This window comes from Hoplias malabaricus, chromosome 14 (assembly GCF_029633855.1).
Source record: "Hoplias malabaricus isolate fHopMal1 chromosome 14, fHopMal1.hap1, whole genome shotgun sequence".
Taxonomy (NCBI): Eukaryota; Metazoa; Chordata; class Actinopteri; order Characiformes; family Erythrinidae; genus Hoplias; species Hoplias malabaricus.
Genome location: NC_089813.1, coordinates 14,566,974 through 14,686,065, shown reverse-complemented (window position 1 = coordinate 14,686,065; position 119,092 = coordinate 14,566,974). Strand labels below are relative to the sequence as shown.

At 39.3% G+C, this 119,092-nt stretch overlaps 3 protein-coding genes across 4 annotated transcripts in view; all 3 read right to left on the bottom strand.

Annotated features, from left to right (window-relative positions):
• Positions 1 to 4,403: 4,403 nt before the first annotated feature.
• LOC136666302 (Fc receptor-like protein 5) lies at positions 4,404 to 76,080 on the bottom strand. The gene is made up of 20 exons (XM_066644399.1): positions 75,936 to 76,080; positions 69,595 to 69,870; positions 65,595 to 65,861; positions 63,629 to 63,895; positions 61,687 to 61,953; positions 60,425 to 60,694; positions 58,557 to 58,835; positions 58,104 to 58,442; positions 57,112 to 57,378; positions 56,713 to 56,961; positions 39,017 to 39,028; positions 36,682 to 36,705; positions 30,942 to 31,220; positions 30,093 to 30,359; positions 29,694 to 29,942; positions 29,179 to 29,283; positions 9,631 to 9,888; positions 7,188 to 7,460; positions 5,361 to 5,518; positions 4,404 to 4,409 (listed from the first exon to the last, which is right to left on the bottom strand). Exons 1-20 carry the CDS (start codon positions 76,078 to 76,080, stop codon positions 4,404 to 4,406), a joined length of 4,257 nt encoding a protein of 1,418 aa, XP_066500496.1.
• A 2,916-nt stretch (positions 76,081 to 78,996) lies between these two features.
• Positions 78,997 to 93,933, bottom strand: LOC136665749 (uncharacterized). 2 transcript variants are annotated; one of them, XM_066643476.1, is made up of 2 exons: positions 92,764 to 93,933; positions 78,997 to 79,049 (listed from the first exon to the last, which is right to left on the bottom strand). In XM_066643476.1, exon 1 carries the CDS (start codon positions 93,637 to 93,639, stop codon positions 92,791 to 92,793), a length of 849 nt encoding a protein of 282 aa, XP_066499573.1. In that variant the 5' UTR covers positions 93,640 to 93,933; the 3' UTR covers positions 78,997 to 79,049; positions 92,764 to 92,790. The 2 variants fall into 2 exon arrangements, with proteins under 2 accessions (XP_066499573.1, XP_066499574.1); XM_066643477.1 differs by lacking the exon at positions 78,997 to 79,049 and having other exon boundaries at positions 92,551 to 93,203; positions 93,288 to 93,932.
• A 20,157-nt stretch (positions 93,934 to 114,090) lies between these two features.
• LOC136666301 (Fc receptor-like protein 5) overlaps positions 114,091 to 119,092 on the bottom strand; it is a 116,126-nt gene continuing 111,124 nt past the window's right edge. The window contains exons 11-14 of the mRNA XM_066644397.1: positions 115,601 to 115,879; positions 114,624 to 114,890; positions 114,213 to 114,454; positions 114,091 to 114,111 (exon numbers count right to left, since the gene is read on the bottom strand). Of these exons, the coding sequence (XP_066500494.1) occupies positions 114,091 to 114,111; positions 114,213 to 114,454; positions 114,624 to 114,890; positions 115,601 to 115,879 (809 nt within the window). The remainder of the gene's footprint in view (positions 114,112 to 114,212; positions 114,455 to 114,623; positions 114,891 to 115,600; positions 115,880 to 119,092) is intronic.

The following is a 119,092-nucleotide window of genomic DNA, read 5'->3' as shown; positions in this document are numbered from 1 at the left end:
CCCTCTAGAAATTTCACTGAAATGGTCATATCAAAAATAAATACCACCATAAAGAGCCTGCCGTTATATTTTGCAGGCCATCTTAAAAAAATCTACATAAAAAAAAATCAGCCAGTTTATTTAGGCTTCCACCTTAAGTAACTGACTATGCCAAATAAACAGACACCTTAAAAAAACCCAATCACCTTAAAGAGACTCCCATTATATTTAGACTACTCTGTTCAATAAACTGCTGCTGGAATTTTACATTCCACCTTAAGAATCCAGCCACATTTATCCTTGGCTTCCCTAAGTCAGTGGGATATGCATTAGGCTCTATGTGTATGAGTCTGTATGAAAGTGGCAGTTAAATGTCAGTGTTCTGGAAAATTCTGCCATAAATGTCCTATGAGTATGAGAGGACCATGTCCTGTCTGAATGAGCGTTGTTCCCCACATTGTTAATCTAATCACACTGTACAAGAAAGAACCCTTTGGCAATCTATTTGGTGCAAGAACTGTGCAGATTGAGCAAGAATTGTTTGTGTTATGGCAGAATAAAAACACACAAATGTTTTTAAAAAGGGTGTGCTCACCTGGTCAAAAAATACATTGAATTCTATGGGGCCTTGGGCTTGAGACCCTCCTTGGTGCTGAACAATCACTAATAACTCAAAAAGTTTGAAGCCCTTTATTAATGCTGGTGTATTATTATTATTATTATTATTATTATTTCAGCTTTATATTAAATTCATTCAGAGTTTATCTGATGTAAGTTTCACAAAAGTGGGAAAGTGCCAAGTACAAGTCCTTCAAGTTTTTTTTAGTTTCTCTGCACTATTTTGTTGTTTATTGTATATTTTCCTTCGGTGCTCCAGTATTCTAATACACTGTGATTAATAAATAAAATATAAAAGATCAATAATTACTTAAAATATAAAAATTTTCTTATTTAAGTTTACAACAATTAAACATGAATCTTCATCTGTTCATCTGAAAGGAAGTGTAAATGTCAAGAATAAATCCACCCCAGAGTCCAGACCTCAACATCACTGAATGTGTTTGGATTTATTTGGATCTTTGAGAAGCAGAGAATGGAAACAACATGTAAAACTGAACTTTGGAGGAGTGGAAAAATCAAGGCTCAATAATCTCCTGAAAAAACTAATCTCCTGAAGCTATAACAGAAGAAAGTAATGGATTTAAATATTTATAATGTATTCATAAACTAATATCTCTTAGAACAGAAATAATGTAACAATAGAGTCACACTCACCTGATACAGTCAGTGTTAAAGGGGCGCTGGTGTGTGTGTACATTCGGTCTGAAGATCCTTTTCCTTTACAGGTATAAACACCTTTATGAGTCTGAGCAACAGAACTGATGACATATTCCTTCCATTGAGAACTGGGGTGAGGACCGTTACTCTGATACCACTCATAATTCTGGTAATCTCCACTTTGTGTGTCACATGTCAGAGTGACTCTCTCTCCGATGAACACACTCTGAGCTGGTTGGACCTTCACTGTAGGCTTTTGTCTCTCTGTTCAAAGATCATAAATAATTCTGAAATATTTATCAGAACAGAACAAAACATTTAGTCTTTATTTCTGTTTTTATTATTATTTTTAAATGAATCTGGAAAAATCAGCTGCCCTTTTTTTGCTGTGAGAGAATTTCTTCACAAACGAACTAAACCACTGTCAAACATTAGAACGCTGTAAGTGTTGTGTGAATCTTCTGCACATTTCACCCTCAGCAGCCCCCTTCAAACTTCTGGACTTTGATTCTAAGGTTGTTTCTCTCTGTTGTATTTGTTAATAAAACCTGCAAATGGATCCAGTTCACTCTGTAGACCCTTCATTACAGGGTTATTTACCTGACAAACACACACCCATCACTGGTATATGATGATATTTGTTCCTTTTACATTTTAAAAATGAATAAATGTGCTCATTCTGTGCTGTTTGAAACACACAACTGGAGTCTATTTGTTTCTTAAATTATTAAATGCTAACAACCTGAACATTTCCTCTTATTTGTGTCTCACAGCATTTATAAACTGTTAGTGTTTATCTTAGGAAAGCTTTGGTGAATCTGGCCCCTGATCTCAGAGATGGCTCCATAATCTCCTGAATAGAAATAATCTCCTGTAGCTACAATAGAGGAAATGGACAGATGTATATATTTATAATGCAGTTTTATATTACTGACTCTAATAATAGAATAATGTAATAAAGGTGTCACACTCACCTGATACAGTCAGTGTAACAGTGGCACTGGTGTGTGTGTTTATTCGGCTTGAAAGTCTTCCTTCACAGGAATAAGCTCCTCCATGATTCCTATCAACTGTAGGGATCTGGTACGTCTTTGAGAATCGAGAGTGCAGCGGGACACCCTTAAACCAATAATATGTCCAGGGATATCCACTGTGTATTTCACACGTCAGAGTTACTCTCTCGCCGATGAAAACACTCGGATCTGGATGGACCATCACTGTAGGCGTTGGTATCCCTGTTTAAAGATCACAAATGCTTTTAAATGTTTATCATAACAGAAAAAAACTTTGTATCTCCATTTTTGATGTTTCTCATGTTCTCTTTGACTCTGGAAACACCAACTGCACTTTTATTCTGGGACAGTTTTCTTCACAAAGGAACCAATAAATGCTCAAACACTTCTTTGAAAAAACATTAATTTTCATGCTCCTGTAAAGTTACTGTTTTGTAGATAAAAGGTTTCCTTCTGAGAGCAATGACATACTTTAAATATGTAAAGAAAAAAACCCCACATATTTCTAAACTCAATTTATTTGTACATCTGAACAATAATATTTAATGTAGATTTAATGTAATATCTAATGTCTGTTCCAGTACACAAAAAAAAAAAATAATAATTACATGCAATTCCTAGCCGGGAAGCCCCCACCAGGGGGCTTCATCACCCAGAGTATTGAGCTCCGGTGCCAAAGCACTACTCAAATTAGTTCTAGAGGTAATTGGATACCAGCCAAAAGACAGGGATGACCCTCATCAGCAAACATTGGATGGAGATTTTCAAATACCATGCCATTAACCTGTAAAGCTCCCCCTAGACCCCAGTGTGTGTGTCTGCTCTGACTGTCAGACACGTCTCTGGAAGAAATAAATGTGCAATATACTTTTGTTTTTTGTTACTGTAGACTTGCATAATTTGATGGAAGTGCTGCAAATAAATCTCAGTATTTTGTTTTGTTTAAATGGAGTATGATGTAACTGCCTCAGAGAAAGCAGCAGAACGTGATAATGCTCTGCTGCCTCTGAGGCAGAAGCTAAGACAAAGGAGAACAGCACATGATTGCTGCATCTGAGGAAGTAGAGCATTATTTTGTCTTTCTGCAGTTCCTCTGAGGCAGCAGTCACAACATAAATGTGCAGAAAAGCACTTTGGAATCTGCCTCAGAGGCGGCAAAGCTTTATAACATTCTGCAGCTTCCTCAGAGTCAGTTACATGTTCCTCCACTGAAGCAAAATTAAAATACTGAGCTTTTTGCAACACTTTTAACAAATTATAAACAGAACCAAGTGTACAGTAAAAAAAAGAGAGAAAGTTTATTTATATATATAATATATATCTTATAATAAGAATTTATATTTTCTTCAAAAGACGTTTCTGACAGTCAACGCAAATAAACCATGAGGGACTTAGTGGAGCTTTACTGGTTTATGGCGCTGTATTTGACAATCTCCACATATTATTAATAATAACATATTATTATTATTATTTGTTATATTCACATTTTTAAAATGAATAAATGTACTCATACATTCCTAACAGAAACACACTACTGGAGTCTTTTTTTCTGTATTTGTTTCTTAAATTATTAAATGCTACTGTTCCAGATTGCGGGCGGAACGGTGGTGCAGCAGGTAGAGTCACACAGCTCCAGGGACATAGAGGTTGTGGGTTTGATTCCTGCTCCGGGTGACTGTCGGTGAGGAGTTGTGAGAGGTGTGTTCTCCCTGTATCTGCGTTGGTTTCCTCCGGGTGCTCCGGTTTCCTCCCACGGTCCAAAAACACACATTGATATGTGGACTGCTGACTTAAAAGTGGTGTGAGTGAATGTGCGAGTGTGTGTGTGTTGCCCTGTGAAGGACTGGCGGCCCCTCCAGGGTGTATTCCTGCCTTGCGCCCAATGATTCCAGGTTGGCTCTGGACCCCCGTGACCCTGAACTGGACAAGCGATTACATATTATGAATGAATGAATGAATGTTCCAGTTTGTGGACGAGATGTATATTTGTGTATTTTTTGTTCATAAAGCAGCTGGTTTGAGATTAGAATGTGATGAGATTGTGCTGTGAAAGTGTCAGTCAAGTTCTTAAAGAAAGGGAGAGTACAACAATGAAATATTTAAATAATAAAAAACAAATCTTCTTAAAATGTTCTAGACCTGAGAAACCACAACAGCTTTCCCCATAAAGGTGTCACGCTCACCTGATACACTCAGTGTAACACAGTCACTGGTATGTGTGTGTGTGTAGTTGGTGCTTCTTTACAGGTATAAAAATTGATTTAATATTCCTTCTTCTGAGAATTGGGGAGACCACCTTTATTTTTATACATAATTCTAGTGATATCCAACAGTTTCACACGTCAGAGTGACTCTCCCAGAGATGCTCAGGTTATAGCTCAGACACAAACATCACTCACCAACCATCAGTTCCAGCTCTGGTTCTAGAGCAGCATCAGGTGAGAGCCACTCTGAGGAAAGTCAGTGTGTTGACTGTAAGTGTTGATGACCTTACAGAGGGGTTTACTATTAACTTCAAGCTCTAGCTACAAAAAGCTGGATTTCCTGAAGTGTCTCAAATCTTCCGCCATCATCTCAGTACCAAAGAAATCAGCCTTAACATAGTTGAATGACTATCGTCCAGTGGCTCTGTGATTATGAAATGCTTTAAGAGGTGCTGGCTTTCACACATCAGAACTGTCACTGCACCTGACTTTGATAAACATCAGTTCACCTATAGATCAAATCACTCCATAGAGGAGGCCATCACAACTACATAGATCACCACTACACTCCACAGCGCACTGACAAATCTGGAGGAATCTGACAGTTATGTGGGACTCAGTTCTGAATTGAACACAATCATCCCCAGTAAACTGGGCAGGAAACAAGTTGTTGGCCACAACAAGTCAGAATTGTCAACCACAGGTCCTCCACCATCATCCTAAACTCAGGAACTCCACTGGGCTGTGTGCTAAGCCCTATGCTTTTCACACTTTTCACAGGTGACTACACCCTGATTCACAACTCCTACACAGTGGTGGAAACCCTGAAGTTCCTCTGAGTCTACACAGGTCTGAACACCTGACATAGTCCTCTAACACCTCTCACCTGGTTAAGAACGCCCAGCAAAGACTCTTCTTCCTCAGGAAGCTGAAAAAGGCCCAACTGCATCAGGAGCTGTTGGTGAATGTCTAGAAGCACCAAAGACAGCATCCTGACCCAGTGCACCATGGTATGGTATGTGAGCTGCACCATAAAGATCTGCACTGTGTGGTGAAAGCAGATCAGTGCATAACTGGAACAGAGCTTTCAGACTTTGACATGTGTATGTTAGCCAACCGAAGAAGAAAGCTAGCAGCAGCAACAAACACACCACACACACTCCGCTCACACACTGTTCCAACCACTACCTTCAGGTAAACAGTTTACAGACAATAAGATCTTACACAAACAGACTGAAGAACAGCTTCTTTCCTAGAACTGTGACCTCCATCACCCCTCTCCCTCTACCAATCCAGATAAACAGAATCAGCACACTTGGTACTCACAAGTATTTTATATTTATAACTATTTATGTACAGTATGTATTATACTTTTATAATTCTATTTGTCAAGGATGGCATTATGGCGCAGCAGGTAGTGTTGCAGTCAAACAGCTCCAGGGACCTGGAGGTTGTGGGTTCGATACCCGCTCCGGGTGACTGTCTGTGAGGAGTTGGTGTGTTCTCCCTGTGTCCGTGTGGGTTTCCTCCGGGTGCTCCGGTTTCCTCCCACAGTCCAAAAACACACGTTGGTAGGTGGATTGGCGACTCAAAAAGTGTCTGTAGGTGTGAGTGTTAGAGTGAATGTATGTGTGTGTCTGTGTTGCCCTGTGAAGGACTGGCGCCCCCTCCAGGGTGTATTCCCGCCTTGCACCCAATGATTCCAGGTAGGCTCTGGACCCACCGCGACCCTGAACTGGATAAGGGTTACAGATAATGAATGAATGAATTCTATTTCTCCATTTCTGTATCTATTTTATTTTGTTGATGTTGTTAATGCTACTACGTCTACTGGAGAGATGCCATGCAAAATGTCATTGTATCTGTTTAAATTACAATAAAGGTTATATTCCTATTCCTATCCAGTGAAAACACTCTCAGGTGTCTGGACCCTCACTGTAGACGAGGGGTCTCCAGTCTTATCCATAAAGGGCTGGTGCTGCTGCAGGTTTTCATTCCAACATCACACTGTAACTAACCCACTGTTCAAAGACTGAGACGAGTTAAACAAGTATCTGCCGTGCTTCTGCTTCATTGGAATGAAAACCTGCAGCCGCACCGGCCCTTTGTGGATAAGATCAGTGGCTCCTGCTGTTCAGGTGATGGTTCTGAAATGTGTATCATCACTAAACTCATATCTCCATTTTTGATGTTTGTCAGATTTTGACTGAAACTGGAAATAACACCTGTGCTTTTTTCTGTGACAGATTTTTTGACAAACCAAAGATATTCAAACTGTAGGTCAACTTATAAATATAAATATAATTTTGTATTCATTCTCCTGAAAAACTACTGCTTTAGAGTTTCCTTCTGAGAGCAATAATATTTTTCAGTCAGGGGGAAGTCTCTCTCTCTCTCTCTCTCTCTCTCTGAAACTGAAGGAGTAAATGAACAACTATAAGACACTGTTGTAAAGGCAGTGTTGTTGATGAACGACTGGAGACAGAGAGATCTACAGAGAACTCACACACATTTTAAAGCACAGTCACTTATTACTTCTTATATTTGCTGAATTTAACAACACAACACTGTGGCCTGAGCAATGAGGCGACACAAATGTTATATTTAAGTCTGTTTCCTGTAGATGATGCGTTAATGTTCATTCAAAACTGAATGTAATTTATCTTTTATTCAAAATGAAGAATAATAATAAAACTCAAACCCACAGACTCACCAGACACAGTCAGTGTAACAGCATCACTGATCTCTGACTTCTGAGAGTCACTTTTCCTCTCCCCTCTGCAGGTGTATTTACCACTGTTAGACTCTGTAACAGAGCGGACTGTAATCTCCTGTGATTCACTGGATATGTACAAACTGTCATCTTTAAACCAGATGTACTTCCACTCAGTGTCTCTTCCTGACTCTACGACACACCTCTGAGTGACAGTCTCTCCTCTAAACACTTGTTTATCAGGCGCTATGTACAACACAGGTTTAGGACTCTCTGTAGAAAAAGAAAAATCACAATTCATAACACAGTTATTAAAATAGTATCTTATGAATTTACCTCATTATATTATTAATAACAATGAATCAGAACAGAATTATTCACCAGTGAGTCTTTAAAGTGTTTCAAAAGAGAGCCTTAATATAATATGTTTCTCTTTTAATCTTTTAAGTGTCCTTTCAGGATCATTCTGTCTCAAAATGGTTCTAGTGACGAACAATTCCAGATAATAACTGTTCACTGAAATAAAACATTTACTTTGGAAATTGTTTAAAATTAAATAATGTCACTTATTTTATAAAAATGTTTCTTCTAAGAACCAACCAGTGAAAGAAGTTTGAGGAACTAAAGTGGCATCACGCAAAGAACCCTATTATTCATTTATTTATTTTCTGTAACGGCTTGTTCAGTTCAGGGCTGTTGTGGGTCAGGAGCCCGGGAATCACTGGGAACAAGACAGAACACACCCTGTGGACGGGGCACCCATACTTCACACTGCTTCACACACTCACATATTCACTCACACACACACATATTCATTCACACACTCACATATTCATTCACACACTCACATATTCATTCACACACTCACATATTCACTCACACACTCATATATTCACTCACACACTCACATATTCATTCACACACTCACATATTCACTCACACACTCACATATTCACTCACACACTCATATATTCACACACATATTCACTCACACACTCACATATTCACTCACACACTCATATATTCACTCACATACTCACATATCCACTCACACACTCACATATTCACTCACACACTCACATATTCACTCACACACTCACATATCCACTCACACACTCACATATCCACTCACACACTCACATATCCACTCACACACTCACATATTCACTCACACACTCACATATCCACTCACACACTCACATATTCCCTCACACACTCACATATCCACTCACACACTCACATATTCCCTCACACACTCACATATTCCCTCACACACTCACATATCCACTCACACACTCACACACACACTCACATATTCACTCACACACTCATATATTCACTCACATACTCACATATCCACTCACACACTCACATATTCACTCACACACTCACATATTCCCTCACACACTCACATATTCCCTCACACACTCACATATTCACTCACACACTCACATATCCACTCACACACTCACATATTCACTCACACACTCACATATCCACTCACACACTCACATATTCCCTCACACACTCACATATCCACTCACACACTCACATATTCCCTCACACACTCACATATTCCCTCACACACTCACATATCCACTCACATATCCACTCACACACTCACATATTCACTCACACACTCAAATATTCCCTCACACACTCACATATCCACTCACATATCCACTCACACACTCACATATTCACTCACACACTCACATATCCACTCACACACTCACATATCCACTCACACACTCACATATTCACTCACACACTCACATATTCCCTCACACACTCACATATCCACTCACACACTCACACACACACTCACATATTCACTAACACACCCAAAGCTATGGACAATGCAGAGAAAGTCCACCTATGAACATATTTTTGGACTATGGGAGGAAACTGGAGCACCCAGAGGAAACCCATGCAGACACTGGGAGAACACAGAGCCCTTTATATGTAAGACTTAAACAGTAGTTTGTTATTCACTTTTCACCTTATTTTGTAAAAAAAAATGCATTGTTTACGACAGGAGGCAGAGACGTTTACACATTACAGTCAAATGAATAAAACCAGAGCTGCATTCAGTTCTTACGTCAAGATGAAACCTGATATTTCTTCCTTGTTTATAAACATCTCTAGTTTTATTAAAAGCACAGTTCATCGTGTCATATCAGTTACCAGACCATTTTCTTTCCTGTATGGTGTGTCTCTGCCTTTTTCTAAAAATATTCTAATATTAATTTCACAGACATTTACCACTGTACACCCCTCGACATAAACTCACAGATAAATATGTGACGCTGTGGAAGGAAGATGTGTTATGAATTCTGAATAATGTTGACTATTTGTGTGTGTAGTGATGTAAATATAAATCATTACATGTTCAGTCCTAATAGCAATAAATATCATCACTTAGTGAAAGTCTCTTACTCACCAGTGACAGTTAAAGAGAATGCATCACTGAACTGTGTGTAGTAGACTGGGAGTCCTCTGCCAGCTTTGCACTTGTACAGACCTCCATCAAAGACACTAACTGAGCTGATGGTGTAGGAGCTGGTTGTGATATGAGGGATCTGTGAGCCTTTGAACCAGATGAACGTCCATCCATCAGACTGACCCAGTGTACAGTACAGAGTCACTGTGTTTCCTGTCAGTGCAACTCCTTTAGGGTTTGAAGTGATTTTAGGTTTTTCTGTTGATAAAGAACAAAGTTCAGTTAGTGGAAGTAATTTGTTATTTGGAAACCTCTCTTTTATTTTGGTTTAAATGTTAAGAGTAAAACCATTCTTTTGCTGTGAGCTATGGGTCTGAAAGGATGTGTAAATGTCAGGAATCAATCCACCCCAGAGTCCAGACCTCGACATCACTGAATGTACTTGGGTGATTTGAATCTTTGAGAAGCAGAGTATTCAAACAACATATAAAACTGAACTTTGGACGTTTGGAGGCTCCAGAACCTCTTAAAGACTGAAACTACAAGAATTGAATTGAACACAAACATAAGCGAATGTAGACTGTGTTCTCTGTATGAAATTGTGAGCTCATTTTCTTCTCAGTTGCAGCTACAACAATTAAAACAAACCCTCCTCTCCTTTATGCACCAGCTCCACTACAGAAGACCCTGAATGTTGTTTATTTTCCACTTTGAGGCTGTGGATAAACTCAGACTAAGCTTTACTTCAGTGGATCAGTGCACTTCTTGCTCATGAAGCAGCTGTAATGAGACGAGCTGCAGTGCTGTGAAACAGAGTTAAAAATTAAATATTAAATAATAATAATAAACCCTTCTAAAAATGTGCTGAATAAACCTCCACAACTGTCTCCATCAGATAAACACTTAAAGCTTTCATCTACATTCTTCTGCTGTGAGCTATGGGTCTGAAAATATGTGGGCACAAGGCAGGAGTACACCCTTGTGCCCACATATTTTCAGACCCATAGCTCACAGCAGAAGAATGTAGATGAAAGCTTTAAGTGTTTATCTGATGGAGACAGTTGTGGAGGTTTATTCAGCACATTTTTAGAAGGGTTTATTATTATTGGAGGGTGCGCAGGTCCTTCAGAGGGCAACACACTCACACATTCACGAGACACGTTTTGAGTCGCCAATCCACCTACCAACGTGTGTTTTTGGACTTTGGGAGGAACCCGGAGCACCCGGAGGAAACCCACGTAGACACAGGGAAAACAAACCAAACTCCTCACAGACAGTCACCCGGAGTGGGATTCAAACCCACAACCTCCAGGTCCCTGGAGCTGTGTGACTGTGACAATACCTGCTGTGCCACCATGTCTCCCCTGCAAAAAAGTTTTTAATTCTAAAATGAAGATATTCCCACTTATAAAGTTCTATAAATAGTTAAAAAAAAACAGGGATTAAATCAAAACATAAAAAAATCTTCCGACCAAATCTTTTCTTGCAGATTCCTGAAGGTTTTGAGGTAAAAATTGTGGAGGCAGTTGTTCACGCCCTGAGCCCTTACCCACGGAGCCCCTAAGGTGATATGGTGGGTTTATTTAACAAGTATATATAATATATTGAGGCCACAAAATGACTGCGCACCCTGACAAAACTTGCACAAACCTATACCTTGTCTTCCACCATTTTTCCTGTTTGATTCTCCTCCATATCTCTCTCCTGGAGGAAGTTCTCTAATTCACTCTGCTTTTCCATGTCGTCCATGAACCTCAGGGCAGTGTGCATTAACGTTAACCAACTGCAATCCGGCGTTAGACTTAAACTCAAAGGTTACTTGTGTGGTTGTGCAGCTGCTATTCCAATCAAACTTGTGTGTTGTAGATGCAGGTCCTTTAGGCCAAGCTTCAATATATTATTTCATGGCCTCAAAATATTATATAGTGGCCACGACTTGCTAAATAAACCCACCATGTCGCCTTAGGGGCTCCGTACTCACCTCCTGCTGAACAAGTCAAATTATGATGTTTCTGCACCATGTCACATGTAGCTTTTCTGCTCTTCTCCAAAGCAGCCATCAAGTTGTAAAAAGGCTTTAACCCACCGTTATTTAAATACTCCAGCACCAATAGTGTTTAAGGGAAGAATATGCTTTTGAACAACTTTTCTACTGTTTGCCTTTGTGTGATTTTATCGCTGTTTTTAATCAATGAAATAAAAATGATCAACTGTTTACAGACATTTTAGTAAATGTGTTTTATTTAATCTTACTATAAAACCAGCCAAAAACAATGTCACAAAACACTGCCAACAGCCACAGCATCAAATAACTCCTTCAATTAATTTCTTGTTATAATTTCAAAACATTTATTCCCTTTGTTTGGCAGTAGAACCATGAGCCTGAAGCTTTGCTAAACCTCAGACTGGATTCAGGGCTGTTTCTATGGGTGCAGTGACTATGACTCCAGGATGAGGAGAGAGAGGCTGTGACGTCTCTGGAGGGCTTTGAGGTGGTGGTGGGAAGGAGAACTCTGAACAAGCTCCTTCTGGATAAACACCTCACACCCCCTCCGTGATCTACTGGTCAGAGAGAGGACCACCTTCAGCAACAGCTCCACTGTAGTAATGAATGGTACAGAAGAACATTTCTTCCTACAGAGATCACACTCTCCTCTCCACTGTGTGGATATTTTCGTCTACTTTGCTTTGTCAGGCAGGTCCTATTTTAGTCATTTCTTGATTGAGAACAGGCGTGGCAGTACTCAGGCCTGAGTGTAGGTAGAGAAATTGAACTCAGGTGTGATAAACCACAGTTAAGTTATGTTTTAATTGAGGGGGCAACCACTTTTTCCACACAGGGCCAAGTAGGCTTTGATTTTTTTTTCTTCCTTAATAATAAAACCCTTCATTCAAAAACTGCATTTTGTGTTTACTTGTGTTGTCTTTGACTAATAATTAAAACATTTAAGAGTGACAGACATGCAAAAAAAAAAGAAATCAGGGGGCAAACACATTTTCACACCACTGTACATGACCTCAGCATATACTTCTCACTCTGTATTATACAGTGATCTATCCACATCTGTCACACTGTAACATTATCTGGACTGGCACTTTCTAAAGTAATCTCACAGGTCACACATTCTACAACAGGGATGTGTCAGAATGATCTCCTCTTCTTGTTACACTTCTTCTCGCCCTCTGTTTTTAATTTTATTCTAGATTCTAAATATATCTGACATTGACCTCATTCAAATCCATCAATTTTTTTTCTTATTCAAGTAAAACCTGCTTCCTGACTGTTTATACCGTGTTATAAAGTCAGTCTGAGTAGCGTATACACACTTGCTGATGGTTTAGTATTAGAATGTCCATATAACTTGTCCAGATCTTAGGCCACACTCCCTCAACACTTTACTGCAGCACTGAGTCAATATTTAACTTCTCAAAAATTCATGAAAGAAAAACCTTCTAAATCTAACACAGTCCAGACGTCTGTGTCCTCATATGGCCTTTACAATGTGAAGAATAATCTGTGTAATAGACTGTGAACATGAATGATAATGAGACAGTAATGAGAGTTGAGTAGATGCCTGTAACGATTTACCATCAGTTTGTCCACAGTGGAAGAGCACAGCCAGCACTGCAGCAGAGAGAGAAACAGAGGACATGACGTATTAGTGTGAAACATCAGCGGGTAACACACACAGAATGAAGAAATCTGAAAGAGCTGGAGCTCTGCCAAATAACATATAAATGAATAAAAGATAAAATAAATACATGATAAGATTCTGAAAATCAGCAGCTCAAATCACTGGCCTGATTTTAGTTCAAAAGCAAGTCAACGAAAAAATCATCTCTGACCATAAACTAGAGGAAAACCAATAATAAATGCAGTAAAAGTGGTAAATGAGGCAGCGGTAGAATAAGTTTCATGTTCTGTTTCCCTTTAAATGTCAATGAAATGTTATAAATAATTACTGCTTATTATTTTGTATGTCATCCAATTCATTACACCATGGGGTGCTCATTCAGTCAAGCTTTTTTATACCTGTTTGCCCAGGAGATTTTTTTTGTTACCTGTAAGCTTTGGAGCAGGTAAAACAAAATTGCAATAAGGTTATTCCAAGGCTAGGCTTCCCAAGGGGACAAAATGTTCAGCTGATGTTTTATTAAAGAAGAGGCTGCTGTGCTGCTTCTGTGGGTACTACTCAGGACTTATTTTTAAGATAATGTTCTGAACCTCTTGCTCTCTCTCTCTCTCTCTCCCTCTCACACACACACACACACACACATTAATCTTGCAATGCACACCTAAATTTCACGTTCCAATTTAACAAAGACAGGATATTCCAGCAGCAGCAAAGGCAAAGTTGTGCAAAATGTTCTTCCCATTAGTAGTTCAGATGGAGCTGTGCCTGTTGGTGTAGATGTGATGGCTCTGTAGCATAATAAACGTGTAGTTGGTCATTCAGTCGACTGCACACACTGAGAGAGAGTGGGCTTGACCCTGTGATGGAAATTTGTTTATAGAAATGATTCATTATCAATAGAGATATTTTTAATCAGCAATGACCACACATGCTTGTGTAAACTGAAATTGTTTTATTCCTAATTCTCTGTGTGAGAGAGCAGACTTATGTGTGTGTGTGTGTTTCAAATAACAGCATATCGACACCTTCCGTTCAGTCAGCTCCCTTTGTCTCCAGACCACACAGAGGAGATAACTGAGACCAAAGGGGTAGAGGGGGATGCACAGGGCACGTCTGGAAAGGTGTTAGAAATACTGCAGAGAGTGGAAAACAAATGGTGGGAGACTTGGAGTCATGGGGGAGTCATGGGAACAGGATACATTGAAAGGTGATTGAAATGTAAAATAGCGAACAGATGGTGAACTTCAAAGAGTTTTCCAGGTATAAAAGACGCAAATCAAGAAATGGTCAGTAAAGAGGTGAAAACAGTGTTGCGTGCAGCACCCTCTCTCAAGTTAATAAATTGCTCTTTTATTTGATGCTGACTCAGAGACTCAGCTTTCTTTTTTCTGTCATAATTTTCCACCACAACCCTCAAAATCAAACTCAAATGCAATTGTTTGAATACATCACTCTTCAAATTCATTTCCTAATGATACAACACTCTTGAGAAAACCTCTCACTGTGGTGTTACCCTTTTTAGATTGTGGTGTTAGATTTTTCGTGTTGATTTCATAAGTTCCGTTTTGCTTCACCAACCAAACTTATCTTCACTATTATTTGTCTGTCCTGAATTTGTCTCTATATTGTCCCTCTTGTGCATTGAACTGAAGTTCCTTCTCCAGGTTCTGAATTCACTGGTGATTTGTGCTCTTTCTTGGCTGATGCTACAATAAAAAAGTTTAAAACACAAACTTCTTGAATAAAATACAAACCAGATTCCAAAGAAGATGGAACACTAAACAAATTGTGAATAAAAACTGAATGCAATGATGTGGAGATTGCAAATATCAATATTTTATTTGTAATAGAACATAGATGACAGATCAAAAGTTTAATCTGAGTAAATGTAACATTTTAAAGGAAAAATATGTTGATTCAAAAATTCACAGTGTCAACAAATCCCAAAAAAGTTGGGACAAGTAGCAATAAGTGGCTGGAAAAAGGAAATTGAGCATATAACAAACAGCTGGAAGACCAATTATCACTAATTAGGTCAATTGACAACATAATTGGGTATAAAAAGAGCTTCTCAGAGTGTCAATGTCTCTCTGAAGCCAAGATGGTAAGAGGATCACCAATTCCACCATTGTTGCGCAGAAAGATAGTGCAGCAATACCAGAATGGTGTTACCCAGCGTAAAATAGCAAAGGCTTTTAAGTTATCATCATCAACCGTGCATGACATCATCAAGCATTGTCAGTGTACACAATCCACCGTGCCATCCGCTGTTGCCAGCTGAAACTCTACAGTGCAAAGAGGAAGCCATTTCTAAGCAAGCTCCACAAGCTCAGACGTTTGCACTGGGCCAGGGGTCTTTTAAAATGGAGTGTGGCAAAATGGAAGACTGTTCTGTGGTCAGATGAGTCACGATTTGAAGTTCTTTATGGAACACTGGGACACCATGTCATCCGGACCAGAGAGGACAAGGATAACCCAAGTTGTTATCAACGCTCTGTTCAGAAGCCTGCATCACTGATGGTATGGGGTTGCATGAGTGCTTGTGGCATGGGCAGCTCGCATGTCTGGAAAGGCACCATTAATGCAGAGAACTATGTTCAGGTTCTAGAACAACATATGCTCCCATCTAGACGTCATCTCTTTCAGGGAAGACCCTGCATTTTTCAACAAGATAATGCCAGACCACATTCTGCAGCAATCACAACATCATGGCTACGTAGGAGAAGGATCCAGGTACTGAAATGGCCAGCCTGCAGTCCAGATCTTTCACCCATAGAGAACATTTGGTGCATCATAAAGAGGAAGGTGCGACAAAGAAGGCCCAAGACGATTGAACAGTTAGAGGCCTGTCTTAGACATGAATGGGAGAGCATTCCTATTTCTAAACTTGAGAAACTGGTCTCCTCTGTCCCCAGACGTCTGTTGAGTGTTATTCACAATTTGTTTAGTGTCCCAACTTATTTGGAATCCGGTTTGTATTATATACTTTATAAAATTTTTAAGTTGTTAAATATGTTTTCTGCCTTAAAGCCCAATATATATATATACACACACAGAGAGTATTTACTCTGATTTCTCTATGTTCTTTGAATTTGTTCTTGTTTTGTTTGCCAAAACAAAGCAATGTTTTTTGGCTGCTTTTTTTTTATTTTTACTCATTACTTATTTTAACTCACCCTTTCTGTAAATAAGTTTACCCTAAAACAATGAGGTTAATTCCCACTTAAAAGTAGACAGACTTTTTCACAAGGAGTTGCTGCTTTAAATATAGCGTAATTTAAAGTGAAACAGAAATATGTTGCTTGTTTAAAAAGATACTGTCTTCACTTGAGCCAAATTCTCCCATCTCTTCTGGATCCTGAATCCCTGGATATGATATTCACTTGACTCTAAATTCACAGAAAATGTGGTACCTAATGAATAGCTTCATATAGCAGCACTCACTCTAATGACAATATGAACAGAAATTTTACTACTCACAGAGCATCACATAGAGACCACTGAACTGCATACTGCTCCAGATGCATGAGATACGCACTGTGTTCAACACCACTTCCTCTGCTCTTAAGCACACACGCACAGAGAGAGAGAGAGAGAGAGAGAGAGAAGAAAAAAATCTAAACAGTACTTTTGCATTGATATATTAATTAAATATTATAATTATATAATAAAATATTTAATGAATATTAAAATGCATGAATCTTCATGTGATGAGGTCTGGTCTGGAATCAGTTTAGACACTGCATCGCATAAAATATTGTATTAAATGTGTAACCTGACCTCACCTAATCACCACATTGTTCAGAGCTGGTGAAGAGTGGATGCTGAATATTAGCCACAGGGTTAAGTCTATGTTCACATTACTAGACTGAAGTGACTCAAATCTGACTTTTCTCAGCTTCGAGGAATGTCACAGGCCTGCAGTGGACCTTGGGTAATTCTCTTCTCCAAAGTGTTATCTGCTGCGGACTTATGGGAAGGGTGCACAAAATGTGCACAGGGCTGTGTGTGGACATGTCAAATCCCATCTTTTCAATTCAGATTTGCATATGTTAGATCAGATACATATAAGAGTCATGTATGTAAACAGTAGTGCAGCCCACAGCGGCATGCAGGCTGTTTCTCAAACGGCTCCTCCTTAATGCCTTCTCCTTAGTGCACTGAGTGAGTGATGAATCTAGGGCTGCTGAACCAAACTGACCGTTAGAAAATGAGCAGTGCAGGGGGAATAGCTGATTATAAATGTATTTGTGTTAGACATACTGCACAGTACTTTGGTGTAGACACTGTTATATAAGCACTTACATCCTGCACTACACAGGGCTTAGGGACCCATTTTGGACGGAGCACACACACGTACCAATTTAAGCCATTTAATGGTCAAATTTGTTCACATTGCAGACAGATACAGGTCACACATATTTATGATTGTGAACCAAATCTGATCTGAGCAAGTAAAACTGAATTTATTAAAGAGCTATTAAATTAGCACAAAACATTCATTTTCTGGATTGGTAAATACATCATTTTGTTACATTAAAAATCAAATGAATTATTTATGGATTTTTTTTATAGTATTTATGTTCTTGCAGAAAGTACATTGGGAACTCATCTGGCGAGTGCTGCATCCCCTCCACAGTGGCCATGAGGTGCCCCTGATACACACTTTAGCTGAATATCTTTCATGACTCTGGTGCATCTGAAAATTTTTGCAGTGAACAATTCTTACAAGACAAATTACAGACAGAGCACCTCATGCATATTTTTTGGGCTTCTCCATCTCTGTGTTCTGTTGGGGGGTGGACATGTAATGTATATCCCATTACGCCCTGTACCCCCAGTGAAAAGGAACTTATATTAGTGTTATTTATTGTTTAAAGTTGTTGTTGCTGTTGAGTGTAGTCTTGTATCATGTGCAGATTTTGTTTTAGGTGTGACAGTGGTTTATTTGTCGATCTAAAGGCCTGAATTGCCTTTATCACTAAAGAGACACAGAGAGTGGTAATGCCTCCCTTCTCACATTCACCCCAAATCTGCTGTAGTAAGTTTATTACATATCACATACATTTTCACATATTTCATTTCTTATTTATCACCTGGGGAGGTGTGAGCCCACTGCCTGTGTGAGGTCTCTCTAAACGAGATTAGAAGTTGTTTAAAGCATTTGGAAAGTTAGAGTCATTGATGCGTATGAGATAATTTTTCCTCTTGTATTCTGTGACAGTTTGGATCCTCTGCCTTATTCTCAAGGATCAGTGTTTATAAGATGTTCTTGTGTTTTTAATGCTTAGACAGCCTCAATTTCCAACAGTAAGTTTGTTCTCTGTTGCACAGTCCCACTCTCTCACCAGATCTGAAAGAAGCATCAGAGGTTTTGAACAAAGAAAAATACTTTAGAACTCAGCCAGGGCCTGTGACTGTGTTGTGTGGTAAGTTTCAGTGGCTACTACATCATCTACACACTTGTTGATGAATGACAGATAAAGCACATTTCCCCAGGTCTGTGTGATACTCACATTACCTTCAACATGTTCCAGCTAAAACAGACCTGCAGTGCTGAAACTGCTCTTTCCGGCCACACATTTAATAGTGTTTGTGGAGGTTTTTTTCTCACTTTAAAGGTGGTATTTAAAGAAAGGCCCTGCAGGATGTGATCTGACAGTTGAAGTGGATTTATAATCAAGTGTGTTTTATTGTTCTTGCTTGTATGGACACGGTGTAAATCTAGGAGAATATTCCTCAGATGCTTGAGTCTGAAATCAAGAACAACAGTGACGCTCTCAGGAGGATAGTTCTGTAGTGAACTGACTGCATCATTGCTCCTCAGACTCAGTGTTTCACAGCGTCATGTAAAAGACAGATATGAAATTGGCACACAGTTGTAGATATGGGGTAAATAATGAGGACGGCACTTTATATGTTATTTATTGAACTGCTGCAGAGCAATGAAAATATCTATGAACCAACATTTATTTACATAGATGTGCAGTTCCCCATAAAAAACATTCTCACATTTCAGTTTTTTATTGGGTTTTAACGTACTATATGTGTGTCATTTGTGTCATTTCTTAATTTTAAACAACATTCACAAATTACAGTTTGGTGGGTTTCCATTGGTAAGCGTCGATCTAAACAAATAACTGATTTACTGATGATACACCACAATCAGCCAAAACATTAAAAACACCTACCTGTTTATACATTACTGTCTATTTTTAACAGCTCCATTAATATAGGTGAACGTTATAGTTGTAATTTTATAGACTGTAGTCCATCTGTTGCTCTGCATACTTTGTTAGCTTCCACCATAGAACTAACATAATATCAGTGTTGGGTCAGTCTGAGCTCTGCAGTGACCCTGACGTGGTGGGGAAGTGTTTGTGTATATTGCTGTGGTGGGAGTGGATCAGAAACAGCAGTTCTGCTGGAGTTTTTAAACTTATTGTCACTGTGCAGCAACATTTGAACTGTCTCTGATTTTACAGTGACAAGTTTAACAAAGTAGGTGTTTCTATAGGAGCGGCCAGTGAGTTTGCAGTGTTTAAAAACAGAACTCAGCAGAACTTCTGTGTCTGATCCACTCAGTTATACCTGCTCTGTGCTCAGGACCAGCACTACACCTCAAATCCCTATGTACAAAGCATTATGAGAATACACCCTCACTGTATGTTTTACATCTCTCCCGTCATTGGTATTCAGTTCCTAATTTTTTCAGGATGTCATTGCATTATACTAGTAGAACAGAGACTCACACAGACAAGTCACAAACCCATATTCAACACTTCCCTGGTCTCAGAACTGAGAAGCTGTACTGTGGGTTGGAGATTGGCTGATGTATACAATACTTCTTATATTTTTACATACACTCACAAACAGGATATGGCTCATTTAGTTTCTGTGTGTATAATAATCAGGGACGGACTGGCCGTCTGACATCCAGGGCATTTTCCTCGTGGGCCTACAGTCCCAACACTTTTTTTATCAGACCAGCCCATACAACCAGTAGATCAGCTCCCCGATTGACATTGAGGCTGTCCCAGTCACATTGTTAAACACCAACCCATTTCGTGTTAGTCCTGTCTGGGTAATGAATTTGGCAAAAAAAAAACGTCAGCATAAGAGATTGTTTCCTGACCACTGGCTCTTGAAATACACTGGTCTGTGGCCCATTGTTATTTCCTTTACTGACACAGCGCTGGTGCAATCAAATCATGAAACATTTCATCCCTTTGGCTCTGTGCGCCGGTGTGCAGTGCTATGTAGGATGAACGTAATATCTGTTAGGATTTTCTGAAATGGAGAGAAAACGCAAAGGAGGCGCAGAGAACCTGTGAGAAAAAATAAACTTGCTCTTCCAGCAAACGCTGCCAAACGTTTCAAAATTAGAAAACTAAAGTTTACCACAGTAGGGACTTCAACATTGTGTGGAATGTACATTTTTATAGTGTTAATAAATTACACTTTTTGGAAGTATTTAATATGTCCACCCACACTGGTTATCGTTAACTCATTGGCTTAAGTTACGTGGTTTTAAAGCGTTGCACAGTTGGTATACACATTCAAGAGAACAAAAATTAGTGTATTATCGAGTGTTGTGGACCAAACTGATCCAAAACGCCCAGGATGATTTTTTTGTCCCAGTCCACCCCTGGTACCGGTGTATGTGCCAGTTCTATGGGCTTGAGGAGCTTCAGCTCCTGAATAAAGCCATGAAATGTTCAGTGAACTATTTGCTTTTCTCAAATTTAAAGTAGCCTACTCAGTGTCAGTTAAAGACTTTCTGCCCACTACAGACATTCTTTAATTGAGATATGGACACAACTGTTTTTTTCCCCTGACATCAGATCTGCTGAGATCTTTGTGTAACCTGCACCATATTAAACTAGTGATCGACCGATATATCGATCACTGGCCGATTAATCAGCCGATTTTTGGCATTTTTAATAAAATCGGCATCGGCCGATATATTAGCGCAAGAGGCCGATATTTACACAATGCACACAGGCAATGCTGTGGGCAGCTCCGTCATTCAGGCGGTTAGAGCGCCCCTTGCGTCCATTTTGCCATCTTACAGGCAGACATCATTGAGCACAAGTACAGAAGTACAAGCCTCCAACCTGTAGCTGCATGCCGTCTCATCAGAGAAAACGGTATTAATTATTGTCTCTTCTTCAGCTCTCACTATTTGTTACTGGCTGCTCTTTGTAACCTACACTCAATAATCTGCATCATAAATGACTGAGTTGATAGTTGTAACCTAGAAACCCAGTGTTATTTTGAGCTTGTAAAACAATACTCACAAATGTAATGGAATTTGTAACTTTGAGCAACTACATACACGTAAAATTCAAATCCACAAATGTATTGGAATCCTTAAAACAACAACTACAGTAATAATAATTTAAATTCATAAATGTGGAAAAAATATTTGTAATGTATAGAAATAATTTTTAAATGTGTAGAAAAGAGAGTCCGCTGTCGCTGAATACAGTTAGAGTCATGATAGTGTCACTCTGTATTCTTGTTTACCGTGGAGTCAGACCACAGTGAGATATAATACTGTGTGAATGTTGCTGATTTCAGAGCCTTCCTGCTGAGCTTGTGAACAGCGGAGAAAAGCCACGGCTCTGACCAACGAGCATGGCTTCATGCCTAACAGCACCAGAAACACATAAAAATGTGTGGTGGTCCTGTTTTAGTTCCTTTTAATTATTTATATGATCCGTTATAATTGACCCCCGTCAAGCTCCATGGACGACACGGTTCGTGCTGAAAAAATATGGAATCAGATTTGTATGGAGAGAGATTAGTCTCAAAATACTTTACAAATGCGTAAATGTTAATCCACAAATAAAGCACAAGTCACAAATATGTTTCACTGTTCACAAATGAATACATCCCAATCTGTGTCTCAGTCTGCAGTTTGTACAAATACAGTTACATTCATAAATATATGTTTTGTTTTTCATAGATATATCATACTTTTATGTGAAAATAAATACATTTGTTTAAATTTACATTGCAAATATTTGTAAAGTCAAAGTCTCGAATTTAAAATTTATTTGTAAATTGTGAATCGAGTCATTCACGAGTTTTCCGTGACATGCATTTGTTCATTTCCTCTCGTGGGTTTTTGGATTTTGAGACTTTCCTTTCACATTTCACCCGATCCACATATAAATGCAGCCTTATCCACAAATGTGGCCAGCAGACGAACAAGCCACCGCTTATATGGCGACCTTTTACCTCTTCTCCAGGAGAAAATGGCAAATATGCATTTGAATAGTTCTATTATGCATTTTTCTGTAATTAAAAGACATTTTGATCAGATTTGTTATTACTCAAAAACCGTTTAATTGTTATTTAATAATAAATCACTTGTTGGGGACATGTTGTGTACAGTGGGTGGATATTCAGTCAAGCTCCCCAACGCAGTGAAGTCGTATTTACTACTTACCCACCACCGTATATACAACCTTCCGATGAGCACCCGACCGCAGCATAACAATGTTAGTTCATGTTGTATCTCTGGCTGGAAGCACCATGACGTAGAATTGGAAGCGTTTAAAAGTACCGTGCAAAGGTTGAGTGATAGCAACAAATCAGTGTTCTGATTGGTTACACAAACCCCGCGATCTGATTGGTCCAGCTAAAGCTTTCCTATTGGTCCATCAATTGTCAATAATCCGCAACTGCAAAAAGGGATTCACACAAGCAGCAGAGAAGGTGAATGTGTGGATGTTTCCCATGTGTAACCTCAAAAATGTACTGATTCACACATTCACAACATTTGATTTACAAATGCAAATCTTTTCTATACATTTATAAATTATTTCTATACAATACAATTTTTTTTTTCAAATTTGTGAATTTAAATCATTATTGTTGTTTTAAAATTGAGCATTGCAATTGTTTTACAAGCTCAAAATCTTTTTGACCATTTTTTGACTCCATACTCATATGGCACCCACCATAAAAACTGAAACACTGATACTATCACACGTTTTTGCTGACAGAGTATTTGTAAAAGGAAAAATATATATTTTTAGACAGTAGTCGACTAAACTACTGCAAGAATGTTAACGTGTGCAATATTTCCATTCCACCTTAAACAGGCGAATTTACAAAGATGATGTTTTCTTTATCAAATGTCACTCTTCCTAGTCTGTGTGAACCTTAAATAGACAATATTAAATACTCACCTCAGTTCCAGCTTAAACGTTGCAGCAAGACTTTAAGCAAATGACATGTTTTGAAGCGGGCTCAGGTAAATGATGAAGGTAAAGCACAGTGTGGGAAAACCCTCAGCAGCTTGCATTATGTTCTAAGTTCTAATGTAGTCATTTGTTTTGTCTGAACACTTTGTATTTTATCACTTTACTTTTTAAACATGATTTTATTTTTGGCTAAAAATACCTCCTTTGTTGTGTATAATTAAAATAAAGTTAAAACCCAGCGACCCTTCATCAGGAATGCCTTAATTTATGCAGATATTTCCACAGTGAGCCAATAACTGAAGAGCAGTTCATGAGCCAGTTATTTTCTTCGTGGGCGGAGTTTGGGGTCCAGCGAGTGCACAGCTCCCTCTACTGGTCAGAGCTTAAACAGATTCATAGTGAGAGGAATTAAATGTTAAATTAATATCATGTGCCTTTATTCAGAGCGCAAAATGATGAGAGTTTACTGTGGTATTCGTTATAAAACACTGTCTGAGTTTTATTATTGCAGTATATGAGATATGCTTCTACTGAAAAGGTAAGCTTTGTGTTTCTTATTTGAAGGGAATACTGTATCAGTGGAAATTAAAAGTCTTTATTAATAGGAACAGGAGTTGTGTGTTCATATAAATACATGTGTTACTGTGGTTGGCATTAATTAATACATTTGTTTACCTTCTTTTTTTGGCCTCAATTTAAATTTTTATTGTTTTTCCTAAGATGTTTTAAATATATGAAATATTTTGACATTGTTCATAAATTCACAGATGTAAGTTTGATATAGATACAACAAAGATTACACTGATATAATCTTTTCACTAATATAACCATTTTACTAGTGGAATAACGGCCAGTGTCTTTAATATAATTTAAGTAAGTGTTTCCCCTCTGGATTTGTTATTGTACAGTATGTACGTGCTTGTGAAGGCAGAAAAAATCAAGGAAAAAAGCCCCATTGTTGACCTCAGTTTATTTCTTTTCTGCAGCTGCAGGCTTTCTCTAGGCCTCATTCTGTTGGGTCGAAGGAGATGGTTGTTTTTTTTGTTGTGGACCTTAGGGATCTCGTATGTTAAAGTAGGGATGTCACTTGTAACAATATTAAATAAATAAAATAAAAATAGAACAGAAAAAAGACAATAATAATAATAATAATAATAATAATTATTATTATTATTATAATCCTCTAAGCTCCACAGGAGCACATGGCACTGAAATTCTCTTTTAGGTTCTGAAAAGCCGTTACAAGAATCAGGATCTAAATCACATTATTTACATTGGTTCGTTCAGAACCAATGTCTGTTATACATTGAAACTGTGGGACGAAATTTCTTACCTCAAGCTCTGTAGCATTTCACCCCCAACACAATAGAGGTTATCAAATAAGGAATCACTGCCATGAGACTACTGAGCACTCTGAGAACTGAGAATGGAGATCCTGAATCAGACACACCTTATACACACACAAACACAAACACAAAAACACAAGAAATGACTGTAAAATAGGGCAGAGATTGTTCATTAATTTATTCACTTGTCTGTAACCACTTATCCAGTTCACGATTGCTGAATTACAATTCACATTACATAAACATAAATGTTAAAAATGATTTGTACTGAAATTTGTAATTTTAACAATCTTTTTAAAAATCCTGTGGCCCGTGGTCAGTATTGAATCATATCTCTGAATAATGAACAGAAGTAGTATTGTGGTTAGAAACAGTGTTTATTTAATTCTGGTCATTAACAGAACACAAAACAATTAGAAGAACACAAAAAAGCTTTGATTGCATTGGTATATTGTAGAAAAAAATACAAATATGTAAAATAATGTACAGGGTGAGCCATTTATATGAATACACCTTAATACGGATACTGGAAGCCTGTGCTAGCATTTCTCCTGCGGTGTTGCCCTCAGTGTGTGAAGAGTGGGAGAAGAGGGTTGCATTGACAATCCAACACAATGGGCAGCACTTTGAACACATTTTATAAGTGGTCAGAAACTTGTAAATAACTTATGAAAGAATAAAGTTACGTTAAAACAAAAGCACACCATTGTTTTTCTTGTGAAATTCCCAATAAGTTTGATGTGTCACATGACCCTCTTCCCATTGAAAAAACAAAAGCTGGATCCAAAATGACCGACTTCAAAATGTCCGCCATGGTCACTACCCATTTAGTTTCCCCCCTCCCATATACTAATGTGCCACAAACAGGAAGTTAATATCACCAACCATTCCCATTTTATTAAGGTGTATCGACATAAATGGCCCACCCTGTGTAATGTTCTGAAAACTCAACTTGAATTAAACAGGTTTAAAATGTTCAACAAACAGATTATTAAAGATTAAATATGAATATAATACACAGTATTTATAGAATAATACTGCTATACTCTCATTACCTTAATCCTGACCAAACTTTACTTCCTGTCAATGTAATAAAAGTGTATGCAAAACAGCATTTATATAAAAACTGCTTTAAAACATTAAAAGTGAGCTGTAAACAATGCAAAATAAGAGGTAGCAACTGAAATGCAAAAGACAATTCACCAGAAAAGACACAGGGTTTCTGTATTTAAAATGTTCATTTCAGAAAATAATAATAGTAGAAGTAATAATAATAATAATAATAATAATAATAATAATAATAATGAACATAAATTACCTTTACATTTTAACTGTTAAACTGTTCAGTTGTTTAAAAAAATAATGTTATGCCTATATTCTCCCCAATCATTAGTTATTAATGATTCCACCCTAAAAGCTTGTACTAGCTCCAGTCAAACACAAAGCCAGCGATCAGGGACGGTGAAGGTAATCACATTCTTATTCAGAGACATGTGAAACCAGCCACTGCATCTTTTCAAACTGCTACTGTTTCTACACCACTGGACAGCTCAACACACTACAGAAGGGTGGCAGCTGCCCAGATCTATGATGTCAGCACTGGTTTACATGGTGCTTATGTGATGGGGAATACAGGGTGACCATTCCACTCACCCAGAGAGTGAGGCCAGTTTTATTCTCATTGACTCTCAGCCTGAGAAGACTAAGGCATCACTGGGGATCAATCCACCAATCACTGGATGATAGCTCCAATTGAATTTAATGCTGAAAATCTCAGGAGCCCCCTTAATATTTAACTATCAATAGCATAAACCACATTACATATCCAAACAGAGTTCAACAAGGCTGCATTAATTAAATAAAACAAAACAGAAAGATTTTACTTTGGTAATATACAATTCTGGCAGAGCATTTTTTATAATATTTAAAAAAGTGAAGAAGTCTGAATATACGGATATCTTGACCTCCTCTGTCTGAGCTCCTAAAGACCTGGATCACACATTCTGCAAATGGTTGTCTGGAGTACTGCAACAGCACAGGTTCCTTCAGAAACCTAAAAAGAGAAAAGCACTTTAAGAACTGAATAGATTTGTTTCTTTGAACGCTATAAAACCTGGGTTAAATCAAAGCAAATGTAAATCGTTTTTGGCACATTTTTTATGAACTCATCACTATGTTTACTTTATGTATAATTTCCATTCTCCGCCTTTAATTCCACACACCATTCCTGGGTTTCACTGTGTGGGATCAGTATATTCAGACTTTATCACACTGGGATGGATGATGGATGATCATAACTGAAGGAATACAGCAGGTAAAACTCACCTCATCACAATTCAAAAATCACATTTGGTTTCTGTATATGAATCACAGTTATATCACTTATTGTAGCTTCTCAAACTTCAGTCCTGGATAATATATAATAATGGATAATAATGTGAGCCTGTAGTGTGTACAGACTAACCCTGGGTCTTGATGACACAACCTCCACTTCCCGAGAGTGTCATTTAAACACAGTGGCCTTGTGTAATTAACGCCATTATTTTTAACTAGTGAAGCCAAGCTGATAAACTTTATGATTTCATCTTACCTCAGTCTGTGGTGTGCTTCACGTCTGAGTAAATGGTGTCATCGTCTGCAGTGGTTTTCCCTGCAGCACACAGTCACTGAATTAATGTCACCCAAGTAAGTATTCTAGATATAGCTTTTGTTTTTCAAAGAAATGTAATGACATTAGTTGAATTCACACAAATGTCCCTCCATACAGCACACTTCTGCTCTTAACATATTTGGATACTTTCTTTCAAACTCACCCTTTAACTCCTCTTTTGGCTTCAGTTCAATATCAGCGTAAGTCACATCACTGGGTTCAGCTCTGGTTTCTGAAAGAGAGCAGAAGCTTTGTGTCCCCACTGTCTTTCTTCTGTCAACATCCATTAACACATCTCAAAATGTCGTCCTCAACCAGTTATTGATAATTATTTTCAATTCACTTGAATATTTCCCAAAAACTTACACCCACTCTGAACTAAACTCTCCTTGAGGATTTTGGAAAAATATTACTATTTGAGTGAATGTTGTACAGTAGAGCAGCCAGTGTTTCATGTTACAGTTCTCTGTGCTCTTGTGAAAATAATATGCAGTGTGTAATTCATACCTTTACCATGGGGTTTTGGTGATTCCTCCTTAATTTCAGAATATGTGACATCACTTGTTATCACTGCATCGTCTGATATAGAAAATGTTTTAAAGAGAAAAGGTAAAATACACAGAATTGCACAGAATAACATAAGAATTTAACTTAAATCTTACCATTTTGTTTGGATTTTTTCTTTTTACTTGTCACAATATTGGCATACACAATTTCACTGGAAAAAGCTGCAGAATCATCTAGAACAGAAGTTGTTTATTAATGACTCCACTGTATTATCACGTCATAAACACACTCCTTTATAAAGTACAGCTAAAGAGGAAAATAACTGTTAAAAACAAGTTATGAAATAAGTTTGGGGAATGACCTTGTCCTAAACTCCTCCTCCTACACATGCTACACCCTACAAATTCTTCCTTCTTCGTTCAGTTTCTGGTGATGAAAAGGTTCAAATCCAACACACTCCTTCAACTCTTGCTTGATTGCTGAGTGACAGGGGCCCAGATTCCCAGCTCACAGCAAACCTCCCAGAACACTTCCCCAACTTTCTCAGTGTTCACCTCCCCTTTCAGACCGGCTCATATCATTCATCAAATATATTAACTACATATTACTGGGATCATTTCTTACTAAAAGAAATAAGATCTTCTAGAGTGACATAGTCAATATTGTAAAATGTAAATGTTAGTGAGTTTGTTGACAGTGAAAACTGACCAGTCTGCAGTGGTGAGGATCCTGAGAGACAGTGTGCAGCTCCCCACAGATTCCGACTTTGATTGGTGTTCCACTGATTTCCAAAAAAGGTAAAAAGAGACCCTGCTCCACAATAAAAGCCAAATAATCTTTTTCACTTGTGTGTATTTGTTAAAACAAGAATATGTGTTTGACAAAGAGAACTCACACCATAGCGTGAAAAAATCATCTGCGTTTGAGCAGCCTGCACATTGTCTCTGTCAGAACTAAACCTGGTTTTACTTTTTTTACATAATTTGACAAAAACAGCAACTCTTCAGGGTTTATCAACTTTTCACTATGAAAAAGCCAATACAAAACATCCAAAATAAAGTCTCGTTAAATTAATTACTTAAAATTACTTCTTTGAAGGTGCAAGGTTTGGTTCCATCAGCCAAAAAGATACTGACCAGTCGTCTATTCACAATATACTGACCACGGGGTCCAAGCAAAATCAGTTTTCAAACCTTTGTTTTTCTTGTAATAGCAGAACAGGCCCAGTATGATAATGAGGAGCAGGGAAACACTCAGCCCCACAGCCACTCCTGTTATTACACCATCAAGTCCAGACCCTGAGAGTGGACAAATAAGAGAGTTTCATTTATTCATTTATATTGTGGTGACGCCAAGTTTCTCAGAACACTTACTGTTGGTTAGTTCAGGGTTGTTTTGGAGGCGGAGGTTATTTAAGGGGGTTTTGTGCTGTGTTTGTGATTTTAGGGGGGGATTTTGTATTTGTGTTGGGCTTCATGTGTTGTAAGATGTGGTCTTTGGGCGTGTGGTGTTTCTGAATCTCGCTACACATCAAGCCCAGATTGCTGCTAATTCCCTTATTTCCTTTCCTACTGCCCTTTAAAGAGTTAAATAAAAGTTACCTAAAAAAACAGTCATGACTTGGTCTCATCACCCGCCTCCATGACGTCACAATATTTAAGGGTTTTACTGTAGAGTTAGAGTTAAATAACATGTAGCTGCTTCTTACTTCTGACTGAGATCCAGCTCCGTGGAGACTCTCCTTCCTCTGCGTGTTTACAGTGGTAGAGACCTTCATGAGACTTTGAGACTTTATGGATGGTCATCTCTCCTGTCGTCTGCTTCTGGAGAAATACTCCATCTTTATAGAAATCAGCTGGGAGGTGTGAGGACTTTGTGGAGCGATATAAACAGCGGAGAGTCAGAGAATCACCCTCAGACACAGAGTGGACAGGACTCTCCAGAATCACAGGACCATCTGCAGGATAGAAACAGGAGTAAATAAAGTGTTACTGTGGTAAAGAGCTTAACTGCATTTGAAATGTTATTAAATAATTAATATCTTTTATACTTCTCTTCACTCCTCTGTATTGAGCTCCTATTATTGATGAGAATAGTGGAGACTCACTGTGCACTGTGATGTTGACAGGATCACTTCTCTCTCCAGATTCAGACTGACACCAGTAAACTCCAGTGTCTGATGTGGAGAGGGAGCTGATGTTGCAGGTAAACCCTGGAACTGAAGAACAGTTGGACACCTTCTCACTGTGTGTGTGTCGTCTCACTCTCCATTCAGCAGAGTCTCTGTGTCTCTCACAGCTCAGTGAGAGAGAGTCAGTGCTGAAGTGTTGAGTTCTGCTGGGACTGATGATCAGAGACACTGGAGGAGAGTTACCTGAAAATACACAGACGTATTAAAGTCTGTTTCCTGTAGAGGACATTAACTCATTTTCACTGTAAAAATCAACAGAAGTGTAGTGAGACTGTTCTGACTGTATATTCTTCACTGGCTCTAGTTCCTCACCAGTGATCCATAGCGGCTGTGGACTGCTGTACTGTGTGTGAAAGGCTGGTTCTCCTCTCTCTGCTCCACACACATAAACTCCTGTGTGATACAGAGCAGCAGGACTGAGAGTGTAGGAGCCTCCAGCTCCTCTTCTGCTGTCTGACAGGAGCTCTACAAAATACATCACTTTACCATGAACATCTGTAATCTGGGTTAAACCTTGTCTGTAGGGAACAGCTCTGTACCAGCTGAACGTCCAGCCTTTAGAGGAGATATTAACCTCACAGCTTAGAGTCACTGAGTCTCCTTCAGTCAGCCAGCTCTGTGGAGACACACTCAATACTGCCTGGGCTTCACCTGACACAGACGACATGGAGAATAGAACAGACACAAACACGTTTATACAGAGGGAGAAGATTATTACATACAGTATAATTAACAAGAAAATACACCTCAAACCCACAGACTCACCAGACACAGTCAGTGTAACAGCATCACTGATCTCTGACTTCTGAGAGTCACTTTTCCTCTCCCCTCTGCAGGTGTATTTACCGCTGTTAGACTCTGTAACAGAGCGGACTGTAATCTCCTGTGATCTACTGAACTGCTTTAGTTCATTATTATCTTTAAACCAGATGTAATTCCACTCAGTGTCTCCTCCTGCCTCTATGTCACATCTCAGAGTGACATTCTCTCCTTTAAACACATGTACATCAGGCTTTATACTGGACACCACAGCTGTAGGACTATCTGAAAAAAAGTGAGAATATATTATGAATTTAACTTATTATTGTTAGTTATATGAATTGATATATTAAATAATCAGAACTGAAATGTTCACTAGTGAATGTTAAGAGTTAAAATATTTCAATAGAAAGTATGAACATAAAGGGCTTCATAAAATCAGTTTAAGATTTTCCTGAATTAATTCACCGCAAATGGTTTTAGTTAAATGATCAATTCTAGAAAATAACCTTAAATTGGCACATTACCTTTAATTTAAATGTTGTTTAAACAACCAGTGAGTGGTTTGTAGTGAATCAAAACTGGCTTCATACAAAGAACCCTATTTTCCACCTTTATATTGAACACTGAAACTGTCGGGTTATTTATTTAATTATTATTATTAATCTTTCTTTTCAGTTTGTAAGAAAAACAAATGTTTTCTTTATGACGGGAAGCAGAGCTGTTTGGGTTTATGTTATTTATAAAACTGGACCCTTCTGCTGATTAATGTTTAAGAAAACACAACTAAGTTTATTGAAATTATTTACACATTACAGTTAAATTAATAAAATTAGAGCTGGTTCATTCATTTTTAAAGTCAGTATGAAGCTATATTTATTCTCTCATGTGCAAAATCTCTACTCAAAATTGTTCTGGAGGCAGTGCTGCCTTTGAGGCCAAAGTGTTACCAGCCAAAAGGAGGGGGATGAACCTGATTTGATGGAACACATTGGGTGGAGATTTCCAAACACATGCAGTAAACCAGTAAAGCTCTGCCTAGACCCAGTGTGTGCTCTGTCAGAAATGACATTAGAAGAAATACATGTGCAATATACTTTTCATTTCTGTTACTTTACATAGTTCTGTTTGTAATTAGTTGGAAGCACTGCAGAAATCTCTGTTATGTTTTGCTTGAATGGAGGATAATGTAACTGCCTCTGAGGAAGCTGAGGAATATTATAATGCTCTGCTGCCTCTGAGGCAGATTCTGTAGAAGTAGTTTCCTGCACATTGGAGTTATGACTCTGCTGTCTGTGAAGGAGCTACAGAGTGTTATACAATAATGCTCTGCTTCCTCTGAGGTAGAGGCTAAGACAAAGTGGAAATGCACGACTGCTGCCTCTGAGGAAGCAGAGCATTATAACATTCTGCAACACATCTACAGGGGGGAAAAGAAAATTATTTTGCACATTTATTTCTTCCAAAGTCATTTCTGACCGTCAGAGCAGGCAAACCACGGAGGTCTAGACAGAGCTTTACCAGTTTATAGCGATGTATTTGAAAATATCCGCCCGATGTGTGACAATCATCTTCATCCCACCTTTTGGCTGGAAACTAATCACCTTCTTTCTGCCTCAAAGTCAGTGCTGCCTCCAGAACCATTCTGAGTAGTGATTATGCACATGACACTTTTAATCTTACTTCCTTGTTAGCTCACATCCCTAGTTTTATTAAAAGCAAAAATCATCAAATCATATCAATTAGAAGATGCTTTTATTTCCTGTAAAACATTGTCTCTGTCCATTTCTAAAATATCTTCTAATTATCCATTTCACAAACATACACCACCCCACCCCCTGATAAAACTCACAGATAAATATGTGACGCTGTGGAAGGAAGATGTGTTATGAATTCTGAATAATGTTGACTATTTGTGTGTGTAGTGATGTAAATATAAATCATTACATGTTCAGTCCTAATAGCAATAAATATCATCACTTAGTGAAAGTCTCTTACTCACCAGTGACGTTTACCCAGAGTACATCACTGTAGTGTGTGTAGTAGACTGGGTCTCCTCTGCCAGCTCTGCACCTGTACTGACCTCCATTAGAGTCACTAACTGAGCTGATGTTGTAGATGGAGGAGCTGGAGTTGATCTCAGGACTCTGTGTGTCTCTGAACCAGTAGAAGGTCCATCCAGCAGACTGACCCAGTGTACAGTACAGAGTCACTGGGTTTCCTCTCAGTACAGATCCATTACGGCTTGATGTCAGCGTAGGTTGAGGTTTTACTGTCGTAAAATAAATTGATTGGAAATCTCTCTTTTTTACACACTGCTCTCTGAGTCTCAGAAACACACTTTGCTGCCTTTAGTATTTTGAACATTCTGTTTATTACAGTCATTTACTAAGAGTGTAGACAGATAAGCAAAGTTAGACTGTGTTATACGTCTGAAAACATAACAGGAGTTCCAAAGTGCAGATTCAGCAGTGCTAAGACTGGAGTAGCAATGACAGAGGCTCTATTCTCAGTCAAGTGGAGCATTAAAATGATTTTCAGGCATTCAATTTAAGCAAAAAATTATTACAAAGTGTTCCTTAAATACCCGCAAACCTGTCTCCCACTTAGAAGAAGAAGAAGCCCCCTTTAAAACGATTTGTGGATCACGGCTTGTACTTGTTTACCTCGTGTTTTTGTCTTTTTTGGACTCTGTGCTCTGCCCCTGACCCTGGTTTTTGATCTGTCTCTGGAAACTGTCCTCCTTGTGATTTCTCTGACATTGATCTGGACTTTGATTCTAAGGTTGTTTCTCTCTGTTGTATTTGTTAATAAAACCTGCAAATGGATCCAGTTCACTCTGTAGACCCTTCATTACAGGGTTATTTACCTGATAAACACACACCCATCACTGGGAAATTAGGACATTATTTATTAATTTTACATTTTAAAAACAAATACATACTCGTACTGTGCTGTCTGAAAGACACGGCTGGAGTCTATTTGATTTCATATTTGTTTCTTAAATTATTAAATGTTACTGTTCCAGTTTGTGGATGAGATATTTTCACTCTCCAACAACCTGAACATTTCCTCTTATTTGTATCTTCCACTTTGTGGCGGTGGATAAACTCAGACTAAGCTTTACTTCAGTGGATCAGTGTATTTTTTGTTCATGAAGCAGCTGTTATGAGGCGAGCTGTGGTGCTGTGAAAGAGTCAGCCTTGTGTTTAAAAAAGGGGGTCGAACAATTAAAAATTTAAAACATATGAAACAAATCTAAATGATGTTCTGGACCTGATAAACCATTAAAACGGTCTCCATCATATAAACTACACTTAAAGCTTCCATCTACACTCCTGACAACATCCATTCTCCTGCTGTGAGCTCTGGGTCTGAAAGGATGTGTAAATGTCAATAATAAATCCACCCCAGAGTCCAGACCTCAACATCACTGAATGTGTTTGGATTTATTTGGATCTTTGAGAAGCAGAGAATGGAAACAACATGTAAATGAATGTAAATGAATGTAGAATGGAAATGGAATGTAGAATGGAAACAATATGTAAAAAAACTGAACTGAACTTTGGAGAAGTGAAAAATCAAGGCTCAATAATTTCCTGAAAAAATACTAATCTCCCGAAGCTCTAATAGAGAAAATTAACAGATTTGTATGTTTATAATTAACTTCTAAATGAATAACTCTAATAATATAATATCACTCACCTGATACAGTCAGTGTAACAGAGGCACTGGTGTGTGTGTTTATTCGATCTGAAAGTCGTCCTCTACAGGAATAAGCTCCTCTATGATTCCCATCAGCTTTAAAGGTTTGGACTGAATTCCATTGTTGAGACTGCAGTGTTCTATCCTTATACCACTCATAACTCCAGGAACCTCCACTGTGTATTTCACACGTCAGAGTGACTGTCTCTCCGATGAAAACACTCGGAGCTGGGTGGATCTTCACTGTAGGCGTTGGTTTCTCTGTTCAAAGATCACAAATGCTTTTAAAGGTTTATCATAACAGAACAAAACCTTGTATCTCCATTTTTGATGTTTCTCAAGTTCTCTCTGACTCTGGAAACACCAGCTGCACTTTTATTCGGGGACAGTTGATGTTATTAATTAAATATTTAAATAATGAAAACCAAAACTTCTAAAATGGTGCTGGACCTGATAAACCCCTGAAACAATCAGTTCTTCTGCTGTGAGCCATGGGTCTGAAAGGATGTGTAAATGTCAAGAATCAATCCACCCCAGAGTCCAGGAGCTGGATTTACCAAAGTGTCTTAAGAAAGACATTCTTCTTAAATGTGATTTTTTCTTAATTTCACACAAAGGATAAAAGTTCAGATAAATAGTTATTCTTTAAAAATATTCTTAGGAATTGTCCCATTCTTAACTATTCTCTTAAGAAAAATTCTAAGAATAATTAGCATTCTTTAAAAAATATACGTTCTTGATTATTTTCTTAATTTTATAAAAACCTCACACTGTTTTTAGAGTTGAGTAGAGTTCAGGTAAATCTCTAAAATGATCAGTTTAAAGAGCTGAATCACTACTAATAGAAGACAATAACCTGTTGGTCTCTAGCTACTTTTAAAATTTCCAAAAAATAGCTAATTACCAAATTTGAATCATTATTACTTTCTAAATAATTGGAATAAATGAAAATAGTAGGATTTTTGTGTAAAAGGACACTTTAAAGTAGAAAACTATATGTTTAACCTAAAAAAGTTTACACATGTTTCCAATTGACTCCTAAATGCCAAAAAATGTAGACGCTCATAGTTATTTTTTTCTTTTTAATTTATATATATATATATATATATATATATATATATATATATATATATATATATATATATATATATATATATATATATATATGTAACACTATAAATGACTTTAGAGACATCAACTATGGATTTATGTGTAGAACTTCACCAGAGAAGGTTCCGAGTGTTCCAAATATGTTTATTTTGATATTTATTCAAGTCTAAATAGAGGATCACATGTGGTGTCTCATAGTCTTTTTTTGGGCATCAAAATCTGTTTTTTGGTAAAAAAAAAAATTGTTCTATGAATTAATACATATATACATTGCATGGTTTATGCTGCGCTGTGAAAATCCATTTTGGGAAACATTAGCTTCTAACAAGCAATAACTGGAGTGTAACTATTAGTCCTTTTTGAAAAATTGGTGCAATAAATATCCAAAGTGTCATAAATTGTGTCAAACACTGCTCAATTACCTTGAATAAGGCGTTAAATGAATGAATAGGTTGCCCTCTTCTGGCCATTCTATTGCCTCATTGCATGAGAATGTGCAATTCGCCTTATTATACAGAAGATGAAATATAATTTTTTTATATGGATTGCACATGGTTTGTTTCAGGCAGATTCTTCACTATTTGTCTTTATATTTACATAAACTACTGTTTAAATGTTTATCATAACAGAACAAAATCTTGTATCTCCATTTCTGATGTTTCTTAAGTTCTCTCTGACTCTGGAAACACCAACTGCACTTTTATTCTGGGACAGTTTACTTTACAAAGGAACTAGAAAAATGCTCAAACACGTCTTAAAATAAAAACATTAATTTTCATGCTCCTGTAAAGTTACGGCTTTGAAGAAAAAAGGCTTCCTTCCGAAATCAATGACATACTTTAAATATGTAAATTAGAATAAAAAAAAAACAACTTATATAATTCTGAACTCATGTTATTTGTAAACAGGGAAACAGAAGTCATCACATAACTCTGACTGTAATTGAATGGTATCACTGTAGAACACAGAATAATAATCTCCCTGAGCGCTGCACACTGGAACTCTGTTCCTCCTGGAGTACACACTGCTGCACTGACTGTGTTGTTGTGTCTATCTTCAGGAATCAGAGGAGGGTGTAAATACTGAGAGTCTTTCCTCCAGAAAATCTCCATCCAGTCGACTGTGGCAGCTCACAGCTCAGAGTAACTGTGTTTCCAGTAAAGACTGTGATCTGAGACTCCACTCTCAGTCTGGGTTTTACTGCTGATATGAAATGATGAAGTCAGTTAAATATCTGATATTTTGTCAGAACACAGTGTTAAAACAAACCTGCAAATGGACCCAGTTCACTCTGTAGACCCTTCATTGTGTTTATTGAGGTGCTATAAACAAATCCATCATTGGTAAATTATATCATTTGTTCCTTTTACATTTTAATAATGAATACATGCTCATACTGTCCTGAGTGAAAGACTGAACTGGAGTCTATTCCATATTTGTTTGGTAAAATCTTATATACTGCTCTATTAATTTGTGGAAGGAATATTTTTCACTCTTCAACCTAAACATTTCCTCTTATTGGTATTTTCCACTTTGTGGCTGTGGATAAATGTAGATCAGTGGTTCCCAAACTTTTGCTGCAGTGCCCCTTTCATAGATGAGAGTATTTTCGAGCACACGCCCATACTCCAACACACACACACACACACACACACACACACACACACACACACACACACACACATACCTTAAGCTTCCAGACTCCACTGTAATTTAGTTTAAACTCTGAAATTCATACGATACGATACACTTTACTCTCAGATTCCTCTGAGGTTTGTCTTACATCACAGTGGCTCCAATAACAAAGAAGGGGCTGGGAGTGAGATCTATTTCACAAACATCTACAAACATCTTACAACATGTTTTACAACAGCACAGGACAATACACTTAAAACCACACCAGAGATTCCCTTCAAACAAAACCATGTTACTACATATGAGCAAATCTGTATAGATCACTCTTTTATTAAGTTTCCCACTCACTGAGGTATAAACCAGCTCCTAAACCTGTTCAGTCTCGACTTCGAGATTCTAAAGCATCTATTTGAAGGCAAAATGTTACAAAACAACTTCTGTTTACAAACCTGCATCTCCTTAATGAACAAACTAAATAAAGTCTCAAATCACATTTACAGTGGAATTATTACAAGTGACGTGCATTACTCTCCTCTCTTACACTTGCCTTGCTGCACCCCCTTTCAAATATCTCTGTGCTCTCTGTGCTCTGTGGCACCCACCCACACACCCACACACACACACACACACACACACACTCTTTAGGAATCACTGAGTTAAACTAAGTTTTACTTCAGTGAATCAGTGTATGTTTTGCTCCTGAAGCAGCTGTAATGAGATGAACTGTGATGCTGTGAAAAAGTCAGACATGTGCTTAAAGAAGGGGAGAGTCAAATAATTAAATATTTAAATAATAAAAAAGAAGAAAACTAAAAATGTTCTGGACCTGATAAACCACCAAACTGGTCTCTATCAGATAAACAACACTTTATTGAAAAACACTGGGTAAGATTTGAGTTTTTGCTGCTGGGGCGCCCCCTAGTGTAGTTCATTTTTACAGCACTTTACAGAGATCAGAGGGGGAGTGGTGTTCTACACTCCTCCAAAAGGTACATAGTGCAGTTTCTGCAGTGCTGAACCCAGAGTAGCAATCACAGAGGCTCCTAAAAGACTAATCCCCTGATGCTAGAATAGATTTGTATATTTATAATGTACTTCTAGATTAATAAATCATATTATAAACTGTAATAAAGATATCACACACACCTGGTACAGTTAGTGTAACAGCCTAACTTGTGTGTCTGTGTGTGTGTGTGTGTGTGTGTGTGCGTGCGTGCGTGCGCGCGTGTGCGCTCGTGTGTGTGTGTGTGTATGTTTGTGTGTGTGTATTACAGTTATAAACACCTGCATGATACAGATTAATTTCAGAGATTTGTTCTCCTTCCACTGTGGAGATTCACTGAGGAGGATGTCGTCCTTATACCACACACAGTTCTGAACTCAGGTTTGTAGTAAAATAGAAATCAGTAGCAGCCAATACGTACCTCTGACTTTAATCTTGATGGTGTCACTGGAGTAATAATGACTGCCACCTGGCCAGCGCGCTTCACACTGGAACTTTGTTTCTCCTGGAGTAGACACTGTTACACTGACTCTGTTAATGTGTCTATCTTCAGGAATCAGAGGATGTTGTAAATCCTGAGAGTTTTTCCTCCAGTAAAACTCCCATCCAGTGTAATATGGCGGCTCACAGCTCAGAGTAACTGTGTCTCCAGTAAAGACTGCGTCCTCAGGCTGCACTTTCAGTTTGGGTTTATATTCTGTTGATATGAAATGATGAATTACAATGTACAATTTTCTTCAACATTTGTCCCCTGATCAAATGACATTGTTAAACATTATATAATTTCCTCTTCATGGATCAAATTTCTTTATATTTTAGTGGAAAGTAACCAGTTATTTGTTAGATGTAAAACACTGGACATGTGTTTGTTTTAACATAAATATAGCAACATGAGATATTTAGTTTTTCTCTGTAGTGTGTTCCATATTTTCAACAAAACAGCTCATTTTTTTCCTCCAGTATACAACCATTTTAATAATTATAATTAATTACATAATTTTACTTATTTCACAAAAGACACAAACTGAATCATGTATTATTAAATAATTAATTCATTAATTGATTCACTTGTTCATTCATTGTTTGTAACCGCAATCCTGAACTGTCCAGGGTGTGTTCCCACCTTACGCCCAATCCATCACAGGGCAACACACTCACACACTCACACCTATGGAAACTTCTGCACAACCACTCCATTTAACAACATGTGTTTCTGGACTGTGGGAGGAAAGCAGAGCACGTGGAGGAAGCCCACACAGACACAGGGAGAACACACCAAACTCCTCACAGACAGTGACCTGAGATGGGGCTCAAAAACACAACCCCAAGCCTGTACTAATCAAGTGATGATTTTACTCTGGTTTTGTCTGGGATACATTTAATTTATTATTAATTAAAAATGTTTTAACAGAATGATCAGTTTTAAAGGAGTCAGTTTCAAAGGATGACAGTTTCTCTGTTTAAAGATCACAAGTACCTTTGTAATGTATATCGTCACAGGAACAAAACCTTCTGTGCAGAAGTCGGCACAGCTGCTTTTCGCCCTGCATCATATTTTTTAGCACATTTCTCACACCATTACTATTTACTATTTTTATTTATTTAACAAAGCAGAAGGACTTAAACTATATATTATAGCGGCAGGGCGGCACGGTGGCGCAGCAGGTAGTGTCACAGTCACACAGCTCCAGGGGCCTGGAGGTTGTGGGTTCGATTCCAGCTCCGGGTGACTGTCTGTGAGGAGTTGGTGTGTTCTCCCCGTGTCCGCGTGGGTTTCCTCCGGGTGCTCCGGTTTCCTCCCACAGTCCAAAAACACACGTTGCAGGTGGATTGGCGACTCGAAAGTGTCCGTAGGTGTGAGTGAATGTGTGTGTGTCTGTGTTGCCCTGTGAAGGACTGGCGTCCCCTCCAGGGTGTATTCCCGCCTTGCGCCCGATGATTCCAGGTAGGCTCTGGACCCCCCGCGACCCTAAATTGGATAAGCGGTTACAGATAATGGATGGATGGATTATAGCGGCACTGGCTTGGGGTCTCACAGGAGAGCTCCCAGCATGCACTGCAGCCTCCCCTGGTTCGTAGATTTAGGGCTAATTTTGGGGTTTGCAGTTGTTGCTGTTGGTGGTTGTTCATATCAGGGAGGGTTTTCTTTTATGTTTTTGTGTGTTTGGGCGTGGTGTGTAGTGAGACGTGTTGTTGTTTGGGGGCTCACTGTCAGAATGAAGTGTGGTGGTTGTGATGTCCCTGAATCTGGCTACAGACCAAGTCTAGGCCAAACACAGCCTATTCACTTGTGCCATTTTGCACTTTTTTGCTCTTTTAAGGCACTTAGTAAAACTTTGCTTGTTACAGCATGGCTGTGTCTCAATATCATCCCAGTGTCTGCCAAAATATAAATAAAATCATTAAAAAATAGATGTCCATAAATGTGGAAAATGTGCACTAAAATGTAAGTTATATGTCTTTAGTGGGTTTAGCAGAGGGTCTCCAAACTGCTGCATACAACTGTAAACAGTCACCGCGGCTATTAGTAATTTATAATAATTAGCAATGAACATGACTAATTACTAATAATGTAATTATAATGTCACTCTACCGTCCTAAAAGCATGAAAGTTTCTATGACTCTGAATGTCTCTGTGTTCTGTTTCTGTTCAGTCAGTCTGCACTTCAAAAGCTCTCCCTAAAAAACCCTGAAATTTGATTTCTGATTTTTCTGCACTGTCAGTGTTAGGATTAGGTTCAAATACAGCCACAATTCACACTCCTCTCATAGAAAATGTACATGTTGTAACTGGTGTGGGAGTCTTCTTTTCATTTATTTCACCACTTAATTTCTCATTTCCCCTATTTCTTTTCCCTCCATTCATCCACAGCAGAAACATGTTTCACACCAGCAGTTACAGCTAAAGCAACATTTTCCAACTGATTATATTTATCAGCTGAATCTTTCAGATGTAAAAATGGAGAGAGGTTCACCACTCTGTAAAAGACTGCACAGACAAATAGTGACATAATTCCAGAATAAAGTTTCTCAGAATAAAACAGTAAAGAACTTGGTGATATCATCATCTTCAGTACATAAGTATCTTGAGTACGAGTGTCTTGAGTCTGAAAACTAATATGGAATGGCCATGATCTTTGGACCCTCAGATGGCACTGTATTAAAAGAAGACATGATGCTGCAGCAGAAATCACTGCAGGAAATCAGGAACACTCCCCAAAACCACACACACTGCATCCACAAATACAAGTTAAAATTCTACCATAAAGAACAGAAACCATATAAAAACAAGATCCAGAAACGTAGCTGCCTTCTCAGCCCAAGAGCAGTTAAATTGCAGCATTTTGGAGGCAACAAATGGAGGCAAATTTGAAAACTTTCCTGTGGTCAAACAAATCAACATTTTTAATTCCTTTTGGAAATCATGGAACCTTCCAGACTGAATAGGAAGAAGGGTAATCTGGCTTGTATTCAGCACAGTTTAAATAAAAATACATAATCAGTTAAATGTATATATTTTTAATTTTATAGAACAATAAAAGTTCACAGTTCCAACATTTGTCTTCCATTTATGTTATTTCTAAATGAAAACAGGGTTTAAATCATTTGCAACATTTTACGTTAAACCTACAGTAGGTGAACACACTCCTACACAACTACTCTGATTTATTGTTGTTTTCCAGCCCTGATAACTGAGTCCTAATCTGCTGTGTGGAGGTCAGTAGTGTCACCAACTATGATTCACCAACAACACAATCATCATCATATTTTACAACCTATTTGTGTGTGTGTGTATGTGTGTGTGTGTGTGTGTATGTGTGTGTGTGTGTGTGTGTGTGTGTGTGTGTGTGTATTGTGTTGTTTTCATAACCAAGAGGGAATCTGAACTTTTCTGCTTTTCAAGTGGGAAAATTCCATTTGAAAACCTGAGTCCACAGTCCCAACCTCAGAGTAGTTAAAGCTGTTCAGTGACTACTCTTTTATCCCATTTCAACACGGCGTGTCCACTGACGCAGAACTAATAAAGTAGGCTTTTGATTCAAAGTTGAAGACAAAGTTAAGATGTTTGCAACATTTCTGACCAAACAGCAGACCAAATAACTCAATATCTAGATTCAAATTTTATTCAGACAGCAGTCAAATCAGTGATAACTGAGTGGAAGTGTGCAATTTCCCATCTTCAGACTGTTGCATAAACCCTTTTTTTGCTGGAAGCTTGAATATAATAATAATTCTCTTTGATTAATTTTTGTAATTTTTGTAATTTTTCTTGCAGTTTTACACATCAGCTACATTCCATTAGCAGGATTTATACCTGAATTTATCAGCATTTCTGATCACCGTGCAACAACAACACCACTCCAGGTTTCTATTTCTAACAATTTTAACATGTGACTAAGCAGATTTTATAAAGCTTTTGTTGGAAAACAAACCACAGAGCTGGCTATAATACATTTACACAACAACTCTATTGAGTTTAATTGATACTTAATTAATTTAATTTAGGGTTCATTTTGTTTCATATGTTTTTACATGAACTCTCACATTTATAGCACTGCTGGAGCTTATACTGAAACTGTGTTACAGTCAGTCTGGGTGGTGTTAACACACTTGCTGGTTGTTTGGTCTTAGAATGCAAGCTTGTTCACATTGTAGGCCACAGTCCCTCAAAACTCTACTTCAGCTCTGGGAACAGATTTTGTAACTAAATATTCATGGAAGAGAAAATAAACCTTCTGAACACAGTCCAAATGTCTGTGTCCTCACATGGCCATTTAAATACACAGAATACTCTGTAATACTCTGTGTATGTGAATGATAATGAGAGAGTTCAGTAGATGCATGTAATGATTCACCTTTAGTTTGTCCACGGTGGAAGAGCACAACCAGCACTGCAGCAGAGAGAGAAACAGAGGACATGACGTATTAGTGTGAAACATCAGCAGGTAACATACACAGAATGAAGAAATCTGAAAGAGCTGGAGCTCATTTTATAAAGTAAAATATTCAGAATCACATGATTACAGTGAAAAACAAAACCAATCTAAAATAACTTAAAAATGTAACTACATTAAGGCTCTGTAAATCAGCAGCTCAAATCACTGGCCTGCTTTTAGTTCAGTAAGACAACTAAAATACCCTTTCTGATCTTAAACCAGTTTAGTGGAGAACAAAGTCTGACAAAAAATGATTCAAAATGGAACAAAATGTTTATGTAAAATCTGCTGTTTGATCATCCACCTCATATTTCCACAGCAACATCATCTGTTAAACCTACAGTAATCTGACACACATTTCTCAGAACTTTAATCAGCAACTTAAAGAAATCTTTTCTAGTTGAATGCAGTAAAAGTGTGGGAAAAATAAGATTCATGCTCCGTTACTCTTTCAGTGTCAGAAGTCAATCACTGAAAGTGAATCAGTGAATTACTGAAAACATTTCCTTCCACTGAGCTTTTTTCACTCATTGTGTGTTATTGTTGTGGACATGCAGAGATGGGGACTCGAGTCGCATTTAAGTCCCTCAAACTTTGACTTAAGACTCACCTTGGACTCGTGAAAAATATCTGTGTGTAATGTAATGTATTATTATATCATTAGTTATTTAATGTATATATATATATCGTGTGTTTGGTGACCGCCATTGAGTTCCCTTCCTGCCATGTGTAAAGAAGCTCATGCACGCAGCCACAGATATCAGCACTAGTGATGTTTGTTACCACTGATTTCCTTTCCGATCAGATACTGAGTAAAATGATACTGATACTCTGTGCAAATACACCTAATGTGACCAGTAAATAAAAAAAGTAGTGTTTTTCAAATCGTAGCTTCATAAAAATACGATAGTCATTTATTTATTTTAAACTCTGAAGTATATTGAGGCAGTGGCTCATTATATTGAGTGTAGCTGCTCTTGGGGAATCACCTTCAAACGATACAAAATCACATGACAAACAAATGATGGGGTGATTCTGCACTGAATGCTTAATCTTATTTAGATTTAACTGTGTGTGTAGTCTCTCCAAATAGCCTACAATAAGAGGATACAAACACTTGCTGTTTTGTAATGCTGTGTGATTAAATCTAAATTGCCAGTAAAATATTTAATTAAATAAATAAATGCCACAATAATTGCACAAGTTTGTCAATACCTACATTTTAAAATATTAATTTAACAGTTAAAGTAAATTAGACTGATTGTAAATAATAACAGATATTTTTATGGACAAAATTGTATTTTTTATCTTTTCTAGGATATATTTTTCAAAGTTCAAGATGGCTGTTTTCATACAATTTCATAACTATATTCATTAATTTGAGCAACTCCAACAGTAACAGTGCTTAGCGCCGTTTTAAGCTCCACATTTTCTCCCTCTGGATAGTACCTGCCTGCAGCACCGAAGGACTCCACCAGAGACGTCTCGCATTCTGTTTTTGTGGTTTAACCTGAGGTGTTTCACAAGGTTTGTTGTCTTGCCACAACATCACAAAGCACATCTTGTTTGTTTGTGCAGCTCCGCTTACATTCTGCCATTGTGTCTATGTCAACAGACTGAGTGACTGAGCCGCTGCACTTACGCATTGCGCACTTACACAGGCGGAAGAAAAAGTAGTTCTCACCAACCGCGTATCATTTAGACAAGATCTCAGTAGTTTAATTACTTTCCACTGTGTCCCTGTTCATGATACACATTGCCTCAAATGACTGAAGTATCAAAAGTATCGATATTTTGATTTGAGAATCAATTTTAGAGCAAATGTCCGGGATCATGTGTCTAAAAGAGTGAACAGTAAGTGGCCACAATGTTTAAACACCCTAGTATCACTGCTGTGTCTGGCTATGGGGTCTATCAAAGAATGCAGAGGAACAATTTACAACACTTGTGCACAAATAAGTATACTTATATATATATTTATATATAAATAAGTATATATATATATTAGTACATAATTAATTATTTATTCATGGTTAATTAATACTAATTAATTACACTAATGTTCAGTGGGCCAGCATAATATAGCATATATATATTGACAAGAGGTGGCACAATACTAGCTAAATCAATGACATAAGTATTTGAATCTGAATTTTGAATATTTGAATTGTATTTGTCTGAATATTTTATATCTGAATTATTTTTGTCTGGCATTTGATAAACTTGAAATTTTGAGGTGGTGAAATATTCAGATTTGAAAAATTCACATTAAAAATAATGAGATTACAAAAATTCAGAGTAAGAAAAACTCAGACTTAAAAAATACGGACCCATAAATTCAAGTCGAAAAAATTCAGATTGTAAAAATACGAATCTACGCCAGAGGTCGACCAGCCAGCAACCAATAGCCGACTCCAGAGGGTTAAACACTGCATTCGATCTCTCTGTGGAAGTTTACTTTTTCCTGAGAAGCCCGCTGGTTGACCTCTGGCCTAGATTCGTATTTTTACAATCTGAATTTTTTCGACATGAATTTATGGGTCCGTAACAATACCACTTTTTCTTTACTAAATTACAGCAGCAGCAGGCAGTCATCCTTGGTGCCTGAGCATTATTTTAGAGGTAACATTGCTCAAGGGCACTTTGGCCATGGATTTTCTTGCCGCTTGTGAGGATCAAACCAGTACTAACCCTGCTCCTCTAACCATTAGGTCATGGCTGCCTCCTCCAAAAACACAGGGGAGAGCGCAAACACAGTCCCCCACAGAAATTATTCAGCTGAGAATAAGGGATGATTCTCGCTTTGGGTGAACCACCTTCATGATCACAGTGTCACCTCTGCCAGGTACGAATACTGATACTGAATGTTCTCATTTTTGCTTTTTCTGAGTTCACAGTAGGGACAACCCTGTGGGGGATGGTACTATGGTGCAACAGGTAGCAGTCACACAGCTCTAGAGTCCTGGGTCATGGGTTTGAACTGTCTGTGAAGAGTTTGGTGTATTCTCCATGTGTCTGTGTGGGTTTCCTCCGGGTGTTCCAGTTTCCTCCCACTGTCTAAAAACACAGGTTACTAAGAGAACTGGCTACTCGAACGTGTACTTAAGTGTGTGAGTGAATCCCCCCACCCCAGTGATATTCAGTCCAGCATTTCTCACTGATGTCAGACAAATACTGACATCAGATCAGTACCAGCTGTATTCAGAACAGAGGCGATTGCTCTAAGACTGCAAGGGAAGCTCAGCTTCCCCTAAAATGTCAAAAAATAAAGGATCAAATATATACTGTTGTGTGTACATGTCAATGAATTAATATGCACTACAACGCGCTCAACTTTTGTTCAGAATCAGCTTCTTATCACTGGTAAAGACGCGGCTTTCCTCTCAATCATTCCCGCTTCACGGTGCTTTAAACGGCCACAGAGTTCAATTGCGAAGCAGCGAAGTTCAGGGAAACGAGACGAGTCATTGGATAAATGCTGGGCTTTGTCCCGCCCATCGGACGCTCAGCGTCTCTGGGGGTCTATGGGGCAGTGGGCTGGCTTGATTGGATGATCTGTCTGAGGCTGAAACCCTTTTTGATTGACAGCAAAATGAGCGAATCAGCGATCCTTTGGTGTAAAGATCCGTGGGAGAATTACATTTTCATTCTGTTCTGAGTTGAACCGGAGACTTTCTTAAACCTCTTAGCGGCATTTTCTTTGTTAAAAACGACTAGCGACAAATCGAGCTTCTATTTCTGGTGGTTTTTTTGTAGCTGCTTGTGTTTGGAGACTGACTTCTATCACTCTTTCTGACTTCTATCGCAGTTAGACACTAGAGAGGACACTAGTCAAGTCCCTGGAAAAGACGCCTTGTTGGTACGACAGGGTCACAGATCATTTTCTTAAAAAGGAACGGTGGGGGGAAGGGTAGAATTTACATATAAATAAACCGACACATTTTATGATGTAGGCCGAAATTGAGCTTCCGCTCCTTGAAAGACCAGCATCTGCCACTGATTCAGAAGTAAAAGAAGGCAGTGAGTACATCTCAGAGAAATGACAACAAACATATGCCAACACAGCAGTGTATCAGTGCAAAATAAAGTGGTGAAACAACTTTTTAAAATCTGTTAAATATAAAAACTACACTAATCACACACTCCTATGATACAACACTCAGCACTGCAGACCTCATATAAAACATATTTCAGTCTCCACAGCTGATATTTTCTGAACTACTTTGTGATAAATCATAAATCTAGGATTTTACCAAAATAATCGACTCAAAATATTTATACTAAATGTTACCAAAAGCCAATGTGCCTGTTTTAACTCATGCTGTATATGACTTAAGTTTACACTTATACAGTGAGGTACATTTCCACTTAAACTTATGCAGAATTCTTCACAAAATGCTGATTCTTAAAACATTTGATTTAAGATTAAACTGAAATATTTATGTTGTCTGTATTACAACAGATCCATCTTTGTGCCAGATTCTCTCCTCTGTTATGGATCTGAAACCCTGGACAACTCTTAATACTTTGACTCTAACTGAACAGAACAGTTACTTTATCAACATCTTCAAACAGCACTCACTGTAATAACAATATACAGAGCTTTTACTCACAGAGCATCACACAGAGACGACTGAACTCCATACTGCTCCAGACGTGTCGTAGAAACTGTTAAACCCCACTTCTGCTTTTAAACACAGACACAGAGAAAAAATGAGAGAGTGTGAGAGAGAGTGAGAGAGAGAGAGAGAGAGAGAGAGAGAGAGAGTGATAGATAGATGCACGTAAAGAAGTCTAGAGAGCTCCTGAATTTATCAAAAACTACTTAACTCATCTAAAACAGTTTTACAGAGTAGATGTTTAAGGGTCTGATTTGTTCCCATTACAAACAGATACAGGTCACTCACAAATGTGTGTGAACAGTAAAAACAGCTAAATCTGATCTGAATAAATAAATCTGAATTGATTAAAGAGGCTTTTAGAGAACCACAACCTTTATGTTATTTCAAGTTTAATCCGGTTAATATTTTTATTTTGCTGCATTTTTACATTTGTTTGTTTGTGTGTCACTGGGAGCTTATCTGCATCCCCTCCCAAACACCCCCTCCTTCAGCAGCCTCAAGGTGTCCATGACATCACACTTCAGCTGAATGTCTTATGTCTCTGGTACATCAATGAATCCTTGAAGTGGACAATTCTTACATGAAACATTACAGAGTGGACATGCACATGCCCTGTACCCTCAGTGAAAAGGGACTATGTTGTTTGTAAATTAATGTTTGCTGCTGAGTTTAGTCTTGTAGTGCATTTTAATGTTCAGTGTGTGCAGTCTGCAGTTACATGTTGCCCCTGTGCATGGTTATAAGGTTCAGGTTGTTAAAAATATTCCATGAAAGCTATGATCTCTCTCTCTCTCTCTCTCTCTCTCTCTCTCTCTCTTTCTCTCTCTCTCTCTCGTAATTTTTAAATATAAATAAATAAATATATAATCTATATAAATATAAACTTTAAAATAACATATTAATAAAGTTTAAACTTAAATGAATTATGATACTGAATAAAGACTGATCATTTTAATCTCATGAACATAGGGGTCATTTTTGTGGAGCATCTGGTGAGTATTTATATAGATTTAATAGAGGCTTAACATATGTATGCAGCAGAATGCCTGTGCATGAAAAAGAGGCATCATAAATACTGAGCAAAAGAGCAGAATACTTTAGAACTCAGCCAGAGCCTGTGACTGTGTGGTAAGTTTCAGTGGCTTCAGTGGCTACTACATCATCTACACACTTGATGAATGACAGATAAGGCACCTTTCTCCAAATGTGTGTGATACTCACATGCAGCAGCACCATAATCATGTTCCAGCAAGTGCAGCTAAAACAGACCTGCAGTGCTGAAACTGCTCTTTCCGGCCACAGTTTGATGGTTGTTGTAGCTGTTTGTTCACTTGTGCTCACTTCAGCCGTGGTTTATATGTGAAGAATAGTGCAGGATGTGATCTGACAGTTCGAGGTGGGGGGAGGGGGGAGTTGGGGTAGGGGGAGGTTTGTAAGCTCCTTCTGTAAACACAATTGAGAATGTTCTACTATTCTTGTTTTTTTGACCTATATAATAAAAGATGGCTTGACAAATAATCTGCTATGTACATTAATATTCAGTGCATATGTAATGTGTACACAATGAAAACATTGTCTTAAAACACTGCTAACAGCATGAACATTAATAACTTCATTCATTCATTGTTTGAAACTGCATATCCAGTTCAGGGTCGCGGTGGGTCCAGAGCCCATCCAGAATCACTGGGCACAAGGCTGGAATGCACCCTGGAGGGGGTGCCAGTCTTTCACAAGGCAACACACTCACAAGTCACCAATTCACTTACCACAACACACCAATGTGTGTTTTTGGACTGTGGGAAGAAACCGGACCACCCAGAGGACACACCAACTCCTCGCAGACAATCACCCAGAGCAGGACTCTAACCCACACCCTCCAGGTCCCTGGACAAGTGTCCTATGTCATTGTGAAAGTTTATACTTATGAGTTGGTGTCTGCGTTGCTCTGCAATTACACCGCCAAACCACTAGGGCTGAATTTCAAATATCTTCTTCAACTCTATGTAGTACACAATGTAGTGATGTTAGTTTTACAAATCTTTAAAGTGCACTATAGGGAGTGTAGAGTAGAGAAGTTAATATTTCTGGACGTTCTGACTTGTTGCCGTTGCAGTCGTTGTGGTCTGCGTTGACAGGAAGAGTTACATTTCTGGAGAAGAGTGCATCAGGCCACGCTACCTACTGAACAGACAGTGACCTCTGTTGGTATGGAGGGGCAGCCATGGGACCCTCAGGCAGGCGGAAGGAGACAGCACCAGCAGGAAGAGAGATGCTTGCTGTTGAGGGAGCCCTTGCAATGACAAGGAGCACTTAGATTCAGAGCACAACAGCCCACAGTCTATCATCAAAATGTCATTTTAGATAATAACTGAGATAAAACCCTCAACTTTAAAAACATAAAAGTATATGCACCACATCAAATGAAAGTCTCACCTGTTCTAAAAGGGGCCAGAGAGCACTCTTTACAGAGAGAAAATTAAAACTTGTGTGAAATGTTTCATGAGATATTCTGGTCTGAAACTTACTCTAGTCTAATGAACTCACATACTTTCCATTCTTTATTTAAATATGAGCTGCTTTGTATGTGTCACAAGTGTCAATGACAGTATAAAGTGTGTCACAGGTTAAGAATCAGAGAGAAGATTAAACTAGGGGCTTTTTATAGTTATCAGAGGTGTTGGTGAAGCTATTTTGAAACAGTAGTTTTTCAAGCCACTCTTTGTTAAAAGTAGTCAAGCTGCAGCCAAGCTACACTTCTACAAATTACACAGCTGCACTCTGAGCTACTGAGGAAAAGTAGATAATGATGAAGCTACTTAAGATATGAAATCTTACATTTTCCTGTGGAGTGCAGTTTTTCATAAAAACAGTACATCAACAAATGTGTGTCATAAATACAAAGTTGATCTGAAGAGAAAAAAGTGAGCTGTGTGTGTGTGTGTGTGTGTGTGTGTGTTACTGAACTGAAGGATCAGAGCTGCAGAGATCTCAGAGTGGGACCTCACTGATAACCTCTCATACAGTTAAGAAAGGATTATTTTTGTGAAACATATATGAATTAGGTAATAAATGAAATATACCCCTGTGTTTACCCCTTTAACAATCAGACATTACACTTCATTGTCTTTATTTATAATAAAAAGCAGCACAGAGGCTTTCTTGTGACCTTCCAGGCTGTGTTTCATATCTCTGTAGCTCTGTTTGTGTGGTGATCCCACTAAATTGGGAAAGGAAATACAGTGATTTCAGAAATGTCTGAGGGAGGACGGCACAGAGTCAGGTCTGAAATAAATTACTGTATAAAATGATGCTTGCTGACGTTTCTCCATTTAGCTGATCTTGAGTGGAGCTCAGATGTATCTTCTGCTGTCTTACATTTCTCAGAACTGTGCCTGTGTTACAGTAATACAATAATCCTGCCTAGTATTGTGGCCATGACCAGGGGTACTTGGCCTGTGACAATGCTTAGACAGGTGAGACGTGTAAGCGTAGTATCCACATGAAAGTCAGGACTAAAGATGTCTGAGCAGAGCATCACACTGCCTCCACTGGCTTGCTTACTTCCTTTAGTGCATCCAGCTAAGCAAAGCATCCACATCCAAAGGGGAGAAGCTCGGATTTCATTGGAGGTGGGGGTGCACTTTGTTAAACAGATTTTGAATATTCTTTGATATCAACATTAAACATTTGTAACGGGTAGTTTCAGGTGGTTATGAATGTGAGGAGGCAAAGGTTGCCCATCACTAGAGACTGTGTATGTGGATGTTATATTTGCCTGTTTACTTCTGTGGTCTCTTTGTTAGCAAAATGAATGAGGGGAGGTTGATTGGACAGAGCCCACCTATGGGGCGTGCTGTAGGGCCCACGGCTAGCTTATAGGGAGGGAGAATCTTGGTCACAACCCGGTAAAGAGATACTGTTGATGTACATGCACTAACCAGTTATGTTTCTTTAAGGCCTTATATTATCTCATGTTACTTTGTTTGGTTGTTTTTTGTGAATAAGTGTGTAGCCTATTCTTATATGTTGGAAACATCCCTTGGATTCCATGGTTCAGTCCAGGGGTGGAGCCAATCATATAAGAAGAAGGGAAACAGGTAGAGAGGGGGAGACTAGCTGGAGAACACTCACCAGAGTCTGAGAGGGAGCACTCTTAGAGAAAGAGTCCCATGGTCTTGTGACCTGGAGCCATACTTACCTGTGCTTCATAAGAGTCAGGTTTACTGTTTTAACTCCTGTTTATTTCCATTTCAGTTTTTGTTTGTTTCTGTTCTGTTTTATTCCAATACAATTACTCACCGTGCACCAGATCCCCAGGAATCATTGTCTTTTCCATCTACACCCATCCTCATTCACACTTGATCACAACCGACCCGGTGACTTTTTGTCTCCTCAGTGGGGATTTGGCGAAGCATCGTCAAAATGAACACAGATCTCTTGGAGGAATAGACCAATACCTGAGTGAGCTACCAGCGATTACAAGATCAGAGCCAAACACTAAGCAGTCAGAAGTGAAATAAGGTTGAGGGAACTAATAGAAATCCATTTGTTTGTTTATTTATTTATTAAAAGAAAAGAGGAAAAAAATAAGGAATAAATAATGGAATGATTTCACCACATCAGGTTTGAACCCAAGTCTGGGTATTCTGACGATAATCTAATACCCCACCACTGTACCACAACCACCCATAGTGAACATGTGGAGGTGATAATAGTGGTGGGAAATGCAATGGAGATTGGGGAAGAAAATATTCCCAAACGTAACCGCATTAGGGGAGAAGTTTGGGTGGGAAAGGTAAACAAAGGATGCAAGGGGAGAGACTGGCTACCTCTACAATACTGAGGTTTGATGAGTTCTCTCAACTTAACAGAACACAAAAACAGTAGGAGATGAAGGGCAAGACCCCTCAGCCTCCTCAGAAAATATAAAGAGAGAAAGGGAGGGTGAGACCTCTCAGCCTTCTGAGCAAGTGACTGGGAAAATGAGAATAGAACAATACCAGCACCTACTGAAGACTACCACATGCTAAAGCACACAAAAGAATCAGCAAACTCTGCTGTCTTCCTAGAGCCTTTATAGGTAGCTCCACAGGTGCAAGGTGCCACGGCTAATTGCTGATTTACCTCTAGTGGCCGAAGCTGGACCTGCACCCTGACCAACCCTTACAACTTTCTGTTTTTAAGCGCATTGTTGTTTCCTTATTTCTCACTAATCACACACACGTCTTTAAAACATGGAAAGGTAAAGTCATAAAGGTAAAGTGCAGTGTGGAAAACCCTTAGCAGCTCTCCCATGAGCCAACAACTGGTTTCTATAACAATTTAAAGTAGCAGAAGGACAAATACCACACAGTAAAAATTATGTTTAAATGTTGTTTTGAAATATATTTATCATTGTTTTTCTCCTGATCACATTAAATTAAAATGTACTGATTACATCCAGAGCACTGTTTACATTAGCGTGTGTTTACATGTGGTGAGGTTTCTCTTCTGTTGGTTGGGCCTTGTTTTGGAATCATGCTTTAGTTCTTTTAGTTTAATATTTTTTTTTATTTTATTTCATACACTAAGTTCACTTTTGATTTGTTGGTATTTTAATAATGAACGTGTATGAGATGTTTCCCGCTAACAACATTACTTTTGTCTCATTTAATGTCCAGGTCATGACTCTGACCTCTAGTGGACAAACACATGCTCTACACTCCTTCAGTATATGAACGTGAACGGAACCACTTCAGAATAAGGCCACATTTATAAATGCTTTAAAAATCTGTTCATTAATGGATATTTATTAGGTTGTAAACACATTAAAGTTCGTTTATAATATTTTATAACACATAAATAGTAAGGGTAACAGTGACCTGTTATTTGCCAAATAGTAAAACCATATCCATCTACACTGTTACACCTAGGATCTCACAGAATACTGACCTCACTTCGTCTTCTCCTTCAGTCGACAATAAACCTGTCAGCTTCAGCACGTTTGTTAATATGTTTAACAATACTTCCTCCTGAAGCTGAAATAATTGTATTCAGAGCGGAGGAGGAGGAGGAGGATGAAAATGCTGAATGAAATAAAGGATTTTTAATGATGGAGTCAAGCACTAAAGTCACTTATTGTTCTGTTTTATTTTATACTGTTATGCCACAAGATTAAAAAAACTGATGAAGCCCTATTAGAGGGCTGGAGTATATCAGGTGGTGTGTTACTCACGTCATCTGAAAGTGGTTTTAATGTTGTGGCTGATGCATGTAGTGCTTCGGTGAAGTGACATTTCTCCATGTAGTTGTCACTGTTCTTTCTGTGTGCAGTGTGTGGATTGAGGACTGTGAGGCGGTGTCAGGTTACACTCGTCCACACACTTCTCAGTGTAGTAATGATGTCTAATGGATGTGTTGTAGTACCTAAGAGCGGCTGTAGGAGGCAGTAGAGTCTGAGGTATAGCGATAGCACTTACCCTTGTTTGGTCTCATGTTGCTCCAACGCTTGTATAATTCGCCTTGTTACACTGAGTAAGAGCTCTCTAGTTTTTGTTTCAACATAGTATATAGCATGGGCATGTAACAACAATTAAAGATATTTCCGTAGTGAGACAATAACAAAAGGATATTCTGCAGTTCAGGAGCCAATTATTGTCCTTGTGGGCGGAGTTTGGGTTCCAGAAGTGAGTGGACAGCCCCCTCTACTGGTCAGAGCTTAAACAGATTTATAGTGAGAGGAGTACAATGTGAAATGAATATTGTTCTACCTTTATTCAGAGAGTAGAATGATGAGATTGTGTGCTGTGATATTTATCACAAAACACTGTCTGAGGTTAATTGCTGCATAATATTAGATGTGTCTACTGTAAAAGGTAAGCATTGTGTTTGAAGGGAGATACTGAATCAGTATAAAACAGACACCTTTATGACTGTTACAACAAATATTACTCTTAATTCCACAGATGTGAGTTTGACACGGATAAAACAACAATTGTTGATAAATAATACATTTAATTTGTGTGCTTTCCTTTTACAAATGGATTTAAATGTATGGAACTTTAATGAATTATGGCCAGTGCTTACCTTTCTAATATACATTAAATAAACATTTCCTCTCACTGGACTTGTTACTGTACTCTACCTGTTTGTCTGTGACAGCAGAACACTACATCAAGAAAATAGGCACCGTTTTTGACCTCAACTCCACAGGAGCATATGGTGCTGAAATCTTATAAGGATTTAAATTATGTTATGTACCATGACCCAGTCTTTCAGAATAAACACAACCCACACCATTTATTACTGAAAGAAACTATGTGATCTTTATTTCAACACTAGCATTGACCCAGACAGTGAGCATATATCTGTCCACTGTCATAAACAGGTTGGCAAACTACTGACTGTAGACCACTGCTGGTCCACCATCGGACCACTCAGATTACTGTCCTGTGAACAGACTTTTATTCTGGAAACAAACTAATACAAATATTACCAACAACTCTGAGAGATATAATAATGAGTATAAGCCTGATATAAAATGATGCTGAAAATGTTGAATATGGCGTAGATTAAAATGATTTATGAATCTAATTTATAAAGAATATCAAAATAATCTAATGAATGAATAATTACTAAATTGGACTGTGAATGGAAAAGTGTTCAAATGTTGCATTTTGTCTAAAATCCTGTTTAATCACAGGTGGTCCGCCCAGAAAACTGTGTAAAACATCAGTGGGCCTCCATCTTTGCCCTCATTGGACCAACCGTGGTCTGCCGTCCCCTATCAGGGGAGTAAATCAGACACAAAACACAATCACACTTCATATTTATCCAACTGTGGAATAAAATTAAGTGATTACTGGAGAAATATCATAAAATATAAAAATGCTATGAATACAAATGTTTCCTAAAAGTTTAAAGCAAAGGTATGATTTCTGCTCAAAGCAAAACTCAAAGTCGTGAAAACATTTTTTATAAATGTGTAATGTTTGTTACAAAAAAAACCAAACAAATATTCAGTGTCTTCTGAAGTAGAACTTAAAATGTATTGAGAATATATTAATCATTTTAAAATTAAGATTAAACAGCCTTGGTGAAGATTTGCATTTACATTAATAATATTTATGAAAAAAGTTTTTAGTTTCCTATAAATTGAAACTCACATTAAAGATTCTTTTAAGTCCCTGAATGAAAGAGTTTATGGCTCATAATAAAATAGGTTTGATACAGAACCTCTGACACCTCCAGGACACTAGGTGTCAGGACAATAACTGATTGATAAAGTGAAGTAGAATCATTAGACAAAATGGTGGATGGCTCGGTGTGGAGCTGATGTAAGAGTCCACAGCTGCTGCATTAATACAACTGCTCTCACTGACAGAGCAGAAATGAAGCTGCTGGATGCTGAGGTGCAAATGAAAGCCTTTTTTCTGATCTGAAAAGTACATGATTAATATTGTAATGTAAAATGCTGTACTACAAATATCATCCAGATTCTTCAGCTTCTATCACTGCGTAGGTTCTGTTCACCTCATCAGGTTTAACTGTGAAATACACAATAATACACTGCACATTAGTCTTTGATCAGATGTTATGATACAGTTTAAGGTGATAATAAATATCTGATCCAGAGAAACTGAGAAACTATTTCAAATCCGAGTTCTTACCTCAGGCTCTGTGGCATTTCACCCCCAGCACAATGGTGATGATCAAATAAGGAGTCACTGCCATGAGACTACTGAGCACTCTGAGAACTGAAAAATACAAATTAAAAAGCAGCAGACTTCTGACTGATATCCAGCTCCGTGGAGACTCTCCTTCCTCTGGGTGTTTACAGTGGTAGAGACTTTCATGAGACTTTGAGACTTTATGGATGGTCATCTCTCCTGTCGTCTGGTTCTGGAGAAGTGCTCCATCTTTATAGAAATCAGCTGGGAGGAGTGAGGAGTTTGTGGAGCGATTTAAACAACGAAGAGTCAGAGAATCTCCCTCAGACACAGAGTGGACAGGACTCTCCAGAATCACATCACCATCTGCAGGATAGAAACAGGAGTAAATAAAGTGTTACTGTGGTAAAGAGCTTAACTGCATTTGAAATGTTATTAAATAATTAATATCTTTTATATTTCTCTCCACTCCTCTGTATTAAGCCTCTATTATTGATGAGAATGGTGGAGACTCACTGTGCACTGTGATGTTGACAGGATCACTTCTCTCTCCAGATTCAGACTGACACCAGTAAACTCCAGTGTCTGATGTGGAGAGGGAGCTGATGTTGCAGGTAAACCCTGGAACTGAAGAACAGTTGGACACATTCCCACTGTGTGTGTATCGTCTCACTCTCCATCCAGCAGAGTCTCTGTGTCCCTCACAGCTCAGTGAGAGGGAGTCAGTGCTGAAGTGTTGAGTTCTGCTGGGACTGATGATCAGAGACACTGGAGGAGAGTTACCTGAAAATACACAGAAGACGGATGTGTATCACGTTGCTGAATACTAACATAATGCTTCAGAAACACACTGTCCACAGAAAGAACTGGTTTAATGAATAAAACACACTGAGGAGGAAGACACACTTGTGTTCAAATGATATTTCACACTTCCAGTGCCTACGTCTCCTTCAGATTCAAACACAGATCAAATATTTTGACTTTGTACTAATAAATATGAACAGAAGAGAATTGAGCTCTAAGGCACTGGACAGAGCTCTGAGCCTCAGTTCTTCAGCTCTTCTGTTGTGGAGCAGTTGGACACATGCAGGATTTCTCTGAGCATATTTATAAGTACAAAGTCAAAGACATTATTTGTGTGTATGTGAAGTGGATATATTCACTGGAGGTAAATGAAATGAGAAAAACAAATATGTCTGAGAGCTTGTGTCCCCTCACTGTAGACACAGGCAAAGAGTGTGAGCAGCTCTTTTTAAATCTAAGTGAAAATAAACACACTTCCTCTACAGAGAACACACAGACACACATTTTAATGCACAGTTAATTATTAATTCTATATTTGCAGAAATTTACAATATAAACTGTGTCCTGAGCAATGTGTTTAGACTCAGTGTCGTATTAAAGTCTGTTTCCTGTAGAGGACATTAACTCATTTTCACTGTAAAAATCAACAGAAGTGTAGTGAGACTGTTCTGACTGTATATTCTTTACTGGCTCTAGTTCCTCACCAGTGATCCATAGCGGCTGTGGACTGCTGTACTGTGTGTGAAAGGCTGGTTCTCCTCTCTCTGCTCCACACACATAAACTCCTGTGTGATACAGAGCAGCAGGACTGAGAGTGTAGGAGCCTCCAGCTCCTCTTCTGCTGTCTGACAGGAGCTCTACAGAATACACCACTTTACCATGAACATCTGTAATCTGGGTTAAACCTTGTCTGTAGGGAACAGCTCTGTACCAGCTGAACGTCCAGCCTTTAGAGGAGATATTAACCTCACAGCTTAGAGTCACCGAGTCTCCTTCAGTCAGCCAGCTCTGTGGAGACACACTCAATACTGCCTGGGCTTCACCTGACACAGACGACATGGAGAATAGAACAGACACAAACACGTTTATACAGAGGGAGAAGATTATTACATACAGTATAATTAACAAGAAAATACACCTCAAACCCACAGACTCACCAGACACAGTCAGTGTAACAGCTTCACTGATCTCTGACTTCTGAGAGTCACTTTTCCTCTCCCCTCTGCAGGTGTATTTACCGCTGTTAGACTCTGTAACAGAGCGGACTGTATTCTCCTGTGATCTACTGAACTGCTTTAGTTCATTATTATCTTTAAACCAGATGTAATTCCACTCAGTGTCTCCTCCTGCCTCTATGTCACATCTCAGAGTGACATTCTCTCCTTTAAACACATGTTCATCAGGCTTTATACTGGACACCACAGCTGTAGGATTATCTGAAAAAAAGGGAGAATATATTATTAATTTACCTTATTATTGTTAGTTATGAATTGATATATTAAATAATCAGAACTGAAATGTTCACTAGTGAATGTTAAGAGTTAAAATATTTAAATAGAAAGGATGACCATTAAAGGCTTCATAACATCAGTTTAAGAATTAATTCACCACAAATGGTTTTAGTTAAACTATCAATTCTAGAAAACATCCTTAAATTGGTACATTACCTTTAATTTAAATGTTGTTTAAACAACCAGTGAGTGGTTTGTAGTGAATCAAAACTGGCTTCATACAAAGAACCCTATTTTCCACCTTTATTTATTTAATTATTATTATTAATCTTTCTTTTCAGTTTGTAAGAAAAACAAATGTTTTCTTTATGACGGGAAGCAGAGCTGTTTGGGTTTATGTTATTTTTAAAACTGGACCCTTGAGCTGATTAATGTTTAAGAAAACGCAACTAAGTTCATTGAAAATCTGACAGAAAAACCACTGAGAATTATTTACACGTTACAGTTAAATTAATAAAATTAGAGCTGGTTCATTCGTTTTTAAAGTCAGTATGAAGCTATATTTATTCTCTCATGTGCAAAATCACTGCTCAAAATTGTTCTGGAGACAGTGGTGTCTTTGAGGCCAAAGTGTTACCAGCCAAAAGGAGGGGGATGAACCTGATTTGATGGCACACATTGGGAGGAGATTTCCAAACACATGCAGTAAACCAGTAAAGCTCTGCCTAGACCCAGTGTGTGCTCTGTCAGAAATGACATTAGAAGAAAGAAATGTGCAATATATTTTTCACTTCTGTTGCTTTACATAGTTCTGTTTATAATTAGTTGGAAGTGCTGCAGAAATCTCTATTATGTTTTGCTTGAATGGAGGATAATGTAACTGCCTCTGAGGAAGCTGAGGAATGTTAAAATGCTCTGCTGCCTCTGAGGCAGATTCTGTAGAAGTAGTTTCCTGCACATTGGAGTTATGACTCTGCTGTCTGTGAAGGAGCTACAGAATGTTATACAATAATGCTCTGCTTCCTCTGAGGCAGAGGCTAAGACAAAGTGGAAATGCACGACTGCTGCCTCTGAGGAAGCAAAGCATTATAACATTCTGCAACATATCTACAGGGGGAAAAAGAAAATTATTTTGCACCTTTTTTTTCCATAAAAAATGTTTTTTTATTTGCCATAAGTAAGTCAGTAAGTCAGTGCTGCCCCCAGAACCATTCTGAGTAGTGATTATGCACATGACACTTTTAATCTTACTTCCTTGTTAGCTCCCATCCCTAGTTTTATTAAAAGCAAAATTCATCAAATCATATCAATTAGAAGATGATTTTATTTCCTGTAAAACATTGTCTCTGTCCGTTTCTAAAATATCTTCTAATATTGCATTTCACAAACATCACCACACCACCCCGACCCCTAATAAAACTCACAGATAAATATGTGACGCTGTGGAAGGAAGATGTGTTATGAATTCTGAATAATGTTGACTATTTGTGTGTGTAGTGATGTAAATATAAATCATTACATGTTCAGTCCTAATAGCAATAAATATCATCACTTAGTGAAAGTCTCTTACTCACCAGTGACGTTTACCCAGAGTGCATCACTGTAGTGTGTGTAGTAGACTGGGTCTCCTCTGCCAGCTCTGCACCTGTACTGACCTCCATCAGAGTCATTAACTGAGCTGATGGTGTAGATGGAGGAACTGGAGTTGATCTCAGGACTCTGTGTGTCTCTGAACCAGTAGAAGGTCCATCCAGCAGACTGACCCAGTGTACAGTACAGAGCCACTGGGTTTCCTCTCAGTACAGATCCATTACGGCTTGATGTCAGCGTAGGTTGAGGTTTTACTGTCGTAAAATAAATTTATTGGAAATTTCTCTTTTTTACACACTGCTCTCTGAGTCTCAGAAACACACTTTGCTGCCTTTAGTATTTTGAACATTCTGTTTATTACAGTCATTTACTAAGAGTGTAGACAGATAAGCAATGAGTAGCAATGACAGAGGCTCTATTCTCAGTCAAGTGAAGCATTAAAATGTTTTTCAGGCATTTAATGTAAACAGAAATTACTACATAGTGTTGCTTAAATTCCCCGAAACCTGTCACCAACATACCCTCAGATGCCCCCTTTAAACCAACTTGTGAATCGTGGCTTGTACTTGTTTATCTTGTGTTTTTGTCTTTTTTGGACTCTGTGCTCTGCCCCTGACATTGGTTTTTGATCTGTCTCTGGAAACTGTCCTCCTTGTGATTTCTCTGACATTGATCTGGACTTTGATTCTAAGGTTGTTTCTCTCTGTTGTATTTGTGAATAAAACCTGCAAATGGATCCAGTTCACTCTGCAGACCCTTCATTACAGGGTTATTTACCTGATAAACACACACCCATCACTGGTATATGATGATATGTGTTCCTTTTACATTAAAAAAAACAAATACATGCTTATATAATAACTTATATGAGAAAACATCAAAACTGTCTCCATCAGACAAAAAACCCTTAAAGCTTTCATCTACACTCCTGAACATACGTTCTCCTCCTGTGAGCTATGGGTCTAAAAGGATGTGTAAACGTCAATAATCAATCCACCCCAAAGTCCAGACCTCAACATCACTGAATGTGTTTGGATTTATTTGGATCTTTGAGAAGCAGAGAATGGAAACAACATGTAAAACTGAACTTTGGAGGAGTGGATAAATCAAGGCTCAACAATCTCCTAAAAAAAACTAATCTCCTGAAGCTATAACAGAAGAAAGTAATGGATTTAAATATTTATAATGTATTCATAAACTAATATCTCTTAGAACAGAAATAATGTAACAATAGAGTCACACTCACCTGATACAGTCAGTGTTAAAGGGGCGCTGGTGTGTGTGTATATTCGGTCTGAAGATCCTTTTCCTTTACAGGTATAAACACCTTTATGAGTCTGAGCCACAGAACTGATGACATATTCCTTCCTTTGAGAACTGGGGTGAGGACCGTTACTCTGATACCACTCATAATTCTGGTAATCTCCACTTTGTGTGTCACATGTCAGAGTGACTCTCTCTCCGATGAACACACTCTGAGCTGGTTGGACCTTCACTGTAGGCCTTGGTCTCTCTGTCCAAAGATCACAAAAAATTCTGAAATGTTTATCAGAACAGAACAAAACATTTCATCTCCATTTCTTAACTATAATTTTTAAATGAATCTGGAAAAATCAACTGCCCTTTTTTCTGTGAAAGAACTCCTTCACAAACAAACCAAACAACTGTCAAACACTTCAAAATGTGAAGATAATTTTTTTTCATTCTCCTGTAAATTAACAGTTTGAAGATACAATCTTTATTTCTGACAGCAATGATATATATATATATATATATATAATAATAATAATGATATACATATAATATATACTATAGATATAATATATTTTGTATTTTAAAAGAACCCTCTATGCATAATTCTGAATTCAAGTTATTTGTAAGAAAAAATTAATTAATTAATTAAAAAAAAAAACAGTAGTCATCAGAACACTCTGACTGTAATCATGATGAGATCACTGTAGTGTTTCTGGAAACTGTCCTCCTTGTGATTTCTCTGACATTGATCTGGACTTTGATTCTAAGGTTGTTTCTCTCTGTTGTATTTGTTAATAAAACCTGCAAATGGATCCAGTTCACTCTGTAGACCCTTCATTACAGGGTTATTTACCTGATAAACACACACCCATCACTGTTATATGATGATATGTGTTCCTTTTACATTTTTACACTCTCCAACAACCTGAACATTTCCTCTTATTTGTATCTTCCACTTTGTGGCGGTGGATAAACTCAGACTAAGCTTTACTTCAGTGGATCAGTGTATGCTTTGTTCATGAAGCAGCTGTAATGAGGCGAGCTGTGGTGCTGTGAAAAAGATTTTAACATTTAAACAAACACTAGGTAAGTTTTTTGCTCCTGGGTCTCCCCCAGTGTAATTCAGTTTTACAGCACTGTATTGAAATCAATGGGGAAAATGCAGGAGGTGATTGGTTTTTCCTCCCTCTTCCAAAAGATACATAGTGCAGTTTCTGCAGTGCTGAACCCAATGTAGCTGTAACTGAGGCTCTTTTCTCCATATTATAAAACAGTAAAGCGTCACAATGATTTTGAAGATATAATTTTAAAGTAAAATATTATGTTGCATTCCTTTAAATAATAAATGAAGAACTAACAGTGGTGTGAAAAGTGTTTGCCCCCTTCATGATTTCTTATTTCTAAAACCTTCATTTAAAATCTGCATTTTGTGTTTACTTGTGTTGTCTTTGACTAATATTTAAATTTGTTTGATGATCTGAAACATTTAAGAGTGACAAACATGCAAAAAAAAAAAAGAAATCATGAAGGGGGCAAACACATTTTTACACCACTGTATATAAACTCCTGGACCTGAGAAAACATCAAAACTGTCTCTTTCAGACAAACTACACTTAAAGCTTTCATCTACACTCCTGAAAATACGTTCTCCTGCTGTGAGCTATGGGTCTAAAAGAATGTGTAAATGTCAATAATCAATCCACCCCAAAGTCCAGACCTCAACATCACTGAATGTGTTTGGATTTATTTGGATCTTTGAGAAGCAGAGAATGTAAACAACATGTAAAACTGAACTTTGGAGGAGTGGAAAAATCAAGGCTCAATAATCTCCTGAAGCTATAACAGAAGAAAGTAATGAATTTAAATATTTATAATGTATTCATAAACTAATATCTCTTAGAACAGAAATAATGTAACAATAGAGTCACACTCACCTGATACAGTCAGTGTTAAAGGGGCGCTGGTGTGTGTGTATATTCGGTCTGAAGATCCTTTTCCTTTACAGGTATAATCACCTTTATGAGTCTGAGCCACAGAACTGATGACATATTCCTTCCTTTGAGAACTGGGGTGAGGACCGTTACTCTGATACCACTCATAATCCCGGTAATCTCCACTTTGTGTGTCACATGTCAGAGTGACTCTCTCTCCGATGAACACACTCTGAGCTGGTTGGACCTTCACTGTAGGCGTTGGTCTCTCTGTCCAAAGATCACAAATAATTCTGAAATGTTTATCAGAACAGAACAAAACATTTCATCTCCATTTCTTAACTATAATTTTTAAATGAATCTGGAAAAATCAACTACCCTTTTTTCTGTGAAAGAACTCCTTCACAAACAAACCAAACAACTGTCAAACACTTCAAAATGTGAAGATAATTTTTTTCATTCTCCTGTAAACTTAACAGTTTGAAGATACAATCTTTATTTCTGACAGCAATGATATATATATATATATATATAATGATAATAATAATGCTATACATATAATATATACTATAGATATAATATATTTTGTATTTTAAAAGAACCCTCTATGCATAATTCTGAATTCAAGTTATTTGTAAGAAAAAATAAATAAATTAATTTAAAAAAAAAAAACAGTAGTCATCAGAACACTCTGACTGTAATCATGATGAGATCACTGTAGTATCTCTGGAAACTGTCCTCCTTGTGATTTCTCTGACATTGATCTGGACTTTGATTCTAAGGTTGTTTCTCTCTGTTGTATTTGTTAATAAAACCTGCAAATGGATCCAGTTCACTCTGTAGACCCTTCATTACAGGTTTATTTACCTGATAAACACACACCCATCACTGTTATATGATGATATGTGTTCCTTTTACATTTTTACACTCTCCAACAACCTGAACATTTCCTCTTATTTGTATCTTCCACTTTGTGGCAGTGGATAATCTCAGACTAAGCTTTACTTCAGTGGATCAGTGTATGCTTTGTTCATGAAGCAGCTATAATGAGGCGAGCTGTGGTGCTGTGAAAAATATTTTAACATTTAAACAAACACTAGGTAAGTTTTTTGCTCCTGGGTCTCCCCCAGTGTAATTCAGTTTTACAGCACTGTATTGAAATCAATGGGGAAAATGCAGGAGGTGATTGGTTTTTCCTCCCTCTTCCAAAAGATACATAGTGCAGTTTCTGCAGTGCTGAACCCAATGTAGCTGTAACTGAGGCTCTTTTCTCCATATTATAAAACAGTAAAGCGTCACAATGATTTTGAAGATATAATTTTAAAGTAAAATATTATGTTGCATTCCTTTAAATAATAAATGAAGAACTAACAGTGGTGTGAAAAGTGTTTGCCCCCTTCATGATTTCTTATTTCTAAAACCTTCTTTTAAAATCTGCATTTTGTGTTTACTTGTGTTGTCTTTGACTAATATTTAAATTTGTTTGATGATCTGAAACATTGAAACATTGAGTGACAAACATGCAAAAAAAAAAGAAATCATGAAGGGGGCAAACACATTTTTACACCACTGTATATAAACTCCTGGACCTGAGAAAACATCAAAACTGTCTCTTTCAGACAAACTACACTTAAAGCTTTCATCTACACTCCAGAAAAATCCATTCTCCTGCTGTGAGCTCTGGGTCTGAAAGGATGTGTAAATGTCAATAATCAATCCACCCCAGAGTCCAGACCTCAACATCACTGAATGTGTTTGGATTTATTTGGATCTTTGAGAAGCAGAGAATGGAAACAACATGTAAAACTGAACTTTGGAGGAGTGGAAAAATCAAGGCTCAATAATCTCCTGAAAAAACTAATCTCCTGAAGCTATAACAGAAGAAAGTAATGAATTTAAATATTTATAATGTATTCATAAACTAATATCTCTTAGAACAGGAATAATGTAACAGTAGAGTCACACTCACCTGATAGAGTCAGTGTTAAAGGGGCGCTGGTGTGTGTGTATATTCGGTCTGAAGATCCTTTTCCTTTACAGGTATAATCACCTTTATGAGTCTGAGCCACAGAACTGATGACATATTCCTTCCTTTGAGAACTGGGGTAAGGACCAATACTCTGATACCACTCATAATTCTGGTAATCTCCACTTTGTGTGTCACATGTCAGAGTGACTCTCTCTCCGATGAACACACTCTGAGCTGGTTGGACCTTCACTGTAGGCGTTGGTCTCTCTGTTCAAAGATCACAAATAATTCTGAAATGTTTATCAGAACAGAACAAAACATTTCATCTCTATTTCTTTTATTATTATTATTATTTTTAAACAAATCTGGAAAAATCAACTGCCCTGATTTTTTGTGAAAGAAACTCTTCTCAAACGAACCAAACCATAGTCAAACATTAGAAAGCATTAGAAAGAAAAAGTGTTGTGTGAATTCTCTGCACATTTCTGAGCGGGTTTCTCCTGCAGTTTTTAAATCTCTTTTTCTGTTTCTGATCGTGGCTCCTTTATTTTCGCTGGGATTTTTGGATCGCGGCTTGTACTTCTTTACCTTGAGTTTTTGTCTTTTTGGACTTTTTTTTAGAGTTGAGTAGTGTAAGAAATTAAAGCATGGACCCAAATGTGACTGGCTTACCTTGCTGCAACCAACAATATTAATATCATAATAAATGTTCCAAACCAGTGTGTCTTCTTAGAGATAGGGTGACCATTTGACTTATTTAGTATATATCAATATCAAAGTAATTTTATTACTGAGTAATCAACAACCATCACAGACAAAGGGAACTAGTCTAAACATGAAGGTGGCAGAACTCAATTTAGAGTAGAGTTAGAACTTGAGTGGTATTTGCACATAGACTTTATTCAGACACAACTGACATCACATCCTTCAGGAGGAGCTTAGGGGAAGGCGTTTTTGTGCTGTTTTTCTACTACTCAATGTTCAGTCCAGCTCCGCTGAATCCACTGTACATCATTGTATCTTGCAACTGTTTGCTGTAATAAAGGTTTTCCATTTTTCATCAATTTTGAGAGACGTCCCATTTCCCTACAGTAGACTTCAGGTAAACCTCTAAAATGATCAGTTTAAAGAGCTGAATCACTACTAATAGAAGAAGATTAAAAGATTTCCTTCACCCTCACTTCTAGTTCTAGTTTATTTACATGTTTCTAATGCTCATCTAGTCTGATTATTCTTTTCCTCCATTTCTCCATCAGCTGCAGAGATTTAACTGAACACTGGGAATAATGGGTGATTCATTTTTAAAGATGTGTCTCACAGCATTTATAAACTGTAAAATTCAGCATGAAACGCTTCATTACACTCTGTCTACAGAAGAAAAAACAATGAAGAATGTGTTGAGAAAATCTTAAGGAAATAATGAAGACTATATTTGAAAACTTTTTTTTATTGCATTTAACTACTAACTACTTTTATCCAAAGATCATTTGTTAGTTTTTTCTTAGGAAAGAGTTTGTGAATCTGGCAACTGATCTCAGAGATGGCTCCATAAAATCCTGAATAAAACTAATCTCCTGTAGCTACAATAGTGGTAATGCTTATTTGGCCTGAAAGTCCTCCTTCACAGGAATATGCACCTCCATGATTCCTGTCAACTGTAGAGATTTGGTAAACCTTTGAGTGTTTAGACTGCAGTGTGTCACCCTTAAACCAATAATGTATCCAGGAATATCCAGTTTGTATTTCACACGTCAGAGTGATGCTGTCTCTGATGAAAACACTCTGATCTGGCTGGACCTTCACTGTAGGCGTTGGTTTCTCTGTTCAAAGACCACAAATGCTTTTATATGTTTATCATAACAGAACAAAACCAGGTATCTCCATTTCTGATGTTTCTCTAGTTCTCTCTGACACTGGAAACACCAACTGCACTTTTATTCTGGGACAGTTTTCTTCACAAAGGAACCAATAAATGCTCAAACTCTTCTTAAAATATAAAAATAACCTTTTCTTACTCCTGTAAACTTAGCTTTGGAGAAAAAAGTTTCCTTCTGAGAGCAATGACATACTTTAAATATTAAAATAAAAACACCCACAATTTTCTAAACTCATGTTATTTGTAAATTAGGAAAAAGAAGTCATCACATAACTCTGACTGTAATTGAATGGTATCACTGTAGAACACAGAATAATAATCTCCCTGAGCGCTGCACACTGGAACTCTGTTCCTCCTGGAGTACACACTGCTGCACTGACTGTGTTGTTGTGTCTATCTTCAGGAATCAGAGGAGGGTGTAAATACTGAGAGTCTTTCCTCCAGAAAATCTCCATCCAGACTGTGGCAGCTCACAGCTCAGAGTAACTGTGTGTCACATCCTGGCCCTGTCCTGTTTGTTGTTCCACCATGTGCTTACTTAGCACATGGCTCTCTGTTATTGTTTTGTTCCTGTCTCCACCCTAGTCCTGCCTCTGACTCATTATTGTCTACAGGTGTTCCTCGTTTGTCTTGTCCTGATATTCCCCTGTGGTTTGAGTGCTCCTTGGTCTGGTGTTGTGTGCATAGATGTGTGTTACTCTGTCCACATTTTCCACTTTGTGGCTGTGGATAAACCTAGATCAGTGGTTCCCAAACTTTTGCTGCATTGCCCCTTTTATAAATGAGAATATTTTCGAGCACACACCCACACTCCAACACACACACACACACACACACACACACACACACACACGCACACACATCTAATGCTTCCAGACTCCACTGTAATTTAGTTTAAACTCTGAAATTCATACGATATGATACACTTTACTCTCAGATTCCTCTGAGGTTTGTCTTACATCACAGTGGCTCCAATAACAAAGAAGGGGCCGGGAGTGAGAGCCATTTCACAAACATCTACAAACATCTTACAACATGTTTTACAGCAACACAGGACAATACACTTAAAAACCACACCAGAGATTCCCTTCATACAAAACCATGTTACTACATATGAGCAAATCTATATAGATCACCCTTTTATTAAGTTTCCCACTCACTGAGGTATAAACCAGCTCCTAAACCTGCTCAGTCTTGACTTCGGGATTCTAAAGCATCTATTTAAAGGCAAAATGTTACAAAACAACTTCTGTTTACAAACCTGCATCTCCTTAATGAACAAAACTAAATAAAGTCTCAAATCACATTTACAGTGGAATTATTACAAGTGACGTGCATTACTCCTCTCATACACTTGCCTTGCTGCACCCCCTTTCAAACACCTCTGTGCTCCCCCTAAAGGGCACCCCCCCACACACACACACACACTTTGGGAATCAGTGTATGTTTTGCTCCTGAAGCAGCTGTAATGAAATGAACTGTGGTGCTGTGAAAAAGTCAGACATGTGCTTAAAGAAGAGGAGAGTCAAATAATTAAATATTTAAATAATAAAAAAGAAGAAATCTAAAAATGTTCTGGACCTGATAAACCACCAAACTGGTCTCTATCAGAAAAACAACACTTAGAGAAACACAATGTAAGATTTGGGTTTTTGCTGCTGGGCTGCCCCTAGTGTAGTTCATTTTTACAGCACTTTACAGAGATTGGAGGGGGAGTGGTTTTCTACCCTCCTCCAAAATGTACATAGTGCAGATTCTGCAGTGCTGAGCCCAGAGTAGCAATCACAGAGGCTCCTAAAAGACTAATCCCATGATGCTATAACACAGGCAAAGAACCGATTTATATATTTATAATTTACTTCTAGATTAATAAATCATACTATAAACTGTAATAAAGACATCACTCACACTTGGTACAGTTAGTGTAACAGCCTAACTGGAGTGTGTGTGTGTGTGTGTGTGTGTGTGTTACAGTTATAAACACCTGCATGATACAGATTAACTTCAGAGATTTGTTCTCCTTCCACTGTGGAGATTCACTGAGGAGGATGTCGCCCTTATACCACACACAGTTCTGAACTCAAGTTTTTAGTAAAATAGAAATCAGTAGCAGTCAATACATACCTCTGACTGTAACCTGGACGCGATCACTGGAGTAATAAGGACTGTCACCTGGCCGGCCCACTGCACACTGGAACTTTTTTTCTCCTGGAGTAGACACTGTTACACTGACTCTGTTGCTGCGTCTATTTTCATGATTCAGAAGATGTTGTAAATTCTGAGAGATTTTATACCAGTAAAACTCCCATCCAGTGGAATATGGCGGCTCACAGCTCAGAGTAACTTTGTCTCCAGTAAAGACTGCGTCCTCAGGCTGCACTTTCAGTTTGGGTTTATATTCTGTTGATATGAAATGATGAATTACAATGTACAGTTTTCTTCAACATTTGGCCCCTGATCAAATGACATTGTTAAACATTATATCATTTCCTCTTCATGGACTGAATTTCTCTATATTTTAGTGGAAAGTAACTAGTTATTTGTTAGATGTAAAACATTGTACATGTGTTTGTTTTAACATAAATATAGCAACATGAGATATTTAGTTTTTCTCTGTAGTGTGTTCCATATTTTCAACAAAACAGCTCATTTTTCTCCTCCAGTATACAGCCATTTTAATAATTATAATTAATTACATAATTTTACTTATTTCTCAAAAGACACAAACTGAAGCATGTATTATTAAATAATTAATTCATTAATTGATAAATTTGTTCATTCATTGTTTGTAACCACAATCCTAAACTGTGCAGGGTGTGTTCCCACCTTACGCCCAATCCATCACAGGGCAACACACACTCACACCTATGGACACTTCTGCACAACCACTCCATTTAACAACATGTGTTTCTGGACTGTGCGAGGAAAGCAGAGCACGTGGAGGAAGCCCACACAGACACAGGGAGAACACACCAAACACCTCACAGACAGTGACCTGAGGTGAGGCTCAACAACACAACCCCAAGCCTGTACTAATCAAGTGATGATTTTACTCTGGTTTTGTCTGGGATACATTTAATTCATTATTAATAAAAATGTATTAACAGAATGATCAGTTTTAAAGGAGTCAGTTTCAAAGGATGACAGTTTCTCTGTTCAAAGTTCACAAGTACCTTTGTAATGTATATCGTCACAGGAACAAAACCTTCTGTGCAGAAGTCGACACAGCTGCTTTTTGCCCTGCATCACATTTTATCACACTGTTACTATTTATTATTTGTATTTATTTAACAAAGCAGAAGGATTTAAAGTATATATTATAGCAGCTCTGGCTTGGGGTCTCACAGGAGAGCTCCCAGCAGGCACTGCAGCCTCCCCTGGTTCGTAGATTTAAGGCAGAGGTGATTGCTCTAAGACTGCAAGGGAAGCTCAGCTTCCCCTAAAACGTCAAAAAATAAGTGATCAAATATACACTGTTGTGTGTACATGTCATTGAATAAATATGCACTACAACACACTACAACAAAGTTTTGTTCAGAATCAGCTTCTTATCACTGGTAAAGACACGGCTTTCCTCTAAATTATTCCCGCAGCTTCACAGTGATTTAAACACTCTGGACGCTCTGGACGAGCGTCCACAGAGTTCAATGGAGAAGCAGCGAAGTGCAGCGAAACGAGACGAGTCATTGGATAAATGCTGGGCTTTGTCCCGCCCATCGGACGCTCAGCGTCTCTGGGGGTCTATGGGGCAGTGGGCTGGCCTCGGCTGGCCCGGACGCTCAGCTTCTGCATGATGATTGGATGATCTGTCTGAGGCTGAATCCCTTTTTGATTGACAGCGAAATGAGCGAATCAGCGATCCTTTGGTGTAAAGATCCGTGGGAGCATTAAATTTTCATTCTGTTCTGAGTTGAACCGGAGACTTTCTTAATCCACTTAGTGGCATTTTCTTTGTTAAAAACGACTAGCGACAAATCAAACTTCTATTTCTGGTGGGTTTTTTGTAGCTGCTTGTGTTTGGAGACTGACTTCTATCACTCTTTCTGACTTCTATCGCAGTTTCTGTCCAGTGGGTGCTGCTGAGCCCCTCCACCATCACAAAGCACTCACAGGCGGACACACTTCACATGGGCCAAGGCCGTTTAAGCAGCCTAGCCCTGCTGGCCATTGAGAGGACACTAGTCAAGTCCCTGGAAAAGACGCCTTGTTGGTACGACAGGGTCATAGATCATTTTCTTGAAAAAGAACGGAGGGCAGAATATATGTATAAATACACAGACACATTTTATGATGTAGGCCGAAATTGAGCTTCCCCTCCTTGAAAGACCAGCATCCGCCACTGATTTTGGGGTTTATGATGCAGTTGGTGGTTGTTCATATCAGGGAGGGTTTTCTCTTATGTTTCTGTGTGTTTGGGCGTGGTGTGTAGTGAGACGTGTTGTTGTTTGGGGGCTCACTGTCAGAATGAAGTGTAGAGGTTGTGATGCCCCTGAATCTGGCTACAGACCAAGTCTAGGCCAAACACAGTCTGTTTACTTGTGCCATTTTGCACATTTTGTTCTTCTAAGGCACTTAGTAAAACTTTGCTTGTTACAGCACGGCTGTGTCTCAATATCATCCCAGTGTCTGCCAAAATATAAACACAAACATTAAAAAATAGATGTCCATAAATGTGGAAAATGTGCACTAAAATGTAAGTTATATTTCTTTAGTGGGTTTAGCAGAGGGTCTCCAAACTGCTGCATACAACTGTAAACAGTCACCGCGGCTATTAGTAATTTGTAATAATTTGTAATAAACATGACTAATTACTAATAATGTAATTATAATGTCACTCTACCATCCTAAAAGCATGAAAGTTTCTATGACTCTGAATGTCTCTGTGTTCTGTTTCTGTTCAGTCAGTCTGCACTTCAAAAGCTCTCCCTAAAAAACCCTGAAATTTGATTTCTGATTTTTCTGCACTGTCAGTGTTAGGATTAGGTTCAAATACAGCCACAATTCACACTCCTCTCATAGAAAATGTACATGTTGTAACTGGTGTGGGAGTCTTCTTTTTGTTTATATCACCACTTAATTTCTCGTTTCTCCTATTTCTTTTCCCTCCATTCATCCACAGCAGAAACATGTTTCACACCAGCAGTTACAGCTAAAGCAACATTTTCCAACTGATTATATTTATCAGCTGAATCTTTCAGATGTAAGAATGGAGAGAGGTTCACCACTCTGTAAAAGACTGCACAGACAAATAGTGACATAATTCCAGAATAAAGTTTCTCAGAATAAAACAGTAAAGAACTTGGTGATATCATCATCTTCAGTACATAAGTATCTTGAGTACGAGTGTCTTGAGTCTGAAAACTAATATGGAATGGCCATGATCTTTGGGCCCTCAGATGGCACTGTATTAAAAGAAGACATGATACTGCAGCAGAAATCACTGCAGGAAATCAGGAACACTCCCCAAAACCACACACACTGCATCCACAAATACAAGTGAAAATTCTACCATAAAGAACAGAAACAATATAAAAACAAGATCCAGAAACGCAGCTGCCTTCTCAGCCCAAGAGCAGTTAAATTGCAGCATGTTGGAGGCAACAAATGGAGGCAAATTTGAACACTTTCCTGTGGTTAAACAAATAAAAATTTATTCCTTTTGGAAATCATGGAACCTTCCAGACTGAATAGGAGAAGGGTAATCTGGCTTGTGTTCAGCACAGTTTCAATAAAAATACATAATCAGTTAAAATGTATCTTTTTTAATTTTATAGAACAATATAAGTTCACAGTTCCAACATTTGTCTTCCATTTATGTTATTTCTAAATGAAACAGGGTTTAAATAATTTGCAACATTTTACATGTTAAACCTACAGTAGGTGAACACACTCCTACACAACTACTCTGATTTATTGTTGTTTTCCAGCCCTGAGAACTGAGTCCTAATCTGCTGTGTGGAGGTCAGTAGTGTCACCAACTATGAGTCACCAACAACACAATCATCATCATATTTTAAAACCTTTTTGTGTGTGTTTGTGTGTGTGTGTGTTGTGTTGTTTTCATAAACAAGAGGGAATCTGAACTTTTCTACTTTTCAAGTGGGAAAATTCCATTTGAAAACCTGAGGCCACAGTCCCAACCTCAAAGTAGTTAAAGCTGTTCAGTGACTACTCTTTTATCCCATTTCAACACGGCGTGTCCACTGACGCAGAACTAATAAAGTAGGCTTTTGATTCAAAGTTGAAGACAAAGTTAAGATGTTTGCATCATTTCTGACCAAACAGCAGCCAAATCACCACAGCTTTCTTACATTTTAATAATAAATTTAGCCAAAGCCCAAATAACTCAATATCTAGGTTCAAATTTTATTCAGACAGCAGTCAAATCAGTGATAACTGAGTGCAAGTGTGCAATTTCCCATCTTCAGACTGTTGCATAAATCCATTTTTTGCAGGAAGCTTGAATATTATGACCTCTCAGCGTAAGTGTAATAATGATTCTCTTTGATGAATTTTTGCATGATTTTTCTTGCAGTTTTACACATCAGCTACATTCCATTAGCAGGATTTATACCTGAATGTACCATCATTTCTGATCACCGTGCAACAATAACACCACTCCAGGTTTCTATTTCTAACAATTTTAACATGTGACTAAGCAGATTTTATAAAGCTTTTGTTGAAAAACAAACCACAGAGCTGGCTATAATACATTTACACAACAAATCTATTGAGTTTAATTGATACTTAATTAATAATGTTAAAGTAGTCTTAATAAAGAAATGAATTTAGTTTCATCTTGTTTCATATGTTCTTGCATGAACTCTCACATTTATAGCACTGCTGGAGCTTATACTGAAGCTGTGTTACAGTCAGTCTGGGTGGTGTTAACACACTTGCTGGTTGTTTGGTCTTAGAATGCAAGCTTGTTCACATTGTAGGCCACAGTCCCTCAAAACTCTACTTCAGCTCTGGGAACAGATTTTGTAACTAAATATTCATGGAAGAGAAAATAAACCTTCTGAACACAGTCCAAATGTCTGTGTCCTCACATGGCCATTTAAATACGCAGAATACTCTGTAATACTCTGTGTATGTGAATGATAATGAGAGAGTTCAGTAGATGCATGTAATGATTCACCTTGAGTTTGTCCACGGTGGAAGAGCACAACCAGCACTGCAGCAGAGAGAGAAACAGAGGACATGACGTATTAGTGTGAAACATCAGCAGGTAACACACACAGAATGAAGAAATCTGAAAGAGCTGGAGCTCATTTTATAAAGTAATATATTCAGAATGACATGATTACAGATTAAGATTCATGCTCCGTTACTCTTTCAGTGTCAGAAGTCGATCACTGAAAGTGAATCACTGAATCACTGAAAAGATTTCTTTCCACTGAGCTTTTTTCACTCATTGTGCGTTATTGTTGTGGACATGCAAAGATGGGGAATCGAGTTTGAGACTCTGACTCGAGTCGCATTTAAGTCCCTCAAATTGTGACTTAAGACTCAACTTGGACTCGTGAACTATCTTTGTGTAATGTAATTAATTATTATATCATTAGTTTCAGATATCAGCACTAGTGATGTTCGTTACCTCCGATTACCTTTCTGATCAGATACTGAGTAAAATTCAGGCTGGTATCAGCGATACCGATCCGATCCGATACTCTGTACAAATACACCTAATGTGTTCAGTAAATTTAAAAAAAAGTAGTGTATTTCAAATCATAGCTTTATAAAGAATACAAAACATCAGGGTGGTTTATTTATTTTAAACTCTGAAGTATATTGAGGTAGTGGCTCATTATATTGAGTGTAGCTGCTCTTGGGGAATCACCTTCAAACGATACAAAATCACATGGTAAAACAAGTGATGGGGTGATTCTGCACTGAATGCTTAATCTTATTTAGATTCTATGTATGTAGTCTCTCCAAATAGCCTACAATAAGAGGATACAAACACTTGCTGTTTTGTAATGCTGTGTGACTCAAATCTAAATTGCCAGTAAAATATTTAATTAATTAAATAAATGGCACAATAATTGCACAGATTTGTCAATACCTACATTTTAAAATATTAATTTGACAGTTAAAGTAAATTAGAGGGGCGGCACGGTGGAGCAGCAGGTAGTGTCGCAAGGACCTGGAGGTTGTGGGTTCAATTCCCGCTCCGGGTGACTGTTTGTGAGGAGTTGGTGTGTTCTCCCCGTGTCCACGTGGGTTTCCTCCGGCTGCTCCGGTTTCCTCCCACAGTCCAAAAACACACGTTGCAGGTGGATTGGCGGCTCAAAAGTGTCCATAGGTTTGAGTGTGTGTGTGTCTGTGTTGCCCTGGCGTCCCCTCCAGTGTGTATCCCTGCCTTGCGCCCAATGATTCCAGGTAGGCTCTGGACCCACCGCGACCCTGAATTGGATAAGCAATTACAGATAATGAATGAATTTTCTCCCTCTGGATAGTACCTGCCTGCAGCACCGAAGGACTCCACCAGAGACGTCTCGCATTCTGTTTTTGTGGTTTAACCTGAGGTGTTTCACAAGGCTGGTTGTGTTGCCACAACATCACAAACCACATCTTGTCTGTGCAGCTCCGCTTACATTCTGTCATTGTGTCTGTGTCTACAGACTGAGTGACTGAGCCGTGTGCCGCTGCATTTACTCATTACGCACGTACCCAGGCGGAAGAAAAATAAGTTCCCACCAGCCGCGTATCATTTAGACAAGATCTCAATTGTTTTTGAGAATCGATTGTATAGCAAATGTCTGGTATCAGAGGTATTGATATTTCAGTGTGGATCTGCACATCACTAATCATCTCTGACAAAGCAGTGACTAGTTCATCCGCTGTAGCTAAACTATTGTCGTTAAAATACAATTATTTATTGATAATTATTGGTTAATTTTTGCTGGGTTCTTATTTATATTATTAGCATATAGGCTGCATATTAATGTGTAATTATCTTATTAATTCAGATTTTTTTAAATGTGATCTCTGCAGCAAAATACAACCTGTCGAATAACAAGGTACAATATTGTTATTCTTGCTTGGTTTTTATTAAAAATAAACACCCCGTTTAATAAGAAAATAATGTCCAAACTGGTTCAAAGCCCCCTCAGCTAAATGCAAGGCAGGAATACACCCTGGAGGGGGCGCCAGTCCTTCACAGGGCAACACAGACATTCACTCACACCTACAGACACTTTTGAGTTGCCAATCCACCTACCAACATGTGTTTTTGGACACGGGGAGAACACACCAACTCCTCACAGTCAGTCACCCGGAGTGGAAATCAAACCCACAACCTCCAGGCCCCTGGAGCTGTGTGACTGCGACACTACCTGCTGTGCCACCGTGTCGCCTTTTCCTCAAACAGAAAAACATTAGGCATTAGATGCTTAATTATGCTAAACACAAACAGAAAATAATAATTAAAATATATAAAAATACAGTTAAATATACTTTTAAAACTGATCTGATCAGTTTTGATACTGTAGTGTGTGCTAAAAACGACAGTACAGTACAAGATTTAAAATCAAGAAATAGCAATGCTGTGGTCTGGAACAATGGCATTCATGGCATTCATTTGGACTCGGGATGAGAGACTTGAGACTTGACTTGGACTTGTAAAAAATGACTTGTGAACATTTCTGTGGCCATGACCATAATTTAAAAAAGATTGTATTCCATCAAATACACTTTTAGTGCATCAACAAACACAATGATCAGGACCCTCTCAAAGCCGCAGGATTACCACAGAGCTGTATTATCAGGTGGTGGATCATGTGTCTAAAACACTGGGAGGTGAGAGGCCACAGTGTTTAAAAACTCCAGCAGCACTGCTTTTTTAATTCCATTAACTTATTTTATTTATAAACTATAAAATGACAAACACCAAAAATCAACAGCACTGTGAGTTAAAGGATAAACAGGTTCATAAATCAGTAAAAATGACGAGTGTCTGATTCACTCATAGCAGTGTAACACACACTAACACCACCTCCACCACGTCTGTGTCACTGAAGTGCTGACAATTATCTATCACCCAAACAATACCAACTGTCCTATGGAGGTCCAAATTAATGAAGAACTGTGGGGAAGGGATCTAACCAACTAGAAAATATAAGCAGAATTACAACAAACACTGTCCATGATATAATATGTTTAAATTTCTGTTATTGTGTTGATTGGAGTGTATAGTCTTTGTTTTGTATGTGTTTATAAAGTACACATAGTGATTTTATTATAGTTTGTTCCCTAGAAGGATCATGCTACAACATCTACTACACGTAGCTGCGTGAAATAAGCAACAGTCACAAGAAAAATGAGCTACAAGCAGTTACTGCAGACTGGAGCTGTTATGCTATCAGTCTGATTTAATATCTGTCATGTATCACCATACTGACACTGAAGCAAACACTCATACAATACAGCTTCAATAATACAGACTTCATACAGAGCCACAACTAGAGTTAAAATTGTAGTGAGGTCAACACTGAGGGAAGGCAAAGCCATTTCACTTCACAAAGCCAAATGTTTACAACTTCAAATGCTGACTTCTAATGTTCTATGTTCCCCATCCATTCTCCCATAAACTGCTTTGAGTCCACTTAGATTATGTATTTTGTTTTACATTTACCCCTCTCTCTCTCTTTCTCTCTCTCTCTCTCTCTCTCTCTCTCTCTCTCTGTCAGTATGCTCATCCTCCTCTCATTCACTTTGGCTATATATATATATATATATATATATATATATATAACCTAAATCTTTAGTACCTCATTAAAATAAACATACTGTAGTAATCTATGTAGGATTGGGACATAAGAACACTGACTGTTTTAATTACTAGCATTAATACAGTTGTATTGGTTGACCATGCAGTATATTAGTAATAATATTAGTAATATACTGCATGACCAAACACATCCTGCCTGTGAAATAAGTTTATGAGGTTTAACTAACTAACTAATGAGGTAAATTTCCATGTAAACCTGTTCAATAACGTCTGATATACATTAAAGATTGTGTCTGCTTCTCTCCTCTGCTGCACTCAGTGGTTATAAACAGAACTTTTACTACTTACAGAACATCACACACAGACGACTGAACTCCATACTGCTCACATACTGCACTGTGTTAAACACCACTTCCTCTGCTTTAAAATACAGAGAGAGAGAGAGAGAGAGAGAGGAGAGAGAGAGAGAGAGACAGAGAGAGAGAGAGAGAGAGAGAGAGAGAGAGAGAAGAAGCATACAAATTTTCACCTGACGTTTTTGGAGAAGAAAATGTAATGTACTTTTAGGTAACACAAATGGACTCTAAAACTACAGCTGTTTCTTGAAAGGTATATTTTCACAGTATGTAACTTTAGGAGCAATAATGTACCTTTTTTCTAATTGTACACCATAAAATATTCGATCCACTTTGTAATCTCATCTGACTTTATCTGACATCACCAAGTTGGTCAGAGCTGGGGCTAAGAATAAACTCACATTGCCATTGACTGGTGTGACTCAAATCTGATCATTTCAGGGCGGTGTGGACATGTCAAATCCAGTCTTTTCAAATTTGATTTGGTCCTATAGGATATATACATGGGATATGAATGAGATTCAAGCATATTTGTCATGAATGTGAACAGTCTGATCGAATTTCACGTGTCTTTTTCCCTGTACACCAGTGGCGGATGCTGGTCTTTCAAGGAGGGGAAGCTCAATTTCGGCTTACATCATAAAATGTGTCGGTTTATTTATACGTAAATTCTACCCTCCGTTCCTTTTCAAGAAAATGATCTGTGACCCTGTCCTACCAACAAGGCGTCTTTTCCAGGGACTTGACTAGTGTCCTCTCAATGGCCAGCAGAGCTAGGCTGCTTAAACGGCCTTGGCCCATGTGAAGTGTGTCCGCCTGTGAGTGCTTTGTGACGGTGGAGGGGCTCAGCAGCACCCGCTGGACAGAAACTGCGATAGAAGTCAGAAAGAGTGATAGAAGTCAGTCTTCAAACACAAGCAGCTACAAAAAACCCACCAGAAATAGAAGCTCGATTTGTCGCTAGTCGTTTTTAATAAAGAAAATGCGGCTAAGAGGTTTAAGAAAATCTCCGGTTCAACTCCGGATCTTTACACCAAAGTATCGCTGATTCGCTCATTTCGCTGTCAATCAAAAAGGGATTCAGCCTCAGAGAGATCATCCAATCATCATGCAGAAGCTGAGTGTCCGGGCCAGCCGAGGCCAGCCCACTGCCCCATAGACCCCCAGAGACGCTGAGCGTCCGATGGGCGGGACAAAGCCCAGCATTTATCCAATGACTCGTCTCGTTTCGCTGCACTTCGCTGCTTCGCTATTGAACTTTCCTCACTGTTTAAAGCACTGTGAAGGGAATGATTGAGAGGAAAGCCGCGTCTTTACCAGTGATAAGAAGTAGATTCTGAACAAAAGTTGAGCGCGTTGTCGTGCAGATTAATTCAATGACATGTACACACAACAGAATATATTTCATCACTTATTTTTTGACATTTTAAGGGAAGCTGAGCTTCCCTTGCAGTCTTAGAGCAATTGCACCTGCTGTACACTGCTCTTGACATATTGTGCAGCACTTTGGTGTAGATGCTGTTATTTAGGACCTACATCCTGCACTACACAGGGCATAGGGACCCATTTGGGATGGAACCACACACACACCACACACACACACAGGGGCGTAGCACCAAATTCTGAGCCCAATGAACAAGCAGTGCCCATGGTCCTACTTCAACCCCCAGATTCTTTCACATTACAGACAGATACAAGTCACTCACATTTATGATTGTGAACCATCAAGAGAAACCAATCTGATCTATAAATAAATCTGATTTTATTAAAGATGACAAACACTTTATTTTGCTGCATATTTTATGTATGTTCTTATGACTTTGTGTTCTAAACAATAAAGTGCACAGGAAACTCTGGTGAGTGCTGCATCAATTCTCATACAGCCCCTCATTCAGTGGCTTCAAGGTGTCCATGACATCACACTTCACCTGAATGTCTTTCATGACTCTGGTACATCTGAGAATTCTTACAGTGAACAATTCTTACATGACAAATTACAGAGAACCTCATACATTTAACAGTTTCTCAGCTGCAGCTCCTTTGCCTCTGCGGTCTGTTGTGGGATTGGACATGTCCTGCACCCCCAGGGAATAGGGACTTATATTTGTGTTGTTGTTTATTGTTGTTCAGTTTAGTCTGGTTGTGAATTTAGTTGCTATACCCTGTGTAGTTAGCATTTTCTGGGGTATATTTATTATTATTATTTTTGTTGTCGGTCTAAAGAGAGTTTGAATTGCCTTTGTCAGTAAAGAGCATAAAAGAGGATGGGGTGATTCCCCCTAGACTTTTACTGGTTCAACTTCTTATTAAACTTCAGGAGGGTTCTCATCACATCAGCCACAGTCACAGACAGTGCTTCATCACCTGGGGGGAAGTGGGAGCCCACTGCCTCTGTGTTGTTTAAAGCATCTGAAAATGTAGAGTCATTGATGTGTATGAGATTATTTTTCCCTCTTGTTTTCTGTAACTGCTTGGATCCTCTTGTAGTGGAGTATGGACCAAATACCAGACAACCAGATCGAAATGAAGAAATGAAAAGTTTTGAATTAAAACTTTTCCATTCTGAAGAAGACCTTTCGTCTGCGACCAAGTCACATTCCACAGGATTGTTTGTGCCCGCGGGGGTGCAAGACCCTACAGCCCGCACACACATAAGCTAAACATCAAAGGACTTGAGAGGGACACTTTCAAGTAACATGGTCCCAACGACCCCCTCTCTTCAGGAGATAACCTATTTTATAATGCTTTTAAGAGACAGGAACCTCAAACAAAAGGAAGGGTTATAATCCCGTTTATGACAAAGTGGCACCTCAATGTCTCTCGTTATCTCCCACGGGAATCAGCAGATGTTTAGAAGGGGTGACCTCGAGTTGAACCCCATTGACTCATCTAAACGACAACCTACACATGGACCAACAGCGACCCCAAATGGACACTGGCGAAACTACGCCTCGCTCGGGGTCGCCTAAAACAATAGCGGAAAATAGTCAAACTCTGATTATTTGTGTATAAACAAATGTATTAATGCCTCCCATTAGGGCGTGATCGCGCTGACTTTGAAAAACAGCAGCTCGACTGCTCACAAAGCAGTAAGCAGTTAGCAGAGAAGAAGAACCACGAGAGCTCGACAGAACAGAAGTAACAGTTCAAGACAACAATAACAGCGAGAAAATCCGAGAAACTTTGAAACAACAAAGAGATGCTTTCTTCTCCACGCCGACAAAGAAACAAAGAAAAATCTCAGACTTCAGAAAAGCTCACAAGAGACGTCTTGACTGATCGTATGAAGTTTTAATAATGCGTCAAGCGTTTTGAATATCTCTTTTCTCTTAATCGTGTCTATGTCTTATAGCCCAATCTAAGTTTAATCTCATGACTGATCGAAGCAGGCGAACTTATTCGTGGCCAGAGTAAGGAAACACTGCCGAGATACCAGAAAGTCTTAGAATAAGTGAGTTTATTGGAGCGATTTTCAGTTCTGGAGCTGCAGTAACTAGCGAACCTTTCGTCTAAGACGTCCATATTTTGGACTCTCCCACTCCGAACAGAAAGCCGAAGAGAGGATCCTGCCGCCTGCGTCATCACACTCAGAGTACGCCCAAGACAACTTAACCAACTAAGAAGGATTTCCACGCTGACTCAGCCTGGACGCTTCTGCGGTAAAAACCGCGAGACTAAGTGAGACGCCTTCACTCCCAGGACCTCAGAGAGCCTCTGCATCCAAGCGAGTGGTGAAAACCGACGAAAAAGTAAGCTAAACTTATGCATTTCCAGAGCTGAAAATCGAATTAAGTTCTTGATAAATTCTGTATTAATTAAACCTTAGTTAGTAACACATTAGTCACAAGTTAGAGTGCCTAGCGTATCGCCGCAGTCGAATCGGCTTCCCCTGCTTTGATGTCTGGAGATTACAAGGCTACGCTATGTTAATTAAATATCTTCTCTTTATTAATAAAACTCTCATTATTTGAAGTCACAGTGTTTGCAATTTGTTCATTATTTTCCTGAAAATCCTGAAGTACTCATTTAGCATGATTATTATTCATTCTCAAACTAATTATCAATGTTTTAATTGCTTAAGCCAATTATAAATTTTAATTAATTTCATTAAGTCAAATATCAGAGATTGGAGGAGTTTGAATAAGGTCAACGCTATAAAAACAAATTATAAATATATATATATATATATATATTACACTACATATATATATAATAAAAAATTTATTGGCGCCCAAGCGAGGCCAGGAAAAAGGCTTTTAATGTACAAACTGTGAAACACTGAAACAATCTCAGCTTGGGTTAATGAAATACTTTCCGCTGTTGTGTTGCTGAATAACGATTGAGATTCAAAGCTTGATGTGGGCAATTTCGTCTTGTGTTTGTTACTTTTGAAAAACTGTTGTGATATATACCGGTTAGAAAATAAGCTTGGTTGTTTTTGAAGAGCGCGGCTCTGCGCCATTTTGCATGCATTAAATTGAGGCCTGGGTACGTCTAAACTGCGCGAAACTCCGCTTTTAAGACTTTGCCGTCGGATTCGACCTCCTGCCGCGAAATTCCGGCGAAGTGAGACCACCGAACCGAACACCTCCGTTTGTTTTAAACTGGGTCGCTATCAGCGTTAATAACGAGATCGCGCGCTAGGCGATTGGGAGGTTATTAAACAGCCGAAAATACGGCTTGTGTGAAGAGCGATCTGCTCTTGTCAGCTGTTCCTGTTAGACTGAACTCGTATTCAGAAAAGGAACGAACCCCTTTGAAGGGGCGGAGCTGAAACTAAGGAGGGAAATTCAAAACGCCCCCAAAACAGAGGAAGACAAATTCCCTCTTGTGGTATAAGTGCGTAATTGCAGGGAAAAATACTTCATAACTAGCGTCTATTGAAGCGTGTCCTCCCGTGCTCCTCCTTGTGGTCAAGTGGTGTTTCCCTCGACGGTTGATTCCCGTACACCCTCTAGTGGTTGGGAGGTTGTCCGCCGAGACAACATAAGTGTTTAGCAGCCCTCTGGTGTTTAAAAGTTGTCATTACAGATGAAATTCTTTTAAAATACCTTAGTGTAAAATCTCTGTTCCCCTTTTAAAATTTTAATTTTTATTTTTTTTATAAAGTATCTGAGCGTTTAAAATCTTTATCCAATTTTAGATTTTAACTTGATAAGGCCCTCTAGTGTTGAAACTTCCCGCTACAGTGGAAATTCCCATTTGTGTTATATTGTCTGCTCGTGCCGTGTCTATTGGGATTCCCACCAGCGCCGACTGGTGTCCATTGCTGCTATTGCATTGTAACTTGCTTGTCACCCTCTGGTGTCCCAGTCTGGTATTACAATTTAAGTTCAACTTAAATACTGAAGCTTGCTGTTGCCATTCAGACTTACCTTCAGTACCCTCTAGTGGAGAAACTTGCTATCGCAATTGAAATTGTCAACCAGTTCACACTGATATACCTGGTATCACAGCTCTAGTGGCTGTCTCTAAACTCTGCACATCTGAATAATTACAAGTAAAGGCTTGGAAGCATAATAAGTTGATACAACTACAGCAGACAGTGTGCAGTAATTAGAGATTGACACTTTAACTTGATACCAGATCACAAACGCAGTTAAAAGAGAGAGTCTTTTAATCTTGCTATTCTTAATAATTCTTCAATTCGGAAAAGTCTTTTACTTTCATAATTCCTTAATTGGAAATTATATCTAGTAATAAATCTTACTTAAATGTAAAATTCTTTAATCCAAATTTTTCGACAATTCTTTAATAAAATATTTTTAATAATTTTAATTATTGGAAAAATTTTATTAATAAAATTTTTTTCTCTCTTCTTACTCACTTGCGTATAGCAACTGTCATTCCACCCTCTCCTACTAACAGACTTCCCTTAGAGATTCACAAGTGAACTCTAACACCATACATACTAACAGTTACTCTTAGAGCACTCGGTACAGGTGAAGTTAGTTCGATTTAGTTAGTAAAGGGATTAACAGAATTAATCCGAACTAAATAGAATTAAGTTATACCTTGCAGTTAAAACACAGCTAACATGGCAGAAGGGACTTTTTCCTCGGAAGTATATGTAGAAGGTTTGTGGGATGAGGCATTCTCTGTTTTGATCAGCATCACCAGTGATGTGATGCCTGGACTCGCAGAAACTGTGCAGAAAACCTCACAGGCCCATCGTGACCACCTGGTGGCTAAATGGGTAGAGAACCACTTAACCGACATCCTCAAGGGCAAGCCCCTAACTGAGGCATTAGGTCAAATAGCCCTCCTCGCTGTAGTACAGCTCAGGGCCAGTGAACGTGAGCTCGACGTATCACGGCGACAGCAGGCAAAGGTAGAGGCAGAGCTAAGTCGACTTCAAAGCGAAATAGCTGAAGGGAACACACTGCCCCAGGTCACACCTGATGTGCCACCTAGTGCCGCTACAGAAAGACAAGGCCAGCAGGAAGATAGTGAGGATCAGGAACCAGACTCAGGGACCGTAACCTTTAGAGCTGCTGCAGCACCTCCTCTGGTATCAACGGGTATTTCACCTTCCCCTGTGTCTCCTGTCAGCCGTCCCTTACACCGCCCTGCTAGACCCAGAGCACTGCAACCCAGTGTCTGGTCCCCTCAACCTTCACCCTCTCACGGTCCCTCATACAAGGACCTAGATAAAATCACGATGACTTCTACCTCCAAAGGTTCCCCGGGATCACCATAGATGACAGACTATACGTGATTAAACTGACCTCCAACCGAGACGTCAGTAACTTCATTGAACGTCAGCCAGACTATGTAAAAGCGCGATATGATGTGCTGTGCCAAGCATTGGAGGAAGAATTCTCCAATCACCTGTCGCAGACCGGACTGGCCGCTGCTTTGAACATAAAACAGCAATGCCAGGAATCCCCTCAGCAATATTATAACCGACTCAGACAGGCGTACTTCGGACCTAGAAATGACTCCGGAATGGAGGAAAAGTTAAATTTCAAATCACTATTTATCCAAAACCTCCATCCCCACACCAGTCATCAGTTGGGTGTCTCAGCTTGCCCTCGCACCCTGTCTAGCAGACAGCTGCGCGATTTAGCACTCAGAGGTTTCCTAAAATCCCAACAAATTCCCAACAGGCGGTCCGAAATACCCCAAGTCTTCAATGTCGACTCCAACTCCCCACATTTAGAGTTAGAAGGTGCCACCCAGGCTGATCCACAAAGATCCGCCCTGGATCCTTCCTCCACTCCATGGACTAGTGAGGGCCCAAAACCTCATCCGCCCTCACACCAATACAAGCGCTACCCTCCTCGCAGGCCAGACAGAAATCACGCCAAAGATTTGGAGAACCCTCGGGACAGGGCTGGGTATGGTCGTGACTATTACCCGGTAGAAAACCGCGGTGCGGGCCGTGGAAAACCATCACATCCCCATAAGGGATATGAGTGAACAGCTCCGAACCAGCTTTCTGATTCCAATAGAGAAAAGAAAGAGAAGTACTGGTATCAAAATAAAGAAAATCACACTAAAGACAAGCTTAAAGGCAAGGAATTCAGCTCTAAGGAGTTAGAGGACATCCGCCGAATGCTTGCAATGATCTGTAAAGAGAAAAAGAAAAAACCTGACGTTCTTTCTATCACCTCCGTGCGGTCTAACCCAAAGCCATCCTCTAACACCCCAGAAATGTTAGAGAGTTATGTAGGAGAAGTGACAAGCGAAGCTCCGTCTTCTAGCGCACCGTGGAATCTCCTCGTGACCCAAACAAACACTGAAGACCCAATGATACAGGGGGGTGACTCGCAACCACCCTCCAGTGCTGTTTTAGTTGTTCAGTTAGACGGTAAAGAAGGTTTAACGCCAAATGACCCTTCAGTCATTGAAGGCGACACACCCGTCCGACAATTCATGGGACACTTAACTGAGAAAGGGGTTGCACGCAAATTCTATTTGTCCACCATTGTGGAGAGAAGGCTAGTACATGGGGCCCTGTTGGACACTGCATCAGATGTCACGCTCATGTCTTCCGCCTTGTTCCACCAGGTTCGAGCCATTGCGCGGCGTGAAAATCGCGAGATACAGCTCCAAAACTGTTCTCTTAAAATTCAGCCGTACTCACATGCAGGCCTCACTATCCAATCTATGGCACTAATACACTTAGCCATTGGGCCAATGACGTTAGTGCATCCAGTCCATGTGTCTCCTCTCGAAACAATTCCCTTCCTCATCGGCAAAGATCTCCTTAATCGATTCGAACCACTGATTGATTTCAAAAGGTCAAAGATCTGGGCACAAGTGCGTGAGCCTTTACCCATCTGCACCCCACACCACCGGGAAGCTCAGTGTTGCCGTCTCGAAATCCGGCCTGAATCAATAGGAGATCCACCAAGTCAGATCCCTCACTTCGAGGAAGAGGAAACTGAGCCCATGGCGGCCACACCAGAGACAGCAGTCTCTCCCTGGCCCCCTAGTGCCATGTTAGAACAACGGAACACATTCCTGTGCACTTTCACACAGCCGTCCACAACAGACGCTCCCGGCCTTCCCATCGTGAATGGTCTCACAATACAGGACTATCATCTTAATGATTTAAGGTTAAGAGGTTTCCCTCTTAACCCGACATCAAAAGTGATGTCACCCAGTGACGGAATTTGCGCTTTAACTGTCCAGTGGAACAAAAGGGTAATCACCCATTATTTCTTAGTCGTCCCTGACTTGCCGCACGACGTTTACATTGGAAGTGACTTCTTGGTGCGCCTCGACGTCCACGTAGACACCCTCAATAGCGTGCTGTGGTCTTTGACTGATGTTTCAATGGAAACCTGGTCCTCCGATCTCAGCAACCTAGGCTCAGGACAAACTATTCCCGAGGTATGTCAGGTCACTAACCAAGGTTCACTTGTGGTACCTGCTAACACCACAAATGTACCCATCCGCTTAGTCATGCGACCTGGCCAACACTTAAGCCACGCGCATGCACTTTTCCAACCATCACCTCAGTTCTTCGAACTAGGCCTCACCCTCGAAGCCACACCTTTGGTGGAAACACGAGCAAGATCCACCTATCTATTCGTACGGAATGAAACCACTCAACCCTTGACGATCCCTCACTCATCCCCTCTGGGTTGGTTAGTCAGTACGAAATTCCATGACTTCGAGTTGCGAATTCCGATCATAGGACCAATGCCTGGATCCCTTCTTCTTGATCATCCAGAATCAAAGGTGTTCTACACTCATCCGACAAGAGCGGTTGCTCTCTTCTCAGCTCTGGACATGAGTAACGACGCCATTTGCAGGATAGATCTCGCTGACGACAATCAAATGACGGTCACGGTTCTTTCTTTAGATTCATTCCCGGAATCCTCCCAGGAACCATCTCTTCTTCCCGAAGGGGGAGAAAACACTTCAAATCCACGTACTTCGAAAGAACTATCTGACTCCGAATTCCGTATCCAAGTCGAACAAGTTCTAAAGGAGGCCGACGCCCTCCAAAGCAAAGAAGAACGTGAGAAACTCTGTGAAGTGCTCCTTAAATATCAAAAATCTTTTTCCAAAGATTCAACGGACTGTGGTCTCACTGACATTCATTCAGTGCGCATTCCCACTCGTCCAGGAGCACCACCCACGTTTGTCCGCCAATACAAAATTCCGTTGGCATCCTATGAACCGGTACAAGAAATCATTGATGACTTGCTGGAAAAGGGCATAATTCGACCCTGCAACAGCACATATTCAGCACCATTATGGCCCGTCATAAAACCAAATGGTAAATGGCGCTTAACCATCGACTATCGGAAACTAAATCAACAAGTTCCCTTGTCTCGATGGCCGATGACACAATTGGAGCAAGAACTTCCCTCGGTCCGAAACGCTAAATACTTTTCCACCATCGATGTAGCCTCTGGCTTCTGGACCATCCCGGTGCAAGCAGAAGACCAACACAAGCTCGCTTTCACTTTCGCAAACCGACAGTACACATTCACTCGGTGCCCTTTTGGATATGCCAACTCACCCTCGGAGTTTAACATCTTCTTAAATAAAGCATGCCCTGATGCCCGCGAGCGAGGCACCCTCATATATGTGGATGACATACTCATGCATAACCACTCCCTACAGGCACACATTGACGAGATTGATCATGTTCTTGACCAGCTTACAACAGCAGGTGCGAAAATATCACTCTCCAAATGTCAGTGGTGCAGAACAAAAGTAAATTACGTCGGTCTGCTCGTAAGCACTGATGGTGTTGAACCACAAGTGAGTCGAGTGCAAGGGGTAACAAACCTCGCAGCACCCACCAATCTTAAGGAACGCCGCAGTTTCTTAGGAGTATGCAACTACTCACGACAATTCATAGAGAACCATGCGGACCTAGCTCGTCCACTTTATGACCTCCTGAAAAAGGATACTCCGTTCACCTGGGGCGAAGCCCAGGAACACGCCATCAATCAAATTTATTTATTCAATCAAATTTTATTTATATAGCGCTTTTCACAACAAAAAGTCGTCACAAAGCAGCTTTACAGAGATCCGGGTCCAAGCCTCCTATGAGCAAGCCAGGGGCAACAGTGGCAAGGAAAAACTCCCTCAGCACACGAGGAAGAAACCTTGGAAGGAACCAAGACTCATACGGGGAACCCATCCTCCTCGGGTCGACACCGGAGACACAATAGAGAACAGAAGTAAAAGTGAAGGGGTTATAGTAATATAAATGTAGTATATTAGTGATGATGGAGAAGTAGAAATGAAAATGGTGAGGATGATGATATTAGTGATGTATGAGTCTTAGCAAGGCCAGGATCTTGTACAGGACACGGGCTGGATCAGGGCAAAACCTGGAGAGCAGCAGGACATCTCAAAGCATGAGAGAGAGACAGGAGAAAGAAAGCCAGACAAAGGGAACAAATAAAAATACAAAAGGTTAGTAGGGTCATGGTAAAGAACGGGGAAATTTGTCCTGCGAAAAAAGCTTCCACTGGTCAGGCAAGAGAACCCAGCGACAGACAGCGTTGTTGGCAGGTACTACAAAGCTAACTAAGAATGCTGTAGCTATGGTGATATGACAGGATTAATACAGAACAGTGATAATATGAAAACCAGCCCGAACACCAATATAGAAGGAGTAACCTGAAGGTGAGTGATTAACCAAAAGCTTGTTTGAAAAGGTAGGTTTTTAATCTAGATTTAAAGATTGAGAGTGTGTCTGAGCCCCGAACAGTAACCGGAAGGCTATTCCAGAGTTGAGGAGCTTTGTGAGAAAAGGCTCTTCCTCCTGCTGTGTTTTTCTTAATGCGAGGAACAAAGAGTAGATGGGCATCCTGTGAACGAAGTGTACGTGACGGGCGATAAGGTATGAGAAGTTCAGTAAGATACTGCGGGCCTAAACTGTTTAGAGATTTATAAGCTAAGAGGAGTATTTTATAGTCAATGCGAAATTTTACAGGTAGCCAGTGTAGGGACGAGAGAACTGGGGTGATATGTTCAAATTTTCTAGCTCTAGTGAGCACCCTGGCTGCTGCATTTTGAACTAACTGAAGCTTGTGTAACGCTTTGCACGAGCTCCCTGCCAGGAGCGCATTGCAGTAGTCTAGACGTGAAGTTATAAAAGCATGCACTAGTTTCTCTGCATCTTTTAATGATAAAATATGCCGAATTTTGGCAATATTGCGTAGGTGGAAGAAGGCGGTTTTGACTGTATTGGATATGTGGGTATCAAATGTGAGAGTCGAATCAAAGGCTACACCTAAGTTTTTAATAATGGCATTGTGTTTTACTGTTGAATTATCAAGATTAATAGCAGCATTTCTGAGTGAATGTATCTGAGTATCTGTACCTAGTAACAAGACCTCAGTTTTATCAGAATTTAACATGAGAAAGTTTTGCATCATCCAGTCTTTAATTTCAGTTAGACATTCTGTTATTTTACGTAGACAAGCAACATCATTGGGTTTGGCTGATATATACAGTTGTGTGTCATCAGCATAACAGTGGAATTGAATCCCATGCTTACGGATTAGTCTACCCAGTGGCAGCATGTAGAGTGTGAACAATACAGGGCCAAGCACTGATCCTTGTGGGACACCATATTTAACTAAAGTATGATTAGAGGATTTATTATTCAGATAAACAAATTGGTAACGATCGGATAAATAAGATCTGAACCAAGAGAGGGCAGATCCTTTTATTCCTACCAGATTTTCCAGCCTATCAAGAAGCATCACATGATCTATGGTATCAAATGCTGCACTAAGGTCAAGCAGCACCAGAATAGAGATATAGCCCTTATCATGTGAAAGGAGTAAGTCATTAGTTACTCTTGTTAGAGCCGTTTCTGTGCTGTGATTTGGTCTAAATCCAGATTGAAAAATGTCATGAATGTCATTGTTTTGTAGGTAAAAGCACAACTGCTGTGACACGACTTTTTCTAGAATCTTAGCAATAAAAGGGAGGTTTGATATTGGCCTGTAGTTTGCGAGTACAAGAGGGTCAAGATTGGGTTTTTTAATAATTGGTTTGATTACCGCTAGTTTCAGAGGTTTTGGTACATATCCAATGTTGAGGGATGAGTTTATTATTGTGAGCAATGGTCTAATGACTTTAGGTAAAATTTGTTTAAATAATTGTGTTGGTACAGGATCCAGTAAGCATGTAGTTGATTTAGATGAGCTAATTAAACTAAGCAAGTCATTTTCATCGACAGAATTCAAGTAGTCTAAGTGCACCTCAGAGCTGGCAGGGGGTTCATCTACGAGAGCCGATGTGACTTTGGACTGATTTTGGATTTTGAGGCGAATGCAAGCAATTTTATCATTAAAAAACCTCATAAAGTCATTGCTACAGAAATCAGAGGGAACAATGGGGTTGATTTCCTTTTTGTTTCCAATTAGATTTGATACAGTGCTAAAAAGGAATCTAGGGTTGTCTTTGTTGTTTTCTATAAGGGAAGAGATGTACTGTGATTTGGCTTTAGATAAGGCATGTTTGTAGTCGGTGAGGCTGTGCTGCCATGCAATTCGGAAACATTCTAGTTTTGTGTGTCTCCATTTACGTTCATGGTTACGAGCAGCCAGTTTTAATGCACGCGTGCTGTCACTGTACCATGGAGCAAGCCTTTTCTCTCTAAATTGTCTTGACTGGTGCAACACTATCTAGGTTTGTACACAATAAGTGGTGTAGGTTGTTTGTAATGAGCTCCAGGTCATTTGGGTGAGTTGGAAAAGAAATGGTGGTAAGGTCTGGAAGGTTGTTGATAAAATCACTAACTGTTGAGGATGTTATAGTGCGCTTTCTAATATAGCGTGGTTGTGGACAAATATCAAAGTTTAACGCAATTTCATATGTGATTAGATGGTGATCAGAGATGGTCTCATGTAGCGAGAGATTGGATAGATTCTTTATCTCAATGCCCCGTGTTAACACTAGGTCCAATGTGTGTTTGCATTGATGAGTGGGCCCAGTAACATTCTGAGTGAACCCTAGCGCATCCAAAATTGATTCAAATGCAATTTTAAGTGGATCATGGTCCTTCTCAAAGTGAATATTGAAATCACCAACAATTAAGGCCTTTTCTGATACGATAACTACACTTGAAAGGAAATCAGCAAATTCACAAAGAAATTCTGTATAAGGGCCAGGAGGACGATAGATTGTGATGAGCGTAAAAGAGTGCTTCCTTTTTGATGCAGTGACTTTAAGAGTAAGTACTTCAAAGGATTTAGTATCATAACTAGATTTTTGTGTTGTGTCAATGGTAGGGTCATAAATTGTGGCTACACAACCACCACGACCAGATGTTCGTGGGCAACTGTAATAGCTGAAGCCAGGGGGAGTGGACTCATTTAGGGCAATGTATTCATTGGCTTTAGCCCATGTTTCGCAGAGACATAATGCATAGAGTTTGTTATCAGTAATAATATCACAGACAGTGAGTGCTTTGGATGTTAGAGATCGTATATTTAAAAGCCCTAATTTAATGCTGGAAGTGCTGAAATATTGCGTTGGCTGCAGTGCCTTGGTGTTAATTCTAATTAGGTTGTTAAAACTGATTTTTGGGCGTTTGTGATAACAAGCTTTGCGGGGAACCGACACAGTCTCAATGCTGAAAAATTTATTAGCGTTAATCAGAGTGGGTGACATGGACATGCTACTCATCATACTAGCAGTAGAGAGATGGTCAGGAGGAACATTAGGAATTTTAATATTACTTACCTGCTCGCTATCCATTCCACCTACCTGACTGATGTGACTGGGAATGACCAGTCAGTTCCGGCGCAGAACCACCTCAATGTTCTCAGAGAGAACTACGGATCCTAGACGACTCGGATGAAGCCCATCCCAACGATACAGGGCCGGACGCTCACGAAAGCACTCCCAGTTGTCGACGTAGTCCACGCCGACAGTGCCGCACCAATCCAGGAGCCAGGAGTGGAGCCCGAAGAGCCTGCTAAACGCCTCGCATCCTCGACGGTAGGTGGGCAGGGGGCCAGAGACGATGATCCTAGCATCCGTCTTCTTCCGAGCGGTATCCAGAAGCGAACGGTAGTGCTCCTTCAGGACCTCGCTGCGGCGGGCGGAGATGTCGTTCGTTCCCACGTGGAGAACGACGGTGCCGAAGTCCTCACGCTGCCGAAGCGCCGACGGAAGACGCCTGGCAACGTCCAGGACACGTGCGCCTGGGAGACAAGACACGGTTGCATTACTCTTTATCCCCGGCACTTTTAAATGTCTAACTATTGAATCACCCATAATAAGAACACCGTCCTGTTTAGTCTTCGGCGCTGGAGCAGGTGAAGGCCAGGAGCTGAGCACCTCAAACCGGTTGGCAGAAGTGAAGACTGGCTGCGGTGGAGGGGGGGACGGCCTCGGCTTCCCACGCCCACGCTGGCGCTCCCATCCCGGTGCAGGCGTGTAGATGGGTACCCCCGCAAACCGCCGCGGCAGAGGAGCCGGAGAGGCGACGGCCACGTAGGAGGCGTCGCGGGCTGCCTCGAGTCTCGTCTTCTCCCGCTGGAGCTCCGTCTGCTTCTCCAAGAGACGCTGAATCCGGCGACCGAGCTGCTCGAGCTCCGCGCCGAGCTCAGAAAGGGCTCGTTCCTCGGCAGGCGCCATGAAGAGAGAAAAATAAACAATGAGAAATAATATGTACGAAAAAAATGAAGTTAAGAAGCACGGTGGGTTAGGAATGATGAAGACAGCACACTAGGATAAGCAATGCCAAAGAATATGCAATAGAGATTGTAAATAAACGTCTAGAGGACTAAAACAGCGACAAACAGCAAACAATTTCAAATCAAGCACGCGAGTAGTCAGCCGGAAGTGACGTACCTGTGACCTCGTACCTGTGCCATGCAGGCACTGAAATCAAAACTGTGCACGGCTCCATGCCTTGCCTATCCTGACAGTAGCAAAGAATTCTACCTAGAAGTAGGGTTCTCGGACCACTGTCTCAGCTCCGGTCTGTATCAATTACACGACAGAGACAAACGTGTCATAGCCTATGCTAGTAAAACTATGCTGGCTGCCGAAAACAAATACAGTGACTGCGAAAAAGCACTACTAGCAACAGTGTGGGCAGTCAAACATTTCTCCAACTACCTAGGTGGTCAGAAGGTGATTGTTGAAACTCATCATCAACCAGTCACTTTCCTAAACAGCCAACGAATTCGAGAGGGTGTAGTAACTAACGCTCGAGTAGCATCCTGGCTAATGGCTCTCCAAAGCTTTGACTTAGAAGTACGTTACGCGCAAAACTACAAGAGCCCCCTAGGCACAGGCCTTGCTTCCTGCAGGCGATGCGAAGGAGACATGCCTTCCCAAGTGCCACAAACTCCAGAAACCCTCTTACCCACCGTGGCTAACCACCACTATTTCGATCCTAACACATGCAAAGACCTTGTCACTGCGTATGTAGATGGTTGTTCGTTCCGCCGAGAACACACCCTGATGGCAGGGGTGGGTATTATCGGAATAAACGAATGGCCTCACGAACCCCTAAGTTTCAAATTGGGTGCTCAGTCCTCCCAATATGCTGAAATAGCAGGAATTCTCATCACAATCCAGTCTGCGGTCCAGAAAAGCATAAAAACGTTGGTGATCTGCACGGACTCCAACTACGCGCGCCTAAGCTTCACATGCCACTTGAGACTGTGGAAAACCAACAACTACACCACGTCAAACAAAAAGCCAGTTAAACACAAAGAGCTTTTCGCGGCATGCGAACACTTGGTAGACACACATGACCTGCAGATCTACTGGAAGAAAGTGAAGGGTCACTCCTGAGTCCCGGGAGATGACAAAGAATTCAATGATCAAGCAGACAGCTTAGCCAAACAAGGGGCCCGCGAAGGCACATCGTGGACATTCAATCCCTCCCTTTATCCAATCCCACCCGACATCGAAGTCCTAGCTGTCACACGGTCTCGAACTGTAACAAAGGCGTCGCCTGACAATGCCAAAACTACCATTGTCTCTATTAACCCTGCTTTTTCGGACGCTGACTTAGTTACTCTCCAAGCTCGAGACCCATCCATTTCTAAAATGCTTAGCCATGTCTCTGACCCATCTACTAATCCCATCGCAGCACAGGATCTTGACACCATACCAGGCCTTAAAGACCTATACGGCGCCAGAGCGTCCCTCCAAGTCGTCAAAGGCTTGCTAGTTCATGCCACTGACTCGCACACTTCACCTACGTTCGTGGTTCCTCAGTGCCACAGGGGGGTGATGCTGATGCACGCCCATGACTCCCCATCTGCGGGACACAAAGGGGTCAAAGCAACACACCACACGCTCCGGCAGGTGGCATATTGGCCCCACATGGTAAAAGATGTGGCTGACTACATTAAAGGCTGTCTAGTATGTTGCCAATTTCAACCCTCGAATCCTCTTCATAGAGCCCCCTTGCAAAAGAAAGGAGTATCCTTCCCTTGGTCAAACCTCCAGATAGACTGGGTTGGACCACTCACTCGAACAGTAAGAGGTAACAAGTACTTCCTCACAGTCACGTGTGCATTCACTAAATGGGTAGAATGCCTCCCCGCACCGAATGACACAGCGCTAACCACTGCATACTTACTGATGAACCATGTCTTCTCACGGTTTGGCCTACCCAGCCGTGTCGACTCTGACAGAGGGACACATTTCACAGCTGAGGTCATGCAACAGCTCTGGCAACTCTTAGGAGTAAAAGCCAGCCTTCACATTAGCTACCATCCTCAAAGCTCAGGTCAGGTAGAGCGAGCCAACCGAACTGTTGTTAGCATACTGAAAAAGTACGTAGCAGCAAACCAACGAGACTGGGATGTCAAACTCCCCCTCGTACTGATGGCCATACGGGCGACCCCACACGATGTGGTCGGGGTCTCACCCTTTGAGTTGATGACAGGGAGACAAATGACTCTGCCTCTACATCTGTTATATCAGCCAGGTGAAGCTAGCATAGCCGTAGCCTACACCACTCATCAGTATATGGAGGATCTGCAGAAACACCTCAAAGCAAAACTTTGCCTTTGCCCAGCAGAAACTGGAAAAAAGTGCAGAAGGTCGCAAAGCGTACTACGATCACAAAGCATCCCACGATGAACTCCAAATAGGGGACAAAGTATGGTACTACATCTTTGTCCAACCTGTTGGAAGGTCGCGAAAAACAGGGGGGGAATTTGGCCCGCAAATTCCTACCCCGATGGTCCGGTCCCTATAAGATAACAGACAAACTGTCCCCCATTGTTTACAGGATCAAAATAAACAAAGCTCGGGGCAGTACTGAACTCAAATGGGTCCACCGCAACCAAATCTGACCACACACAACCCCCATGGGACTTGTAGGGGATACTAACGCTTGTGTTAGATCATAAACGACAGAACCAAAGGCAGGAAGGGTGTTAGTTAACGAACAACTACAACCTTCTACTCACACCTTAGTTCTCCTATCCCCTTTCTCTTTTTCTCTCACTCTTTAGCAGGCAACGAGCTTCTAACCAGACTGAGGACACTCAGGGTGCAAGACCCTAGTCCCTCATCGTCAATTATTATAGAGTGTTTACCCTAGGAAACTTTCATCAAAAGGGGGGTATCAAAAAAAAAAAAATGTATAATTTGTCTAAACGACTCGCCGTAAATACCCTAAATCTAACCATGAGCATCTCTTCCGGTAGGATGGCCCCGCTGCTCATTCTCCTGATAGTCGGCTCCCTAGGAACCGCCGTGCTCCCTGAAGTGATTGAACCGGGTCCTGACTCAGGAATAATACTGAAAGACCAGCCGGGACTGCTAATCACTAATTGCCGCCTCCATACCCAGAGAGTATTTGTACGGTTGAATCCCGCCGAAGCGTGTAGCAAAAACCTACCGATAACCACTCTGCAGACTGGCCGGAATGGAGATAGATGGACTGAGGAAGCTATCAGCCATGCTGAAGAAGACGTAACTCACATGCTCCGCCAGCTACAAAAGTTCACCGTAACGCAATCAGAACTAAATGGTTTCAATAAACGACCTAAACGCTTCATAGGCGGATTGTTAATGGCAGCTGCAACTGTGGGATCACTACCGAGTCTCGGAACGTCCGCCGTCAATGCCGTCAATGTAGCCACTGTTAAACGTCAAGTAGGGGAATTGCAAGCGGAAATTCCGAACATTAAAACCCAATTAGACAAACACCAGCAGCACCTGCAAACCATTGGGCAAACCCTACGTGGCACCGTCGTAGTGCTCAATGCTCACAGTGTCGCCTTGAACAAAACGCTCCAGATGGTTAACTCCATGCTTTCAGTAGTACAACTTGACCTTGCCCACATCCAGCTTGTGAATATGTTATTGTCTGATATGCTACAAGAAATCAGCTCCTCTGTAGATAGCCTAGCCATGGGGAGAATTCCTCCCTACCTGGTGCCTCTATCCTTAGTACAGGAGATTTTATCTACAGCAACTCGAGAAGTAGTTACTGACCTCCAGGCCCACCTAGCCTATACCTTAGGTAGCGCCATCCCAATTTATGTTAATCTTCAAGACCGAGAATTAGCATTCATTATTAACCTTCCCATAATGGCGCCTGAAAACATATACCTTTTGAAAGATGTTGTCAACGTTGGCTTCTGGCAAGATTCTGCTTACGTTCGTGTGAAAACAACATCTCTTGTAGCATACCAAGACGATAACCCTGACCTATATCTGGTACCCAATTTGCTTATGTGCACACTCACTAAAGACATTCACTACTTGTGCCCTAGCAAACCTTTCATTCGTGACAGCGCAAATGGGATCTGTGGCCTTAAGCCTATGATGAGTAATACTCAATGCCCGGTAGTCGTCACACCCCGACGTTTGGTAACCAGTACTCAAGCTGAAATTGTTGGAAATCGTTGGTTGGTTAACATCCCCTTTAGAGAGGCCCTACTAACCTATGATCAACATGACACCTCAGAAAGGGTACTCCTTCCTAGCCAAACCTTCTGGGTAGACGTCCCCGTAAACGCAATCTTACATGTAGGAGACCTGGCCCTGTATCACCTAAACCCTGACCAATATGAGAGCGACATAGAAATCTCAGAGTTCTTCTCCAAACACACCATCGAGCTAGATACTAAAACACTAACTCGCCTAGAATATGAGGGAACCCAAGTCATTGACCTAACCCCCATAGATAACACTCTTAGAGAACTGTCGTCTCAACCCCTATGGCCAGTTCAGCCTGTCACCTATGCATGGTCCACCCCGGACACCTTACTAGTTACCCTGGTAGGATTAGGATATCTTTTGACCTTTAGTATAGCTTGGTTCTACTTCAAACGCACTCGAGCCCTCCAGAGCAGGTTAGAAACTTGGTCTAATAAAATGGTTAAATTCGTTAGACATAAAAGAGCCCAGAGAGGTGAACCCCCAAGTTTTAGATATGAAGCCAAAGGCCATGTCGAAGAATCAGCTCTCGAGGTTGCGTTTGAACAAGACCTACCCCTAAATAATTAGGATCCCTTCAGCATGCAAACAGACACATTCCATATACACCCATACACTAATAGGAATACATCAGCTCTGGAAATGTGTTTGAATATGCTTGCTGATCTCACCTTCCTCCACAGCAAAGGTTCTTTTCAGCTCCATGATCCCTGACGAACCATAAAACTGAAAAGAAAGGGGGTAATGTAGTGGAGTATGGACCAAATACCAGACAACCAGATCGAAATGAAGAAATGAAAAGTTTTGAATTAAAACTTTTCCATTCTGAAGAAGACCTTTCGTCTGCGACCAAGTCACATTCCACAGGATTATTTGTGCCCGCGGGGGTGCAAGACCCTACAGCCCGCACACACATAAGCTAAACATCAAAGGACTTGAGAGGGACACTTTCAAGTAACATGGTCCCAACGACCCCCTCTCTTCAGGAGATAACCTATTTTATAATGCTTTTAAGAGACAGGAACCTCAAACAAAAGGAAGGGTTATAATCCCGTTTATGACAAAGTGGCACCTCAATGTCTCTCGTTATCTCCCACGGGAATCAGCAGATGTTTAGAAGGGGTGACCTCGAGTTGAACCCCATTGACTCATCTAAACGACAACCTACACATGGACCAACAGCGACCCCAAATGGACACTGGCGAAACTACGCCTCGCTCGGGGTCGCCTAAAACAATAGCGGAAAATAGTCAAACTCTGATTATTTGTGTATAAACAAATGTATTAATGTCACTTTCTGTACCCTCAGATGAATGCCTACCTCCTAATGAAATGTTGTATATTGTTGATTGTTTCTATCATGAAAAGAAGTTCTACCTCTGAATAAGAGAAAACGGATTAATATTTTTTTTTTCCAGCGTATCATCATGAATTGGACGTAAAACAACGTACTAAACAATATTACTTATTGTTTAAAAGATCTTTGATCCAGCCTTCCCTCTTTTCTGTCTCATAAAGTCAGTCACGTGAGCCTGAATTTGTGCCAATCAGGAAAGGACGCCTCCCATTAGGGCGTGATCGCGCTGACTTTGAAAAACAGCAGCTCGACTGCTCACAAAGCAGTAAGCAGTTAGCAGAGAAGAAGAACCACGAGAGCTCGACAGAACAGAAGTAACAGTTCACGGAGAAGAAAAGACAACAATAACAGCGAGAAAATCCGAGAAACTTTGAAACAACAAAGAGACGCTTTCTTCTCCACGCCGACAACGAAACAAAGAAAAATCTCAGACTTCAGAGAAGCTCACAAGAGACGTCTTGAATTAGCTGATCGTATGAAGTTTTAATAATGCGTCGAGCGTTTTGAATATCTCTTTTCTCTTAATCGTGTCTATGTCTTATAGCCCAATCTAAGTTTAATCTCACGACTGATCGAAGCAGGCGAACTTATTCGTGGCCAGAGTAAGGAAACACTGCCGAGATACCAGAAAGTCTTAGAATAAGTAAGTTTATTGAAGCGATTTTCAGTTCTGGAGCTGCAGTAACTAGCGAACCTTTCGTCTAAGACGTCCATATTTTGGACTCTCCCACTCCGAACAGAAAGCCGAAGAGAGGATCCTGCCGCCTGCGTCATCACACTCAGGGTACGCCCGAGACAACTTAACCAACTAAGAAGGATTTCCACGCTGACTCAGCCTGGACGCTTCTGCGGTAAAAACCGCGAGACTAAGTGAGACGCCTTCACTCCCAGGACCTCAGAGAGCCTCTGCATCCAAGCGAGTGGTGAAAACCGACGAAAAAGTAAGCTAAACTTATGCATTTCCAGAGCTGAAAATCGAATTAAGTTCTTGATAAATTTTGTATTAATTAAACCTTAGTTAGGGTGGCACGGTGGCGCAGCAGGTAGTGTCGCAGTCACACAGCTCCAGGGACCTGGAGGTTGTGGGTTCGATTCCTGCTCCGGGTGACTGTCTGTGAGGAGTTGGTGTGTTCTCCCCGTGTCCGCGTGGGTTTCCTCCGGGTGCTCCGGTTTCCTCCCACAGTCCAAAAACACACGTTGCAGGTGGATTGGCGACTCAAAAGTGTCCGTAGGTGTGAGTGAATGTGTGTGTGTGTGTTGCCCTGTGAAGGACTGGCGTCCCCTCCAGGGTGTATTCCCGCCTTGCGCCCAATGATTCCAGGTAGGCTCTGGACCCCCCGCGACCCTAAATTGGATAAGCGGTTACAGATAATGGATGGATGGATGGATAAACCTTAGTTAGTAACACATTAGTCACAAGTTAGAGTGCCTAGCATATTGCCGCAGTCGAATCGGCTTCCCCTGCTTTGATGTCTGGAGATTACAAGGCTATGCTATGTTAATTAAATATCTTCTCTTTATTAATAAAACTCTCATTATTTGAAGTCACAGTGTTTGCAATTTGTTCATTATTTTCCTGAAAATCCTGAAGTACTCATTTAGCATGATTATTATTCATTCTCAAACTAATTATTAATGTTTTAATTGCTTAAGCCAATTATAAATTTTAATTAATTTCATTAAGTCAAATATCAGAGATTGGAGGAGTTTGAATAAGGTCAACGCTATAAAAACAAATATATATATATATATATATATATATATATATATATATATATACATATATATATTACACTACACTCTGTTTTGTTCTCGACAATCACTATTTACACGTTCTTCATTCCAACAGTGAGGTTGCTCTTTGTTGCAGAGTGCCACTCTCTCACCAGATCTAAAAGAGGCATCATGGGCTCAGTGCAGCTAAAACAGACCTGCAGTGCTGAAACTGCTCTTTCCGGCCACAGTTTGATGGTTGCTGTGGTTGTTTGTTCACTTGTGCTAATTTCAACTGTGATTGATATGTGAAGACCAGTGCTGCAGGATGTGATCTGATGGGTTAAGAGTGGGGGCCAGAGGGGGTCTTTGTAAGCTCCTCTGTAAACACAATGAAGGGTTGTACTACTATTTTTGATTGTATAGAATGATATTGGTAGAATATGTCAAGTGCATCACCAGCATTTACTACTGGCTCAGTGATGTTGCTCTCTTTGTTCACAAATACAATCACTAATGGAGAAAAACATCTGACAAACATTTTTCACAACCTTTGTCACCTTTCAGTGGTCAATCCACCAACAAATCACCACAGAGCAGATATTATTGTAAGGGTGGATCAATCTAAGTGCCGCAGTTACACTGAGGTTGTGGTGGGGTGTTAGTGTGTGTTGGGCTAGTGCAGTTGACTCACACAGCACTGCTGGAGTTTTTAACCCCTCAGTGTCACTGCTGACAATAGAACAGTCAACCAACCAATCTCCTGCCAACATTGTTCTGTGAGCAGCGTCCAGAGTCCACTGCTGAAAGACTAGATGATAACTAACACAAACCGTGCAGCTGCAGGTGAGCTATTGTCTCTGATTTTACAGGTGTATGTTTAGGTGTAATATTTGAACAAAATTTCCATTAGTAATCTTTTACATTTTCCTGGAAGTTCGGCCTTTTCACATTGTTGGTTTAATGTGATTTAGGCCCCATCCCCAAGGATCCAGATATTTTTTAAAACAAACATTTTTCTCACTGTTCTTTTTGAAGATATCCCTGTAGCAAATGACTACATCCAAATCTTAATACAGTATTATTTATATATATTTAATACAACATCATCTACGTTTATTCATATGTGGGAATCTGAAGTCTAGTGCTATCTGAATGTATACACTTTAAGTCTATGATTTATGTATCTCTTATGATGATGTCATTATAAAGGGACAGAGAAGCTATTTCAGACACGCTGTATGATGTCAAAGCGGTTACAGATAATGAATGAATGTATGATGTCTGCATTTTATGCCCCCTACACATGATCCCACTGCCAATGGAATATTTTCAATATCTGGATCCATATGTTACATGTTTGGGTTTGTTAGTTGTGTTCGTGGACACAGTCCACTATATAATGTGTTAAAATGTGTTTACTTCCTATAACAAAGAAAACTTGTCAGATACAGACAGATGTGTGTGTGGCGTGTGAATGAATTCAGTCAGTGTCATGTGTGAAGGTGAATTAGGGCTGTTTCTCAATAGTAAGAATGGACTTGCAGTCTCCAGAAGAACATTCTAGAGAAGTCACCTCGCAATAACAAATTCATGTTGCCGCAGTGAGTGATGGGGTTTTCAGGTCGCTCTCGTTGGAGGTCAAACGCATTCTCATTTTTTTCTGGAGAAGAAGAACAATATCTGGGTACTTTAACCATTTTTGCCGTTTGTGTTCTTCAGTATTGAACATACATTCAGCCGTGGAAGATGACATCAAGCAAGAACACAAGAATGTAAGAACACACACTGACCCTGTGGTCAAAAAGGCTCACTATTCACTATTCCCTCATTCACTATATAGTGCACTATTATGGGTCACTGAATTCAGGAGGGTAGTAAATGATTTCGGACACTACTTCATGCACAGGTTTTTTTAGCCACAAAACACAGTGAGTAATCTGCTATCTGCTTGTGTACACGTGTGGTACACTACATTTTAAAGTACATTATTTGATTGTTTGAGCACACTGAAAATGGTCAACTATGTTTTTGGACCCTATTACACTATTTGCAGAACCCCAATAGAGTGCATATATACTGCAGTCCTGGAGGGGGACTGAAGGACAGGGAACAAACCGGTGAGGAGACAGTGGTGATGCTTGGGCCTGTGGAAAAAAGTATCACTGGCAGGAAGAGCAATGCTGCACCTCGAGACCGCAGAGGAAGGAGCTGGCGAGACGGCAGCTGAGAAGGCGCCAGCAGGAAGAGGGTTGTTTGCTGTTGATGGAGCCCTTGCAACGGCACGGAGCACTTACATTCAGAACCCAACTGCCCAAAATTTATCATCAAAATATATAATGTCATTTAGATAATTGCTGAGATAAAACCCTCGCCTTCAAAGACATAAAACTGTGTGTAAAACATCAAACAAAAGTCTCACGAGTTATAAAGAGGCCAGAGAGCACAGAGGGATTAAAACATATGTGTGAAATGTTTCATGAGATATTCTGGTCTGATACTTCATTCATTCATTATCTGTAACCGCTTATCCAATTCAGGGTCGTGGCGGGTCCAGAGCCCACCTGGAGCCACTGGGCGTAAGACACCCTGGACGGGGCGCCAGTCCTTCACAGGGCAACACTGACACAAAGACACATTCACTCACACACCTACGGACACTTTGGAGTCACCAATCCACCTACCAACGTGTGTTTTTGGACCGTGGGAGAAAACCCACGCGGACACAGGGAGAACACACCAACTCCTCACAGACAGTCAAAGACAGGAATCGAACCCACAACCTCCAGGTCCCTGGAGCTGTGTGACTGCGACACTACCTGCTGCGCCACCGTGCCACCCTGGTCTGACACTTACTCTAGTCTAATGAAGTCACATACTTTCCATTCTTTATTTAAATGTGAGCTGCTTATTTGTGACACGTGGCAATGACAGTATAAAGTGTGTCACAAATTCAGATTAAGAGATAAGATTAAGGTTAAACCGGGGTCTATTTTTATCGTTATCAGAGGTGTAGTTATTTTAAAACAGCAGTTTTTCAAGCCACTCTTGGTTCACTCAAGCACACTTCTACAAATTACAGAGCTACACAACGAACCACTGAGGAAAAGTAGATGACACTGCAGCAATATGAAATCTTGTATTTACCTGTGGAGTGTTAATGCTTAGGTAGGTGGGATGTGTAAGGGTAACATCCACATGAATGTCAGGACCCAAGGGTGGTGGCTGTAAACTCTGTAACATCCTGTCACATTTTATTAAATAGCTCTTAAATTAACTTTAATATCAATATTAAACTTTCTTTTACTTTAAGTACATTCTTGTCTCCTTATCTCTCTCTAATCGTCCACATGTTAAAAAAAAAAAAGTTGAGTCACAAAGATAAAGCGCAGTGTGGAGAATTCTCAGCAGCTGCTCCATGATACAACAACTAGTTCAAAAGTGTTTATGTAGTCATTTGATTTGTCTGAATACTTTGTACTTTAACACTTTTAAACTATTTTGTTTCTGGATGTAAGTAACTACTTTGTTGTGTACAATTATGAGTACATAGTAAAAACCCAGTAATCATTTTATCAAAGTAGAAGGGCATTTCTGACCATCCTGAATCACATAAACACTACGTCATTAACGGACTTATCACTACCTTATTTACACAGGACCCGCCCATCTCCATAAAACGTGCCTTCATTTATGCAGATGTTTCCATAGTGAGCCAATAACAGAAGAGCATTCAGCAGTTCCGGAGCCAATTATTGTCCTCGTGGGCGGAGTTTGGGGTCACGCAGTGAGCGCACAGCCCCCTCTACTGGTCAGAGCTTATACAGATTTATAGTGAGAGGAATAAAATGTGAAATGAGCTACATTTGAAATTGAAATATGAAATGAATCATTAATGAATTCATAAATGCAAGTTTAATGCAGATACAACAAAGATTTAATTTGGATGCTCTCATTTTACTAATGAACTTGAACTTGTAGCGCTTTAGTGAATATGGGTCAATGTTTGTGAAAGCAGAAACCTACATCAAAAAAAAAAAAAAGGGCACTATTTTTGACCTCATTCTACAAACATTCTCCTTTCAGCAGCAGCAGGTTTTACTCTAGACCTCATTCTGTTGGGTTGAAGGAGATGGTTGTGTTTTGTTGTGGATCTCTAGGATCTCAGATGTTAAAGCAGTGATGTCACTTCTAACAAAATAGAAATAAATAGAACAAAATTTTAAAAAACCTAAAAATAACTAAAATTCTCTAAAATCCACAGAGAACATGATGCTGAAATATTCTTACAGGTCCTGAACAGCCGTGACAAGAATCAGGATCTAAATCACATTATTTACCACAGCTTGGTCGTTCAGAATAAACACAACCCACACCATTAATTATTGACAGCAATCACTGATCATTATTTGAACACTGACGATCACAAACCAGATACAAAACACAATCACACTATAATCATATTTATTCTATTACTGAATAAAATACAGCTAATACTGCTGAAATATCATAAAACATAAAAAGCCTTGGTGAAAACTTTTAAGGAGGGTTTAAAGAAGCAGTCAGTCATTTGTACGCCACAAAATAACATAATATTTATGATATTTTTTCTCGAATAAAGCGAAAGTCTCAGGAGTTGAATCACCTGCTTTTAATCCAACTGCACTCACTAACAGCAGAAATAAAGCTGGACACTGATCTGCTGTTTAAAGCCACTTTTCTGACCTTTCTGTTTGAGTGTCTCTAAATGAGCCGTTGTAGTACACATTATAATAACTCTGTATCAAACACTCAGTCAGATGCTACAGTTCTATCACTGCGTATGGTGTGTTCACCTCATCAGGTTTAACTGTGAAATACACGATAAACACAGCACATTAGACTTTGATCAGATGTTCTGATTCAGCTACAGATTGATAAAGAAATGTGTGATTCACAGAAACTGAGAAACGACTGAAAGACTGAGTTCTTACCTCGAAGTCTGTAGCATTTCACCCCCAGCACAATGGAGGTTATCAAATAAGGAGTCACTGCCATGAGACTACTGAGCACTCTGAGAACTGAGAATGGAGATTCTGAAACAGACACACCTAATACACACACACACACACACACACACAATAAAACCACTATAAAATAGGACAGAGATTATTGTTTAATGAAAATATAAATCAGAAAGCAGCAGACCTCTGACTGAGATCCAGCTCCGTGGAGACTCTCCGTTCTCTGGGTGTTTACAGTGGTAGAGACCTTCATCAGCCTTTGAGACTTTATGGATAGTCATCTCTCCTGTCGTCTGCTTCTGGAGAAGCACTTCATCTTTATAGAAATCAACTTGGAGGTGTGAGGACTTTGTGGAGCGAATTAAACAGTGGAGAGTCAGAGAATATCCCTCAGACACAGAGTGAACAGGACTCTCCAGAATCACATCACCATCTGCAGAACAACAGTGAAAACACTGTAGAGAACAGAGTAATGGTATAAACACAGACTGTTATTCCTACAATCCTTATTCCTGCTTTGATAGTTTATAATGATTATACAGACTGACATTACTGTGAAAAGCTGAAATTGTGGTTTGTGAAGTGTTTTTGTTGTGCTTAAAACGTCTAGACGTTTTAAATGCTCTAAAACGTTACATACACTCGAAAGACTGCAAATTACTCTTGTAATCCAGAGCAAGATTTGTAAAGTGTTTAATATTTTAACTTCTCTGAATTTATGAGCAAGTTTGCATCTTTCTTTTTCACTAAAGGCCCTCTGTCCGCACTCTGCGTTCATTTCGTCCGCATTTGTACCGCAATAAAGTTGGCTCAGCGTTCGATATTCGCCAGACATTCACCCACGAATATCCTGGTTATTAAAAAAAACAAAATGTACACGCCAAATGACTATTTCAGTGCAATTACTGCATATTGTGAACTTATTCACACACACTGGCGTTCAATGTTTTTACTGCTGTAAGATGTGAAAATATCATTATGTGATTTACAGATGAGTTCTTTCTGGCGGAGAAGCGCTTTAGCGACGCAACTTCTTTTCAAAATAAAAGTCTTGGGTATCAGCCATTTAAATATCAGCATTTAAATACGTAAACCCTGTAACACACTTTTGAAAGCTGATTGAACATCAGCTTCCCTATGTGTTGTATGTAAAGCTTGTAACAAATTTGTGAAAACAGATTCTATGTCAGATTTTCTATATTTTGTTTCTGAACTAGGAAAAATGGGTTTCACAATTAAACGACATGACCCCTGGACCCAATTTCAGTCCTATGATGTAGTACACCCAAGGACCAATACATTTCATGCTCATTTGGACATGTGAACCTTTTAAAAAATTTGTGAAATCAAATTCTATGTCAGATTTCCTATATTTTCTATGGGTTGATGGGTGTGACAATTCAATGACATGACCCACGGACCCAATTTCAGTCCTTTGATGAAGTACACCCAAGGACCAATAAATTTCATACTCATTTGGACTTGTGAACCTTGTAACAAATTTGTGAAAACAGATTTTATATAAGATTTTTTATATTTTCTGTTTCTGGACTAGGAAAGATGGGGATCACAATTAAGTCTTCGAACTGCACATTTTATTTAGGTTGGTTATAGATGCTCTAAAATATATATTTTTGAACATATTATGCACTATCCTGCTGAACTACAGGAACTGTTATTTAACTATTTACATCAACACACACAGGGACATATTACACATCAGTGCAGTGTGGACAGTGCAGGTCCTGTCCAGTTTGAGAGAATGTCTCCCATTCTTCTGGTGTCATTGCCAGACATTTGTGGTGGAACCAGAAATTGCACACATTACACTGTATCAGCAGAGTAAATATAAAATAAAAAAGAAAGAGAAAAAAGAAACATGTAATTGACTGTTATTTAGAGACTGACAAACGTTGATCTATTACAACAAACCAGAATACTGACACACTGTGTATAACAGGGATAATACCTCCGTGCGCACATGTGGCATAATTCATCCAGATTATCTGAAATAGGTAATTTTGGAGAGAAATCAATTATGACATTTTAACTGATTTCTATATCTTTATCCTGAGTTTTTATTTTAATATATATTATAAATTGCTGTTCACTCCCAGTGTTTTTGATTATTTGTAGGATTCAAGCAAATTATTTTGTACATTTTCATACATCACTCTAACCTTGGGTTTCCCAGACTGTATATTTATTTTTAAATCAAATATTTCAAATAACATTTTTTATAACATGAAGAACTTTGCAAGTAAGTACCTTTCCTCCTATTCCTAATGTAACACATTGTGCAGCAATGAATGTAAGTTATTGGAACCTCTACTTGCAAAGTTCATCACAAACTGAAGCAGCTGTATTACAACAGGATCATTAGAGTTGGGAATTTATGGAAACTATTCATCAAGAGAAAAATGTTATTTGAAAAATAACATTAAATTACATGTTTCTTTTTCTCTCTTTTTTTTTTTTATATTTACTCTGCTGATACAGTGTAATGTGTGCAATTTCTGGCTCCACCACAAATGTCTGGCAATGACACCAGAAGAATGGGAGACATTCTCTCAAACTGGACAGGACCTGCACTGTCCACACTGCACTGATGTGTAATATGTCCCTGTGTGTGTTGATGTAAATAGTTAAATAACAGTTCCTGTAGTTCAACAGGATAGTGCATAATTTTATGTTCAAAAATATATATTTTAAAGCATCTACAACCAACCTAAATAAAATGTGCAGTTTGAAGACTTAATTTTGATCCCCATCTTTCCTAGTCCAGAAACAGAAAATATAGGAAATCTCGGATAGAATGTGTTTTCACAAATTTGTTACAAGGTTCACAAGTCCAAATGAGTATGAAATGTATTGGTCCTTGGGTGTACTTAATCACAGGACTGAAATTGGGTCCGTGGGTCATGTCATTGAATTGTGACACCCATCAACCCATAGAAAATATAGGAAATCTGACATAGAATTTGATTTCACAAATTTGTTACAAGGTTCACAAGTCCAAATGAGCATGAAATGTATTGGTCCTTGGGTGTACTACACCATAGGACTGAAATTGGGTCCGTGGGTCATGTCGTTTAATTGTGAAACTCATTTTTCCTAGTTCAGAAACAGAAAATATAGAAAATCTGACATAGAATCTGTTTTCACAAATTTGTTACAAGGTTCACAAGTCCAAATGAGCATGAAATGTATTGGTCCTTGGGTGTACTACACCATAGGACTGAAATTGGGTCCGTGGGTCATGTCGTTTAGTTGTGAAACTCATTTTTCCTAGTTCAGAAACAGAAAATATAGAAAATCTGACATAGAATCTGTTTTCACAAATTTGTTACAAGGTTTACATATAACACATGGGGAAGCTGATGTTCAATCAGCTTTCAAAAGTGTGTTACAGGGTTTACGTATTTAAATGCTGATATTTAAATGGCTGATACCCAAGACTTTTATTTTGAAAAGAAGTTGCGTCGCTAAAGCGCTTCTCCGCCAGAAAGAACTCATCTGTAAATCACATAATGATATTTTCACATATTACAGCAGTAAAAACATTGAACGCCAGTGTGTGTGAATAAGTTCACAATATGCAGTAATTGCACTGAAATAGTCATTTGGCGTGTACATTTTGTTTTTTTTAATAACCAGGATATTCGTGGGTGAATGTCTGGCGAATATCGAACGCTGAGCCAACTTTATTGCGGTCGCAGACCGCGCAGGTTCTCTTTAGAACTTACGGATGCGTACAGAACGGAGCAGTTATCGCTGGAAACCGCGGGGTCAGTGCAGTCGATTATACCAAAGAAACACGACCTCTGGCAAAATAAGTGAACATAATTCTCCATTTACACGTCGCAAAGTATTTAATGGCCTCACAGACCACAGTCGTTTTAAACCGCTGTTGATCCTTTGACTTTGCTGCAGTAAGTACATTTATATTATCAGCACCTCCTCCACCGCCGCCATGTTTGTTGATGTCGTCACTTTTGACTCTGAACTGTATCTGTCTTCTGTTACTTAACATCCGAGTAACATCCACACCAACGTAAAGGGCGCATAGGGTTATAAGGGCAGTGAAAACTACAAAGTTAGAAAGGAATATATATTTATTTACGCACGTAAATGAAGTAAGTTAGCCTTAATAACGCAAACGTCTAAAATTTTTACTGGCACTTGATATGGCCCTTGATCAACGCTGAAACATATCTCCGAAAAATGAGAACAGAACAGAAGCAGTATTCTGGTTAGATTATATTTATTCATGTTAATTCTGGTCATTAGCTGAAAAGAATATATCACCATAGCTTTTATTACAGTGGATTAAATGCTCATGTTTGTAGAAAAAACAAATGTAAAATATTGTATAATTTCATGAAACTTCAGCTTGAATTAATTGATTTAAAAATGTTCATCCAACAGATTATAATACACTGAATATACGTAAATGTTTATAGAATAATTACAAGACCATGCCTTTATTATATATCATACAGAGACAAGGCGTTTTTGAAGGATGCAGTGATGTACCTTTTCAGGCTTGTTATAATTTCTGATTCTCAGATCAAGGATATTCATTAGATCAGATATATTTATTTTCTACACATATAAAAGCGAATTGTGAATATACACACCGACATTCAGTGTTTAAACAAACACAACTTTATGAATTAAACTCTGCACTTTGGGATATTATATTTGTACTACACCTTCTGTAAGATCAATTTCAGATTCTTGATAATCTGACAATTAAAAAATATCCGTGGAAGGAAGCTAAACGTGTAGTTTTTCCACGGTATGGAAGTTGTGTTTATATTTCGCCATCTAGCGGCGACAGAATGCAACTAATGCATTTTATAATAATTTAAGGTGAAAGAGAAAATCCAAATGAATCGATTGCTCACCCTTGGTGTCCCGGATGTGTATCTGAATTCTTTGTAACTCGTATTTTGGTGTCGTCTACCGAATTTGAGCAACTTCGAAATATTTTGTTTGAATTTTTTTGAGCTTGAATTTTTTATCTGAATTTATTAACCTTCAATAATAACAGTGAAAACATGTTCTTGAAAATTCACAAGTTCTATTCAAGAGCAATTATATTTCAGATGCATAACTTCAGTTCAAAAAAATTCGGTGCTACAAATTCAAAGGTGGTAAAAGTCTGATGAGACAGATTTGCTTCCACACTGTTGGCCTCCAGAAGACTGAGGCATCACTGGGGATAGAACTGATCTCGTGATGAAAGGTCCAGTGACTATAAAGCTGTACATTTTGGGAACCCCCTTAATTTTTATATTAATTTTACAAAAAATAAAACACAAGGACAAAGGTTTCAAACAGAGCTTTGAATATATGATTATTTCTAAACATCTGTAATTATTAATAATAATAAAAAAAAACCTGAGAAACATTTCACTTCATTAATATAAAATACAGACAGAGCATTTGTTATAAAGATGGTACCAAAGCTACTTTAAAAGTGTGAATACACTGATATCTTGACCTCTTCTGTCTGCGCTCCTAAAAACCTGGATCAGGAATTCTACAAAAGGTTGTTTGGAGTTTGGCACCAGCACAGGTTCCTTCAAAAACCTAAAAAGAGAAAAACACTTTAAACCACAGGTAAATCCCAACGTAACGTATAACCACCTCCACTCCCCGAGAGTGTCATTCAAACACAGTGGCCTTGTACTTAACAGCACTATTTTAAACTTGTGAGGCAGAACAGTGATAAACTTTATGATTTCATCTTACCTCAGTCTGTGGTGTGCTTCACGTCTGAGTAAATGGTGTCATCGTCTGCAGTGGTTTTCCCTGCAGCACACAGTCACTGAATTAGTATCAAGTATATGTTCTTGTTATATGCCATTTTTAACAAAGAAACTCAAACAGCACAGTTCTGCTCTTAATGTGTTCAGATACTTTCTTTTAAACTCACCCTTAAACATAAAGCCTCTGTTCTGTTTTTTCTTTAACTCCTTCTTTGGCTTCAGTTCAATATCAACGTAAGTCACATCACTGGGTTCAGCTTTGGTTTCTGAAAGAGAACAGAAGCTTTCTGTCACCACTGTCTTTCTTCTGTCAACATCCAAATGTCACCCTCAAACAATTATTTATAATTATATTTAATTCACCTTTCTCTAAACCTTCCACTCTGTAAAACCAAAACTTGGAAGGTTTTGTGAGAATAATTGTATTTGAGTTTTTAATGAAGTGCTGTATACAATTCATACCTTTTCCATGGGGTTTTGGATTTTTCACCTTAATTTCAGAATATGTCGCATCACTTGTTTTTATCACTGCATCATCTGATACAAAAAACATTTTATATAGAATATATATGAAAATAGTATTTTTTTTTTCATTTATTTTATTGCAAAGAACAACATAATCATTTAATATTTCCCTTACCTTTTTTTTTTTTTTTTTTCTTTTTACTAGTCACAATGCTGGCGTACATTACATCACTGGACATAGCTGGAGGATCGTCTACAACAGAAGATGTTGTTTATATGTGACTCTACTATATTTTCACATCACATTGTAAAACAAATAATCTTACTGTTTTTTTATTTTTAAACCGTTTAAACTCTTGAAGTAATAATATTGTTAAAAATAAGTTATGAAATAAATTAAATTTGGGGGGAAGGAGATTGACCAAAACCCCTCCTACACTTGCTACACTCTACAAATCCTTCCTTCTCTCCTCAGTTTCTAGTTACAAATATATTCACATCCCACCCTCCCCTTCAACTCTTCAGTGACTGCTTTACCCAGAACTATCTTCCAGCTTTCTCAGTGTTCACCTCCCTTTTCTCCAGCTCAGTTTTGGGTAGGGTCTGTATGTGTGAAATATAATTTATTAAATATATGAACTACAGCTGGGTCCTGTTTTATCAGTAATGCCATGAGACAAAAGGTAAATGATCTTCTAGAGAGACTGTGTAACTAGTGTAAAAAGTGAACATTAGTGTGTATGCTGACACTGCAAACTGACCAGCCTGCTGTGGTGAGGACCCTGAGATCCACAGATTCTCACTCTGTTTGGTTTTCTGCTGATTTCCAACGGGACAAAGAGGCCCTGCACCACAGTAAAAGCAAACACATTTTTTTCACTTGGGTTCATTAGTTACAATAAGCATGTGTTTACATTTACATTTATGCATTTGGCAGACGCTTTTATCCAAAGCGACTTACAAAAGAGGATCTAACATTCAAACTACAGCACAATTTATACAAAATACCTTACATTAAGTGCAATATGCCAGGAAGTAATAAGTGCATTAAAGAAAGACATTCAGTGCAAAAGATACTCTCGGAAGAGCTGGGTTTTCAATGATTTCTTGAATGCAGAGAGGGTTTCTGTTGCTCTGATAGTGTTTGGAAGCTCGTTCCACCAGCGTGGTACCAGAGATGAGAATAGCCTCAACTGACCTGTACGGGGGGTTGGTCGTGTTAGTAGGCGCTCCTTTGAGGAACGGAGAGGGCGGGCGCTAACGTATGGTTTTAAGAGTCTATTGAGGAAGATGGGAGCAGAACCAGTGAATACTCTGAAGGCCATCATTAGTGATTTAAATTTGATGTGAGCAGCTAAGGGTAGCCAATGCAGCTCAACTAATAGGGGTGTAACATGTGCTCTTTTTGGTTGGTTGAAAACCAGGTGCGCTGCAGCATTCTGGATCATCTGTAGTGGTCTCACAGCACAGGCCGGAAGACCTGTCAGGAGGGCGTTGCAATAGTCAAGACGGGAGATAACTAACATCTGAACAAGGAACTGTGTTGCATGATGAATTGTGTTTGATGAAGTGATCCAAATTATACCTTAATGTCAATAAATTATCTGCATTTTTAACATGACTCTTTAAGCAACTCTTCAGGTTTTGACAACTTTTCATTATGAAGAATTTAAACATCCAAAATAAAAGCTTGTTAAATGAACCTACAACAACAGCCACAAAATACCGACCAGTCACATATTCACAATACACTGACCATGAGTTTTCAAACCTTTTTTTTTCTTGTAACAGCAGAACCAGCCCAGTATGATAATGAGGAGCAAGATAACAGTCCCCCCCACTGCCACTCCTATTATAATAGCAGATCCAGAACCTGAGAGTGGAAAAATATAGAGAATATCATTTAAAGTTAAATACTTTACTGTAGAGTTAGAGAAAGCATTAAATTACAGGAAGCTTTTTCTCACTTCTGACTGAGATCCAGCTCCGTGGAGACTCTCCTTTCTCTGGGTGTTTACAGTGGTAGAGACCTTCATCAGCCTTTGAGACTTTATGGATGGTCATCTCTCCTGTCGTCTGCTTCTGGAGAAGTACTCCATCTTTATAGAAATCAGCTGGGAGGAGTGAGGACTGTGTGGAGTGATTTAAACAGCGGAGAGTCAGAGAATCACCCTCAGACACAGAGTGGACAGGACTCTCCAGAATCACATCACCATCTGCAGGATAGAAACAGGAGTCAGTAAAAGTGTGCTGTGGTATTTAGTGTGACTGTATTTCGATTTTTATTACATTATGCTTGAAAAATTAAGCCCAATATTATCTTTCAAAACCTCAGTAGTCCTCTGTATTAAGCCTCTATTATTGATGAGAATAGTGGAGACTCACTGTGCACTGTGATGTTGACAGGATCACTTCTCTCTCCAGATTCAGACTGACACCAGTAAACTCCAGTGTCTGATGTGGAGAGGGAGCTGATGTTGCAGGTAAACCCTGGAACTGAAGAACAGTTGGACACCTGCTCACTGTGTGGGTATCGTCTCACTCTCCATCCAGCAGAGTCTCTGTGTCCCTCACAGCTCAGTGAGAGAGAGTTAGTGATGAAGTGTTGAGTTCTGCTGGGACTGATGATCAGAGACACTGGAGGAGAGTTACCTGAAAATACACAGAAGACGGATGTGTATCACGTTGCTGAATACTAACATAATGCTTGAGAAACACACTGTCCACAGAAAGAACTGGTTTAATGAATAAAACACATTGTGGAGGAAGATACACTTGTGTTTAAATGATATTTCACACTTCCAGTGCATACGTCTCCTTCAGATTCAAAGACAGATCAAATATTTTGACTTTGTACTAATAAATGTGGACTGTTCTGACTGTATATTCTTCACCGGCTCTAGTTCCTCACCAGTGATCCATAGCGGCTGTGGACTGCTGTACTGTGTGTGAAAGGCTGGTTCTCCTCTCTCTGCTCCACACACATAAACTCCTGTGTGATACGGAGCAGCAGGACTGAGAGTGTAGGAGCCTCCAGCTCCTCTTCTGCTGTCTGACAGGAGCTCTACAGAATACACCACTTTACCATGAACATCTGTAATCTGGGTTAAACCTTGTCTGTAGGGAACAGCTCTGTACCAGCTGAACGTCCAGCCTTTAGAGGAGATATTAACCTCACAGCTTAGAGTCACTGAGTCTCCTTCAGTCAGCCAGCTCTGTGGAGACACACTCAATACTGCCTGGGCTTCACCTGACACAGACGACATGGAGAATAGAACAGACACAAACATGTTTATACAGAGGGAGAAGATTATTACATACAGTATAATTAACAAGAAAATACACCTCAAACCCAGACTCACCAGACACAGTCAGTGTAACAGCATCACTGATCTCTGACTTCTGAGAGTCACTTTTCCTCTCCCCTCTGCAGGTGTATTTACCGCTGTTAGACTCTGTAACAGAGCGGACTGTAATCTCCTGTGATCTACTGAACTGCTTTAGTTCATTCTTATCTTTAAACCAGATGTAATTCCACTCAGTGTCTCCTCCTGCCTCTATGTCACATCTCAGAGTGACATTCTCTCCTTTAAAAACATGTTCATCAGGCTTTACACTGGACACCACAGCTGTAGGATTATCTGTAAAAATACAAATGATTAAATAACAGTTCATGAGACTCTTATTGAATGAGAGTTGGTTGTGAGATTATATTAATAATTTACCTTTTTATATTTATTCATTCATTCATTTATTGTCTGTAACTGCTTATCCAGTTCAGGGTCAAAGTTGGTCCGGAGCCTACCCAGAACCACTGGGCGCCATGTGGGAGCACACCCTGGAGGGGGCGCCAGTCCATCGCAGGGCAACACACACTCACACATTCACTCACACATTTATACTTTTGGAAAGCTTTGAGGAGCCAATTCACCTAGTAACCTGTGTTTTTGGACTGTGGGAGGAAACCCGAGCAGACACAGGGAGAACACACCAAATTCCTCACAAACAATCACCCAGAGCAGTTAATATATATATTATTTAATCAGAATGGAAATGGTCACTAGTGAATCTGTTAAGAGTTAACATTAAAAAAGTTATATATCAGTTTAAAGATCATCCGTTATAATTTTGCCTCAGAGTTTCTAGGCTTGAATGAATAATTTTAGAAAATAACCTTTAACTGATATATTACCTTTAATCTGAATGTTCTTTAAACTTAAAACAATGAGCAGTTCAGCGGTGTCCAAACTCTTTTCAAACAGTATCATATAAAAAGTCTTAAGGGCCAGTCTCTCTTTCCAAATGTATCATTCATGAGTTATTTATAACAGTGTGTTTATGAAAAACACAAATTTACAAAACAGTTTGTATTTATTAACTACTGAATTTTATTTTAGAGCATTAACTGCTGCAGGAGATCAAAAGAGTGTAAAATCCAACATTTTACTGCAGATACTTCCCTCTCTCTTGAAATCGCCGGTTCTCACGGTCTACTTTGAGGTTTCTTTTGCTGCAGAAATCACCAAATGTCGTTCTGTGAATTACTTTGTTGGTCCAGAGCAGGGGTGGGCAATTATTTTTTCCATGGGGCCACATGAGAAACAGAAAATATTGTGGAGGGCCGGCCAAAAGGCTGATCTCAATTCTGCATAATATTAACTGTACTTCTTTGTAAAAAGCAGTAAATAGCATTGTTTTGACAAGCTGGTAAGAGTATATGTTATAATTAAGCAATGAAAACATGAGGTTGCCTTCCAAAAAATGTAATTTATTCAAGCGAATTTCACAAAACAATGGGAAAGGCAATTAATCACTAAAACGGCATCATAAAAACACGCTAAACATGCAAATAAAAATAAAAAAAGAAGCTTGGTAAAAAAGCCTTGCTGCTTTTGCAGTTTAGCTAGCAAAGCTTCCGATGTCCGCGCCCTTTCAGCATCAGTCACGTTCTTGTATTTCTCCCCGTGTTTCGTCTCGTAATGCCGACTCAAATTGTAGTCCTTAAACACGGCGATCTGCTCCCCGCAAACTAAACACACGGCTTTACCTCTCACTTCAGTAAATAAATACTTAGCAGTCCAATTTTTGTTGAAAACCCTGCATTCGGCATCTACCTTTCTTTTTTTAGCATGAGCAGACATTTCTGAGGGCTAAAGTCATCTTGTGACTTGCTAGTGACAACGATCAAATCACGCCCATGCCTCAATATACGTTTTGCGTCATCATGTACGTAAATAAAAAACAACTTCAAAATAAAAGCAATGCAGCTTCAGTCCATGCATCAGGTAAAATAAGAAAATATGTTTATTTTGTAATTTCCAATTAACGTTACACGGGCCGGTCAGAGTCAATCAAAGGGCCGTATGCGGCCCGGGGGCCGTACAATGCCCAGGTTTGGTCCAGAGAAATAAACGGTGTTTATGTTTAGATTAGTTCATTAACACAGTGGTGCAGTGTCCTATACATTAGCGCTCTACTGCCACCGTCAGGCGAAAGGAAAAACCGCCAGGTGCCAGAGGGCCACTAATGATGTATTCTTTAAAGTAAAGCCGCGGGCCAATTAAAATCTTACAACTGGCCGCATTTGTACAGCCCTGACATAACTCTTTTACAATAAACATTCTCCAAAACAACAACCAGTGAAAGGTGTTTTATGAAACAAACACTGGCTTCATGCAAAGAACACTATTCTCCACCTTTACACTGAGGAGTGAAACTGTAGATTTATTTATTCATTTTTCACCTCATTATGTAATAAATATATTTATGACGGGCCTCAGAGCTGTTTAGGTTTATGTTGTTTATAAAACTGGAGCCTCATGTTGGATTCATTTTTAAGGAAACAGCTAGATTTATTAGAAGTCTGACAAACACAAATAAAATGTACTCACACATTTAAATTAATAAAATAAGAGCTGCTGCATTCAGTTTTCTTAGTCGAGACACAGTCTAATTTAATCTTCATTGTTTGTTCACATCTCTAGTTTCATTAAAAGCACAGTTCTTAATGTAATATTCTTTCAGGCAATGTTCATAAAAATACACCACCCCACCCCCTGATAAAACTCACAGATAAATATGTGACGCTGTGGAAGGAAGATGTGTTATGAATTCTGAATAATGTTGACTATTTGTGTGTGTAGTGATGTAAATATAAATCATTACATGTTCAGTCCTAATAGCAATAAATATCATCACTTAGTGAAAGTCTCTTACTCACCAGTGACGTTTACCCAGAGTGCATCACTGTAGTGTGTGTAGTAGACTGGGTGTCCTCTGCCAGCTCTGCACCTGTACTGACCTCCATTAGAGTCACTAACTGAGCTGATGGTGTAGATGGAGGATCTGGTTCTGATCTCAGGGCTCTGTGTGTTTCTGGACCAGTAGAAGGTCCATCCAGCAGACTGACCCAGTGTACAGTTCAGAGTCACTGGGTTTCCTCTCAGTACAGATCCACTACGGCTTGAAGTGAGTGTAGGTTGAGGTATTTCTTTTAAAAAAAAAGTCCATCAATTAAAAAAAGTCCATTAATGGAATTTGTTTATTGGAAATCTCTTTTGTGTTTTTTTTTAAGTTTAAAGAGTTTTAATATTTTACTGAAGCAAAGACAGTGAAAGTACAGTGAATTTTGATTTTACACCAAAAAACTGTCCGATTTTAAGTCACTGAAGCTATAGAGATAAATCCGTTTATACAGCGGAGCTAAAGACACAATGTTAATACATTAATAGTCATTAGTAATCCGTTATAACACATAGATAAAAAGGGCAATAGTGACCTACTGTTTGCCAAATAGTCAACCCACATCCATCTACATGTTAAACCTCGGATCTTGCCAAATACTGACCTTATAT

Bases quoted from the DNA above. Each gene is read 5' to 3' on its own strand.
- LOC136666302 (XM_066644399.1), bottom strand. From the start codon at position 76,080: ATGACAGAATGTAAGCGGAGCTGCACAGACAAGATGTGGTTTGTGATG. The intron at 58,836-60,424 runs GTGAGTAAGAGA...CCTTTTTTTCAG, and splicing joins ACTCTGGGTAAACGTCACTG to ATAATCCTACAGCTGTGGTG. The intron at 5,519-7,187 runs GTGAGTCTGTGG...TTCACCACACAG, and splicing joins TGTTACACTGACTGTGTCTG to TGCAGATCTTTATGGTGCAG.
- LOC136665749 (XM_066643476.1), bottom strand. From the start codon at position 93,639: ATGGCGCCTGCCGAGGAACGAGCCCTTTCTGAGCTCGGCGCGGAGCTC.